Genomic DNA, 144,179 nt, shown 5'->3' with positions numbered 1-144,179 from the left:
CCACAGTAGAATGGAGTCACTGAGAGGAAGAACCATTCTATATCAGAGGCAGCAAGAGCTATGCTACATGACCAGGACATGCTCCGTTACTTATGGGCAGAGGCATGTAATACAACAATCTACATCCAAAATAGAGTTCCACACAAGGTGCTAGGGAAGATGACACTAGAGGAGGCTTTCACAGGGAATAAGCCAAATGTTAGTCACTTTAGGATATTCAGGAGTTTGACATATTGTCATATTCCTGGAGATAAACGTACAAAGTTAGATCAAACTGCAAAGAGGGGGTACTTTGTTGGGTACAGTGAGACCTCAAAGGCATATAGGATTTTCATTCTGAGGACTAAAAGAATAATTGTTAGACGTGATGTCAAGTTCATGGAGGACAAGACATTTAGGAGATCGAGAGATTTTCTAGTAGATGATCAGAGTGTACAGCCAACAAAAGCTTCAAGACCAAGTCAAGGGCAAAAAAGCTCAAGTACAGTTACCAGTATGAGTGTAGAATTAGTTAGTGAAGATTCATAGGGTATGGAGAAATAGGTGCAATAGGAAATGCATCTAGGAGACTTAGAGGTTTATATTTCATCCTCTACAGTTGGTAGCGGGAACCATGAGGTTTAAGATACACAAAGGGATACTCAAGAGTTTGTGGGAGCTCCTAGGAAGAGTACTAGACAATGAAGACAACTAGCCAAGTTCAATGACTATGTGGCATTAGTTAGTCAGTTGGTAGATAGTGAGCCTTCTAGCTATCAGGAAGCTATAGAACATTAGGTATGGTGAGATGCTATAGTTGAGGAATATTCTTCAATAATGCAGAATGATGTGTGGGAGGTAGTACCTAGACCAACAGATAGGGTTGTAGTTGGATCACATTGGATCTATAAGATAAAGCATGGTGCAGATGGTAGCATCAAGAAATACAAGGCGAGGTTTGTGGCAAAGGGGTTCTCTCAGAAGGAGGGAATAGACTATGAGGAGACATTTGCTCCAGTTGCTAGGTATACTTCTATCCGAGCTGTAATCTCACTTGCAGCACAGATGGGATGGCAAATCCATCAAATGGATGTCAAGACAGCATTCCTTAATGGTGATTTGAAGGAGGAGGTATACATAGAACAACCAGAAGGCTTTGTAGCACACAAAAAAGAGACCCACATGTGCAAATTGAAGAAAGCATTGTACGGACTCAAGTAGGCTCCTAGAGCATGGTATGAGTGCATTGATACGTACTTGTAGAAAATGGGCTTTGTGAAGAGTGAAGCAGATGCTAACCTCTACTAATTGGTGGTTGGGGATGAGATTCTCATTCTTGTTCTTTATGTGGATGACCTATTTCTTACAGGGTCACTAGGGCTCATAGTGAATTGCAAGAGGAACCTTGCAGAAGAGTTTGAGATGAAGGATTTAAGACTTATGCACTACTTTCTAGGAATGGAAGTGTGGCAAACAGATGAGGAGATTTTCCTTGGTCAAGGGAAATATTGCATTGAAATCTTGAAGAAATTCAGGATGGAGGATTGCAAAGCCATGTCTACACCCATGATCATGAATTGGAGGAAGGTAGATACAACTAAGGAGAAAGATGTAGATCTCACTTTATACAGATAGTTGATCAGTTTGCTTATGTATTTGGTCAACACTAGGCCAGATATAGCATTTGTAGTTAACTCTCTTAGTCAGTTCATGGTTGAACCAAAGAGAATGCATTGGATAGCGGCTAAGCATGTGCTATGTTACTTGTGTGGTACAGTCAAGTATGGGATCAGATATGTTCGAGGTGAAGGTATCAGGTTGATAGGCTATACTGATGCAAATTGGGCAGGAAGTACAATAGACAAAAGGAGCACTTCAAGGTGTTGTTTCAGCTTGGGATCAGGAGTTGTTTCTTGGTTCAGCAGGAAGCAAAAGCATGTGGCTCTAAGTTCAACAGAAGCAAAATACTGTTAGGAATAAGGTGTCTCAACCTTGTATAATTCCTATTCTTATTATTATTTGTTCTGTAAAATGTATTTATGCAAATAATATGTAAATGTGAGTGTACATGTCTAGTTGGCATGTTGATCACTTACATGTGTCGGCATCTTGAAGTGTGTGAAGGAGATCATAGCTGAAATGGTTATGACAGATTCCTATGACGCGTAAGAGCTATTTAAGGAATGAGCTATGATAGGTGTAAGAGAATCTTATGACATGAGGCCTATTTGGGCACCCAAGAATGAGTGGTTGGTGTGTGTAAGAGAATATGCCAAAAATAGGTTGGTATGACAGATTCCCTTACACTTCTCTTGTGATCACTATTTTTGGTAGATTCTATGACAAGCTGTCATTGTCTATTCAAGGGATGGATGCCCTTTTCTTGGTATTGGATGTACGTGTGGCATTGTGCATGTTTCTTAGTGGTTGAGCCATGAAAAATGCCCAACTCCATTATGGGCATTTTGTTGGGTCTTAAGATGTTCATAAAACGGGTATTGCATGTTGTAATGCAATAGTGTGATAGATGAAAGTTTGCAGGTACTAAGGTGTTGCTGGAGTCTTCTATTGTTGATGTTGAACTTGCATTACAAGTGTATTGTAATCTTGTGTTGAAGATAATACATTGTGCAGGTTCTAGAGGGGTGGGGTTGTTTTACCGAAAGGTTTTTCCCCACCGAAAAATCTTTTTGTTATGTGTTCTTTCTCTATCTAATTTCTATAAGCATGGTTGGCTGCAATAATGTTGTTTACATGATATTGAATCTGTAAGTGTAGAAGATTTTAAAAGGATTTGCACCATACTTTCCTTATGAGATTAGTGTAGGAAGCTGTTTTTGCACCTGAGTTTCCTTACAAGTGGTATCAGAGCTTGATCAACTTTTGATCCTAGTTGTTGGGTAGGTTTTTTGAGCTAATCTCAAGTTGAGTGGGAATCTTGTGTAGAGCATCTTGAATCTTATTTGTAGATTAAGATGGCGAGTTCATCATATAGAAGAATGGAGGTGGAGAAATTTAATGGCACTAATTTTGAGTTGTGGAAACTCAAGATGGAAGACATGTTGGAAGATCGTGACCTATGGGAAGCGACTACAAGTTCTACAAGACCAACAACTATAAATCAAGCAGATTGGGATATCAAAGATCGTAAAGCTAAGGGTCTCATAAGACTCTGTTTAACCGATGCAGTCCTTCTGAATGTTCTAGATGAGAAAACCGCATATAGTCTATAGGAGAGACTTGGGGCCGTGTATCAGGCCAAATCTCTGGTAAACAAGTTGTTCCTGAGGAAGAAGTTGTATTCTCTGCGAATGGAGGAAGGTGGATCCTTAATGGATCATTTAAATGCATTTAATCTGCTGGCTACACAGTTGACATCTGCCGGTGTCAAGTTAGAGGAGGAGGATCATTGCTACACACTTTTGTGTTCTTTACCGGATTCATGGGACCATCTTGTGATGGCTCTCGAAAGCTCATTAGTCACCTTCAAAATGGATGATGTGGTGTCTTCGTTGCTATCAGAGGAGATGCAGAGAAAGGCTTCCGTTTCGAAAAAAGAAGCCCTTGCTGTTCGTGGGAGATCCACGGAAAGAGGAAATAAAAATGACAATAAGTGTGACAATAAGGGTAGATCCAAATCCCGTGGGAAGTCAAAGACTTCCAATAAGTCCAAGGAAAAATGTTGGAACTGCGAAAAGACTGGGCACTTCCGTAAAGACTGTAAAGAGCCTAAGAAGAAGAAGAAAGCCTCTGATTCTGGTTCTGAAAAATCTCAAGAAGATGGCGATGCATTCATCATAGCTTTGGCAACCCATGCATTTGATGATGTGTGGTTGGTTGAATCGGGTGCATCTTTTCACATGACCTTTCATCAAAATTGGTTCTCAAGATATGAAGAGTTCGATGGTGGAAAGGTGTACTTGGGTGATGATTCTCACCTAAAGATAGTTGGACGCGGAAGGGTCACTATCAAATTTCTTGATGGACGAGTAAAGGGAATCAATGGAGTTATGCACATTCCAGGCTTGGCACGAAACCTATTATCTATAAGCATGCTGAATGATGTACGTGTGCAAGTTGTTTTTTCAGAAGAAGGATGTAAGATGATTAGAGGATCGATGGTGCTTGCTAAGGGTACTAGGAGAGGTACTTTGTTTCAGCTAGATGCATGTATTCCTCTATGTAATAGTTCTTCATCCTCACCATCTGAACGAGTAGTGAAGAATTATGTGGTTATTGGTTTTGATGGCAATGCAAACACTTTGGAGGGTAAGCTTCCTACAGAAAAGACAATGTTGTGGCATATGAGACTTGGCCACATTGGTGAGAAGGGTCTCAGAACCCTGAAAAAGAAAAATCTTGTTGAAGGGTTAAATGATTGCAATCTCAAGTTCAAATTCTATGAACACTGTGTATATGGTAAACAAAATCGTGTTTAGTTTTACCCTAGTTCTCACAAATCTTTTGATGTTTTGGATCTTATTCATTCTGATGTATTTGGTCTTGTGAAAGTTCCTTTGATCTCCAAGTCTATATTTTTTGTATCATTCATAGATGATTACAGTAGAAGGACATGGATTTATTTCCTTAAAAGTAAGACACAAATCTTTAGTCAATTCAAGGAATTTAAAGCCCTTGTAGAGAATTAGACTAGTAAGAAGATTAAGTGTGTGAGAACTGACAATGGTGGTGAGTTTTGCTCAGCAGAGTTTGAACAGTTCTATAAAGAACAAGGTATCGAGAGGCATAAGGAAACTCCTTATACTCCAAAGCAAAATGGGGTTGCAGAGAGAATGAATAGGACACTGATGGAGAAGGCTAGGAGTATGCTTAGTGGAGCTGGTTTAGAACAAAGGTTTTGGGCCGAAGCTGTGGCCACTGCTTGCTATCTAGTTAACAGATCTCCTACATCAGCTCTTGTTGGTAAGACACCCATGGAGGTGTGGTCTGGTAAGAAGCCTTCAATTAGACATCTTTGTGTTTTTGGTTGTGAAGCTTATGCATATGGTCCAAAGGAGAAAAGATCTAAGTTGGAAAACAAAGCTGTTAAATGTATTTTCATCGAGTACAGTGCTGGTGTGAAAGGATACAAGCTTTGGGATCTTGTGACTAGTAAGGTGTTGTATAGAAGAAATGTTATTTTTAGAGAGCTAACATCTTCTCCTATTGTGCTACAACCAGATGAAAAAGAAAAGAAAAAAGATGTTGTTCAGTTGCCTCCTACCCCTGAGAAGACTGAACGGAGAGACCATGTTGGGTCTAATGATGAGGAGAGCTCTAGCAGCTTTGATAGTTTAGAAGAAGAGGAAGAACAACCTCAACCTCAGCCCTTGAGGAGATCCATGAGAGAAAGAAAGCAACCAGAAAGGTTTGGTTATTCCATGTTAGATTCCAGTTGTGCTTTTGCTTTGATTACTAACACTGATGAGCCTAGATCTATAAAAGAGGCTCTGGGTATGGAAGATGCAGGTTCCTAGATTGAGGCTATGGATGATGAGATGGCTTCATTAGAGAAAAATAAAACATGGGACCTTGTACCTTTGCCTAAAGGGAGAAAACTTGTTGGCTGTAAATGGGTGTTCAAGAAGAAATTCTGTGCAGATGGCAGTGTTGAAAGGTACAAAGCTAGATTGGTTGCAAAGGGGTATTCACAGATAGAGGAAATAGATTATGGTGAAATATTCTTTCCTGTTGCAAAGTTGACATCCATTAGATTTCTGTTATCTCTTGCTGCATCAAATGATTTAGAGATAGAATAGATGGATGTGAAGATAGCTTTCCTTCATGGTGATTTGGAGGAAGAGATTTATATGTCACAGCCTGAGCACTACATTGTTAAAGGTAAAGAATCCTTTGTTTGTAGATTGAAGAAATCTCTATATGGTTTGAAGCAATCTCCTAGGATGTGGTACCTTAAGTTTGATTCCTTTGTGTTGTCAATTGGATTTGTAAGATCAAAATAAGATCATTGTGTTTATTTCAGAGTTGAAAATGATTGCCTTCTTATTGTTGCATTATATGTTGATGATATGTTGCTGTTTGGGAAGGGTAAGGGTATGATTTCTAATTTTAAATATCAGTTGTTAGCACAGTTTGAGATGAAAGATCTTGGGGCAGCTAGGTACATCTTGGGTATGGAAATCAGTAGAGATAGGTCTAACAGAAAACTTTGGTTGAGTCAGAGTAAGTATGTGAAGTCTGTGTTGGACAGGTTCAGCATGGCAGATTGTAGACCACTATGTGTTCCTATTTCTGTGGGAACAAAGTTATCTGTAGATGATTGTCCAAAATCTTCTAGTGAGGTGGAGGACATGAGTAGAGTACCTTATGCTAGTGCAGTTGGCAGTCTTATGTATGCTATCGTCTGTACTAGACCAGACATTGCCCAAGCAGTGGGAGTCCTAAGTCAGTTTATGGCTAATCTTGGATGGATACATTGGGATGCAGTTAAGAGAGTATTCAGATATTTGAGGGGTACATCAGATTACTCCATATGTTATCATGGTAACTCTTCTGGATCTTCGCATTTAGTTTGTATTCATGGGTTTGTGGATTCAGATTGGGCAGGTGATATTGATCACAGGAGATCCACTAGTGGTTATGTGTTCACTGTGTTTGGTGGTGCCATCAATTGGATGAGTAAGCGACAACCTATGGTTGCTTTGTCCACTATAGAAGCTGAGTACATGGATGCTACTCATGCTTGTAAGGAAGCCATTTGGCTTAAGAGATTGTGTTCTGATGTTGGTGTTGATGTAGAACAAATTACTATTTGGTGTGACAGTCAGAGTGCTATTTGCCTTGCGAAGAATCCAACTTTCCATGCCAGAACGAAGCACATTGATGTACAGTTTCACTTTGTGAGAGATATGGTGGAAGATGGAAAGGTAAATTTGGAGAAGGTAGATACTATAAAGAATGTTGCAGATGCATTAACGAAACCAGTGGGCACTGAGAAGTTTAAATGGTGTTCGGAGTCTATGGGCCTTTCGGCCTATAGCGGTTAGTTCCTATTATGTTCCTGATTGCTCTTACAAGGTGTTCGACAAGTGGGAGAATGTTAGGAATAAGGTGTCTCAACCTTGTATAATTCCTATTCTTATTATTATTTGTTCTATAAAATGTATTTTTGCAAATAATATGTAAATGTGAGTGTACATGTCTAGTTGGCATGTTGATCACTTACATGTGTCAACATCTTGAAGTGTGTGAAGGAGATCATAGCTGAAATGGTTATGACAGATTCCTATGACGCGTAAGAGCTATTTAAGGAATGAGCTATGATAGGTGTAAGAGCATCTCATGACATGAGGCCTATTTGGGCGCCCAAGAATGAGTGGTTGGTGTGTGTAAGAGAATATGCCAAAAATAGGTTGGTATGATGGATTCCCTTACACTTCTCTTGTGACCGCTATTTTTGGTGGATTCTATGACAAGCTGTCATTGTCTATTCAAGGGATGGACGCCCTTTTCTTGGTATTGGATGTACATGTGGCATTGTGCATGTTTCTTGGTTTTTGAGCCATGAAAACGCCCAACTCCATTATGGGCATTTTGTTGGGTCTTAAGATGTTCATAAAATAGGTATGGCATGTTGTAATGCAATAGTGTGATAGATGAAAGTTTGCAGGTATTGAGGTGCTGTTGGAGTCTTCTATTGTTGATGTTGAACTTGCATTGCAAGTGTATTGTAATCTTGTGTTGAAGATAATACATTGTGCAGGTTCTGGAGGGGTGGGGTTGTTTTACCGAAAGGTTTTTCCCCACCGAAAAATCTTTGTGTTATGTGTTCTTTCTCTATCTAATTTCTGTATGCATGGTTGGCTGCAATAATTTTGTTTACATGATATTGAATCTATAACCGTAGAAGATTTTAAAAGGATTTGCACCATACTTTCCTTATGAGATTAGTGTAGGAAGCTATTTCTGCACCTGAGTTTCCTTACAAATACATAGAATCTAGCATGGTGACATGTGAAGCTATATGGTTTCGCAAGTTGTTAGTAGCTTTGTTTCGTCAGAAGGTTGAGACTACTGTGATACATTGTGAAAATCAGAGTTGCATCAAGTTGTTTGAAAATCCAATGTTTCATGATAGGTCTAAACATCTAGATATCAGATATCACTTCATCAGAGATTGTGTACAAAGGGGAGTTGTTCAGCTATAGTACATACCTATAGAGGAGCAGGTAGCAGACATTCTGACTAAACCATTGGGGAAGGCAAAATTTATCTTCTTCAGAGATAAGTTAGGTGTCCTGCAAAACAACTTCCTCGCTAAGAGGGAGTGTTAGTTTTGTTAGCTTTGGACAGTTGTTTGTCCATTTGTTATTATTTAGCAAGTAATTGTTTTGCTAACTAATTGGTTAGATTAGAAACAAATATTTGTTAATTAATTGACCACTTTTAGAAACAACTAGAAATTGACTTGGTTAGGGTTGTTAAGTTGTTTTAATCTCAATCGTCAATTGTAAATCAATCTCGACCGTTGGTTTACCAACAAGAGTAGTATAAAAGGAGGTCAAGGGGGCATTTGGAGAATATGAAGTTTGGAGAAATGTTTGTAGTGTTAGAAAACAATCTTGTAGTGTTAGCAAGGGCACAGTGTTAGTGTAGGAATAGCAGTGGGGAATATCAGTGAGATAAATTACGAGGTTGTCAAAATTCTGCTAGTAAGAGGCAAGGAATTTTGTATCTCTTGATTTGTTGAAGTTTAATATAATTTCTCATCTATAGAACTGGTTTTCCCTTAGGGGTTTTTCTAGGGACAATTTGTCCGAAAATATTGTGTTCATTGTGTTGTGCATTTCTTTTCATATTTTATAAGTGAAGTTGCAGTTGTGTTATTTTTTGATATTAGCTAGGAATTTATTTTCAGCAGTTTAATAATTGTTTATGATAGGAGATTAATAATCATTTATAATCTGCAAATTTTTGAGAAAAACATCCAAAATAATCCCTCTAATATGGATCTTCTTGCCCAGGTTATAGCTACTAAGGATGCTCTTAGAAAGCACCAGCAGGTTAGGATTCAGGGAGCCAAGATCACATCTAGAGCCCACTGGCTTCAATATGGGGACAGAGGCTCTAAGTTTTTCTTTAACCTTCTTAAACATAAGCATATTAAAGAGCTTGTTGATAGGCTTTCAATTGATAATCATGATATTACTGATCCTGATGTTATTATTTAGGCTTTTGCCAACTATTATAAGGGCCTTTTTACCTCTGAAGACTCCTTTGAGGCTGAGTTTATAAGAGATAAATGCAAAGTTCTCATTCCTATAAAGTTGGACTCAGAAGATATTTTTGTCCTTGCTAAAGATATCTCTATTGAGGAGATTGAGGGAGCTATCAAGGCCCTCAAAAATGATGAAGCTCCGAGCCCTAATGGTTTCCTGGTTGAGTTCTATAAATCCAATATCAGTTGGATATGTAAGGATCTCAAGGACCTTTATTCTAAAGCTTTGACTAAGGGTTCCTTGGATCAAGATGTCAATAAAGGTATTATTAAGCTCCTCCCTAAAGATGGTGATAAGACCTTCATTAAGAATTGGAGGCTGATTACCCTTCTTAATGTTTCTTATAATATTTTGGCTAAAATCATGGCTCTTAGGTTGATCAATATTCTTCCTAAGTTTATTAATTCCACTCAAACTGATTTCATCAAGGGTAGGTACATTCTGGAGAATCTCATAACTAGTTGGGAAGTCATGGAGGTCTAAATGCTTGCATCAAAGCTCTGCCATGCTTCTTCTTGACTTTGAGAAGGCATATGACAGGGTTGAGTGGAGATTTCTTCTCATGATGTTAGATGCCTTTGGATTCCCTCCCTTCTTTTGTAAAATTGTGCAGATGCTTCTTAATGATGCCTCTGCTTAGGTTGAAGTCAATGGTGTTCTCTCTGCTCCTTTTTCTCTTGGTAGATCCATTAGACAGGGGTGTCCTCTAGCACCTTCTCTTTTTGTGATTCCCTCAGAGGCTCTCTTCAATATCCTCAGAGATAATTCCATCTCTCCTGAGGTTAGAGGTATTTACCTGCCTAATAATGAAGAGGTCATCAATTGTCAATTTGTGGATGATACCGCGCTTTTCTTTGAGCTATCAAAAAGAAACTTTAATGCTTTGCTGGATAAACTTAGTCTCTTCTATACTATATCTGGAGCTAAGATCTCCCAAGCTAAATCTATTTGCTTACGGTGGGAGGAGCAACCCCCGAATTGGCTTTCCCAATTCAACTTTCAATGGGGTGGTCATAATAAGATCACCAGATATCTTGGGATCCCCTTTTTGGTGGAGCTTTCCCTCAAAGACATGTGGTCTTGGGTTAAAGTGAAGATTGATAAGAAGCTTGGAAAATGGCATAATAGGGCCCTTTCTCTGGCAGGTAGAATTCAAGTTTGCCAAAAAATGTTGTCCTCTTACACCATTTATTACTCTTCCCCTTGGTTATTTAATAACTATCAGAATGCTGAAATTTAGAAGTCCATCTGAAACTTTCTTTGGTCTGATGGCAATAGAAATAATAAAATTCATTCTGTTAAGTGGGCTTGGTGCAGCACTGAAAAAACCCTTGGGGAGTTTGGGGTGAAATATTTAAGAACTCAGGGCATAGCCCTGTCTGCCAAGTGAATTTTTCAGTCCATGGAGGGTGATTCTCCTTGGAAAGTGTTGGTTAGAAACAACATTGGGAGGGATGTTCCTACGAAAGCTAAATCCTGGACTAACCTCCCCTTTTGTGATCTCTTGCTTGGCAACTTTCCTATTATGGTCCAAGGCTCCATGGTTTTTAGGTCTATCTGGAAGGCTTGGGATCATGTTAGGAAATTCATCACTCACAAAGAGTTTCACTCTAGCAATCAACTCCATGGTGAAAGGTCCATTTGGTGGAATCTTCACCTAAATGGTAAACCTTTGGCCCTTACCCAAGGGTGTTCTGCCAAACTTTGGGCTAAGAAAGGTATTAAGCAATTCATGGACCTTTATGAGCAAAATCATATTCTGCCTTGGAATGAGCTTAAGAATAAATATGGTATCCCAAACTCTAGTAGAAGAACTTATAACATGATTGTGCAAGCTGCTATTGGTCTTCCTGTTATTCGCAATTTTGATTCTCACAAGTATTTAAAGTGTAAATGGCCTGATGGTGTTGTCACTAACCTTCTTAAGGCTAAGAACATTTATAAAATTCTTGCTTGTAACACTGATATTATTGATCATGTTAATACTATTTGGTACTCCTCTTTTGATGCTGATGATTGGAAAAAGAATTTTGAAATTTTATGGAAGAATTCTATTGAACCTAAAATTAGATGCTTCAGATGGTTAGCCTTGTTGGACAGGCTGCCTATTAAGAGAGATTTTTCTAATTTTGATACTTGTAATTATTGTAGGGTTCCTGAAACTGGTAGACATATCCTTCTTGACTATATTTTTGCTAAATAATTATGGAATATGTTTGGCATTTTCTATCCTATTGATGTTAATATTCTTAATATTATTTATGGGCATATTGATGGTCTTCCTAAAGATACCAATTTATTTTGGAATATTTTGTTGTCTAACATTCTTTGGCAGATTTGGAAATGTAGGAACGAGGAAAGGTACCAAGGTAAGCAAATGGGTCTTTCTAAGTTTTTTTGAAAACTCACTTATTTTAAAATCTACTTGCAGGTGCAAGCTACCATGTTGATTTAGCAGAAGAAATTGTGAAGGTTCCTACACGATGGGTACCAATGGCATAGAACTTTGGATGACTTGCAAGTATTCGCACATGCTTGTAATAGGCTGACCAAGGAGATCAAAGAGAAAGGGCATGCCAGAAAAGAGGAATTATTCATGCTGATGCACATTCAAGAGCACAAAAGAATTGTTTGGATGGAGGGCCCCTTAGGGTGGACAGCGTGGGTGGATACACCCTATGATATTCTTGGCTAGATTGTTCCTCTACTCTTCTGTTATTCTTCTGACTCAATGTATAGTGGTTTCTGATACTCTGTGGTGAGGCTTGGCCTCCTTGTTTTCTCTCGTGGTGATCTTTTTGGTTCTCCTCCTTTTTCTATCTCTTATTTCTAATAGAATTTTTTTTTTTTTTCATAAAAAATAATATCACTTATTTAGTTAATTAAAATATACATGAAAATTAAGAAAAATAATATTCATAAATCTTTATAAAAAGAAATGCAATAGATTTGTAGTAATTGAAAAAAATAAATTTAAATTTTTAATAAAAATGAAATCTAAAAAATCTTGTTATGTATTTTCATTATTTAAAATAATAGTAAAATTATAATTTTTAATTAAATAAAAATATCAAAATTGAGATATACCACAATAAGATTCATAGTTATGTAGAATAATAATAAAATAAGTTTGTATAAAATAAAATAGTTTGTATTAATTGAAAAATATATTTTATTTTAATTTGTATAATAACCAAAAAAGTTAATCTATTTATTAATAATTAAAATAACAAATATAAATTATCTTTTTTATTAAACAAAAACTAAAATTAAAATAAACAATAATAAGATATCTAAATTTTGAGAATAATAAATAAAATAGATTTTTATTAAGAGAAATATATATTTTTAGTTTTAATTTTGGCAATAATGCAAAAAATATCTATTTTTTACTAATTAGAATAATCAATGTTAATTTTTTTATTTTATGAAATAAAAATATAAAAAATTAGAACAAAAAATAATAAGATACATAAATCTCTAAAATAATAAATAAATTGTCTATTTTTTAGTATTTTAATTTTTTCTTAAAAAAGTATGCATAGATCTTCTTGTGTGTAGAACATCTGCCTATACATATAGGATCAAAGTATTTCAAAGAACCACACATTTGAGAAGACTCGCACATTGAAAAATATTTGACATATTCATATGAATGAGGTTCAAGTTATATTTTCAATTATCAGTATTTTGGTAGTTGTCTATTTTGAATAGTGTTAAGTGTCAATTATTCATTTAATATATTGACTACTATCTTTCTTCTCTTTCTATACTAAAGGTTTGCATCTATTGTTTCAAAATAGAGGAGACATTATAGACATTTTCTTTGGTACCAGTTGGAGATTTTCTTGTTCTTACTGATTTTGTTGGGGAATTTCTTCTTCAAACACTAGGTTTTCCGTTTGGAGATTCATGTTACTTTCTCTACAAGTTACAACCTAGAAGCATTTTAGAGGCAACACGGTGCTCAACCAAACAGAGTAGAGATATTGAATTATTCTCTGGGTAGATGGTGATGAATCTTCCACCTTTGTAGTAAGCACATAAAGTGAATTATCCAAACTTAGACATCTAGCAAGATATTAAAATAAAAAATCCATCACTCTTCTATCCTACTAATTCTCCTAAACTCAAATCTCTAGGTTCAACTCCATGACTAGAGTGAATATGTAGCATCTAATCTTGATTCTCCGTTATGAATGCACTACAACACTAACACTATTTTTTGTGACACTACTTTTTGAAGAAAAACTTGGAAATTACTATTGTTAAGAACAGATGCACTAAACGGAGTGCAATTGCATCAAAAACCTCAAAAAATACAATCAAGAAAAACTCAAAAAAAGTATTTGTTGTTGTTAAGAAGAGATTGTATTAAACAAAGGACAAGTGTATCAAAAGAAACTGAACAATCCACAAGAAGAGAGAATGAGTTATAAGAGAGATACAAATTGATTTAAGATATTAAAAGCTGCGAAAAACATTTAAGCATAATTAATCGTTGAATCAAGTAATTCTTTATGTTCAAGACTCCTTGAAATAGAACATAAATAAGAAGCTGTAACACACAATAGTGTGTAATAGGAACCCTAAGTAATGCGATGGAATCTAATCATAGTATCGCATGAAATAAAGCCTAACTTAACAGGATCGACCAACATGTAAACTGATGTCGAAGAGCAGTGGAAAAAAGTAGAAGATGGAAAAGTCAACTACAAGAGGACCATGCATGGTGCAAACTGATGTTGAAGAACGGTGGAAGACAAAGCTAAAGCAGAAGATGGATAATTTAACTACAAGCGGACCATGCATTATGCGGTCGACTAAAACTTAACTTTAAGTCATGGTGAAATAGAATGTTCTCCTTCGAATGTACTCAACCAGATCTCCATCTCCAATAGTGTAGCCCGACAACACACTCCATTCCATGGACCTCAAATTAAAGGTCAACATATTCATGCTTCCTTTAATGGTAAACCAAATCTTGTTTGATGAAACTACAACCGTAAAATCTATTCCATGTGATGACTTGAATGTGTCTTCCAACAAATTTGGAGGAGTAGTAGAAATTGCTGAAAATTACAGTACAACACAACAAAGAAACCAAACAAGAGAAAAAGTCATAAAGAGGAGAAGCTATGGAGAAACCTAAAAATGGGCTCTACTGATCCACCATGATCAGATAAACATCTAATACTCAAATCCTTACATAATGCCTCTATTTATAGAGATCTAAGAACTTGCTAGACTACAAACCAAACATATTACACATGCTAAAATTTATTATAACATTACATATATTAAAACATGGGCACTGACTATATTTGTGGGCTAAAACAACTATTTATTGTGGATGGTTTCATTGTGGGCTAGATGGCTAAGTTGGGCTATTATGGAATGCTTGTTGTCTGTGGTCGACGACCGGTAGGTGGAGAAATTACTCCACCAACATAATTGAGAGACCAGGTGTGAGTTGAATCCAACTCCCATATCCCCACCAAAGTGTGCTCAATAAAAGGGAAATGACCCCATACTTTGGCATCCTTCAATAACCTCCCCACCAAAAGAAACTTCTCATTACACACCAGTAAGGAAGGCAGAGTGGAGTGGAAATTATTTCCATTAGCATGATAATCTATCTATGCAGGCATACCTCCTTCGATCTCCTTATACTTAAAACCCTCGACGAGTAATGTTATAACAACCCAGATGACGACCGAAGCTATTTGTAAAGTAGGTCATACCATTCTCTATGCTCAGAGTGCTATTCCACCAATGGGTAGCAATATCATGGAGAGAGAGCACATTTCTGGCAGGGATAGAAGCTTGGATTGTCTTCCACACTTTTTCCTTGACTCGTACACCGAAATTTTATAGTCAATATCTATAGCAATTATTTGAAAGTGGCCAGTGCGGACAATGAGTTTCACACATGTTCTTTGTAGCTGTGTCTTCATGAAGGTGGGCAGAGACAGAGAAAATTGAAAAGCACAATAAGAAAACTTTCTATTATTGCTTGCCTTATTGCCTTGCTGAAATGCATTACATTGAGCCTCTATTTATAGAGGTATGAGATTGCTCTAGAATACAAGCATTTTACATGTGATATAGAATTACATTAAATATGGTTGGCTTTTATTGTGGCTGGATGGTGCTGGACGATAGAGTAGTTGGCAGCTGGGCTGGATGGTGGGCACTCAGCTGTGGATAGTGGGTGGTTGGTCGGTAGCATAGAAATTATGCATGCCAATACTCCCCCTTAATTTCTACGATTAATTACATCAAAGTTAAAATATTCATTTGGTCTCTTAAATATTCAAATTGTTCTTGTGGTAATGCCTTTGTAAATATATCTACCAATTGATCTTCGGATCTACAATACTCCAAGTTGATTTCTCCATTATTGACCAATTCTTGAATAAAATGATATCTAGTATCAATGTGCTTTGTCCTCTTGTGAAAAACATGATTCTTTGACAATGTAATTGTGGACTTGTTATCACAATAGATTGTAGTAGATTGATCTTGCTGATGCATTAGATCTTTCAAGACTCTTCACATCCATACTGCTTGACATGCTGCTGATCTACCAGCTACATATTTTGCTTCAGCTAAAGAAATAGTCACGATAGGCTGCTTCTTTGATGCCCATGCCACAATACCTATTCCAAAATGAAATGCATATCCAGATGTGCTCTTTCTATCATCAATACTTCCTACAAAATCACTGTCAGTATACCCAACCAGCGGAAAAACATCTGAAGAAGAATACATTATGCCATAATTCAGAGTCCTTGCAATGTATCTCAATATTCTCTTTCTTGCTTGCCAATGTGAGTTCTTAGGTGAATCCATAAATCTAGAAATTACACTCATTGCATACATAATATCAGGCCTAGTTGTGAGATACATCAAACTACCAACCAACTTTCTGAATTTAGTAGAATCAAATTCATTCTTATTGTCTTCTCTACTTAATTTGGTGCCCATTGTCATAGGTGTAGAGACTAGAGTACAATTTACCATTCTAAACTATCTCATAACATCTTGTGCATTTTATTTTGACAAATAAAAATTCACTTGTCATTTTGTGTTACTTGAATACCAAGAAAATATTTCATCAAACCCAAATTTTTCATCTCAAATTCTTTCTTCATTGCTAATTTGAACATATCAATGGAAAGATTACCAATAAAGATCAAATCATCAACATACAAGCAAACAATCAAAATTTGACCTTCTTTATTGACTTTGGTGTATAGTGTTGACTCACTAGTGCTTCTATTAAATCTATTCTTAATCATATATGAATCAATTCTGCTATACCATGCCCTTGGTGCTTGTTTCAACCCATAGAGTGCCTTTTTCAACCTATAAACCTTATGTTCATGTCCTTTGATTTCATAACTTGGTGGTTGTTGCACATAAACTTCTTCTTCCAAATACCCATTTAAGAAAGTTGATTTTACATCCATTTGATAAACCATCCATTTATTTCGAGCTACGATAGCTAGTACCATTCTAACAGTATCGAGTCTAGCTATGAGTGCAAAAGTTTCATTATAATCAACTCCATATTCTTGTGCAAACCCTTTAGCTACTAATCTTGCCTTATATTTATCAACTTCTCCATTTTCCTTATACTTAGTTTTATATACCCATTTTACACCTATGCATTCTTTATTCTTAGGCAAATCAACTAGTTCTCATGTATCATTTTTACCAATAGATTCCATTTCTTCATGCATTGCATTAATCCATTGTTTTTCCTTAATTGCATCTTCAAAATATATAGGATCTTAAGAAAATAAAGCAAAATATGATTGTAAATCAATTCTATCACCTTGTTCATAAATCTCTTGCAAACTTTTAGTTTTATTATTCTTAATCCTTGATCTCAATGATGCAAATTTAGGATTAGAGTCATTACTTACTTGCGAACTTGAAGATTCTCCTTTCTCATCTTTATTTGTGTGTTATTTCCATGTGTACTTCTTGAAGATGTTCCACCTTGCTCATTTGTTTGATCTACTTGATTCTCTTGGTCTTTTCCTTCTTGGTCATCATATAGTATTGGAGTTGTGCCTATAACCGTCTTATCTATATTGCCATCCCAAGATTCTTCTTCTTTGAACACAACATCTCTACTTATAATGACTTTTCTAGTTATAGGATTAAACAACTTATATGCCTTAGATTGTTCATCATAACCAATAAAAATACATTTTTCACTCTTATCATCCAATTTACTCTTTGTTTCTTTAGGAACATGTGCATATGCAATACAACCAAATACTCTAAAATGGGAAACACAATGATGCTTACCACTCCATGCTTCTTGTGGAATCTTGTCTTTTACAATTTTTGTTGGACTCCTATTCAAGATATAAACAACACAAGCTACTGCTTCATCCCAATATTCATTTGGTAGATTCTTACCTTTCAACATACTTCTTGCCATCTCCATTATTGTTCGATTCTTTCTTTCGGCAACACCATTCTGCTGAGGTGTATAACTTGTAGTGAACTGCTTCTTTATACCATGATGTCTGCAATAATCTAAAAACTCATTTGACATGTATTCTCCCCCTCTATCTGATCTTAATACCTTAATGGATAGACCACTTTGTTTCTCAACAAATGCCTTGAACTCCTTAAACTTGCTAAATGTTTTAGATTTATATTTAAGAAAATAAACCCATGTCTTCCTACTAAAGTCATCAATGAATGTTAGAAAATAAATGCCCCCCCCTAATGATGGTACTTGCATAGGACCACATATATCAGTATGCATAATTTCTAAAGGTGTCCAAGTTTTATATGACATTTCTTTTGGAAAACTTTCCCTATTTTGCTTAGCTAAGATGCAACTTTCACATGAACTAATTGGTGCTTCAATGGAGGGTAAGCCTCTTACCATTTCTTTTCTTTGTAATAAACCCAATCCCTTGAAATTTAGATGACCATACCTCAAATGCCATAGCCATGATTGATCTTGAAATGTTGCCTTGAAACTCACTCCATCCTCATCCATCACTCCGCTTTTCATGTGAAGTGGAAACATTCTATTATCTATCATTTCAACCCTTGCAATGACCATGGTACTAGGAGAAATATCAAATACAGTGCAGATGTTATTTTCAAAAATAACTTTATAAATTTTTTGTGTAAGTTGCCCCACACTTATAAGATTATGCTTTAAACTGATAACAAAATACACATCAAGAATAGATTTTTTACCAAGATTTGTCATCACAACAATTGTACCTTTTCCACTTACTTCCACTATGTTATCATTGCCCAATTTTACTTTTGACTTTACTGAGGTACCCAAGCTTTCAAATATATCTTTACTTCTTGGCATATGATTGCTACAACCACTATCTAGAAACCAAATATCACTTGAGCTCTCTTGAGCTACGTGACATATAATGAACAATGTCCTTGGACTGCTTTCTGAAAAAATTGTATTTTGTTTTCCTACATCTGTTTGCTTCTTCCAACATTCATTTGTTAAATGACCAAACCTCTTGCAATAATAACATTAGACATTTGATTTATCATACCTTTCTGATGCTTGATTGTCATTGCGCCCCCTTGAGCTTAAACTTTGTTTTCTCCTTACTCCTTGATCAAAACTCCTTTCCTCTCTTTGATAATTATTTTGTCCTCTTCCTTGTCTTCTGAATCCTAGATTTCCTCTTCCTCTACCTCTGCCAAATGTCATTTGTGTTTTCAATGCATTCTCCAATGAAGTATTATCACACTTGTTCAACCTATATTCATAGTTTTGTAATGACCCAAACAACTCATCTATAGATAAATTTGACAAATCCTTAGATTCCTCAATTGCCACAACAATCTTATCAAATTTAATAGGCAAACTTCTTAAGATCTTTTCTACAATTTTTTGATTTGTTAGCTCATCACCATTCAACCCTATTAGATTAACCACATTCATAACTCGAATTGAAAATTGCTCTAGTGATTCAGTATCTTTCATTTGGAGATTTTCAAAATCTCTTCTTAATGACTACAATTTAGATACTTTTACCTTGCTTATACCTTGATATGTTGTTTCAAGGATCTCCCATGCTTGCTTGGCTGTTGTAGCTCCATTAATCCTTGCAAGAACAGTGTCATCCAAACCTTGTTGAATAATTTGAAAAGCCTTTATATATTTTTCCTTATTTTCCTTGAGTTCATCCTTTTGATCTACAGTTAATAATGATTCATCCAATGGCTCTACAAATCCATTCCCTACAATCTCTACTAAATCTTGAGAACAAAATATTATTTTCATTCTAAATGCCCAATGATCATAATTCTTGCCAGAAAATATTGGAATCATAAACTGATTTATGCTCGATGCCATACTTTAAAAAATAATAAAATCTTTTAAAATACTTGAATTCCTAAGTACGACAACAGAATCAATAAGATTACCTCAATTAAAAATTATGATCTCCAACTTCTTACAAAACTAATCACTTGAAATAAAATCCAGCTCATACACACTCATCCCTCAACTTCAAAAATAAAATGCAATACCTTACTGCTGGACTAATCTCATATGTCTGCCACAAAACATTGAGAATAATTTCATTAATAATTAACAACGCTTTAGACTCACAGCATATCTTTCTTGCAACAACTATCTCTTTTTAAACTCTACAATCTGCTTGTGCTCTAACTCCACAATCTGCCTGTGCTCTGATACCACTATGAAGGTGGGCAGAGACAGAGAAAATTGAAAAACACAATGAGAAAACTTTCTATTATTGCTTGCCTTATTGCCTTGCTGAAATGCATTACATTGAGCCTCTATTTATAGAGGTCTGAGATTGCTCTAGAATACAAACATTTTACACATGCTATAGAATTACATTAAATATGGCCGGTTTGTATTACGGCTGGACGATGCTGGATGGCAGAGTAGTTGGCAGCTGGGCTGGACAGTGGGCGGTCAGTTGTGGACGGTGGGTGGTTGGTCGACAGCGTAGAAATTACGCATGCCAACACTCCGGACAAGCCAATAGTGTTTTCTACTTCGTCAAAAGATTGAATATGACAAGTGTCCCAAATCCATCACATTCATGGAGAATGAGTAAAAGACCATCTGTTGCAGTACACAGGAAAGGCTCAATCGCATTCTCATTCTCATTCTCATTCCACGCAGGCAAATGCATTGGAAACCACTGGTTGAGAGAAACAGAGAAGAAGGCGATTCCATTGGAGCTCTGTTGGGTCACAAAATGCTCCCCATTTCTCATTTTGAAATAGGGGGCAGGTATTACTTTGAAATTGGGGGCAGAGATTACTCTGTTCCACTCTTTACAAACGCTCTTTGCCCTCATCAATGATGGCAGAGGAAGTCTTCTCAATATCTCCTCCACCGCGTCACCATCCAGATCAGGATTATTATTATTATCATCATCAGTCTCCTCCTCCACTGCACTAATCACATTTACTTGCGCTGCCTGCTCACCATACCTGATTTCCAAGGGCTCTCGTAATTGTGGCTGCTCAATATACAACTTTTTGAAGACTCTGTGTAATTGTGAAGCCGTAACATCTGAGAAGCAGTCAGAAATGAAGTGGAGCCATGCCCTATTGAAAATAACACCTTCACCGACAATGTTCATACGATTTACGATCCTTCCCACCACTGCATCGTCCGTCTCCATTGATAGATAATGAGCGCTTCTTAATATCGCCCAAAGGCATTGTATATTTATATGCAAACTTTGCTTGAAAAATCAAAGCCAAAAATAGATTCTATATAGGCACCCTGATTCCCCCCGGTCCATCCATCGTGCTATGCACGACTTAAACTCGACTTCAGTGGCTAACACCACTTCAGCGCCACTTCACTAGCTGCGTTGTCTGTTCCATTTTTATTACTTTTTATAGTAAAATCATTTCGTCTTTCACAAATTGATTTTACTATTATTCAAAACTTATTTCTAATATTATAGATGATAATATTATATATAGATAAAAGTAAAATGGACGGAGCCATTATATATATATCACCTTACAAATGTTTAATTATAATAATTATTTATTTTTTAAAATAAAATTTAATCTAGCAATTCCCTACTTTTGTGCTTTTGTGCTTGACACCACTTCAGTGCCACTTAACTAGCTATGTCGTCTATTTTTTTTTTTTTACTTTAGCAGGTTTCAAATAAAAATGTTTAGTCTTATGAGTTATTTAGATAAAAAAAAAAAAAAAAAAATCATGCCTTTTTAACAAATTGGTTTTACTATTATTCAAATTTATTTTTTAATATTACAGAGGATAATATTATATATGGATAAAAGTAAAATGGACAAGTCATTATATAGTATATATAAATATTATATATGATCTTTAATATTTTAATTTTATAATCAAAGTTGGCTTATATGGAGGTCACCCTATACGGGCAACTATTTAATTACAAAATTTTGTATTTATATTAACAAAATAAAATATTAATTAATAATTAAGACTATAATTAAGATAAAATTGCTAATATTATAATTGCAACAATATAAAAAATATTTTAGTTATATAGTTATTAAAATTTAAAAAAATAATTATTTTTGGATCGGTAAGAGGCTGAAGCCAAGATTAATTATTATATGACCTAAATAAGAGGCTCACAATTTACCGTTGTGTTGTAGGCTCTTGTCTAAATTTAAAACTATAATTTATTAATTAAATTTAAAGTGATTTTGAAATAAATAAAATTTTCAAAAATAATATAATGCAATCTTAAATTTAAATAGCTAGGAAACTAAAAATTATTTATTAAGAATGAGTTTGATATTCAAATTAATTAGTTCGATAGACTTTTAATGTAAGATTGCTCTTATAATTTTTAATCAAAAAATTTGTTTTAGGTGTGATGTTAAGAAAACAATATTCAACATTATATATTTCTAATTTTATTTTAAAAAGCTCTTCTTATTTATTCTTTATTTAGTAAAAAAATCATTATTCGAAGAGAATATTAAAAGTATAAGTAAAATGATATTATATAAAGTTTGTAGTTTTCTTGGTAAATAAGTGTAAAAAAAATTCTTGTTTAATTTAATTGTTCTTTTAGCAATAAAAGTAAAAATGTATACTTTTCATCTTTTTTTTAAAGTAACTAAAATAAATTTTTAATTAATTAAAAATAAAATAGGAAAAATATAATTGCAATAATAATATCTTCAAATTAAAAAATTAAATTATAATAATATATTCAAAACTTTGTATACTAAATTTAAGATTACTTCTTAAATGTTAAAAATTAAATAAATAGTTTCTCAATATTTTTATTTTTATAAAAAAAAATCATTGATTTAATTAATTAAAAAATCTTTTTATACTAAAGTTAAGATTTTATGATAATATAATACATAATATAATAAAAATAGAGCTCTGCATTTTCTCGGTCTCTATGTGATTTTTTGATCATCCGTGATTTTCCCTTTCCGGTGGCTACTTTCCCTTCTCGTGCTTGGCGTACGATGTCTGGCGTTGTTTGCGTGGCAGTGTGGTGGAGGAGATTCTCTCTTCTCCATGTGGTATTGTGCCCTCTAACCTTGATGCTCTGTTATTATTTTCATTTATTCCTATTTTCTCCTACGTGCTTCTCTCTTTACTCTCCGGCCTTCTTCGTGCGTGGCTCTTGAATCCATTAATGGATTCAGTACCACCCGATGGCCGCCTCCCCAAAGCTCCAGATATTAATTCATCTGCTACTCAATCACCTTTCATTCCCCTAAACTCTACTGGAATTCCTTCCGCCTTGACACAAAAAAATTGTTTGCCGAAACTGTTGCCCCGACCTCCGATGGTGTCTCCCTAGCTGCACGATTTGTTAGGGCTTCTGGGGATGAGAGACTAGGTGAACACGGTAAGTATCCTATCTCTACCTTGGAGGATGCCTTCATTCTTCCAAATTCTGAAATGTTCCAATAAATTTCCCTTGAAAAGATTAGGCTCTCGAACACTACCATTTTTCTTGCCTGTGTTGACATGGATAAGTGCCCTCCGCAGAAATTTTTAGACGATCGGTTTAACAGTGTCTAGAACATTAAAATGGGTTTAAATTTTTCATTTTGTCATCAAATACAATGTGGGCTTTTTATCATATTCTTTCAAAACCATGATGCTCAAGTAGAAGCCCTAAATCGACATTGCTAAACAATTGGTAAAACCATGTTTTGAGCCCTTCTCCGGTCCCAAGAAGCTATTGAGGATGAGATCCTCGCCTTATCGTGCCCTAGGTGGCTAATTTTGAAAAATGTTCCCCCCTTTCTGTGGAAATTTTTGCCTCAACTTCTTGAGGAATTTGGCAAGATTATTTGAATTGATCAAACAACTCAATTGGTCCCTAATCTCGATGCTAGGGTTTTTCTTTCTATTAAACTCGAGATTGATATCCCTGCGGATTTAAAAGTTAACATCAATAATCAAGTTTTCTCCTGCCCTATTGAGATCTTGGGTGGTCTCAATGCTTTTTTCCTTTGCAAAAGGGAAGGACATCAGTGAAAAAATTATCCCATCATCTCCAACAAGCATAAACCTTCCTCTAACCAGGATTCCTCAAACCCCTCTTTAGATATTGCTGATATTCCTGCTCGCAAAGATGTTAATCCCCAAACCTGCTCTACTCCTTTCTCCCCTCCTACTTCATCAATTCCCCTTCCTAAAAATCCCAATCAAAGTGTCCCTAATTCCCATACTACCGCTTTAGATTCTGTTATCCCTTCATCTACTTCGAAAGATGGAAACTCTTTGTCCTCTACTTGCCCTCAAATGGCCTCTAATGAAGGAGTTTCAAATAAAATTGGCTGCCTTGATGAGTTTCAACCTATCATAGATAGAAAACATTGATGTAAAAATGCCCAGCAATTGGCTTTAGAAAACATCCATTCTCGCAAGCCCAGAACAATCACACCTGAACTTTCCACCCCTAGCTCTATATTATTGCTTGAAAATGTCCCTCCCAACGACACTATTATTGTGGTTAACCATGATATTGTTTTACTAGATAATCATATTATTCTCCCTCCAAACCCAGGGGTTGACCTTCCTTCTAATCCCTCGGGCCCCACTAAAGTTAATTCCAATGAGCTTGCATGTAAGAATTCATTTTCAACCCTGAATGAACTTGATGACAGTTCTATCATCGAAGTTATTTATGCTAACCCCCTCTTTAACCAATCATCCTCCTTCTAATATGGATCTCTCCATGAGTCAGGAGTGTGAGGCATGTAGCGATGATAAGGATGAGACTGTTAAGTTACCCTCCTCCAAAAAGAAAGGAAAAACCCTTGGATCCAAAAATAAAAAGAAGACAGGAGGTCAATTTGATCCCCTTACTAGCACTAATAATATCTGTTCCTCATGAAGATCATGTCCCGAAAAATGAGAGCACTTGAGTCTCTTGATCGCAAGGCTATTGTTAAAAAGCTAGTTAGCATGCATAACTCCCTTGATTGTTTGATGCTGCAAGAAGTCAAAGCAGTTGGTTTTTCTCTTGATCTTGCTCTTAATCACATATGGAATAGTGTTGTCAAGCTTGTCTCTAATCATCCTAGAGGTAAGGGTGGAGTTTCCCTTCTTCTTTTCCCTAACTGGTCTAAGCTCATTCATGCTTCAGGAACTTCTCCATGTAACTGATCTAATTAGGATCTAGGACTATTATAGAGGAATGCTTAACAATATTACATAAAGTTAAATTTCAAAGCGTTAATTAGCAAATTAACACAACTTAAATTCTTGAATGAACAAAGCATAAAAAGGTAATGACTGAAAGAAAGAGAGTAGAGAGACATAAGACAAAACACGATTGATAACAGAGTTTGTCCGCGGGTTGTACTACATCTCCAGGTCCTGCTCCATTAGAGGGACCGATCCAATTTGCTCCAAAATCAATTACAAGTGTTCAAGATCTTCCCTTCAAGCACAATTGCAGCATTACTCTCCAATGTGCAGGAATAATCATCAAGTCTCCAAAATCATAATCTCCTTCTCATCACCTAGATGCTTTTCCAAAGCCTACTACCCCCATTTTATACATCAAATTTAGCCAAAAATGGGCTAAAACAATTAACCAACATAATCTCCAATTTTGATTACATATTTCGAATTTGCCCCTTTTACCATTATTTTGTTATGATCTTCCACCAAAATTAAGGGTTTGTTTTCAACAAATACCCTTATTTAAATAAGATTGGGTGGATTTGATATGCATAGATAACAACTCTTCCCTTAATAATTTATATATCGTAAATAGCCCATTGGTTGGCCTTAATTTTAGGAGGCCAATGGTTAGGAGTTCAACTCCCATTATCTCATTCCTTTAATTCGAATTAAGTAGCAATTTTAATTTTAATTTGAATGTTTTCCCTCTCTTTATGATTTTGTGATGTCATGCTAACATCATCAAAATCCATACTTTTACTTGAATTTGAAACCATCATAACTTTTATATCCGATCTCTGTTCTTGATGAAACGAATGCCATTGGAAAGCTTTTGACGAGCTCTTTCATTTGGAATCCATTGTCAAATACTTTTGAGATTATTACTTTTTCACCCTTTTACGACCTCTGGTCTCAGTTTGACCAAATTTTGACCAGTCATAATTTTTGCACTTGAACTCCAATTTTGCTTGTTCAAGTTATATTGGAGTCAAAATTGTGAACACTTTGTAATGATGTTGATTCTTGGAGCATTGGGGACATTTTACTTTTCAGTAATTTTTATCCCCTGGATCAGTAACAGGGTCGCCTGGGCTGTCATCAATGACAACAATTCTTTTTTTGGGTTTTGCACTATCTACACTTCCAATGACTATAAAGAAAGAATTCAACTTTGGGATTGGATGACCTCCTTGCCTAATATCCCTTGGATTATTGGGGGTGATTTTAATATGATCACCTCTGATCTTGACAAAGTTGGTGGTGCCCCTTTTGACTGGAAGGGTTCAGAGATGGCTCATTGGGATAGATTTTTGCATCATTTTAACCTGTTTGACCCTATTTCTGATTACACTAGTAATAATTCTAGATTGAGATTCACTTGGTGTGATTTCCAATAGGGTCCTAATTGAATCTACTCTCAACTGGATAGATTTTATGCTAATAGGGACTTCTTTTCTTTTCTATCCTCCTCTTCTTCGTCTGCTATTGCTATTCATCCCTTCTCCTTATCTGACCACTCACCCTTCTCTGCCTTCATTAACCTTCTTAATGCTATTCCTGTCTCTATCCCTCGTGATAAGAAATTCATTCTTAACACTTCTCTGCTCAAAATCAAGATGTCCTGATTGCTATCAAAATGGTTAGGATTTTCAACCTTAGTAGTAAGCATCTATCCCACATTACCCGTTGGAATACGAACATCTCCTCTTGGCAACAAAATTTTCAAACCTTCAACCTAAAATAGGCCAAAGATTTTAGAAGAGTGGAGAAATCTCTTTTTGAGCACCTTCTTTCTTTAGAAACTAGTCTTCAATCCAACCCCACCTCTTGCACCTTTGCTGAACAGGTCTCTCTTACTCAAAGAAAACTTTGAAAACATCAACAAATCAAGATTAGAGGAGTCTCTATCTGGTCCCAAAATCGGTGGCTTCAAGCAAGGGACAAAGGTTCCAAATTCTTTTTTAATCTGCTAAAGTAGAAACAAGTGAAGGAAAGAATTGACAGAATTGTTGTGGAAAATAATGAGCTTCTCTCCCCATAGGACATTTTAGATGCCTTCTAGGAAAACTACGCTAATCTCCTCTCTTTCGATGTTTCTCCTACCTCTGCTAATATTAGGGATCAGTTTTTGTCCCTTATCCCCACTAAGATCTCTAAGGAAGATTCCCTCTTGCTTTAGCACATGGTCTCCCCTTAGGAGATTGCTGATGCCATACGCACTCTCAAAGATGATAAGGCTCTGAGCCCTGATGGGCTCCCTGCTGAGTTTTATAAAACCAATATTGATTGGACCACTCAGGACTTATATAATTTATACACTGAAGCTTATGAAAATGGTTCCTTGGGACCCTCGATCAATACTGGCATTATAAAACTTATTCCCAAACCTAGTGACAAGGCCTTGATCAAGAACTGGTGACCTATTACCCTTCTTAATGTTTCTTATAAGATTCTTGCTAAGGTCCTTGCCACTAGACTTGAGAAGGTGCTTTCTAAATTTATCTGCCCCACCCAAACGGGATTCATTAAGGGTAGATACATTTTGGAGAACCTTATCACTAGTTGGGAAGCTATGGAATGGGCTAAATCGACTAATCAAGAAGTTGCTATGTTGCTTCTAGACTTTGAGAAGGCCTATGAAAGGGTTGAATGGGACATTGTTATCAAGATTTTAACTACCTTTGGTTTCCCTCCTATCTTTTGTAGCTATGTTAAATTATTTCTTGCCAATGCCTCTGCTCTTCTTGATATCAATGGAACTTACTCTAAACCCATTAAATTTTCATGATCTATCAGGAAAGGATTCCCTCTTGCTCCTACTTTTTTTGGTATTGCTTTTGATGCTCTATTTTACCTCCTTCGTGATAACTCCCTCTCTCCTAGAGTCCATGGGATTACCCTTCCTAATAGTTCTAAACTGTTGAATATGCAATTTGCTGATGATACCTCTCTATTCTTGGAGCTTTCACAGCATAACATCCAAAGTCTTAAACAAAAACTTGAACTATGTCTGGTGCTCGTATCTCTACTTCTAAATCTATTATGCTCGGCTCGAAAACTAACCCTCCTAACTAGCTGGGCCAGTTTGGTTTCACTTGGGGTGGGCCTAAAAAGATTGTTAGATATCTTGGTATCCCTTTCTCAGTTGCTGCCTCTCTCAAAGATACATGGGGATGGGTCAAGGACAAGATTCTTAGTAAGTTTAATAAGTGGAACCATAAGACTCTCTCTCTTGCTGGAAGGGTTCAATTCTATCAAAAAATCTTATCCTCTTATAGTATCTATTAATCCTCTACCTAGATGTTTAGTAACTATCAGAGTTTTGAAGTTCAAAAGGCTATCCAAAACTTTGTTTGGTCGGATGGTAGAGGTAAAAGAAAAGCCCACCTTGTGAAATGGAGATGGTGCCGTTTGGATAAAAAACTTGGTGGCCTCAGTCTTAAAGATCTTAGACTTCAGGGTATTGCTCTTGCCTCTAAATGGATCTTTCAGGCCTTTGAGGGTGACGAGCCTTGGAAGGTCCTTATTAGAAATAACATACAATGTGGTACCCCTAAATGTGCTAAATCCTGGAAGGGCCTTCCCTTTTGCGATCTAGTGGCTGGTCAATTTGTTGTTTCTATCCAAGGGACCTGGGTTTTTAGATCCATTTGGAGGGCTTGGGAGGTAGTCTGAAAGTGCATTGATAACACCAAATTTGACCACCATTATTCCATTCATGGGGAATGCTCTATTTGGTGGAACCTCACCTACCTTGATAAACCTCTTGCCCTTACCAAAGGTTGCTCTACGAGATCTTGGAACTCTAAAGGAATAAAATACATGATGGATCTCCTAGATCATGATACTCTTATAAGCTAGCATGAGTTACCCACTAAATTTGATCTTCCTACCTCTCAAATCAGAACCTACAATCTCATTAAGAATGCTTGTGCCTCATTGAATCTCCCCCATAATGCTGATGTGGATTCACATCATTATCTCCCCTTCAGATGGCAGGATGGTACCTTGCTGACCAAGATTAAGGCTAAATAAATTTACAAATTTCTTAATTCTGATAATGCCATGACTAATCATGTTAACAAAATCTGGTACTACAATTTTAGCAGCTCGGATTGGCAGAAAACCTTTGACAGTTTGTGGAAGTCTCCTATCCCTCCCAAGATTAAGTGTTTTAAATGGCGGCTCCTTCTTGATAAGCTCCCTATTAGAAATCTGAATACTGGCTTTGACATTTGTTCTATATGTAGAGTTTCAGAAACTATGAGACATATTTTTTCTGATTGTACCTTTGCTAAAGAAATTTGGCTTATGTTCGACTTTTCTATTACTAAGGATGTCTATATCTTTGATATTATTTATGGCTATATATATGGTTTAAAAAAAGATTCTAACCTTCTTTGGCATATTCTTTCATCCCTCATTTTGTGGAACATTTGGAAATGTAGGAATGAAGCCAAATTCCAAGGTATAGATAGAAGTCTTCCTGAGTTTTATAGAAAACTCACCCATTTCAAAATTGCTTCTCAAGTATGTTGCATCATGAACTTGGAACGTGACAAACTGCTGAGATTCCTTAAAAATGGGCATGCTGAGATGTTCATATATGAGATGTGACATGGATATGAGATGGCCAGTCTTCTGGATGATAAAACTGCCTTTGACAAAGCCATGGACAGCCTGGTGGAAGAAATTTCACGTACCTGCTCTTCTCCCTACCACAAGCTAGATATGCATGCTCAGTGTTAGGATAGGAAAAAGGTTGTCTGGATGGAAGGAGTGCAAGGTTGGACTACTTTATTGGAGGACCAAAATAATGTTCTCACTTGATTCTTGCTGTTGTTCCTCTTCTTTTTGCTCTCTCGTTCTCTTATTTAGAGATTATGATGTTTCAAATTGCTCTTTTGAGCTAACTCTTAGCCCTTGGGCTGCTGTTGTATTTTGTTCTCCTCTCGATGATTAATAATAATAATAATAAGTTAAGATTTTTTTAATATTAAAAGTTAAAATGTTTTCTCAATATTTTGATTTTCATAAAAATAATATCGCTTATTTAGTTAATTTAAAAACATACATGAAAATTAAGAAAAATAATGTTCATAAATCTTTATAATAAGAAATAGAATAGATTTGTAGTAATTGAAAAAATATAATTTAAATTTTTTAGAAGAATGAAATCTAAAAAATCTTGTTATCTATTTTTATTAATTAAAATAATAGTAAAATTATAATTTTTAATTAAATATAAATATCAAAATTGAGATATACCACAAAAAGATTCATAGTTATGTAGAATAATAAATAAAATAAGTTTGTATAAAAGTAAAATAGATTTGTATTAATTGAAAAATATTTTTTTTTAATTTTAAATTTTATAATAACAAAAAAAAAGGCAAATCTATTTATTAATAATTAAAATAATCATTATAAACTATATTTTTTTATTAAAAAATATAAAAAATTAACAATGATAAGATATCTAAATTTCTAGAATAAAATAAAATAGATTTTTATTAATATAAAACTATATTTTTAGTTTTAATTTTGGCAATATAATGCCAAAAAAAAATCTATTTTTACTAATTAAAATAATCAATGTTAATTTTTTATTTTATGAAATAAAAATATAAAAAATTTGAATAAAAAATAATAAGATACATAAATCTCTAAAATAATAAATAAATTGTCTATTTTTTAGTATTTTAATTTTTTTTAAAAAAATATGCATAGATCTTCTTGTGTGTAGAACTTCTGTCTATACATATAAGGTCAAGGTATTTCAAAGAACCAAAAATTTGAGAAGACTCGCACATTGAAAAATATTTGACATATTCATATGAATGAGGTTCCAGTTATATTTTCAATTGTCAGTATTTTGGTAGTTGTCTATTTTGAATAATGTTAAGTGTCAATTATTCATTTAATATATTGACTACTATCTTTCTTCTCTTTTCTATACCAAGTGTTTGCATCTATTGTTTCAAAATAGAGGAGACATAGACATAAAAAGATGTGTCTTTGTTATTCAATCTTTAGAGAAAATGTTTATTTTGTTGTTATGTTATTTCATGGTGTCCTCTATGTGTTAGAGAATATTTACATGTTTTTTATCCAATGCTCTTCAATTTATGTTTATTCATCTCTTATTTTCTGTATTCCTTTTGATATTGTACTATTTCCTTTTAAGTCATCAATACTTTTGCTAGTGTGAAAAAAATATTTGACATTCCTTAATTGGTACACTTAGACTAGGCAATCCCTATTTCCAGGGTATAATTTACATTTGTTAGTTTATCCACTATCTTTTACGTTTAGGTTATGGAAAACAATCAACTACCTCAGCCAATTATAGACATTTCAAGGGATAACTCTATTAAGAATGTCTCAACACTTACTACAATGTCAACATTTGTGAATTGGAGGGGAATGACCAAAACAATATTATGACTTCGTCAAACAAGCTTTTAGCATCTTGTGTAGATATATGTGACAATATCATTCAAATAAGTGAGAATGCAATTGATGTACAACATGTTCAATTTACCACTATGAACACAACTAAAATCAACAATCACCAAAGTCAATACAATTGATTTCATTGATGAAAGCAACTACCTCCTAAATGAGATTCATACTCTATGTAAAGCTTCCATGACTTGATATCTCAATGTATTCAACTATATTTAAAGTCTTTTTAGGTTATAATATAAGTTGTACTTTGGGCTATGTCGTATCAAACAATGATTTTCTCTATAATAGGGTTCCAAGGTCCCTTCAAATCTTGTTGTTTACTTAATTATTTTTTAAAAGATTATTATTACAATGTGATTGATGATATATATACTATTTCAAATATGAAATGCTGATTTCGGATTTGTACGTTTTCTACACCAAACTATGATTGCTCTTTTCTCTAACCAGTCAATGTATGAAATAGGCTTACAATATGATATAGTTAATTCATTATTATGGACTATACCAACCATCAAAATTCTATTTATGATGTATGTGTATTATGAATGCTATTTTAATACTCAATCAATGTACTAAATATGCTTAGAATACAATATAGTATGTTTATATTTTATACTCTTTTCACGCATCTTAAATGAATACTACTAATACAACTTTCAAACATATAGGATAATTATAGAGAGAATAATAACAACAATTCATAAAAAATGTTTCTTTCTTTTCCAAATGCTAAACATGGATGTAGAAGATGCCAAGACACAACCCTCCAAAGCACAAAAAATACAAGCATAATCTCGTATGAGAGTCACTTGTATTATGATCTACATAAAGAGGAAATAAGTGCATGTCGCACCATATAATGAACAAAATGCTCAAAATAAACATCTAGGCCTGCAATACCTATCCATGCATAAACATCAACAAATATCATAGATCAAGAAACTAGTAGTCCTAAAGAAACAAGTGCACAAATGCAAATAGCTGAAAACTGAACACAATTCACAATGTTCGTGACAATCAACTTGTCAAACAACTTCTTAAAGACAACAAATGTTTTTAGAAAAATAATTTATGCATTGTTAATGTTAGAAATGTTCAACATATGTAATGAATGCTACCCTAGTATGCATGCTTGTTTAAAAAATAATACTACTCCTTGTAGGAGATGCATTTCTATAAATGGAATACATCGATTCTTCACAACTAACAATATGAACTCATTTGAATAATCATTAGTGTTACAAAACCTCACTCAAGTAGAAGAGATGCTAATTTCTCGTGTCAATCTAATATAGTAAGTTACCCATACTTACTGAGGTTGATACAAATATAGTAGTCACACAAATAGTTTCCCCTAAATTGTCAAGGCAATAGCCAAAACTCTTATACAAAGAGTTGAAGATCTTGATGTAGTAATAGTTCAAAGGATAAATACAAATGGAAAAAATTATGATTGTTACATTTGTAGAAGTTGTGTTGAAAATGTACTAGCATACTAACTAATAAATGACCCCTACTATAAGGATGTCAAACTCAATCTTGATGCTCTATTAGCATTACTTAACTCTAATACAAACATTGCTAAAATGCTTCATACATTCAAAGTGATACTGAGGAAACTATGACAATAAATTGTGATGTTAATGAGAAGTAAGGTGGAGAGCATGTTGAAATAGAGTACTCAGTGTAGACTACCAAACAAAGGACACAATCTACAAATTATTCAAGAATCTTTACAAATAAAAAATGAGATTGATCTTGTTATTGATTGGCCACAAATAAGCTCCACCCATTAATGAATACACTACCTAGGGCCTATTTGACATGCCATTTCCCACTCTCTTTCCAAATGGAAAAGGACTACCACTTCAAGCTAGACCTAGGGAAGTACAACCTCATGAATATGCATTGCACTTTATGCACTTCCATTACAATAGATTAAGTCAACATCCACATTTTTGATACTTTATTCTTAATCTTATGATGCATCACCATAACCAAGATCTAGCAAAAATCTTCATCAAATAAAAGTAAGACGATAATATACCAACAACTATTAAAGACCTACATACACACTTCAAAACTTTACTAGGCACTCCATTAGTAGAGGAACTAATGCACTTTAGGAGTACATTACGAAGAACAAGATTGTATTGGAATAAATGTCTCTGATTTGACATTTATGATTAGCGAAATTGGTTGCCCAACATTGTTCTTCACCTTAAACATAGCAACCATAGAATGACCTGACTTGCATAGGGTTTTTCAAACAAACATTACACCAACAATGTTTGATAACAAATAACAAACCAATAACATAATTAAAAACCCACATACCACAACTCTTTACCTATATCAATGTTTTACAATATTGCATGAAGATGTGATTGAGAAACACTTACATGGAAAAAATTATTGGTGCCACTATGAATGACAACATCAAGGATTTGCACATATGCACAGATTCATTTGACTACCTAATGCACCCATAGTAATGAGACTTGCCACGAGTTAGGTGAGTCGTCTAAGTCGACGAATCAAGTTGCCTCAGTTGGGTCAAAATGTCCTGTGGCCCTGGCTCAGCGGATCAACCAAGCTAACTAGCCTAACTCAGCTGACTTGATAGGGTGACTCGGTTGACTTATCTAACTCAATTGATTTTTTATTTTTTTCTGCCTTTGTAGTTATGTAATTGATGTATGTTATGTATACGATCAAGTTACCTTCTATTTTATAATGTTATTGTATCTTTAATATTTATTCAATAATGGGTGCATGGAATTAATTTAAATCCAAAAAAATCTCTAAATTTCAAGGGTTTTATCACTTTGTTGAGTCAAATTGAGTCACAGGGAAGTCCAAGCTGGGTCACAAGTCGAGTTACCCTTGCCGAGTTTGAGCTGAGTCTAAGTTGTGTTACACTTTCCAAGTCTGAGCCGAGTTTGAGTCACATTACTTTGAATGAACCTAACATGAATACACTTGATTGGGTAAATAGAGTCAAATATCAAAGAAAAGGATCTTTTTGACAAGCATTTGAACCCCCATTCAAAAATATCAAGAGAAAACATGATACACATATCTCTTGTTGGATACAATTGATTAATTGTGTATTTCCTTTGATGTTACACAAATGCCATATCATTATCAATTAGTGCAAGCCAAGCTCACTCAGGCAGTAAAGACAGTTTTCTATGTCTATTGAGCATTCCTGTGCTTTCCTAGTTTAGAAGGCAGTGTCTACCAAGTTAACTTGGGCATCAAAGGAAAGTTTGCAGAAGATGAATGTTAACTGAGCTCACTTGGTTAATGAATGAAATGTTGGATGGAACCAATGTTAACTAAGCTCACTCGATTTTCAAAGAATCTTTGTGAATATGTAGTGTTAATTGAGTACACTTGGTTAACATAAGAAAATCATTTCTGAGTTAGTGTCTACCAAGCAGGGTCAGCTAATAAAGGATTTTCATATTTTGGCATATTGAGTTTAATTGATTTATCTATTGGTTCTAGCCAATTGAGGTGATGAATATTAGTTATTCTAAGTTATATATGAGCTGACTTGACAATATGAATGATATAAATATAAGGTCAAGTTGAGAATTTGAAAGTGTGTAAGTGCGTGAATGCATGGAGGATTTTGAAGATCTAATGATACAATAAGGAACCAAATCAGAAGGATAAGAAAAATATCCTTGTGAATCTAAAAAGATATATTTGATCAAAAATGATCAAGTACAAGTCAAAATAGAGATCTATAATCAAAAATGCAGTTGTATTAGAAATTAGATCATTTCATTGTTACCCTCTAACCATTGTAGCAGTGATCTAAATCTCTTAACAGAGTTGGCTTAAAAATTATTTGTAAAACCTCTAACAAGGTGGTAGTTCTATTGAATTGTCTAAATAGCTCTAACAAGGCCACTCCTAACAAGGTGATTAAATCCTTTAATAGGGTCACACCTAAAAATGTGTTTTGTAACCATTAACAGGGTTGGCTCCTAATAGGGCTAGCTCAGAAGAGTGAAAACAATAACTAATTGTAGTGGTGTGTGCAGAATCATGGTGTGCCAAAAAGTGGTGATGTAAAAAAAATAGAGTTTCAAAACATCGAAAAGCATTTCAAAATCCACTCTAATTTTTTTCCACCCATCCTAATACCAAAGCTAAAAAGTAGGCCCAAGCCTTATCATGTATTTGATTTCATAGCGGATATCCGATATATTATCAAATACCCGATACCTGTACTATGATTTTAATTTTTTTTTAGCAAACCCAAGAGTTGTTTGTTCACATTGTGCTTTTGGTTTTGAGCTTGGATATCTGATCCATGAATGGATAGACAAAATAGGTTAGTGATTTAAAAAAAAATGTTTTCAATCAATTTTATTATAAATTTGTTAGTTTTAATTGAATTTGTTAAAATTTAGTGTAATGACCCTTTCCAATAGGCCACTAAACAAAACACTAAATTTAATACACTGCTAAAGTATATTGCTGAAATAAGGAAATAATAGTGCCAAAGTATTCATTCAATGAAAACCAAATGTTTTTACAAATGATATGGAAATTTTCAGCATCAAAACATTATGACATGGCACATTATAGACAAACCCTAACTGGTTGTATACAATTGAGAACTTGTTACAACTACAAACTGAAATGAAGAACCTGGATTGATCAGATGCTGGAGACTGACTGTTGAAGATGATATGGTGAAAGTGCAACTCCACTTGAAACTCCACACCAACAATTAAGCACAAGTGAAAGGATTGAAATATCCTTCCCACAGCTACAATAATTTAGGTGATTTTTCACACCCTCAAAATTGCGTACCAATTGAGAGTTTTCTTTCTCAATGGCCAATTGTGACTACTTGTAGAAACCCTAGGCTCCACAACGCACATTAGTAAAAATCAATAATAAATCTTGATGATAGGAAATGAACCCTCAATGCCTATTTATTCTTTTTTCCTCGATAGGTCGACCTCTTTTTTAATTATTTCTTTGCTCCTTCCAGCAACCTCTAGAACATTATTTTATTTAATGACTTTATAAGATATATCACTTAATTAAATATAAAGTTACCTTGTAATATTTTTTTTTTATCGATAACTTTATAAATAATTAACTCCAAAATGGGGACATTATAGGTCTGCCCCCCCTAAAATTTCTTGGCCTCAAGAAATCTTAATGCTAGATGTTGCAAAATCACTTCTCCCTCCCAAGTAGCATCTTCAACAGGTAAATCTTTCCACTTAACTAGATACTCTTTGATTACTCTCCTACGAACCTGCTTCTCTCTACTATCCAGAATGGATTCTGGCTAAGATCAATTTTCCCTCATCATCCAAGGGAGGTAATACTGCAAAGGCATCACATTCTGACCCAATGCTTTTTTGAGGCGTGATACATGAAACACATTGTGCACTCTACTATCTGCAGGAAGCTCCAACTCATAAGCCACCTCACCAACTCGCCTGGTGATCTTGAAGGGTCCATAATAGCACGGCTTGAGTTTCTCTACACCACTCTTCTTGAGAGTGGACTACTTATATGGTTGCAACATGAGGTAAACCATATCATTTACCTCAAAGCTATACTCAGTCCTCTTCTTGTTTGCATACTGCTTTTGCTGGTTCTGAGCTCTAGCAATGTTGTCTCTAAGAGTAGCAACTATATCCTTGCTTTCATGTAATAGTTCACCTGCACAGGGTACTCGACTATCTCCCAACAACAAATCTAAGAAACTAGGTGCCTCATAGCTATAAAGTGCCATGAAGGGTGTCATTTGTATAGTCATATGGTATGTAGTATTATAACAATACTCGCAAAGATATATCCATCATACCCAAGCTCACTGTTGATCTGCCACATAATTCCTCAAATACCCTTCCACCCATTTGTTTACAATCTCTATTTGACCATCAGTCTATGGGTGATAACTAGTGCTAGGTGTAAGCTCTGTACCACACAACCAAAATACCTCTTGCCAAAAGTGACTCATGAAGTGGTTGTCCCCATCACTCACAATGCTCTGAGGAAAACCATGTAATCTAAAAACCTCCCTAAAGAAGACCTCTGCCACCTGAGCTGTTGAGCATGTAGTAGCGATAGGGAAGAAGTGAGCATATTGTGTCAACCTATCCATGACCACATATATACAATCATGCCCTTGGGCCTTAGGCAAGCCCATAATAAAATCCATAGAGATGCACTCCTACTTCTTGTCAAGAATAGGAAGTGGTTGTAGGAGCCCTACTGGATAAGTGTGCTCTTGTTTGTTCTGCTGGCAAACATGACACTCATGTACATACTACAAAACATCAACCTTAAGTCCCTTCCAAGTGAATCGTTCTCATACTAACATGTAAGTCTTGAAATACCTAGGATGGCCTATTGTAGGTGAATTATGGAATGCTCTCAAAATCAACTGCTTCACTTTCGATCTTGGGACTAAGTAAATCCTATTCTTGCAAATGATCAAATCATCTATGAGAGTGTATCTGGTGTCAATTGTTGTTCCCTCCACTATAGCAGAGGCCCATGTGTCTTTGGCATATTCTACTACAATCAAGTGTCACCAATCTTTTGATATTTGAATCATGCACTAGTACATTTGGGCTCATCTTTTGACCTTTATTGGTCAAAAATTTGACCCATTTTTCAACCAATCTTCGACCAAATTTGACCAATGAATTGGTCGATAATTTTTTGGTCAAAAATTCTACAAACCTACTAGATGGTCAAAATTTTGACCAATACGTTGGTTGAAAAATTTCCATGTTGTTGAGCCATTTTCTGCCATTCATTGGTCAAACTTTTGACCAATGCTTGGTAGAAATCTACGGGGCATTGGTCAAAATTTTGACCAATGCATGGTAGAAAACTAGATGGCACTGGTTGAAAACTTTTTGGTCAAAAATTTGACCATCCAGTAGGTTGGTTGAAACTTCAACGAATATGGTGGTCAAAAAATGTTGGCGTTGTCAGCGCATTTTCTGCCATTCATTGGTCGAACTTTTGACCAATTCTTGGTAGAAATTTGTAGGGTCCATATCATGGACAGGGATATCATGGACCCACTTCCTGTGTACTAGGTATGAAGATTTCTGATCGTGAGATCGAGTCGAGATCAAAGGGTGGCATTGACTCACTATGAAGAAGTGCATGGAAGTTAAGTATAGTGAGTTAGCGAGTGTGGCCCACTACTGTTGAAGTAAAATTGTTGCCCACAAGATCAAGTCTGGATCAACGACGCTTGTTGACTCGCTCTAAAGAGATGTGCAAAAATTAGGTATAGCGAGTTAACAAGCAATGGACCCACCATCGTGTTCTTAAAGGTTGTTTCAATTGTCTACCACACAAATAAAGTAAGATCAGTGATCATCACTAGCTCATTGTGGAAAGGTGCTCGAGAATTATGTATAATGAGTTAGCGAGTTGATGACATGTGTGCATAGTCATGCATGGGCCCGGTTTGAAGCGCAAGCCTTGAAGGAAAGGTAGAGGTGGAGGTGTTTTATTGGTTTGACTACCAATGTGTTAAGAAGAAAGCTGAGTCAGCTTAGTTGTCATTCCTAGATCATAGGATTTTTCAAGGATCAACGACACAAGTTTAAAAAAGAAAGTGCGACACCACTCTATTTTTCTGTTCGGTGCATTTATGATAAGTGAAAGCTTCGCGTGTGGGAGAAATAGAGTATAACACAGATATTTTCAGTAATTCCAGTCCCACGCGAACAGAGATTGCAAATTTTTTGAGCACAAGAGCCTAATTGATTGTGTCATGTTAAGCCTGGTAAAGATGTGAAACTATTCTTCTGTCGTTTGAGAGAAATTTTAGAAGTTCAGAGAAGAACAAGTTCAACAAGTCAAGTAAGTACTCATATTATAACCTCTATGGCATTCCAATTCTCTCAATACTGTCAAAATGCCTCCTAAGAAACCATTCTCTGGGAAAATTAATTATATGGATAGGAATGTCCACGATGATTTATTAGAATTACTCCCAGAATCTACTATATAGCTTGCACAAGTTAAAAAGTTAATTTCCTTAAACCCTAGGCTTAAAATTGGTGATGGCCTAAATGACAAGGGGAACTGGGTTAGGGATGCAGCAACTACTCAAACTGGCCTTATCTTGTTTAAAAAGTGGTTTTCAGAAAGAAAGTTGTTTGCCCCGCATGCTAATGTCTGGAATTTTGATTTGGGAAAGTTAGTAGTCCCAAGTGTTTTCATGGATTATGATTTTCTTGAAGCCATTGCTAAGAATTATGACCAAGCCATTAGGGTTGTAAGAAGAAATGATGGTGTGCCTCTGGTCTAGATTACTCCTGAAGAAATTAGAGAGGTTTTTCACCTGGAACCATTATCACACTACCACGTGCAAATCAATCTACTAGAATTAGAGAATGAATATAAAGCAAAGAAGGATGTAATTAGGGGAGGTGCACTAAGGGCACATATTGGTACAATAGGAACTTTTCTAGTAATTACTGCAACCTCTAGAGAGCCTTTAATTTTAAGAAGAGTCTTTTCACTTCCCGGGCTGTAGAGATATACATGACCTTATGCCGAGTTTTTGGTGAAGATGAGCAAGAATTTATGCCCATTGGTTTCATGTACATGATGGTTTAGATTGCTTCCTTCAATGTAGATGTTATTTTTGATTTTGCTTCCTTTTTGGCTGAAGAAATTCACATTGGTTTAGTTGGGATTGCGAAGGGCAAGGTGGAAAAAACTTTTGGTCACTACTCTCTATTAATGCATATGTTTTTTTTCAAAGGAGTGACATATTTTGGTAATGAGATGGAACTAAATAGAGAGGAGAATGGGGAAATATTGCCAGTCCAGTTATGGAGTGCAGATATGACCTGGGATGCAAGTAATGCTAGTTTTGTCAGATTTGATAGATATTTTGCTGCTAAATTGAGATGCTTCATATTGAGTGACAATCCCAGAATCCCTAGGGTACTAATGAGTCTCATCAGGCCTATGGATAACTCCCATGACTTGAAAGTTTCACATAATTGGGGAGATATCATCCCCTACCCTATTTCTACTATTTTTAGAATCTATGGTTTCAAGGGGAACCCTCATGTTTTGCCTTAACAAGTTCCTTTGAAGGTGGGAATGGCTGAAGTTTTATGGCAATTAGGGGGAGTGGAAGAAATGCTTTTGTTGAAAAAGTAATTAGGGTCAATTTTCCCTACCTGGACAATGGCCCATCAATTTGTGATTACAAAAGGGGGATGTATCTTTTTGCATAAAATTTTGGAGCAGTATATGATGGCTGTCTCTCATCCCCATTTTTGTGATTCTGGGGGATTTTTCAATTAGATGTTGAGGCATAGAATCAAGTTGGGACCGGTCAAGCATGATTCTTATTATCCAGAGGATATTATAAGGAATAAATTCTCATTGTAGGAGTAGGAAACTAAAAAGGAAAAATGGAGAGTTTATTTCCGAGTCTTAGAATTCATTCATTGTTTTGATAATAAATATGATCCTTTGGATAATGTTATTACAGAGGCTGACAAAATAAGTAAGCTCATGAATACCTTCCCTGAAATAATGGAGGTCATGAATGAAAATAAACAATTTTTTATTGATTCATATCCTGATAAGGCCAGAGAGGTCATGAGGAGGTTAGCTTTCACTCCAAATGTGAGAATTGATAAAATAATTGTACAAAAGAGGCCCAAATATACTATAATTCATAATAAAAGGGTTCCTATAGACAAGGGCAAACAAATAATTGGATCTACCAGTATAGCCCAAGAGGAGAGACCTAAAGAGCCTAGTCCCAAGAGGCAAAAGGTAATGACAAAAGAAAGGCCTCAAGATGAGGAATATTCACCCACCTAGTCCCCTTCGAGGATTGGAGAAGAGCAACTCACTAGTGAACAGGTTGAACAAATGGGATCACAGGGAGATATTTTTATTACTCAAGCAGAATTAGATGAGGGTAACCCTCCAGAACTTCCTCTCCCAAGTTTGGATATAACAATAGCTGATTATAGAGGCAAGGAGTTGGACCTTGTATTAGAGCAAGCAAGTCATCAATTTTTGACTGATGACAGTTTTGTGAAATCAAGGGCTTTTCAGCAGTTTGCATGGAGGAAAAACATGAACGTTTTCGAGGAGAAATGTAAAAAGATGAAAACAGAGAATCCAAAAATGGCTGGATAATTTCTTAGGAGCAGCGAATAATTGTGCAAAACCACCCACATGAACACCCCCCTACTATTCTCCCCTTATAGCCTATAGATGAAACTTCCATGCAAAACCAAATTAAAGAAGAAATGATGAAGGAATTGCAGAATATAAGCCCTGAGGAGGGGAGGAAAATGATAAAGGCATCTAACATTTTATTATTGCCCAATTGGGATATTGCAAATGCATTAATTTTCAATTCTGTTTCAAGTAGATTGGAGTTGCAAGACCCAAATAGAAGAGACTTCCTACGCACTTCATTCATTGAAGATCAAGTTGCATTGGTCAGTTGGTCATTGAGAAAGGGATATAGAGCCACACCATCACAATTAGATGAGTCTGGGTTGATGGGAAATATACTTGTAAGAAGGGTTGCTGACACTTCACATGTACAACCAACATATTGGAATGTGGATTCTTCTAAGTTTGTGTTGGCCACTGCTAAGAAGGAGGAACAGGTTATGTCTGAGTTACAGAATAAATATGAAACACTTCTTGAGGCCTATAATAGGGAGGTAAAAAGGAGAATTGAACTTGAAAACAAGGCAATGGGGAAATCCACAAGGCCAAGAATAACATACCCCCGTCCTCCAGTGGAACCTTTTAAATCCACCCCCCTTGTAGAGATACCAGACACACCTCAAAGGCCTGAATATTATACAGCTGAGGAATTTGAAGAAGAGAAGAGAAAACTATGGGCCTTACATGTAGAGTTAAATACGCAGTATGAGGATAATATTAGAAAGGCTCTATTGTATTTAGTTGACAAAATTGAGTGGCCCTTATTCTTTGATCAGTTGGTAAAAGTAATAGATATATGGGAGGAATTGAAAACTCATGATGATACCCTCAAGCCTATTGTTAATAAATGGGGAAGAAGGGAAAAGGAAATTGCCCTTCTATATTATTCAATTATAAAGTCTTCCCATGACCATGTTGAAAAATTGTATGATATTGCTAATGACCTGTCAGATTTTGATAACAGGAGAGTTGCTCTATAACTAAAAATTGTTTCTTATTTGAATAAGTACAAGAATAAAAAATTTGATCTATTTCCTTGTGCCTTGGATAGAAAGAAGAAATTGAAAAATAAGGAAGAGTGGAGTAAAGAATTGGATGACCTTTTCTGCACAAGGATAAATAAAGTTATTAATGAAAAGGGGCATGCTTGGTGGGCCACCACGACAGAGGAATTGGTTAAAGTCCAATTATTTTTTGATTCTTTGAAGCAAGAATTTGTTGGTTTTGAAAAGGAGGTTGGTTATACTTTAAAAAAGAAAAATGATATCCTACAGTTCAGTTGGCCGGATGATATACAATTTGACACTTGGATGGCATATCTTCTGTTGGACAAGTAGTTAGAGGAGGACAGTTCAGATGATGATGAGAAACTAGAAGGCGAGGTGCAGGTTATTGACACCTCTGCACCAAAACTGAAAAAAGAAGAAGGGGAAAAGGTAATAATGCCTGCTCAGGGTGAAAGCAATGAGAACCCGCAGGAGAAAACCTATTTCGAGGTATCACAAGATCATCCTTCTTTGGCCAGCTTGGTAGCCACGTATTCTGAGGAGCCGAAATAATGAGAGACAAATCAAAAGTTGATGATTCACAACAAAAACTGGAACGGGCCTACCTAAAGAAATATTTGATACGCCTGGCATTCTGTTGTGATTTTTTTTGTCTTTTTTATGATGCTTTGTTCCTTGGACACTTGTCAGATCATAATTTCCCTTTGCTTGTTGCAACTCATGCTATATAAATGAGTTTTGAAGGCATTGTGATGGTCCGAGACTTGTGCAATTTTTTGTTTCTTTCAAGAAGAGTACATATTCAGTTGGTCCAATAGTATGCAGAGGTTTTGAGTTTTCTTCCATTGTACTTTCTGATAAGCAAATTGAAATGACAGAAATGGCAATCTATTCTGGGCATTCAATTGGTTTTCTATTGGTTATTGTATTAGTCATATGAAAAGGATAATACAAAGGGGTATTTACACTATATCTGTGGATCATCAATTTTTGTATCTAGTTTATGGGTTTGTTTACTTTGAAGTCATTTAAATAAGGTTTATTTGGCTAAATGTAGTCTGGATGGGTTGTATGCTGGTTTTATTGTTGCTTTTAATTCAAGCAATTATATAAATGCTTTAGTAAATCAGTAGGGTTTATGAGTTCATAAAAGGGATATTGCATAAGAATGGAGATGGGTGATTGCAGTTGATTAATTCTTATATAAGTTATTTGAATTAGATCTCCTGCCAATAGTCAATTTCTTGCCCAATGGATAAGGCATTGGTCCTATAAATCAGAAGTAAACAAGGATGAATTCTGCTGCTGCATATCAAATCATCTTACAAAATCAAAATTATTTTCAATCCTATTCAAGAATTATAAATGCTGGTCTCAACTCATTTATATCTAATTCTCGAGTCTTAAGTAGCTAGTATTTCCAAGAATATTTGTAAATTTTAGGAGAATTATGACCAGATTTGTTGATAAGGGATGTGTATAAGTTTGAGAGCATTGAAGAATTGAAGTGAGCTATGTATGTATGTGAGGGTAATAGAGGAGAATCAGAATGAAACTAAGATAATTTCATTTTTGAATTCTACTACACTGTGCCCTTGTACAAATCCTTTCTTGTTCCTCTTTGTGCCCACCACTTAGCCCACATTATTGAGTGTCCTATACAAGAAAGTCTTATAGCAAGCAATTTACCAAGATTCTTGGAGTTGTTCCACTACAAGATATGATGAAATCATGAACTAATTTCCTATTATTTAAGAAAATGAGAAACACTATAAGACACTTTGTAGTGCTGCAATAATAGCCAAATCACCAAAGTAGGCATGCTTTTTGGATCATATTCTCTCTCAGACACAAATGTAACATGCATTTTGGTTGTAGGTGATTTCTAGGAGCTTGGGGTTCACTATCAATTCCAACACCTTCGACTAAAATTTTTGAACAAGTCAAAAGTTGTTCCACTATAATGATTACTAATAAACTTTATCATTGTTCAAGTCAAAAGTTTATCATTAGCAAAAATGGTAGATAATTTTGTTCATGGTCTCAAGGAAAACAAAGACTGCTTGACAATAGCAAGAAACAACACAAATGACTTAGAAATAGTCTATCACAATGAAAGACATATTTTGCCCATCATAACACTAGCAGTGCTCTACTGTCTCATTTTTGGTAACAGAGACACCCCCCAAACATGAAGGATTCACCCCCCAAACATCTTCAAACATGAAATGATCCACTGTCTATTAGATTGATGTCTAATCTAGGCTAAACCTCCATTCAGCAATTACCATCCAACACTGCACTTGCACCAAGTTTTCCTACTCTCCTGCATTTGATTAATATAGTACAAATAAATTATCACAACCTCATTGTCTCCCACCAATAATAGTGACTATAGGTGGTAGGAGAGAATCTATATTGGAAACTTTAGAATAAGTATAGTTGATTGTGCCTAACCAGTCACTGGTTTGAATGCACCAGTCTATTATTCCTTACTCAACCCACAATGAAAATTAAAAGAATGTGTGGAAAAGATAACAAAAATAATAAAATGTTCTCACTTTAAATATTAGTCAAAATGCATTTGATACATCATAGGAACTCACTATTCCATGGGACAGAGACTGAATTGCAGAGAACGGGATTATTTTATTGATTAAATTTTTTTCACAATGCCTTGTCTCACCACCCCAACTCTACTTCTCCCCCAAAAACTCAAAAAATCCCTTATAAATAACCAAACAATAGTAAACAACCACTGCTATCTAACTATCTGATTGTTACCAGTTAGTTATAAACTAAAATTTGTTGTCTAGTTGACACAAAGTGTCAACTTCGACAACTTACAATCATATATGCCTTATATATATTTCACTAACCTTTTCAAAGGTTTTATAACTTCACTAACCCTTCCAAAGACACCTAAAACCCTTACGAGATGTACTAGGCCTAAAGACACCTAAAACCCTTACAATCTTTTCTTTGCATTTTTTCTACATTTGATACTTTTCTTATAGCTAGACATGTCTGTCCTTAGACTTCATGGAAAAAACCCTACAAACAACACAAAAAAAATAAGGACATGAACCATCCAAACATCTCTAATAGCTTGTGGATATCCCAAAGATGCATAAGTGCATGACTTGTGAAAACCAAAAAGATAAGACTAACTTGTATAACAAGCGAATAACCAAAATGATTTTATATCTGTGTTATGTTTGACAATGACAATGATATTTGGATTCAAGTATGAGGAAATTTGTATCAATCAATTCATTAAATATCATTTGAATACAAAGAAGATTTTAAGAGATTCAAGAGCATAATTATAAGCCAAATTTGTGGAAGACCTAAATCAGACCTAAGTGAACAGACATGTGAAGGCTTATTTTGAATATGATGAGCAGATCTAAGGTAGAATTTTTATGAAGGTATAGTCCAAGTTTAGAGCATTTATTGAAAAACAATATTTCAAATCTTGGTGGATTATTCATAAGTACAAGGCAGATTTTTTGAAGACCTCGAAGGAGATCTAAGGCAAATCTACCTACATTATAAACACTTTGAATTTCAAAGGTGATCAGTTCCTTCTACATTGCAGGATTTGAGGTTGGTGTCTCTTGCTAATTGAGTCTACACATTTGTTTGAAGTTATATACATACATACATAAATGTGTATGTGTGTACATACACACACAATTCACCTATAAGGATTTCCATGCTAAATAGTATACGCATCTTGTCTTCTTTTGTTAGACATCAACTATGTGAATGCTTTCTACATTGCTTTCAGTTGACTAAATATATATAATAAAATATGCAAGTTTCTATGCCAAACTAACTCCAACGTGGACAAATATCTAATAATTGGGATTTAAACTAAGCAAGAACTATATGTTCAAGGAACCAAAAGATGACTGCAATGAGACTATTACAAGAAAAAAAACTTCAGTCTCATTAAAGAGAATTTGGATGTGTGTTTGAAGACTTAACAAATTTGAGCTTCACTTGGTTTCAGGAATACTATAATATTTTCTACTTAACAAGGCCAACCACGTGAAGGTGGAAGCTCATCTAGCCTCACCCCCCTCCCCCTAACATCAATCTAAAGTACCCATTATCATCTAATTACATACTTCATTCATTCATTCATCCATTTATGAACTATAACATTCAATCAATACAATCACATAACATTCATTAATATGATATAAAAATCATTAATACACAATACTAATCAAAAATTCATTAACACATAACAATATTCATTAACATAAAATAAAAATCTGTATTAATATGCATCATTCATACATAATTACTTAAAACAAAGTTCTTTCATTATCCAACAAGGTTTATCAAAGAAGATTTTTAAAACATCATTTCTTTTTTTTGTTTCTCTGAGCTCTCTTAAGAAAAGCGCTCATAGGGACATCCATATCTACTTCATTCTCCTCCTCTTCTGGCACGTGTAATGTCAAATTATGATGGTTCCTTCTCTTTGTAGGAGTAGGAGGTTGTTGCACTAAAGGGGGCTCTGTTGCAAGAATAAGTGAATGCGATAAATTGGCATACTCTTTTTCTTTTTCTAACTGTTACAAGTTTGTAATTAAGTACGAGTACAACATAAAATGCATTTTTCTTACTTGACAATGCCACATCATGTACATTAACATTTTGATCTGCCACCGCGTCAACATGTTGAACACTTGGAACATGGTCCAGTCCTTCAACATGATGTTCAACATGCTTTGAAATATTCAAAAAAAGGATACATGTCAAATTCCAATTGAAGATGTTAAATTGTATTCATAATTGCATAATTAATTTCCAATAGCAAATTAATACCTCCACCACTATAATGCACATCATGGCCTTCGTCAGGAGCAGGTTCTGTGGTAGGATATGAAGGTTGCAGTAAAATGTTATGCACATTGTTATGTAGTCAATTTACGTTTAAAACTAATACCAAAAAAGAATATTCTCAACTATTTAATTTCATTTACTTTTCATCTGACCAATTTACTTGTGAGATATCATTTGGTGTACTGGATTCTTGGGCAAGGCTTACAGATTCTTCATGTAGGCGTGCAACCACAACTTTATAGCCTTCCTTCAAGGCAATTTTTCTATCTTCATTTGTGACCTCCACATTGAAATCTGTGCCCTATGGTTTTTGCTTGATAACGTCAGTTTTCCATGAATGGTTTCATTAAACAAAACTGTTTGCAACATTATATTAAAAAAAAAAACAAAATTCATTGCTCTACTTACAAGTCGAGACTACAGATTCATATAGCCACCAGAGCCAAGTTTGTGTTGGCCAACCTTTTCTATTCTTGCTTTTGTAGCCATGGATGTGTCCTGCAATCTATGAACAATTTCAAACATCTTAGATTATATATTTACAAATATCAATAATTAGTGCATGATTACAATGTACTTAATACTATAATGACATACCTCTTTTTGCTCTATGCTGCTTCATTATCTCTATCTTCACATAGCCTTTTCTCCTTTGCATTTTCTATTATTTCATTCCACTCCATTGGTGGAATCATAGGAGGATGGTCGTACTTTGGGTTATCCTTAAGACCCCTTCTATATTGATGCCTCACAGTCTTTATATGTTTTGCTGCTCTTTTCAAAAGTAGGCCAATGTCAAAAATGTTTTTCCCAAATTTCTCCTCAATGGATGCAATCAGCTGATTTTTTAATTCCCCAGCTTGTAAATTCCACCTTTTTAAAAACAAATAGATTGTTAGATCAGTACCTTTAATATATTACAATAAATAGAAGAAAATAAAAATTATGTAGCAATGATATGAAACTATGTACCTTTTATGTATGGTGGGTCCAAACAGTCTCAATGTCATATGAAAAAGATGTTCAAAGAAAGCATTATTACCTACAAAAACATAAAGGATTTATCAGTCCAAAATGAGTAATGTAAAAGTAAACTAAATTTACACTTTAAAAAATATCAATTTTAAAGCACCTGAAAGCTTTCATTCTCTTAATGAAAACATAGTTTTCTTATTCAACAACAATGTCCCTTCATACGAACCAGTACCAATCACACGAACTGCTCCAAGAAATGGATCAACTTCAGTAGTACTGCTCTCTGTTGGTCTACCTCCCTGCCTATGTCCATGTCTCTCTATGTGTGGCTATATATATATATATATATATAGATATATAGATATATATATGTATGTATGTATGTATGTATGTATGTATGTGTGGTGTGTGTATGCATGTGTTTGTGTGTATGCAAGCTTCTATAGACATCATTTAAGCACTAATGTGCTACTTCATTGTTGATCAACTTGTAGAAAGACATTACAAAATATAGCACATTACAAAATATAGCAAAACAAGGTTTTACCAGTTCTACTAGGCATAGACGATGATGTTTGCATGGTCCTTGTTACCAACAATGCAACAGACAATAGTGGACCACCAACCGAAGGAGGAGTCCACACTTCATCATGATCTAAAGAATAGAATATTGTTAGAAAAGACATTTGCAATGGATAAAGATCAAATGGGATACTAGCGAGAAATGTCAACAAAAAAAAAAGGTAAGTGTTATAATGTTGATCAAAACAAACAAAGTGTTACTTACACGAAGGTACTGTGAAACAACCTTGACCATGTTCAGCATGTGATGTCACCACTGGCACATATGTCTATACAAGAACACATAAAATTAGAGATCATGATCCATAAGATACTATAAAATATTAATATCTATTGAACTTCTATTACTACTTTAGTCGAATTACTGCTTACTTTCAAAGATTGGATTCTACGGTCCAATTCTATTCTTAGTGCCTCTTTTTCCTCACTTCTGTCACCCTTGATGATAATTTGAACAAGCTCATCAGTGTATCTTTTTTTAATTTTTTGGGTGAGGAATACAGAGTTAGTACTAAGGTCAATGTCATGTCGATATGACGCCCGTATTTCAGATTGCATTTGATCACCGATCATTGTAGCTTTTTCCTATCAGTTGTGACATCAAATATTCATATACTTTCATCAAAATAAATCCAAAGCCATAAATAAAAGAACATAATAATAGGACATTTTTTTCTATATTAACATTAAAATTTAAAATAATTAATGTTTACCTCTACTGAAGGTGTCTGACATGGTGCATCCATATCGCCCTGTGAAAAAAATTAGTAAGTCTTAGAAATCAGCAGCGAAATTAAAGTAATAGACTTACCAAAAAAAATATTAATAATAAAGTACAATGTATATGTAAATCATTTTTCTTAAGTTAAAAATTTAGTGTAACTAATGTTTATATCTAAAAAAATATTTGGCATGTTCTACTTAATGTTTATATGTGCACATATGGTTTGGAAAGAAATATTTGGTCATACAAGACCCCATCATAGTTGGCATTGATCATACTTGAAGATTTCATTGATCATCATGATCATCATCCATGTCATCATCATCATCATTATCATCATCATCACCATCATTGTACTTGTCACTTTGATCATCGTCGTCACCACCACCATCTTCATCACCATCATCATCCTCTTGATCACTATCATCATCATGACCATCATCGCCATGATCATGATCGTCATCAGCATCATCATCATCATTATCCCCATTATCGTTACCATGACCAAAATCATCACCATCTTCTTCTTCTTCATCACTAGGTAACTGTTGTTCCTGATAATCATTTACTTCCTCTTGTGCTTCTTCAATATCTTCTTCTTCTATCACATTATACTTTACCAGCCTTTCTCTTGGGTCATGTCTAACAACAAATGACCAACCTGGTTTGTTCGGAACACCAAAGTAAAACACTTGCTTGCATTGACTTGGAAGAACATAGGGCTCATCTCCAACTGGCTCAAATGACCTTGTATTAATCATAGTAAATCTACTGTCATGTTCAATAACAGTCCTATTGGGATCATTTTGATTTAGTCGTAACCTAAACCATTTGATGACAAATAGAACTATTTTGAATGAATTAAAGTCACACTCAAGTATATCATCCAAAATTCCATAGTATCGATTTTCAGATTGTTGAAGATGTATGTTAGTTCTAGATGAAATATTGGTGACTGCAAAGACAACACTTATCCCAGAATCACACATTTTCTTTGTTTCATCTAACTTTTTTGTGCAGAATTTATAGCCATGGTAGGACATAGCTTTGCACTATTTGACCTGCAATTATTCAAACATGTCAAGAATCTTCTCATTGATCTGTGAGTTGATATTAAACTTATGTCTCATGATTAGTAATCTTATGCATATCTTTATATCTCTTCAGCGTAACATTGGGATCTCCATTACGATGAGCTTCTTTAACCAACAATGCAACACCATCCCATGTTAATGAGCGACCATTTTCTTGAGACTGTTCAATCCACACTATCATCCAATCAAGATTGTTTGCAATATACAAGTGTAGTGCATCCCACTCATGACCAACTATAAAGAGGACAATTACACGAGTTAGAAACAACTTATATATATTGATGATGGATAAGAATTGTTAAATTACAAAAAAAAATTTATAATTACCTCTCACCCTCCTCAATCTACCTTTCCCCATCAGGTACTCCCCTTTGAATTTTTCATTACAATTGGGATCCCAAATGCGATCTAGATGGATACTTACTGCAAACTTTGGAAGATATTCACTGATATACACCATGGTCTAGTATATCATATATCCCTCTATCATAGAAGCCTCAAGACGTGCTCTCTATCAAACCAAGCCCTTCATAAATTTCAAATGCCTCTCAACCATCCACATTGATCTAGCTTGTACAAGTCCACACAATTCAATCTCCTCAACTTGATGTATGAGGTAGTGTTCTTGAGCATTGAAAAATGTTGGAGGTAAACACTTTTGCATTTCACACATAAGCTGTGGAATTTTTCTCTTCCAATATTTTATATCTTTTTTTTTATCAATTTCTTTAGATGATAACCACCTAAATGAGATTCAACATGCAAAAAAACATAGAGGAGATTTCAAATAAAATTATACAATAGATTTTAGATAAAAAGCTACAAATCTAAGAAAAAACACTCTTCTAACCTCATGTATTTTCCAAGATCATATATAACTTGTTTAATACTGTTGTCAAACTATTGTGGAAGGGATAGAGGTAGGAAAAACTGCAATCATTAAAAAATGATCATTTCAATATATTATTAAATAATGCAACTGGTACTACATTCAATCTTACAAATATACTGTAAATAGAAAACATGAATTATCTTGAGGAAGGTATGCCAATCATGTGTCTTCAACCCTGGCCCAAAATCACCTTTCTTTGATAGAAGAGTGCTTATATTTGCAACAAATCCTATTGAATTTTTTTTTTTTTTTTATGACTTCTTTTAATGCATCACTTTTTTGCTCCGTTAATAACCAAGGAAGGGCACTTGTATTTATGTGATCTCCATTCCTATTTGATTCAATGAAAAATTTTAGTGCATGATTAGATTCATGAATGTTAGTACAAATTTTAGCAATTTTTTCTCTATCATGCCTTCCATCCAACATTTTCCATAGTGTCTCTGTTACATTCTTTCCAATATGCATAGCATCAAACAAATGCACAATTGGGAGATCCTTGTAGTATGGTAACCTACTAAATTGAGTAGGATAACTTTCATTCCTCTAGAAAGTTGGTCATTACCGTCACGAGCATCAGTTACAACATTGGTAAATATAAGACAATATCAAAATACAAATTGTAAATTTTGGATGACAAATTGGACATTACCTCGACGATTTAGTTGATCGTATTCCAACTTCCATAAATGAGGTGTCATTCTTCGTGGCCTTGATGATGTCTCTTGTTTCCCATTGAAAAGATGTTTTTTGAAAATTCCACACCTATGATTATTGTAGAGAAAGTGTCTAAACTCATCAAACACCTACTTTCCTAAACTTCTCGAATGACAACATTTCATCTTCAGACCACAAACTGGACATGCAAATTTTCCCTTTGTCTGAAGACCTAAAAGATCATGTATAATTGGATCATGTACAATTATCATGCACAGTGTAAGCATTTGATAGTAATGTGTAAGCACTATAACAGACCAAATATATGTGATCTTAACAATATAACATACCGCAAAAATGAGTTAGCCCAGGGGCATCATGTATTGTCCATACAAGCATTGCATGGAATTAAAATTGTCGATGTCCTATCAGTCTAGAGATGTACAGCATAGTGATGCCATTCCATAACTTCAAAAACTCGTCAATTAGGGGCTCAATATACACGTTCATATCTTTAACTTGGTATTTACTTAGCAATTGAATGAACATAAACATTACGTAATTATTATAACCATTTTCATGCACTATTTATAAATTAATTTAGATAACTATATAAAAAAAAAACCTGGCACAATCATTGACAACATTATGTGCTCCCTCTTTATGGACATCCAAGGAGGAATGTTATTGTTAATAAAAAAAATAGGCCATACTGAGTAAACAGATCTCATATCTCCATATGGATTGACACCATCCGCCACCAATGAAAGTTTCAGATTATGAGGTTCTTCTTTAAAGTGTGACCATGTTTCTTCTATCTCTTTAAATGCAGAACCATCGGCAGGCATTCGCATAATGTCATCCTGACTTCTATTGCGTGCATGGTAATCCATAAATTGTGCCAAGCTAGTGCACTTGAATAACCATTCCAAATGTGGAATAATGGGAATGTACCACAAAGAACCTTGTGAGACACTTTTTTTGTTATTTGATCTGACCGATATCTACTAACATGAAAATTAGGACATTTTATTGCAAATTCATGTTGTTTATGATATAAAATGTGATCATTGGGACATGCATGTATTGTCTGATACTTCATTCCAATCTGATCCATAATGTTAGATAATTCTCGGTACGAACGAGGCAAAATGTTTGATGGTGGTAACAAAAACTCACTAATCAACCTAAAACAACAAATATGCATTGTTAATATAATGAATAGTAATTGTATGCTAACCTTGAAGATGACAAAAATGACATACCTTAGCATACGTGACATTGCTACATTGGATATGCTATTCATAACCTTTAAGTTCACCAACAACACTATAGCCGATAGTAGAGTTGTTTGGGAGCCTGGGTATAAGGGCTCGTGTGCCTTCTCAAGTAAAGGTATATCAAGACCATCTTCATCATTATTATCAGATTCGCTAGTACCATCATTGTGAGCCTCTTCATCACTTGCTCCAATACCATCTTCTTCAATCATGTCCTCTGGCACATTATCATCTTCTTCCATGGGAGCATTATCCTCAGCTTGGATATTCACACCTCCATGTTCCTCCAGTAGGAAATCCACATTCAGCAATGGAAAATAATTGTGGCCCCCTTCAACATGACCATATTTCCTACAATGACTCTGGGCTGTTGTGATTATAATTCTTCAATTCTTTAAACCCTTACACTTTTTGCAAGGACAATAACATTTATCAAGTTTTTTTCAGAATTGAGCCCACAATGCAGCCATTGTCTCATTATTTTCTTCTAGATTCATATTGTCAGGCATGGTCTTTCTTCACAAGAAAATATACCTACAAATAAATTGGACTTGTTGTGATTAATGTTTATATCTGCACATAGGGTTTTTGTTAATTAATGTTTTCAAATGTAACTAAAATGATTACAAACATATCAAAAAGGACCTTCACAGGGTCTTATTACATCAACTGTTCTAACATGGTCATGTTGGTTATCTTGAGACCTTAATATCTTCTCATGCCTTCAACCTTGACCTTGATGCTCCTGCATCATTCTCCCAAGGATCAATGAAAATTGGATCATCATGGAATTGAGTAGGCAGACCTTCTAGGAAGTTGAAATACTTCAACCTTGTAAGTGTCACATCAATGCAATGGGTACTAAACAAACAATTTAAGTTGATGAGAAATGGTTGTTATGAATTCAAATTGTAAGCGTCACCTCAATGCATTGGGTATTAAAAAAATAATTCAAGTTGATGAGTATGGGTTTTTTTTCTAAGAACATACCTATTGTTTATAGTTAGTAAGTTTCTATATCCTCTAACAAATTTGAACCAATGAGCCAAAGTCACACAGTTGAAGATGATCATTGTCCCCTCAAAGCACCATCGTTTGATAAATTGTTGCATTGAAATATGATCTAGAAAGGGACTTTCCACATATTATGTTGGCACTATTTGGCAATCATCGATCATGTGGTTATTGCAAAGAGGCTAAGGACCAAACATGGAATCATGGAGATAGTGCACGGATGTACAAGAATTTTTTTTTGCTCTTTAGCTACTAATCTTGCTTTGTGCTTGTCAATTAAAACATTATTTTAAAACTTGATCCTAATAATTTTTATAATCAATGGCTTTCTTTCCAATGTCTATCTCTTGACTCAACACATTTTTTCATTTTTCTTTCCTTCTTGCTTCATCATAAATACTTGGTTCACAAGCACTTATGGTGTTCTTCTTGCTAAGATTATGAAGTGGACAATGACTTTCAATCTAGATAATCAAATGTTTGGCTCAACTTTTTTGGGTAAGTGTGATGATATGTAGTGCACTATAAATTTTATCTTCAATGAAAGGATTAGCACCTCTAATTTTCAAATGGTGATCAACCAAAACTAGCTGACAATCTAACCTAAAAAATACATTTTATGCCAAATTCCAATCACAGTTAAAGACATTTAGCTATTGGAAAATGGCAAGATTATGTCTTATTTTAGATATGCAATAAAATGGGCAAGAAATGTGGAAGAACATTAAGTTTTTATCCACCAAAACATGAGTAAAATTGTATAAAATGAATGTATTTTTAAAAATAATGTCAATTCCCTTCAAAAGAAATATTTTGCATGCAACTTACTTGCTGAAGATATTTCAAGTTCAGCAACTCTTTAATCACAGGATCCACAATAGTTGGGAGCTTTGACCTATCTGTTAGTTGTGGCTTGGCCTGCAACAACAAAAAATTCTTAGTATATGCATCTCAACATTTAAAAAATACATCAAGAAATTTAGGTCAGTTATAGTCTATAAATTAACTGGCATTTGTTTCTTCTTTAACATATTCAACAATCAAGTACAATTAATAGCAATACAAGAGCAAAACTTGGAATTCTACTAATGTCATCAATGTTAATCTTGGGTACTAGTACAAAGCCAGTAAGAAATCTGCAGTTGTACCAACCAAGATATTTACAATACTTGATCACAAAAGGTTCATTTAGCACAAAAAAACTTCAAAAATATTGTATATATACACTCTTTGACGCTGTCAAAGGGAACAATTATTTTAATGATGTTTTACGTAAGAATTGCTAGAGGAAATGATAAGCATGAAATATATTCAAGTTTTGACACTAAGGAATTGAAACATCCACACTCAGGAATTGCCTGGAGTATTTCAATTCACTCTAATTATGCCTTATAGCTTCTTTAAAAAATAATGATTTAGATATTCAGTGGTATCTTAAGTACTATATACTAGTGCTTGCACCAAGCATAGGTGATAGAGTATAGTCGATAGTGGCATGCAGTTGATCATTTTAGAAATGTGGTAGCTAGTAGCATTGTTTTATAGAAAAGCCCTACACTATTATTTGGTAGGAAGATAATTAGAACCAAAGTAAACATGGTGTGCACAACTAGCATTATTTGATTGTTTTCTATTTTGAGGTGTAGAATATTTGGTGGATCTTAATTTTTGTGGAAACTATTTTGAGCAAGGATATGCTAAAAATGAGTTCTTCTTCTACAACCATAAAAACATTATCAGATTCATCGTCCAAACTATTGAGTTTCAACCAAATATTAATATGTAGTTTTCGAACAGTTGGCCTAAATGGTTGTTGTTATAATTGAGAATAACACCGAGCTTGATTTGATGAGTTTTTTTATTGACTCGTAAATTTTCTAATAATTCAATAGATTAACCCATTGATAAAAAAACATGGAAACTCATTAGCTATTATTGTGGAGTTAGATCTCAACATTGGCTCTAGTATTTCTTTAGTTGGCAATCATGCATTGGTTACATTTGGATTATCACCAGCTATTGCAGATGATGGAAGTGATACTATGTATGAAGCTTCTAATATAGGAACTCCATGAGAAGCTAGAGATCATTTAATGGAGATTTGGTGATGAAAAATGGGATCTCTAAAGATGAATAGAGCTCGTTGAAGTTAAGAGGACTCGTCAAAGTGTCCTATGTGTTTTTTGACAAGTAGGATTGGTTATAAAGTGTAACATCCTCATTTTAGCTCGCCATGGTTTATGTTTGGATTGACCTATTATTGGCCCTCGTAGGTTAAGGCTGATGGCTAGAGGGCCCCATCTGGTAAAACAAGAGGATCTTTCCCTTCTATAGTACAGAAGTGTTTACGATTGCTCCTCATTTGTTTCAATTAGGTACACTTACAATTTATAGTAAGTTATGTATCCAAAATTTCTACATTTGGCAAGGCACCTGGACCAATCTCAACGTAGTGATGACCCTTGGCACTACTGATTTTATCAAATATTTAGGGAATTACTAGTTATAGTAGGTTAGGAGTTAATAGAGAGACCCATTAATATTTTTAGTAAGGTAGTTGGTTGTGCGATGGAAGCAATGGTTGACCAATTGGTTTAGATGAGATGGAGAGATGATGAGTAATCAATGAGATATTAAAATTATAGTAATAGTAATAAAGCTATTTATAATGGTTATATTGTAAATTTGTTACTTATCTTCATAAAGTATTATTGAGGAGCAATTATATTTAATGGAAAAGTATGCCTTTAATAATGACATAACTTAATTCAAACACAAAAAACAGTTATATAAGTCATTAAAGTGACATATTGGTGAAGCCTCACGAGTCAAACTTTATTGAGGAATTATAAAAGCCCTAGAAATGAAATTGATTGATTTTTTGTTTATGAGTTTTGAATTTTATATTGGATGTTCCGAGGAAGAGTGCAATGTGACCTAGGGTTTTATATTGGATGTTCCAGGGAAGAGTGCAATGTTGAGTTACAAAACATTATATGACTACTCTAAGTCTTTATTGCATTCAAAGCATGAAATTTAGTACTGGTCCTAAGTTTTCATAGCAATCAAACCATGGATTTTGTATTAATTGATTCTAAGACTTTATATTATTCAAACCATGGATTCTAATGTTAATTCTAGGTTTTTATGGCATTCAAAACATGAACTATAGAAGAATTTATATGGTATGAAGGGATGCTGCCCCACACTTCTCGTCACCACCCTTGTAGTCAAATGTTGTTCTTGGACTCTTGGGATATTATTATTGGGTAAAGCTTAAATAGTCTTGAATTTGTTTGTTTGCTTTTGCTATTTGGGGTTCTTTGGAAAGGGAGGAGATCCAAGCAACGACAAGCCCAAACTTTAGATTTTTGTTCCTTCTACGGTTTTTGGTGGAGCATTAATAAGTTTTGTTCATTCTATGAGAAGAAATACACATAAGAAAATAAATTCATTCAAAAAACCTATGACAACTTATCATGACAGACAAAATGGAGATGATACCTTCTATTTGGCAAATAAGTAAATATCTCCAAGGAAATACCAAATTCAAACTCATGCTTAGGTTGCATGTGTCAACATTCCCCATCGACCTTAGTCGCAAGGCTAACTAACTTATCAAGAGTGTGTATCCCATAAATGAAATTGGTATAAATGTTACAACCACCAAATTTGGAGGGCATTGAAATTCAGTCATCACTATCCTATGTAGTACACTTAATTTCATATGTTGGAATCATTTTGTGACTTGTACACATGATAGTCCAATAGTTTTTAATGTCATCTTCATCACAATTTTTCTATGATAGTCTAATAGTTGCAGGTGGCATCTTTGTCACAATTTTTCCATGATAGTTTTGTTGGTCTGAATTTTTGCATAATCGAATTCCTTTGTCCAAGGTATAGAAGAATTCAAATTGGGATCCACCTATGGTGAATAGGGTTTCTAGCCAAGTCATATTTTGTAGGTCTTTGAAGTAATTTTTTGTTGAAACCCTAGGTCTTGTTTTCTTTTAATTTTTTTGGGCGCGAAACTAAAAATATGCGAAGATTCCCATCCTTTTCAAACTTTTCGTGCCCTGAGTCACATCTTTTCTTTTGTGTTTCTGACCACTCGATCCCTAAAAGATCTACGGCAATCGCTATCTCGCTATGAAAAGATACAAGTATTTTACCCTTAGCAACATAGCAACCACCGCTAAGTTGAAAAGCGGTACTGTCAAGTGGAAATATGGTGATCAAAGATTGTATTATTTTAGAGATATTTCATCACGTTTACAACAAACATGTCAGAAGCTGAAAAGGAATTACAACATTGAGGTACAAAAGGCATCAACAAAAATCTTAGCTTTTCCAATTAGTCACTTTGTCGCTATCGGAGAAATTGGGCACTTCGCCATTAGCGACATGACACCTTCACCAAAAATAATGGCTGACAGTCACTTTTAAATTTTTTGATGATCGTAAGTTTTTTCAAGCTGTGTGGTGCACGTGATGTTTTATTATGTGTCAGATGCATTAACAAGGGTAGTTATGACTTCATTCGCCTTTATCTTTCTGACCCTAAATTTTGATGAGTCACCAGAAATTGCTATGTCGCTATCGAAGAATTGGTGTCTCTCACCATTAGCGACATAGCACCCAGATAAAAAGTAGTACTGCAACAACTTTTCATAATAAGTGGGTCCCAGAAAGTACTCCATCAGTTATCAATTATAAAGCTTTGGAACACGCTGGCATCTAATGGGCTACATGTATACGCCAGGAAAAGAAAAGACATCGAGATTCGCTATGTGACTATCAGGAACTTATTCTTCTCGTCATTAGTGACATAGCACCCAGCCAAGAAATAAAAAAACATGGGCCCCAAGCAGCAGGTAATATAGCCAAGATTTCATCATGTCATCAATGATTAGACCCACACCCTATTCACAAAATATATGAAAGACTGATCGTTAGATCTATCTCAGATCTATGATCGTCCCTATCTCGCTATGGCGAGTTGCATGAAGGTTACAAATAGCGACATGGCGACAAGGGGCCCACCATATTTCTTTTGAGCAATGCATCAAATTTCATCCGCATGATCAAATCAGGATCAATGACGGGTGCTATCTCGCTATGTCAAGGTGCTCACTCTTTATGTATAGCGAGATAGTGCCTAAGTGACACTTGTCCTCAAAGTTTTGTGGGTCTAGTTCAAAGGTGCCAACAATGAAGGAAAGGTACACATGGAAAATTTTCATTGGGTTGACTGCTAGCTTGTCAAGAGGAACATGAGTCGTCTTTGCTTGCATCCCTGGATTGTAGGATTTTTTGTAAATCCACAGTGTAAATTTGAATATAGAAGGTGATGCCACCCTGTGCATTTATGAGAGATGAAAGCTTTGCATGTGAAGAAAAATAGAGTATAATACAGGAGATTTTCTTAATTCTACCGTACTCGAACAAAGATTCAGAGCATTTCTAAGCAAAAACAGTTGTTGAGAAGATTGTGCTGGATTCAGTAAGATTGTGAAGCAATTTGTTCGCAGAAAGATTGCAGTAACACTGAGAAGAACTAGAGCGAAATTCAAAGTAAGTACTTGCATTATAATCCTCCTGTTGTTTCAATTCCTTCAAGAGTTAATTAAAATGGCTCCAAAACAAAAAGCATTTTATGGTCAAGAGAACTATTTGGATAGGAATGTCCATGATGATTTGCTTGAATTTCTCCCTTCTTCCACTGTTGAAACTGTAGAAGTTAAGAGGCTAACTTCATTAAACCCTAGGCTGAAAATAGTAGATGGGCTATATGACAAAGGAAACTAAGTTAGGGATGCAACAACTTCACAGACTGGTCTTGTTTTATTCAGAAAATGGTTTTTAGAGAGGAACCTTTTTGCCCCACATCCCAACATCTGGAATTTTGGTCTAGGGAAAACGGTGGTTCCCAGTGTTTTCATGGATTATGATCTTTTGGAAGCTATAGCTAAGAATTACAACCAAGCCCTTAGGGTAGTGAGGAGAACTGATGGTGAAATCTTGATTACAATTAGCGCAGAGGAGATTATGGAAGTTTTTTGTTTAGGGCTCGTCATTGATTATCATGTGCCCATTGATTTGAAAGGGTTAGAAAATGAGTATATGTCTAAGAGAGATGCAGTTAGGCAAGGAGCACTAAGCGCACACATAGGTAGAATTGGAACACTACCAGCAATAACAGCATCCTCTAGGGACCCTTTCAAAAGGGCATACTTCAATTCTAGGGCTATAAAAATATAGAGGTCCTTGTGTAAAGTTTTTGGGAGAGATGAAGAAGAGTTCATGCCTGTGGATTTTATATATATGATTACTCAGATTTTCTCTTTTGGTGTGGATATAATTTTTGATTTTGCTTCTTACTTAGCTGAGGAGATTCACATTGGACTGATTGGAATTGCTAAGGGTAAAGTGGAAAAAACTTTTGGCCATTATTCTCTGTTAATGCACATGTTCTTATTCAAGGGAGTAACATATTTTAGTAAAGAAATGGAATTAGATAGAGAAGAGAGTGGGGAAGCATTGCCAGTTCAATTGTGGAGTGCAGATATGACTTGGGATGCAGAGAATGCCAGTTTTATCAGGTTTGATAGGTATTTCACTTCAAAGCTGAGATGCCTCCTATTAAGGGACAATCCCAGAATCCCTAAGCATTAATGAATCTCATTAGGCCTATGGACAACCCAAGTGGTTTGAAAGTTTCACATAATTGGGGAGATGTCATTCCATATTCTATTTCTACTGTATTTAGAATGTATGATTTTAAAGGAAGCCCTCACGTACTACCCTACCAAGTGCCTTTGAAGGTAGGAGTTGCTGAGATATTGTGATAGTTGGGAGTGGAGGAAGCCCTTCTATTGAAAAGACAAAAGGGCTCAATTTTTCCTACTTGCATAGTGGCTCATCATTTTGTAATCACAAAAGGAGGTTGGCTTTCTCTACACAAGATTTTGAATCCTTATAAGATGGCCACTTCCCATCCTCATTTTTGTGATTCTGAAGGATTTTATCATTTGGCTCTGAGGCAAAGAATCAAGCTTGGTAAAATTGAGCATGAATTTTATTTTCCTGAAGACTTAATAATGAATGAGTACTCCTTGCAAGAGCAAGAGACTAGGAAAGAAAAGTGGAAAGTCTTTTCTAAAATTTTAGATTTTATTCATTGTTTTGATCTAGATTATAGTCCTTTGGACGATGCAATTACAAATGTAGATAAGATAAGAAAACTTATGAATAATTTTCTTGAAATAATAGAGGCAATGAATGAAAGGAAGCAATTCTTTATTAGGTTCTACCCGGATAAGGCTAGGGAAGTAATGGGAAGATTGGGTTTTACTCCCACTATAAGGGTAGGTTAATTAACTATCCAAAAAAGGCCAAGATATACTATTGTTCAAAATAAAAAGAATATAGTGGACAAAGGCAAACAAATAATGGAGTCCACTAGTAAGGTTTTGGAAGAGAGGCCTATTGAGCCCTCCCCTAAGAGGAGGAAAATAATAAGAGAGGAGGATTCTCATGTTGAGGAGTATTCACCTTCACAAACCCCTTTGAGAACCGGGGAGGAGCAACTCACTATTGAGAAAATTGAACAAATTGGATCACAAGGGGGAGTTTTTGTCACTCAAGCAGAGATTGATGAAGGGAACCTCCAGGAACCTCCTGTGCCAAGCCTCGAGCTGATTGTAGCTGATTTTAAGGGAAGGGAATTGGACCCTATTTTGGAACAAGCCAGCCAGCAATTTTTGTCAGATGACAATTTTGTAAGGTCTAGGGCTTTCCATCAATTTGTTTGGAGGGCAAACATCCACAATTTTGAAGAAAGATGTAAGAACATCAAAACAGAGCATCCAAAAATGGATGAAGCCTCCATCTAAAACCAAATAAAGGAGCAAATGATGCAAGAATTCCAGAACATTACCCCTAAAGAGGGAAGGCAAATGGTAAAAAATTCTAACTGTATATGCTATATTAGTATGTTAGAAACACTAAATTAAGAAATCAAAAGCATTTAAAAACTAAAACACCATAACATAAATGAGAGACTAAAGAGGAAACCCCAATTGGAAATATGAGCCAAATGAATGGACTCTCCCAATAGGATTTAGCTCTTTGCTTGGTAGATGAGTCTAAAGATTGGGATGTATGCTCAAGATGCTCAAACTTTGCTTTAATGGAGATTTTTGGGATTTTTGGTGTGGATGTATGAGATTGGTATAAAACTTGGTCTTAAAATGGCATTATAACTTTAGCTCAAAAGTTGTGATGAAATGGCTTGGGAGGGGATTCAATTTATAGGCTAGGGCTTGAGGGATGGAGGGTTAAGATGGAAGGAAAGGAAAAAGCTTAAGGAGGGCTAGGATGCACTCAAAGGGGAGCACATGGATTGTGCTTGTTTAGCACCAATCAGGGAGTGACACATGTCATAGGGTGAGTGGATGGAGAAAAGGGGAAGGATGAGTCAACAAAGGAGGCTCAAGGGATAATATTTTCATAAAGACCCTTCATAATGGCTTGTAGGAGCAATGAATGGGCTTGTAAGAGTCTTTATGGCTTTTGTAAGAGCATTCATGGCTTGGTGGTTGGGATATTTTGGAGGGAGTTGAGATTGTTGACTTTTCTTGGCTTAGGAAAGTCTTAAGCTTACTTAAGGAATGTGACAAGGTTAGGGGGGATTAGAGGTGATTTAGGATTAGACTAAGCTTGTTAGAGATTTGCAAGTGGATGGCATTCATGAGGGTGGGTGAGTTAGTGGCTAAGCTTGGTTAGTATGGGTGGATGGGGTGGATTAGGCTAAAAGGGGGTTTAGGATAGTTTAGGGGTTATTAAATTTGAGGGCTTTATTTATCAAATAGATTTATTTAATAAATGAGGATTTTGGAATTAGATAGAAGAATAGGATTAATTGATAAATAATAGGTTATTTGATTTATCAATTAGGACTATAGATGATTAATTAAATTAATCAGCTAGGGGATGGCAAAGGATTAATTAAATAGGAATTTAATTAATGATGCCTTTAGAGATAACTAAATAGGATTACCAAAGAAGTGTAATCAAATTTAGGTGTCTACATTTTGCCCCTCTTTGACATAGTGTTGAGACAACATTATTTCAAAAAAGTTTGAACAAAGATGACACGAGGAAGATGTTTTAGCAACAAGGTTGCCCCAGTCTCAGATAAGAAGAGGAGAGACTAGACGTAGAGATGCCCCCTCAAGAAGGTGATAGGGAGAGAAAATGAGGCTCGACGACTTCTTGAAAAATTCAAGAATCTGGGATGGGAGGACGAAGAGTGGATTAAGAGAAGAGGCAAAATTAGCTCAAACTCTCACTACAGGAGAATGATAAAGGGGAAAATCAGAGGCACGAGAGTAACTAAGCTTAAGACTTTCAGGATTGGGGGGAGGATGAAGGAGTGGAGCGCTATAAAAGGAATCCAAGATAGGGAAATGGATGAGGGGATTATAAAAGCTGATGCAACAGGATTTTAAAGAGTCAGATTGGTGGAAGATGGGTTTCAGAGATCCCTAAGATGAGGATTGTGGATCTTGAAAGATGAGGCTTGGTGGATTGATTTGGATTGGTGGATCCCTAAAGCTAAAGGTGATGAGTGATTCAAAGAGATACTGATGCATAAGCTGGGGGAGGAGTGACAGATGCTGGAGATGGATGGGGGATAATGGAGATGAAGGGAATCCATTGAAGCCTTTTGAGCAGGGGGATACTTCAAAGAGAAGTACCACCATGTAGTTGAGCACTGGATTTGCTATAGGACTATTTGTTAAAGGTTACCAAGAACATCAAGGCCTTTTCACCAACTGTCCAGAGGACTGACGAACTGACTTAAAACAAACACACAAGGATTTCCCCAGTATCACACATGAATCCCAGAGGAAGCAGCGTGTAAATGACACTAGGTAACCCACAAGCAAAAAATAAAACAAGAAAAAGACATGATCAAGACCTTACACTTAGATTGCCACATTCGCAGTATACCATGATATGGAAGATCGTGGCAACTTTGAGGAGGGAACAAAAAGATTGTTTGGAAAAGATACTTCAAGACCCAAAAGGGAAGAGTCCAAATCAAAAGAAAGCAAAAATCCAAAAGAGAACGGTTTACCAATGAGATGGGTAGGATGAGGTACTAACAAACCAAGATTAGACATGAGGAAAGATATATCCTACAAGGATCTATTGGAGAGAACCTAAGTGGATGGATCTGGATGAGTGATGCATTTGGCAAGCTGAACTAAGAAGGATAACACTTTGGTGACAATAGATCTAGCTAAAGGATGCATTGGAATAGCTAACCAAGATGTGCGATGTGTGCAAGATGCTAATCAAAGATGAACTAACACGAACACTGGATAGATACAATGGTACTAAGCTAAAGAGGATGTACAAGCGAATAGACCAAGATATGTTACAAATGTACAAGGTTGTTCATGCTTGGGTTTTGTGAGATGGAAATGTTTGTGAAGGGTGGGATGTCTGCAATAGGTGATAGGTGGATAGGTAGATGGTTTGTGAAAAGCTTAAGTGAAAATGGGATTCTTTGTGTGCATGTGTTAGGATACAAGCTAGGATACAAGATTATTTACAAGTTGGAATATGGTACAAGCTTTGGACAAGATTCGGATATACAAGGTATGATATAAGGGATGATACAAGATTTACAAGTTGAGGTACAAGATTTACAAGCTGTACAGGAGGTATTTACAAGCTCCATTAGATTTTGGATATTTGTTTGGAACACCAAGGGAACAAGCAGGTGTTTTATGGGATGGTGGGTGAATGGATGAGGGATAGGATAGTGATAGATAATGGATTAGTCTTAGTACACAAGGTGCCTAAATTACCAAGTTTTCACCAGGGTACCTATTCAAGGTGCTTGAATTGCCAAGTTTTCACCATTGGATGCTTATTTCTCTTTACTATTTTTTTTGTATTTTTCAAAAGCTGGGTATACCAAGGATCTTCAAGTATAGAACTTCTTGAGATGAATGATGTTAGTAGGATCATTCAAGAGTTTTCCTTCTGGTGTAGATAGCTGATAGGCTCCAAAGCCAAAGGAGGCAGTGACAACATAAGGACCAAGCCATGTAGGTTCAAACTTACCTTTCTTTTCTCGATCTGCTTGGACTTTCATGTTTTTTTTGAGGACCATGTCACCTGGTTGAAAGTGTCATGGAAGCACCTTCTTGTTGAAATTCCTTTTGAGACAAGTTTGATAGACTGTGAGATGATCATAAGCTTATTGTCACTTCTCGTCTAAGAGATCTAGCTGGGTGAGCCGAGCTACTCTGTATTCTTCATCTGATATTTGCCCTCACAAAGATATGCGCAAGGAGGGAAGTTCAACCTCTATAGGTAGTACCGCTTCGGCACCATAGACTAGGGAGTATGGAGTTGTGCCTATGGATGTACGAAAGGAAGTTTGATAAGCCCATAGGGATGGATTTATTTGAAGGTGCCAATCACGGCCGAAATCATTAACAACTTTCTTTAGGATTTTGAGGAGGGTTTTGTTAGTTGCCTCTGCCTGGCCGTTACCTTGTGGAAAATATGGGCTAGAAAAGTGGTGATGGATGTGGAGGGAAGTGCATAATTCTTCCATGTTGAGATTTTCAAAGTTACCTCCGTGGTCGGTGAAGATGGTGGATGGGATGCTGAAGCAGCAAACAATGTGGTACAAGATGAACTTGGAGACCTAAACTCCTATAGCTGAGACTCGGGGGATTGCTTCCACCCATTTAGTGAAATAGTTTGTAGCTGTTATTATCCATTTATGTCCATCAGACGAGAGAGGGGTGATAGTTCCAACTAGATCAAGGCCCCAACAAGCAAAAGGCCAAGGTGGTGCAATAGGCTGTAGATCTTGTGCTGGAGTGTGCACAAGATTTGCATGCTGCTGACATGGGAGACACTTTCTGACAAGGTCACAGGAGTCTTCTTCAATGGTAGGCCAATAGTAGCCTGCTCTAAGGATTTTTTGCGCTAGGACAATACCACTCGTGTGGGCACCGCAAAGTCTAGAGTGTACTTATTTTAACACCATCGCGGCCTCATTTTGGTCTAAACATCGAGAGAGAGTATCGTGATAACCCCGACGATATAGGGTATTGGCTATAATAACATAGCGAGATGATTTTTAGATGAGGTTTTGGTGTTGGGTACGTGTGAGGTGAGGAGATATGATACCATCATTAAGGTAAGCGTGAATCTCATGGTACCAAGGGGATTGGGGACCAACCAAGATACAAACACAGTTTGAATCCTCATTTGCATAGGTAGGTGTGAGGAGTTGCTCGACTAAAAAATCATACTGTGTAGCTGCTTGGGGAATTTCCAAGAGCGAGCCGATAGTAGCGATAGCATCTGCTGCTTTGTTCTATATTTGAGGCACTTGTGTAAACTGAAGCTTTGTAAAATGCTGGGTTAGCTGATCAACTAGCTATTTGTAGGGTAATAGCTTTTCATCTTTGGTTTGATATTCATTTAGGGCTTGCTTGATGATGAGCTGAGAATCACCAAAGATTTGTAACTCAGCAATGTTCCATTCTATAGCTATCTTTAATCCTACTATGAGGGCCTCATATTCAGCTATATTGTTGGTGCTAGGGAATTGTAGCTTGAAGGCTTTTGGAATGTAATCTCCTTGAGGTATGACCAAAAATATTCCTACACCTGATCCATGAGATGTGTATGAGCCATCAAAATAAAGTTTCCATTTGGGCTATTCTTCAATTAGACAGATATGCTCATTTGGAAATTTTGTGATCAAAGGATATGCATCTATTAGAGGTGCATCAGCTAGGTGATCTTCTATAGCTTTCCCTTTGATTTCCTTTTTGTCCACATACTGGATGTCAAATTCACTAAGGAGCATAACCCATTTGGCCAAACTGCCTGTAAGTGCTATTCTGGAGAGCATATACTTGAGAGGGTCGATCTTGGAGACTAGTTCAATGGTATGACTTAGCATGTAGTGGCAAAGCTTTTGAGTTGAGAAAACAACTGCCAAAAAAGCTTTTTCTATAGGAGTGTAATTGAGTTCATAACCAACTAGGGTTCTACTGATGTAGTAGATGGCTCTTTCTCTACCGTAGTCATCAAGCTATGCTAGAAGTGCCCCTAGAGCAGTAGGCATTGCTGATATGTACAAGATCAAGGGATGACCAGGAACTGGTGGAACCAAGATAGGGGGATTGGCAAGATACTGCTTGAGCTGATCGAAGCTGCACTGATAAAGGATCCCACTTGAAGTTCTCATCCTTCTTTAGTAAATGTGAAAATGGTGTACACTTATCTGCAAGCTGGGAGATGAAGTGCCAAATAGATTGAAGCTTTCCCTAAAGAGAGCAAATCTATCATAATGTCTAGGGAGGAGGCATGTCTAAGATAGCCTTGACCTTCTTGGGGTCAATCTCTATACCTCGTTTAGAAACTATAAAGCCGAGAAGCTTGCCATATATGACCCCAAAGACACACTTCTTGGGATTCAGCATGAGATGATATTTGGCTAACCTATCAAAGACTTTCTCCAGGTCAGCAAGATGATCCATGAAGGTGTGAAATTTAACCAATATATCATCCACATAATCCTCCAAAATGCTATGGATGAGATCATTAAAAATGGCTATCATAGCTCTTTGATAGGTAGCCCCAACATTCTTTAGGCCAAAAGGCATCATGTTGTAGCAAAAGGTTCCCCAAGGGGTAGTGAATGTTGTCTTATGCTGATCCTCTTCTACAATCTTGATTTGATTATACCCAAAAAATCCATCCATGAGGGACAAAATTTCATGTCCAGCTGTAAGATCTACAATCATATCTATGTTGGGCAAGGGAAAATCATCTTTTGGACAAGCTTTGTTAAGATCTTTGAAATTAGTGCAGATTCTGATGTCACCAGAGGGTTTAGTGATGGGGACCATGTTAGAGATCCACTCTAAGTAGTCGATAGGTCGGATAACCTTAGCAGCTAACATTCTTTCTAATTCAGCTTTGACCAGTAATGCCACCTTAGGGTGCATTTTTCTAAGCTTTTTTCTGATGGGCTTGATCTTTGGATTGACTGCAAGATGATGAACTACAAGCTTTGGATCAAGTCCTGGCATGTCCTAATATGACCATGCAAATCGGCCAATGTTCTCCCTTAGGACCTCAAAGAGGAGGTCAGCTTGGTCTTGTGATAGGGATGCAACAATGTGAACAAGTCTAGGGATCTCTAAAGAACCGATGTTGACTTCTCGAGTATCCTCAATTAGAATAGAAGACACCTCTGGTCGATTATCTTGAGGAGGAAATGCTAAATCTTCATGTTCTGCTTGTGGCTCTAGATTTTCTTGCTGAGGGGTTCTCTTCGCTGCCTTAGGTAGTCCTAGATTCACCTTAGTTCTAGTTTTGGGTGTATCAGAACTAGGTTGGGGATTTTCTCCAAAATACCCCTTGGGATCTAGCTTATAGATATAGGTAGAATCTGGCTTTGTTTGCTTGTGAGGAGTTTCAGCTCCCATGAATCTTAGAAGTGCTTCCTCTAATGTGAACTCATCAATGTGTATGACGCTTGGTTGGTCCCAATCTATGAGTTGTGGATGGGCGAGTGGTAGGTTAATGAGGTGGATGGATAGTTCTTGAGAACAGAGTCTCCTAGGGAGATTTGGTCTGGAATATCATCGTAGGCTCTCTTTTCAACTTCCTTAGGAATGTCTTCAATTTTGACAAGGTCGCGGTGAATGTTCGAAAAAGCATGAACGTCCATATTGGTGCCCCCAGTTGTGGGTATGCCAAAGCCAAGACCTAACTTTAATTCCCACTTGTGTACATCGATAGGGCACTACATGCCTCTTTCTTCTGTTCCTAGACCACCACCTTGATAGTTCCATTTGTCAGTAATGAACTTATGTTCTTGGGGATACTTCTAGCTGAAGTGATCAAGGCATGCTTGATTTCTTTGAGGTGCATCCTTATGTAACCAATTGTTGATATCCGGAGTGAGCTCCTCCTGAAGAGGGATTTTTGAGGATAAAAAGGTTGTTGGGCCAAACTATTTGTATTGAGGAGGTGGAATCTCCTTAGCTTTGTGATATGTCGATCGTCCATGGGCATGTGGATCAAGTGGGAGTGCCCTGACAGCAAATGCATCTGACAGACTATACTGTCCACAGCCTTTGTTATTGATCTTCACAGTCGACAAGGTGGAGGCGAGGATGGTTTCTGGGTCATTACAAGTGTGGGATGAGCTGGTGATGGATGTGCCAATATCAATTCCAAGGCAATGGTTTGCATATGAGGCTTCAACCGCATTACAGTAAGCAAAGGGTTCTGGATCGGCATCGATGGTTACCTTAGTGCCTTGATGCAAAAATTTGATGCACTGATGGTAAGTGGATGGAACAGCTTTCATGGCATGGATCCATGGGCAACCAAGGAGGATGTTAAATGGTAGGTTTAGATGAATAACATGGCAAAGTGTTTCTTGGATGACTGGCCCAACCTTGATTGGCAGCAAAATAGTTCCTTCTGTGGTTCTTTCCAAGTTGTCATAAGCTTTGATGGTGATAACCTCACTAATGATATCTGCCTCAGTATACCTAGCTTGTTTTATGAATTTTAGGGTGCAAATATTCAAGGCTGATCCATTATCTATCATTACTCTTTTCATGGAAAAATTAAGCAGAAGGGTGTGATCTGGCTTGACCACGGGTATGTCGGTGGGTTTGAATGATAGGGCACATGAGGATGAAAGGTGTCCAACAAGATTATGAAAATCAATAGCATTGATATCTGAAGGGACACAGGATTCTATGAGAGCATTGTCAAGGATGCTTTTGTACATTGGACTGGTGTGAAGAAGGTCTAAAATGGAGATTTGGGCTGGCATGTTCCCAAGGTGTTCCAAGATATTGTATTGGCTTTTTGATGGAGCTGATGGTGCTGGTGGAACTGGTGGGCCTGCGATGTTAAATTGCGCTCTTCGAATGGTGACTACACACTCATTGTTTGGTCCTTGGATATTGATAACATTGACAGAAGGCTCTTTCTCCGATATACAACCTATGAGGCTACCATAGTCTATATAGGATGAAGTGTGGTCATTGTTCTTCCCATGTTGTTGGTTTAGTTGGCGGTTGTTGGTGTTGTTGTTGTTGTTTTGGATAGGTGCTTTTCTAGGATTTTGGTTGTTGTGAGGAGGAAAAGCATTTTGATAGATTTGTAAGCCTGCATTGGGAGAGCTTTGGGCACCAACTGTGATTTCTTTCTGATCAATGAGGTCCTGCACATAATCTTTCAGTTTCATGCATCTGAGGGTAGTGTGACCTTTTATCCTATGAAATTTGCAGTACTTATTGTCTTTGTACCATGCAGCTTTGGATTGGCTTGGGTCAATTTGCTGGGTAGGAGGAAATTTGATGAGGTTTTCCTTGACTAATTTCTCAAAAATGACATCCAATGGCTCACCAAGGGGTGTATAATTTCTAGGTGCAGGTTGGAATCTAGGCTTTTGTCTTGCAGCTACATTGATGACATTAGCTTGATTGCTAGACGCTTGAAAGTTTGGTCTTGGATTGTGGTTTTGATAGCTATGGTTATTCTGCTATTGGTAGTTGATAGCTTGCTGATTGTTTGGTTGATATGGTGGGTTGGACTGGTTTTGAGAAGGACCAACAATATTCACATTTCTGGTGTCAGTGATGCCATCTGTTGCAACATGCTTGTTTTTGTTCCAATACCTAGACTTGTCATTGGAATGTGATTGATTTTGGTTGGCTTCCTTGTAAATCTTGACCACACCATCTTTAATGAGTCCTTGCTCAAGGATCATTCCTTTCTCTTTGATATCTTTGTAGGTCTGCAAATAGTTCATGGTCATGTGGTGAGCCAAGCTAGGATGGGCATTATCAATAAAAATTTTCACCAAATGGCACTCTGGCAAGGTGCAAGATATGCGGGTGGTAAGGGTTTGCCATCTTTGTAGATATTTAGGAAGGTTTTCTCCACCTTTTTGCTTAGTGAGGACAAGATCAACTACTGATAGCTCTGTTTCAACAAGATGGGCATATTGGGCTACAAATGCCTCAGACAATTCAGAAAATTTTTTAATTGTGCCATAGGGGATTCTACAAAACCATTCAAGAGCTGGTCTAGCCAAGCTTTTGGGAAAGAGGTGCAAGAGGAAGATGTCATCGTATGCCACTTCTTGGCAGTGCATGTAAAATTCTTTGATATGTGTGATAGGGTCTCCTTTTCCTCTAAATTTGTCAAATTTGGGTGTCTCAAAATGCTTGGGAAATGGTGTCATGGTAATGGCTCTGTCAAATGGGTAAGGACACACATTCTCAAACTTGAAGGTTTTTGGATCATTTCCCTCCTGGATGTTCTTCAAAGCTATCTTCATGGCTTCCCATTCTGAATTAATGGGTGATGGCTAGGGTGCTCCCAATGTAGGAGTGCCCTGAGGTAGGTATGTGCTAGATGGGGCAATGGAATATGGATGGCTTTGAGGTATGGGTTGGTAGAGATTGTACATGGCTTGGGCAACTGAATGGTGGATGATGGGTTGCTGAGGTGGAGGGGGCACATATTGCTGCATGTGTTGTGAGGCTTGCTGTTGATATTGGATTTGAGGTTGGGATTAAGGAACATAAGCTGGCTATGGGATAAATGGATTGCTTTGTGGAGGTAAGGTATAAGATGGTTGTGAAGCTTGGGGAAAGGATCGGGGAGCTTGTGGAACCTAACTTTGGATTTGAGGAGTTTGACCAATATATGTGGGTTGTGCCCCCATTTGGGAAGGTATCTGCATGGCAAAGGAGGCCAAGTAATTGGTGGTTGGTGGTGGTGGATTTCCTCCTAGAAGTGGCATAGAAAAATAGTTGGTAATAGGAGGTAATGGATTAGTCAGTGGTGGAGGTGGTGGGAATTGAAAGCTTGGAAATAGAATTGATGGGGTTTGATAGCTTGGTGGCTAGATTTGAAAGCTTGGTAGAGCGGTGGCAGGAGCTTGGGTCACTTGAGAGCTAGGCAGAACATTTGTAGTAGCTTGTGGGGTTTGATAGCTTTGTGGAGTGAGGGTAGTAGCTTGTGGATTTGTGGCTAATGGCACTGAGCTCTAAGGACCTAGTGGAAATGATGGAATTGTGTTCTGAGCTGAGGTAAACAAGCTGGGGGTGATGAAGGGTTGATTACTTGGCCCCATGGGTGGCATCTCGGTTGTGTATTGCTGAGGTTGACCAAAGATACTAGCATTGATTTGGGAGATGGGTGGATTTGGAAGGCTGGGTTGGAGAGCAACATCAACAATAGTGAAGGGAGTGAATGGTGAGGTGTTTTGGGAAAGGGGGGTCTGGGATGGAGTGGTATGGACCACTGCTGGATTGGTGGTGGCTGGATTGGCTTGTGGAAGGGAGATTTCAACTTGAGTGGAGGCTGGTATGTTTGGGTCTGTTGGATCATATGGGGTGGGTTGAGGCTCTTCTTTTGGCACATATTGAGGATAATTCGAATCATAAGAGCCTATGGGTGGTGGGAGTTGCTCAAAAAAGGGGTAAGATGGATCTGATAAGGGGGGAGGTCTTCCAATGTCGAAGGCTCCAATGTCGTCCCTTTGAAAGTTAGCCATGATTGTTTCCTTATTTTTGTCTATAATGGCATTCACCAATACTGCATTTCCTAGTTGGTTCATGAAAGCTTCAATGTCAGTAGGTGATGGTATAGTGTTCTCTAGGCTAAAGGATGGTTGAGTGCTCAAGTGGAGTGATGCTGTTGGATCCAAATGATAGGGCTCCATTTCCTTCTTCTTCTTGCCTAAGCGAGTGACGGGTGGCATGAAAATGCAAAATGTTTCCTAGGGATGAGATGCAACAATGCTGATGGAGGCAAAAGAGGAAGGTTTTTCTATGCAAATAATTTCCTAGGTTGAGGCAAAGCTGTATGAAGAAACCTAAGGAGGATTGGGTTGAGGATTCTAACTTCAAAGATATGTTGCCAAAGCACAAAAGGTCTGCTTTCCTATGTGTAAGCTTGGTGGTGATTGTGTCAACTTAAGGATAGACTGATGATCCTTTAGGAAGAACACGAGATTGACCACTTGTGAATCCCAACATTTAGCTCAAGGTGATGAGGGATAACAAGTGACAAAGCTAGATTACCCTAGACAAAGCTTTGTCAAAGGGATAACCTTGGTGAGGCTGGTGGATTTGGAAGATGTTAGGAATGGCAAACTTTTGGCAAAGTGACAACAATTTTGAAGGCTTGGATGCGAAGTTTTTGGATTGCTAGCTAGATGGTTTGGTTCTAAATGAGATGGATGAGCTAAAATGCTTAAGGGGAAGACTAAAGATGGTTGGCTTTCTTACAAAGATGACTCTAAAGTGAAGCTCATGCAAGAAGATGTGGAGAAACAAGGGGGTCTAATCATAGAAGTCATGCCTGTAGACACCTAAAAACCTTTAGAAAATAAAGTATTTTTATTTTCTGAAAAATTCCTGATGACATCATCATTTATTAATTAATTAATTAATTAATTTATTTATTTATTTTTATGCCATTAAATCCCTTTATCTTAATTAAAAATATTTAATTAAGGAATCCCTCCCAAAAATGTTTAAATCTTATTTAAACATTATTTCCTTATTTATTAATTATTTAATTAATAAATTGACCAAAAAACTCAAAATAAATAAAAAATTTATTTTTTGCCCAAAACTTGGCCAATTTCCTTAAAACCACTAACCTCTTCCAAAATCTTCTAATCCTTCTTTAATTTTGATTAAAGGCTAATCCCATCATTTTCTACCCCTAATCCCAACTCAAAATATTTAATTAAGATTAAATATTAATCCTCATGTTTATTAAAAAAGTTTTAATAAATATCTCCTCAACCCAAACCCTTGAAATAAATAAAAATTTATTTATTTCCTAAAAATCTAATTTATCCTCATCCTAAGAAGTTCTAGACTCTTCTAGAAAGTCTTCATCCTCATCCTAGAAAATTCTAGACTATTCTAGAAAGTCTTTATCCTCATCCAAAGTCTAGACTCTTCTAGAAGATTTCTTTAAACCTAATCCTAATCCCCTCCTAACCTTGTCACATTCTCTAAACATGGGTTAAAACTTACTAACCCAAGCCAAAGTTAACAAATATCTCCTCCTTCACGCACCCTCATTAAATGCCATCCACTTGCCTATCCCTAAGCTAATCCTAAACCATCCTAATCCATCCTCTAATCATTTGCACAATCCTAAGCAAGCTTAAAACCCTCCTAATCAAGCCCAAGTCGAAATTGCTCTCATCTCCCTCAAAATATCTCAACCATAAAACTTTATGAAGCCCACTAGGCCATAAATGACTCTTCCAAGCCCTTTTATTGCTCTTACAAGCCATTATGAGGGTCTTTATGAAGATTTTATCCCTTGAGCCTCCTTTGTTGACTCATCCTTCCCCTTTTCTCTATCCTCTCACCTTGTGACATGTGTCACTCATTGATTGGCTGTAAGGAAGCACAATCCATGTGCTCTCCTCTCATGAAATCTGAGCCTTCCATAAGCTTTTTCCCATCCTTGCATCTTAGCCCTTGATCCCTCAAGCCCTTTGCCTATTTAAGGAATCCTCTCCCAAGCCATTTTAACACAATCCATGAAGTAAAGTCATAATGCCATTTTGAGAAGCCATTTTACATCAAAACCATACACTCACACCCAAATTCCAACTCCATTTGAAGACCTTTTTGAAGCATAAAGCTTGAGCATACATCCTATCTATTTAGACAAAGCTACTCAACAAGAGAGCTTCTCATTGAGAGAGCCCATTAATGGCTCATATTCTCAATTGAGAGCTCATCTTAGTCTATCTTGAAGTTTATGAATTTTGTTTAGTTTGTAGAAGCTTTATTTAAATTTGATTTTTATTAGCATACTAACATTGCTCATATACAATGCCTAGTTGGTAAGGCATAAGCATTGTTAACTCCTGGATGTTGGTTAAGTTGGATGGTGCGATCTAACTAGGCGTCTTAAAGGGCTTCATCAGTAGCTTTTTCCTCTTCTTTGTGGAGTTTGGCAATTCAAGGGCTTGGTGTTAGTTCCTTTCTCTTGGCTGAAAGTTCTTGGTATGCCTGATATGGTTTGAGTTTGACTTTGTGAAATTTTTGTTTGGGTTTGGGTTGCTCTGACATGAATTCTTGAATATGCTTGGCTTTGAGAGATCTCAGTTGTTTTTCTTCAACTTGTTCAACTTCGAGAATAGGCAGTGACTACGCTAAGTATGCCCTAAGCTAGGATTGACCGATTTTGGCAAACATTCATTCAACAAATAAAAAATCAAGCAATAGATAGAAACAACCAGATAGAAGTTTTTGATTCTCAGAATGTGATACTTGTGCCGAGGACTATGTATGTTCTACAAATATTTCGATCAGTCACTTCAAACACATTAACATCCTAGATGGTTGTCTACAAGGTTGACAGTTGGTTTAGCTAGGGAGTCCTCGATATACCCAAGGTACATGAGGCCCAAATCCATAGATGAAACCAAAAAGATGTCACACAACTGAGAGGAGCGGTAACCCACTTCTCCTCTTTCACTTCTCAAGGGTATAAAGTTCCTTGAGGCTTAGCTCGAGTGACAAAATCTTGATTCCAAGAGAGGTGTCTTTGGATTCACCTCCCAATCTTTATACTCCGTTGGAACGCTGGAGTTGAGGTCGTCCAAAGGGGTGATGAAATCCCCAAGCAGGCCTCCTAAAAAGAGAAACAAGGTTTTGGATCCTAATCTTATGCACCCAAGATGGCCTCGAAAGATGACAAGGGGAGAGAAGACTTGGATGACCTTGGGCTAAAAAACACACTTGTTCCTTTTCCAACTGACTCTTATGTCTGCTGATCTAGATTTTGCAAGCACTCATGTTTAAGATGCAAATGTTCAATTCCAACTTTGAAATGTGCCAACAAAGAAAAATTGATCAAAGAATGCAAACAAGAAGAAGAGTTTAGGGTCAACAAGAAAGTAAACTCGCGCGCCCGAAGGCCCTCCACGTCAAGTATCGATTAATTTTCTTTAAGGCATTCAAGATTGAGTGTTTGTTCATTTTAAACCCAAAACAAAGATGTGTGAAACTCGATTGTCAAGCGCATGCCTGGAGGCCCTCCACGTCAATAGTTGTTCAATTTTAAAATCCAAATTTTGAAATGTGATTGATTTAGTCTAGAGTTTTGGTCATTTAGGAATTTTGATAAAGTTAAAGCAAATGTTCAAAGACCAAGTGAGTGAGTTAGATTGTGGAACATTTAACACCTTTTTCAAGTAGACCCATCCCCATAAATGACGCTAAGATTGTAACCAATGGTTAAATTGATGGGTGATTAGAAAAGAGGTGGGTCCAAAGAACTACTCAAATTGATTTTTGCAAATTTGTGTTTAACTTAATGAAGTTTCTTAAATGTCCAAAAATTGAACTTTGCCTAAATTGCACGTGAAAAAGAGATTTGTTTGTTCTTTTTAATGCACCAAAAATTGAAGTGTGAGATATTGCAATGGTTAATTGATCTTTTGCATTCAAGATTGAGTTGTTTGTTTTAAACATGCATTCCAAGGAAAATTGATTTTAATCCATTGCATTCAAGAGTGTGTTTTGAACAACATACATTCAAAGAAAAATGTGTTTAACCATTCAAGTTCATTTAACAAAAAACCTAAAAAATATGATTAAATCTATTGCTCCAACTTGTAATAAGACAAAAAAGGCAAATTGATTAGTCACCCAAAATCTTCCAAAATGAAAGCTTAACTATGGAAAAAAATTTTTAACTTTTTTTGTTTTTTTTCCTAGGCGTGAAAATGCTTAGAATGGTCTAAATCCTACGGAACCACTAAAAGTGCAGGAACTGATATGCTAAAACAGAAATATAACATAAACAGGCAGAGATGACATTTCATCAGGCGGAGATGCCAAAATTTGAAGACACTAATCTGCGGAGACGCCAATCTGCGGAGACGTCAAAACTCGCAGACATCGAAACTCGGAGACGACAGTCTGATGAAGAAGGCAGTTGGCAGCGTCGAAGATGACAGTTGACGGATTGCGGCAGCGAAGAAGACAGTTTGACTACTGTCGATAGCGGAGATGATAGTTTGACTACTAGCAGCAGCGGAGACGACAGTTTGATTGCTGGCGGCAGTGGAGATGACAGAGTGTGTTTTGAATAAGAAAATTGGCCAGGTGGAGATGATGGTTAGAGGCAGAGACGATAATAAAAGCCAGGCAGAGACACTGAAACTCGAAGATGATAGTTCAGGATTCGGAGACGATAGTCATCCAATCAGAGACAACACTGCGCAGAACTGGGTTTAAAACACGTGAATTTTCTTTAGAAAAATTTTGGAATTTCATTTTTGAAGTTTTATTTTTTCTCCCCAATGCTTCCTTTAACCTGCAAGAACAAGATTAAACCCTACAACTCACTCAAACAACAAGAAACATTAGATTATTAGCAAAAAATAATATATAGATAGAAATAGGTGATTAAATGACCCATAGTGGGGTCCCACTAGGTGTGCCAAAATGTATATGCTATATTAGTATGTTAGAAACACTAAATTAAGAAATCAAAAGTATTTACAAACTAAAACACCATAACATAAATGAGAGACTAAAGAGGAAACCTCAATTGAAAATATGACCCAAATGAATGGACTCTCCCAATAGGATTTAGCTCTTTACTTGGTAGGTGAGTCTAAAGATTGGGATGTATGCTCAAGATGCTCAAACTATGCTTCAATGGAGATTTTTGGGATTTTTGGTGTGGATGTATGAGATTGGTATAAAACTTGGTCTTAAAATGACATTGTAACTTTAGCTCAAAAGTTGTGATGAAATGACTTAGGAGGGGATTCAATTTATAGGCCAAGGGCTTGAGGGATGGAGGGTTAATATGGAAGGAAAGGAAAAAGCTTAAGTAGGGCTAGGATGCACTCAAAGGGGAGCACATGGATTGTGCTTTTTTAGCACCAATCAAGGAGTGACACATGTCACAGGGTGAGTGGATGGAGGAAAGGGGAAGGATGAATCAACAAAGGAGGCTCAAGGGATAATATCTTCATAAAGACCCTTCATAATGGCTTGTAAGAGTAATGAATGGGCTTGTAAGAGTCTTTATGGCTTTTGTAAGAGCATTCATGGCTTGGTGGTTGGGATATTTTGGAGGGAGTTGAGATTGTTGACTTTTCTTGGCTTAGGAAAGTCTTAAGCTTACTTAAGGAATGTGACAAGGTTAGGGGGGATTAGAGGTGATTTAGGATTAGACTAAGGCTTGTTAGAGATTTGCAAGTGGATGGCATTCATGAGGGTGGGTGAGTTAGTGGCTAAGCTTGGTTAGTATGGGTGGATGGGGTGGATTAGGCTAAAATGGGGTTTAGGATAGTTTAGGGGTTATTAGATTTGAGGGCTTTATTTATCAAATAGATTTATTTAATAAATGAGGATTTTGGAATTAGATAGAAGAATAGGATTAATTGATAAATAATAGGTTATTTGATTTATCAATTAGGACTATAGATGATTAATTAAATTAATCAGCTAGGGGATGGTAAATGACTAATTAAATAGGAATTTAATTAATGATTCCTTTAGAGATAACTAAATAGGATTACCAAAGCAGTGTAATCAAATTTAGGTGTCTACGCTAACATACTGTTGTTGCCTAATTGGGATATTGCAGATGCATTGATTTTCAACTCTGTTTCTAATAGACTGGAGTTACAAGACCCAAATAAAAAGGAATTTGCAAGGACTTCTTTTAGTGATGATCAAGCTACTCTTATTTTGTGGTCATTAACAAGAGGATCCAGGATTGTATCAGCACAGACTGATGGTTCAGGACTAATAGGGAATATTATTGTGAGGAGAGTTGTTGATACCTCACACGTACAGGCAGCCCACATGAATGTGGATTATTCTCAGTTTGCCTTGGCTACTACTAAAAAGGAGGAAAAGAAAATGTTTGAATTACAAAGTAAATATGAGGTAGTTGTGGATGCCTACAATAAAGAGGTAAAAAAGAGAGTTGAGCTTGAGAACAAGCTACTGGGAAAATCCACTAGGCCTAAAATAACACACCCTCACCCCCCTGTTGAACCTTTCAAATCTACCCCCCTCATTGAAATACCAGACACACCCCAAGGGCCACAATATTACAATGTTGAGGATTTTGAAGAAGAAAAGAGTAAATTGTGGGCCTTACATGTAGAGATGGAATCTAAATATGAAGATAAACTAAGAACAACTCTTACATATCTCAGAGACAAGGTTGAATGGCCACTAATCCATGATCAATTGGCCAGGGTGATTAACATCTAAGAGGAGTTAAAAGTAGATGATGAGGCTCTAAAGCCTATTATGAACAAATGGATGAGAAGGGAGAAAGCAATAACCTTATTGTGTCTATCTGTTATAAATAATTCTCGTGATCAGATTGATAAAACCTTTGACATTGTTTCTGATCTTGTTGATTTTGATAGCAAAAGGATACATTTACAGAAGATAATAATAGGCTACTTAGACAAATATAAGAGCCAAAAATTTAATTTATTTCCTCATGCCCTAGATAAGAAAAATAGTTTGAAAAGCAAAGAGGAATGGGCGAAGGAACTTGATGATTTATTTTTTTTAAGAGTGAATCAAGTCATAAATGAAATAGGGCATGCACGGTGGGCCACCACAATAGAAGAAATGGTGAAAGCCAAAATATTCTTTGATTCTTTAAAACAAGAATTTGTTGATACTGATAATGAGGCTGATTATATAATAAAGAAACAGAAGGATATTTTACAATTCAATTGGCTAGATGACACATTATTTGATAGGTGGATGGCAAAAATGCCTTCTAGTGAACAGTTTGATGTAGATGAAACTAAAAGTGATGAGGTGCAAGGTGAGGAAGTCCAAATCATTGATACCATCACTACTCAAACCCAATAAGAAGAAGAAGACAAGAAAAACCTATCACTTTCAATTGCAGAACCGGGACCACAAGATGCCAATACAATTAAAGAAAAGGAAAAGGTAGAAGTTGTCCTTACCATGCAGAATGAAGGTGGTGGAAGCCTGCAGGTGGAGGTTAATGTGCCCTCATCAGAACAAGCTTCATCGTTGGCTAATTTAGCAGTTACATATGAAGATGAATCAGATCAATAGCCAACTCAGCAATATCAGAACACGTAACAGAAGCTAACCCACTGAAAGGAATGATTTGATTTCGATATCTTCTGTTACCCATATTTTTGTCATTTTGTGATAGGTGTATGTAGATATTCCTTGTAAAAGACACCTGTCAGTTTCTCTTAGCTTGAAGCTTGTTGCATTTCACACTATATAAGTGAAATTCTAGGGCAAGAGAAAAGGTCTGAATTCTATTTGCTAAGTGATACACTTAGTCTGTTTTTGGTCCACCATTTTTGAGCAAAAATTTGTGATGTATTTTCTCTGTCAGATCTTGAGAATACATGAATATAGAATTATCTGTGTTTCTTTCTAAAGGTCATTCTGAGTCTATTGTAAATTGTATATAATTTTCAAGAAAAATGAATACAAATTATGAACTATCCCCATATCAGTTCTTTCTGAACTTTTTCTCCTTTTGATTACTTGGTTATCTTGGTGTTGTATAAGTAAAGACTTGTGCAATTGAATGTAGTTCAATTAGGTTGTATATATGTTTATCATGGCTGTTAATTCAATGGATTAAGTAAAAGCTTTGATGAATTTGATAAGGTTGCTGTAGTAGTGGAAAGGATTTTGAATGATGATTTCTGATAAGAATTGCTGATAAAATTTGTTGTAAGGCAACAAATTAGATCTAGAGATTTGTAGTAGACTCTGAACCCCAATGGATTAGGCACTGATCAAATTTAATCTAGCTTAAAGAGAAATGTGTCACACATGATTGTCAAAATGTAGAATTATAATCAACTTTACTTTTATTTCCTATAGATCTTCAAAGTTGGCCTCTACTTGTTTGCATGGAATGTTTTAGCTTTAGTTAGCCATTATTGCTGAGAACATCTGTAGACCTATAGAAGATTTTTGGCCATATCTTTTATATGGGATGTGTTTATTAAAGTATCAAGAATTGTACATGTATTGGAGAATTTGAGATGAGAATCAGAATGAAACTAAGATAATTCTCATACAATTTTTCCAGTCTTGTATCATCCCTAGGTATACCCACCCTAATTTTGTAGAGCCAAAAGAGTAGAAAACCACCCTTGGTTTTGTAGAAGTTTGGCCCAAATGGTGTGCACATACAATTGATAATAAGAATTGGCTAGTCTTTAGACTATGTGAGTATTGTCATATTGGTATTAAGCATTTTGTTGCTTAGTAGTTTTAAAACACCAACAAGTTTGTTATTCATCCAAATGGAAACCCTTGTAGGAAGACCTAATTACAATGCAATAATTAAATTTAATGTTGAAATATAGAAGAGAGATTCTTTTGGTTGAACTAGAAGATAAATCATCTTCTAACAAAATGGCAGAGACTTTTGGTGAAGGATCTAAAGTACATCAATTCAATTATAGTCTAGTAAATTTAGGTGCCATCTTCATCATAAGTTTTTGAAGATAGTCCAGTATTTGTAGGTGTCATCTTCATCAAAAAATTTCCATGATAGTCTATTAGTTTGAGGAGTCATCTCCATCACAAGTCTTCCATGGCATACTTGTAGTTAGAGGTGCATTGAAGACCTTTTATCACTACATGAGCTAGTAGTAGATGGTGATTATTCATTATCATCATCATCATCTAACATAGAATCACATGAATATCATGTTTTATAGCCTACATGGCCTAGGTATTGAGGGTACAACTCCAAGCACTAAACACACCAGATTTCAAATTATTATCTTTATGTGTTGATGTTTAAGTTGAATGTTCTAGAATTGAAGAGAGAAACACACTCAATTTTATTTTCTTTTTGTTCTTTTTTTGAATATGAAACTGTTGTCTAAATGATACAATATAATTATGTATTATTAAAACAAAAATACAAGAAAAATATGATACCAACACAACTATATTTATAAAACAAAAAAATTGTCATTATTATTTCCTCTAAGCTTTTACAACTACAGCTTTTGCATATACATTTCCTTTCTTTTGTTTCATTACTATAACAAAAAGTATAGTAGTTGTTACAATAGACCAACATTCCAAATGATAAATCTGCATCTACACACTTTCAATAAAATGAAACAACAAGTATATTACATTCTTTTTGCAACTAGACTCTTTTTAACACTTATCATCAAAACATCATTAGAAAAAACACTTGAGCGGAGACTCTCCCATTTATATTACACAACAATGGCTGAACTTTGGCATAAAAAATAATAATGATAGTAATAGTATTCACTTCCATCTTCAATATTATCATAAAAACCTACAACAAAAATACACATGTACCTATGGAAATATGCTCGAAGAGAAATCCCTCTCCTCGACTACCAGAGATGTAGGGGTGATTGGAGGTCGTGAATGGAATAGCTTTTGAAGTCGAGCACATCAGGAAGAATGAAAGAAAGACAATATCGAGAGTTTCGAACTACTATTCTGGCCCCCCTATATTGATGCAAATGCAGGGCCCCCTTTCATATTATTCCTAGGGCTAGCAGGCATCATTAATCAAGTGGGTGGAGAAAACTTGAAACAAAACTAGGCTCAGAGAAAACCATGCGAAAATGCAGAGATAACCATGTGAAAATGCTCCAAAAATGTCAAATGAAATCAGGTTCGAAAAATGTAATTGGGCAAATGTTTTTTGAACTTTACGGATGTATAAGCCCTGTCTTGGTCATAATTTTGACCAACACGGGTCTTATATGTAAAAAACCAAAATTTTTGCCTTTACATTTCGACCACCCTAAATTTATTTAGTTGATGGTCAAATTTTTTGGTCAAAAAATGATGTTAAATGTAGTAGTGATAGAAGTGAGGTGTGGCCTACGGGATAAAGCATCTGCAACAATATTTTGTGTCCCCTTAACATATGTGATATCAAAATCATATGCCTACAACTTACTCACCCACTTCTGCTGACGATCATTCAGGTCCTACTATCCCAAAAAGTGCCTCAAACTATTATGATCAGTTTTAATACAAAATTTGCTGCCCACAAGATATTGTCTAAATTTGGCCAAGGCATGTAGGATGGCCAACATCTCCTTATCATATATGTTGAATGATCTCTTAGGCCCTCTGAGTTTCCTACTCTCATAAGCTATAGGATACTTGTCCTGTATGAGTACAACACCAACTCCTTCTCCAGAAGCATCACATTGAAGCTCAAATGGCTTCGTGAAATTAGGCAATGCTAATATTGGGCATGTAGTCATTATTTCTTTGAACCACATAATACACTCCTGTGCCTCTTGAGTCCACACAAATGCCCCTTTCTTCATCAAATCTATCATGGGCGCTGCATGTCATGAGTAGCCACTGACAAACCTGCGATAGAATCCACATAGACCAAGGAACCCTCTTAACTATGTAAGGTTATCTGGTAGTGGCCAATCAACAATAGCATGAATCTTTTTAGGATCCATTCGCACTCCTTTTGCACTAATGATGTGTCCAAGATACAACAATTTTGTCATCTCCAAATCACATTTGGACTCCTTGGCATACAAGGACTCCCTTTATAAAATTCTCAATACTATCCCCAAGTGCTCTAAATGTTCCTATCATGTCCTACTATAGATCAAAATATCATCAAAGAACACTAGCACAAATTTCCTCAAATGATGGTCGAAGACCTTGTTCATAGTGGACTAAAAAGTGGCAGGTGCATTAGTCAAACCAAAAGGCATGACTACAAACTCAAAGTGCCCACAATGACACCTGAAAGCAATTTTCTCAATATCCTACTCTCAAACTCTAATCTGGTGATAGCCTGATCTCAAATCAATTTTTGTGAAATAACTAGCCCCATGCAATTCATCTATCAACTCATCGATGCGTGGGATGGGATACCTATTCTTTATAGTTCTCTTATTCAACACCCTGTAATCAATACACATTTATAGAGTACCATCCTTCCTTTCTACCAAAACAACAAAAGATGCAAAAGGTGACTTACTTGGTCAGATGTGTCCCATTGCTAGCAACTCCTTGATGGTCCTCTTGATCTCATCTTTAAGTCATTTTGGGTGCCAGTATAGTGTGATCATGATAGGCTTAGTGCCTTCCTCCAACTCGATAATGTGCTCAATACCTCTATCTGGTGGCCTACCTGGTAGAATCTCATTGAATACCTTCTCATACTTGATTCTCAATTTCTGAATATCTAGATGATATACAGTCTTATGTTGCTCCTCTTGGGTAGGCATCAAGGTGCATATTTCCGCCCACTCTATATTATTATGCCTAGCTAATCTCTCCAACCGCCTAAATGAGATAGTCCTAACATCACCATTACGGATAGCCTTCATCACATGAGTCCTGCCATCCACCCTGAATCGTATCTCTGTATCCTCCAATCTTAGGGTAACCTGCCTCAAAGAATGTAGCCACTGCATTCGAAGTACTATGTCCATGTCACCAATGTTGACCACATGATAGTCCGCCTTAAACTCATAGTTGTTTAGGTGCAAAGGTAGATCTCGCACCATCCTGTCACAACGAAGAGTATATCCATCAGCTGCCTTGACTCTCAATCCCTCAAACTCCTCAGTAATGATTCCATGCCTCTCCACAAATCATGCATCAATGAAATTATGTGTGGCACCTATATCCAATAGAGTAATAACCTTCTGTCCTGCCAAGACTCCTCAAAATCTAAAAGATCCCTCTCTTTGAATACTAGATAGACGTGCCTCTTGTAAATGTAGCTTTGGAGCCTTTTGTTCTCAGCACTATCTACATCTTGTTCACCCTCTAGCTCCTCAAGATCCTCATCATGGTGCTCTGAGATGTTTGAATTTGAACCTTTGTAATAAGCCCACATCACCCGATTAGCCTTCCCCTTAGGCCTCATAGGACAATCATGACCAAACTCATAGGGAACTTTGCAAAAGAAGCATAGCTTCTTCCTACGTAGGTCATTAAGTGTTTCCTTATCCAAGGGTACAAGGGTCAGTGCAAGAAGTTGGGTTTCACTTTTGGCAAAAAAGTGGAAGTGTTTTTCCTATTTTTAAATTTTTTTGTCAATTGATGTCAAAATATGAGGTATTTAGAGATTGAATATTAAAAAACTCCAGAAATAAAAATTTTAGTGCTCAAAATCTAGTTTTTGAATATATAATTTATTTGTGCACCCATATGATAGATTATTTTTTTGGTATGGATCTTTAAAAACCACTTTTTCAAAATGTCTGTTTCAAGACCATACCATGCTCATGTACGAACACCATAATTTGACACAAATAAATGAATTTTTGCAAATCCTTTTAAAGGGAGTTACCTAATACACCTAAGATTGATGACAATATTTTTTCTTAATTTTTTATTGAATAATTTTTTTATTATTAATTGGCTATAAACGTAAATTTTTAAACCTCTCATGTACGGACCACATAATTTGATCAAAATCTCACTTTTTTCAATTTTTTTTTTAACATCAAAAGAATTGTATGTAGATTGATGACATTAAATTAATTTAAGAAAAATTATAAAATAAAAAAGTTATTAAAGTTTTAGTGAATGTCACTTTTTAACGTTTAAGAGAGTTTTGATTAATAAATAATGGAAAAATAGAAAATAAACTAATAACACTATAAAATTTACATTTTTGAAAGCAGAATAGTAAGACCTATAATGGGTTTTTGTCTCATAAAAAAATTCAATAGGAATGACTATAAAAACATTATGACAATACCAAAAATTGTTGATTAAATGCCTTAGAAAAAAAAGGATCACAAAGGCATGGCTTGGTGGGACCAAGCCTATGCCATGCCTTTCCCCAAGGCAAAACCCCATGCAAAAGTCAGGAGCCATACCAAATTCCCGCTCATGTCTCATGAATTGGGCACCCGATTTGTAATTCAAAAATTGAGTGCCCAATTGCTTTGAACTATTGTACCTGACTTTTTGAAAATCGAGTACCTGATTCTTTTAAAAATTGGGTACCCAATTTATAAATGGGTGTCCAATTTTTAAAGAATCGGGTGTCAAATTTTTAAGAAATCAGGTACCCATTTCTAATGTACCCGTTGGGTCCCAAAAGTTGCCCCACCGACCCAATTTCAATGATTGAAATGATTGAACAACACTTTCAACCTGAAACACTGAATTTCATCATGCTTATTCTATTTTCTTGTCCTCTTATACAATTTGCAAGCTATTGATTCAAATTCAAAATTGGTGCAAATATGGGATCAAAACAATGAAGAAAGAAGAAAGCAAGAGTTCTGACAGATGAGGAGATTGCAGCAAATAAAGAGAATGAAGCACAACGTCAACGAGAGAGAAGACAAAGAGTTAGAGACTTGAACAATGTTTCAAAGGAGAAAGACATTGAGGATACCACGATGGATGAAGAGGTCAAAGAAGAGAACCGAATACAAGAAAATTTAGGTGCACATTCTAATCATGCGTTCAATATAGGTGTGTCTCCAAACCCTCAAATTTTCTCTCGTGATGAAATTGGTGATTTTTTAGAAGCAGGTTACAATTTAAACGATTTAGATTTTCTTCATGAGAAGCAATTGTCAAATGATCATGCACAAAAAACTCCAATTGAAATGCCTGCCTTGAAAGAAATACCAAGAAAATTTGAAAATGATATTCAAATCCCAAATAATAGTGAAAATAGTAAAGTGTCTGAAAATAAAAATTGCATGAATGTAGACATAGAAACACCAACTACTGAACAAACATGTCAGGATGATAGTAAACTGTCTGAACATAATTTTCATATTCCTAATGATGTGTTAGATAATCTTGAGGGATTGGTTTCATGGAGACAAATTAGGACACATGCTAATAGATTGTATAGGCATTTTTTTTATAATAAGAAATTTGGGTTTCAATGCTAGCTAATGTTGCAACTAATTAAAATGTCTAAAATGTGAAAAGTAATGAGAAGGTTGGGAATGTATGCAAAACCCAAGAATAAAAATGAGTCTTTAAAACAAGTTTTATCCATTGTTGCTAGTGCTTTTGATGTTATCGGAAAGAGAAGTCGGTCTAAAGATAAGAATGCAGCACGACAAGTAATAACAATAGCTTTAGTTAACAAATCAATATTTTTAGCTGTGTTTTCTGGGTAGATTGTGTTACAATTTTTGCATCAACGTTTCGGATCACACTCTGTGATCCATCATGAGGATGAGAGAGCTGAAGGAAAAAAGTGTTACACTTTTTTCCTTCAGCTCTCTCATCCTGATGATGGATCACAGAGTGTGATCCGAAACGTTGATGCAAAAATTGTAACACAATCTACCCAGAAAACACAGCTAAGAATTCTAATGGATTGTGGAAAACTAATATCTAAAATCAATATTTGACAAAATATTGATTACCAACATAAGTGGATATCTTAATGTGAATCGTAAGACTTTAGAAAGAGCTGTAAAGAGAAGGGTTAACTTTGAATGTGATCCAACAAATATTTTATGGACTTCTAGTGGTAGACTCCTGAGATGTGATATGAAACTTACTAGTGAAATCAAAAGTTTGATTGAAATTTTTTGGCATGATAATACAAGAGTATCACCTAATTCAAGAGGTGTTCTTAAATTGAGAATTGGGTCAAAAATACGTGATCCACATCCTAAACACCTTTTGGACATGACTCAAATTGAATTGTTTAAAAAATTTGTAGATGGTAAGGTATTAAATATTACCATTAGTCAAAGATCTTTTGAAAAGTGTAAACCATGGTATGTAAGGATTAACAAGGAAAGAGTCACATGTTGTTGTAAAACTCATATTCAATTTCGTTACCATTATGATGTATTTCAATCTATACATGGTACCATGCATAGTAAAGAAATGTTGCAAGAATGTGGTATAAAAATACCACCTCAAACTATAAAAGATTTCATATCAGGTTTGTTTTGTAAGCCACCTAATGATCAATACTTTCTTTTCAATGAATGTCTTTCTAGTACATGTGATATGTGCGGGAATCTTTCTTTGTTAGATGAATGTTTGCATGAAAATGCTTTGACTACTTTTGGACAACAATTAGTTGAGGTAAAAAGATTCAAAACTATTGAATATCAATTGAAGGATGGGAAGATTGGAAGAAGGTGTGATCTAGTTACAGATAAAGTTAGTTTTCATGCATTTATGGATGAGTTTAAGAGTGTGATCATACCAAAATATGTTAAACACTCTCAATATTCTAGATGGCTTGATGGACAATTTTGCATATGTAAGAATACATTTCCAATTGGGACTATATTTTCAGTTGTTGACTTTGCAGAGAACTACATGCTTGCACTGCAAGAAGAGGTACAACCACAATATTACAATTCAGTGTAAGTACAATTTATGTTCATATAGTTTATAGACATGCACCTGATAGTACAGAGGAGGATCAAAAAATATTGAGAGAGTACCATTTTTATTTAAGTGATAATAAAATCCATTCATCTGAGTTTGTCCAATATTGTTTCAAGGTCTTTTATGATAATTTAAAAGAGAGACAAATTCAAATGACACAACATTGGATATGGTCAGATAATTGTACAGGACAATTCAAGAATGCTAGAATGTTCTATTGGTTGAGTAGTACACATAAGAAAACTAACATCCAACATGTGTGGAGTTTTTTTGAGGATGGACATGGTAAAGGAGAACATGATGGTGCTGGTGAATGTGTGAAGAGAGCCCTTAGTAGAGAGCAATTAAAATTTGAGGAAAAACCTAAATTCAAAAATGCACATGAGATTGTCGAATGGTGTAACAAATATTTATACACATGATCAAGTCAAAACTCTACAATCAAACATTTCTTCTACCTAGTTGAAGAAAATAATATCCCTTCAAGATATGATTGTGATACAATTAGTGGTTCAACTAAATGGCATTCATTTAGGAGTTCAAATTCTAACACTTGGACTATATGGATTAGGGAGCTTGCTTGTTTTTGTCAATTTTGTCTTGCAGGTGAATGGGAAGAATGTGAGAATATAGAATGGGTTGAAGATTGGCAACAAAGATCATTAGCACCTACTGACACACATTTTGAAGATGATATAGTAAATGAAGGTCAGAATGTTACTTTTACATCAGAAGACTATGATCGTATTTCAAACCTCATAGAACCTGGTATGCACAATTTAATTAGATTTTTTTGTGATCTCATGCTTCAATTTATATAATTTTCATATGTACACTCATGTGATTAAAGTGTTTCTATATTTTATCTTATCTTGTAGGACATGTTTATGTTGTTATTGCACCTAGTGATAATGATGAACAGACTGAGTATTGGCTAGCTAGATGTGTGAAACCTAAGAAAAAATTGACATGTCATCAAGTAGACGATGATGGTTTTGAGTATCCAATCGGATATGTTGTTGTAGCTGGCACCCAGCTACATAGATACCTAACAAGAAGAAATGGTTTGCCAGCATTTGAAGACTACCAAATCGAAAAGAAGATTTTACACTATTATCATTTGGTTGTGGCAACAAATATCAAATTAGAAAGATACAAAGGGTGACATGCCAATAAGGTATTATGGACAATTTCAATGGGCGAGCACGACACAATCATAGATGCATTGCAAAAGAGAGAGGATGCAGATGGTACAGTGGGATGACTACATTTAAATCAAACACATCTAAGTTTTTTAATTATTGTATTATTTTTATATATATGTACTTATATAATTTAATTACATGTATGTTTGTGTTGTCAGTATTAGAGAACTTATATACCTCTTATTTAGGTCTCAATTACAATTTATGCAAATTTAAATGTTAAAGTGGATCGAACATGAACATCTTGTGCAATTTCACATTGTAAGTACATACAAATTATACATATATATTTACATAGTTCAGATACCTTGAATATTAATTTATGTGTTTATTAACGTGTGTGTTTTTGTTTTACATTTTTATTTTACAGGACCTCATTTGAAGAGATGTGTTCAACCAATTTTATGTTTCAAATGAGTTCACTGAACTATAAATATATCATTGATATTGTCTTACATATATTGTGAAATATGTTGTACAAACTAATTCAAAAATGAGAGTTTACTTCTATTTGAAAGTTAAAGGAATGTGCACTTGATAAATTATAAATTAATTGTCAATTTAAGTAATGACCTCCTATTTTGTTCCATTACTTTTACATTCAAGCATGTTTAAATTAATGTTTGTTTGAAGTTTCAAATTACTATTGATTGTAATATTAAAAACAAGTCACTTGCACATGATAATTTAAAGATCATTACTCATTGTATTGATTATATGTTAGATCATTACTCATTGTATTCATTGTATTGATCATATCTTACATTACCAAACAACACATTAATATAACTTATGATGTACATTGTTAGGTACATTATCCATACATGTGTGTCTTAAAGGGACATGGGAGTCCTAATCGGTCATGTTATGTATGTTATAGGCTATGATAGGTATTCATATGTTTACTACCACATAATAGGTCTTATTAGGTGATAATGAGTCTTACATTACCAAACAACATATTAAGATCACTTATGATGTACATTGTTAGGTACGTTATCCATACATGTGTGTCTTAAGGGGACATGGGAGTCCTAATAGGTCATGTTATGTTTGTTATAGGCTATGATATGTATTCATATGTTTACTACCACATAATAGGTCTTATTAGGTGATAATGAGTCTTACATTACCAAACAACACATTAAGATCACTTATGATGTACATTGTTAGGTACGTTATCCATACATGTGTGTCTTAAGGGGACATGGGAGTCCTAATAGGTCATGTTATGTCTGTTATAGGCTATGATAGGTATTCATATGTTTACTACCACATAATAGGTCTTATTAGGTGATAATGAGTCTTACATTACCAAACAACACATTAAGATCACTTATGATACATTGTTAGGTACGTTATCAATACATTTTTTAATCTAGCAGGTCAATTTTATTTGTATGAATCTCAATGCATAAATTTGATGTGATATTTATCCAATAATACTCTATAGATAGTTATAATTATTGTTCATCTTGCATATATACTTACAAAATGTGTCATATGTTCATGAATAAAATATGTTAGAATAAAGAAAATGGTTTGAATATACTTAAAACATGGTGAAACATAGTAATATATGTACTACATACACAAGCATGATAAGAAGTTGTAAAAAAATAGTACATGGTCTAACATACATCATAACATGATCTATGAAGTGAAAAAATACATGGTCTAACATACAATTTTGACTATCCTAACACAAAGTGTATACATCATAAATAATATATACATCATAAAAACACAATCTATAGGTGCCAACAAGACCTAATCTATCTGATCGAATGTCCTCTTTGCTCCATGCGAAGAGGACTCAGATGGATCATCATGTGTAATATGAGTCATCTCGTCATGTCAGACACCCTGTGAGGTAGATGTATCACCCTGTGTAACATGAGGCACGTCTCATCATGTACATGCTTAATTGAAATGGGTCTCGAAATCTAGCTTACAAATAAATTGAATATTCACTACATAATAAAATAAATTATACCACATGAGATGGGTGTCCCTCAGTAATGGGAGGAGGCGCACTGTCAAAACTACCAAATGCAGCAGTGGTGAGGTCCTGTAATTTACAATACATAAATTTTTTAAATTTGATTTTAGAGCATAATGAACTATACATTATGTACATAAATCACAATACTGACCTCAAATGACGATGTAGGTACCTCCATCTGGCTAAGTCATGTGCTCTTAGCAACACTCATGGTGACGTAGTCCTAAAATTATGGATACATAAACGTTTAGTCAAAATTAAATATACATGAATAATTACAAAGTACATAATTTGTACATTGCATTTTTTATACACTATAAATTTAACATGTATATATAATATATATATCATACCTGAGTGGTAGCCAATGTCATAGATGTGTCTACAGGTATGTTAGCATGATAATCATAAGATGGAGTCGAAAATAGACTATATCGAGGCCTATATGGATGAGTATGATATCCATGCTCCTGTTCATAAAATCAAAACACATAAAATATATATACATGTGAGTAAAAATTGTTCAGATTATAAGTTAATAATAATGTACATACATAAAAATAATACAAATTTTTGTCTTTAGTCAAAAGTTCATACTGCATGTATTTGAGGCTGTGCCTCAGTGGTAACTGGAGTAGGACTTGTACTAACATCAATATATGTAGATGCAGACAATCTCTACAAAATCAAATAAAAAGAACATATGAGCACATGTTATTAAATTCAAATTTGAATGTACATTTTTATAGTGTAATTCAAAGTGCATATCGTATAAGGGATGCCAACATCTGTAGGTCTCGAAAAAATACTATACTGCCTCCTAGGAGGAACAGTATCATCCATCCTCTGTTATTTGAAAAGTACAAATTAATATAGTTAATACAATTACATATGTATGTAGAAAGTAAATAATTATGTGCACTTTATATTTATATTGAAATTAAAATTTTACCTGCTGCTCTTGACTCTCTCCAGGCTCTCCCTGCTGCATGAGGTCAACAAATGATGACACATCTATCTCATCACTACCATCACCACAGGCAGCGTATACATCATCATCAAAATTTGTACCCTCAGGATAATGGCCATCGTGTACTACACCAGGATCTCTCTAGGGGCCTGTGCATATGCCTCCACAGCTAGTACAAACATGTCCAAGTGGAGGAGCATGTACCGCCTGCATCCATTCCTGTACTAAATTTCCTAAAAGGGCACTCAAATGGGTAAAAGAAGATGAAATTTCATGATGATGGTGAAGAGTAGGCACAACAAGTGTAGGAAGAGGTACAAGGGGCTTAGCTCACCTACGATTTCTTGTTCTGTCACTCAACTTTGCCCCAGGCCTATCCTGAGGCATCCCTCTATGAACCCCCTGAAATGCTTTCATATCAAAATAGTTGGGTTTCAAACCCAACTCAAACTCAGCCCATAAATTCCTAAGGAAGTACATGGGCACCTCATGGTTAGTGTGTGGTGGATGTTCAAATACCATCCACCACCACTCCCAAAAATGTGCTGTTATGCGCGGATGTGTACACCACCTAATGGAAATGCGAGGTTTCTTATCACTAATCGGTTCACCCATCTTAGAGTTTACAAAATAATGTTGAAAATTTCCTTTACCTATATGCAGGTTATAAACCTCTTTGTATGATAAGCCATCAGAGTAGAAGGCATGCATGCTTTCCCTCCATGATCTAAATGAATCGATGTCTGAATCAAAATGATGGATGGAGTCAACCATGCCTTGCATGCTATCTACAAGATGTAGTAGGTGAGCGGGGTGCCTCTCATGTCGGATAGCCTCTATATCACTCATGAGGTCATTGAGGTTACGCCTCATGGTCTCACGAAGCTCATCTACAGAGGTGTGGGTGGAGGTGGAGGTGGAGGTGGAGGTGGAGGTGGAGATGGAGATGGAGATGGAGGGGGCAGAGGTGGGGGTATGGGAGGGGGAGGGGGTGGTGGTGGGTCCATCAAATATAATCTGCATATATATTTAAACAACATAAAACATAAAACATGACAAAAATACATAACAACATAATACATGACAAAATTACTATTTAATAAAGTTTAAATCTAAAATTTATCAACTAGATCTATATAAATGCGCATATCTTTATTAAAATCATATCAATTAATAAATAAAGTTAAACACTTTAGTCAAATTAAACATTAAATACTAAATTTTTAAGTCTAATCATAAAATAATAGTCCAAAAAAATATATCTAGGTTAGTTCAAGGTTTCTTTTCTTAAAATAGGAGCCACCAAGCTAATTTTGCTTTCATGTACACTTATTTTGTGACAATGGGGGATTTTATGAACTCATTATGGATTATACATGTTCATGTCTCAGGATGAAACAAAGTTAAGATTATGACAAGGTTATGGTTTACAATTTTGTTACATGTTAACAGTTTTCATGATGGCTAAGCTTAAGATTATTATAATGATTGCAATCCTTTAATGTTAGGGAACTTACCTAGGATTATGGGTTTAGTTAAAATTATATTTACCTGTTTTGGATATTTATTATGGTCCTATTGTTTATAGGATATATAATAGATGGCGTTAAGATGAGAGTTAAGGTTACAATTATCTAATGAAAGCTTAGAGATAGAATTATGATTTGATTAAAAACTATTTATGATTGTAGTTTGAATCTTAACTATTATTCGCTTTTTAATGCAAATTATAAGTGTAGATCATGTTAGGTAATGAACTAATACATATGAACCCTATCCCTAAGAATATAATAATCCTAATTCTAATCATAATCCATAATTCATTAGACTTATGAAGCTTTGGCTATCCATTTTATTGCCAGAGTAATCCCTTGGCTATCCACAAAATGTTCCTAATAGATTTATATAGAAGACCAAATTGATTTAAATAAAATGAGCAGGAAGAAGAGAAACTTACACCCAATATTCAAGGAGAGAATCTTTTAACATACTTGAATTCTACCAACCAAAGTGAGATAATTAGAGTTCCAATTGTTGAGTTTTCCAAAGATTTTCTTGTTGATATAAAGACACATTTCATTTATATGTTAGGGTTTACTACAAATGGAATCCCTAGGTACCTAACCACTTAATTATGAAATCTCCATCAAATACCATATTTACTACACAAGGTAGGGGACTCAATATTTAGCCCCAATAAGATAGATGTAGAGACATAAATCTTACTACTTGATACAAAGAAAAGAGGTCCAATTTGATCATTAAATGACTCGTGTTGCACTCTTCTAGCTTAAAAAGAATACAAATATATTATCAACAAACTATGTACGTTAGATACTTATAAATTATTTGGAGAGTAGATCCTCTAACTTTTAGAGACAACTGGTTATCTGTAAGGAGATAATGTAATGAGTCTATGTTCAACAATAAAAAATAAAGAGGATGCAAGAGGACACCCTTTCATAATTGATCTAGAGACTCCTAAAAATTATGATCTAACCCCATTAATTTATTTACTAAAACCCTGACACCAATCATAAGAGAGGACACCATTTGACATTTAATATTGGATGGAGGGCTTGCAACATCATCATAGTGAAACTCCATTCCACCCTTTTGTAGATATTTTTTCATAATCAATTACTTGAGCATACCTACACTCTATCCTAGAAATGTTTCTCAATCCAAAGTCTTCCAATAGGTTATCAAGTTCTCCAATATGCATAAATATCCTTAACAAAACACTTTTGTGTAGGGTTAATGATCTTGGGTAGGATATCTTCTAGTCTAGAGGCTAAGACCTTGGCAATAATTTTTTTGTATGATATGTATTTAGGAGTGTCCCATCTCTAATTTTTAATGAGATTATTATCTCCCCTTGGGGATCAATTGATTACTTGACCTAGGGATTTTATGAGCCCTCCATTGATTACTTGACGTAGGGATTTCTCATTACTAATTTTTTGGATGGAGGAGTTGATTTATGGTAGAAATGGGTTTATCACTTGGAATAATGCATCTTCATTCTAGGAATGATGGTTCTCATTTTATCCCTATCTTCTAAATCATTTTGAACTATCATCATCTTCTAACCAAAAATTTGATAGTAAAATTAGGAAAAAAATCTTGTACTATATATATATCACTAGGGGGTGTGTATTTCTTTTTATAGAATAAGGCAATATTTTGTTATGTGGCCTTCCATTCTACAAAGGTAATAAACATTTAGGCTACCCATATAGGAAAATAAGAAACAAATAGGGGAATCTCCAGTCTCCAAAAAAAACTTTTAGGCACTTCCAACCCAAGATAAATAGAAATTAGTCCACCCTAACATAATTATCTAGTTAGGGATTGGGGTGTTAGAGTGCTTAAATACCCTCCTAATTGGATATTACATGATGAATACTCACTTAGGATATAAAGGTTTAGGCATCCAATGGAAACACAAGTTATTCACTTCTTTAGATATATTCTTAGGCATCCAAGGGTCTAGTTTGGGCTCCTACTCGCACTGATGTGGACGCCTCCACCTCTTGATGGTTAGGGAGGGTTACTTAATTAGATGCTTGATTCGTTCGAGCCTCTTCTAATTTTTTTATGATGTATCATTTTGAGACCTTGATATCAATGTTTAATTAGTTTTAGGATTAGGGTTCAATTTGGTTTGTACTATTTGATTAGGTTTACATGCTTAGGTTTCAATTAGGACAAGAGTTAATAAATTGAATTAAGTTTTAAAGTGCTAAATTTGGTTTTAGATATAGAATTATAGTTAGAGCTTTTAGATTAAAAACCAACATTAATTCAAAAAAGTTAGGTTTGAATTTTGTTTTAAAGTGTTCAATATATTATTGAGTTCTAGTTTAGGGTGATTTGGTTGAGTCTTAAGGTCAATGTTTAACTTGGTTCAATCTTCTAGGGTAATGGTTCAATTTGGTTAATCGTTGGGGAAAGGATTTTTAAGGTTAAATTCAAGGTTTCTACTCTTAAGTTGGGATATATAATTAGGTTTATGATCATGGTTTAATTCAATTTGGTTTATAAGTATAATATTAATTATTTAAGGGCCAGGGTTACCTTTCAATCTTAGGGTTTGACATTTATAAAATTAGTACTCAAGGTAAGATAGGAAAGTTATTTAATTATTTATATATTACTTGGTGTAGGTTTTAGCAAATTAAGATTAAGGTTAAGATGATAGTAAGGGTTATGATTAGAGTTAAATTCAATACAAATTGACATTATAGTTAATCCTAAATGACGTCCAGCCAAGGGATCCAAAAAACTAATCAAAAGTTTTACTAAGCAAGCAATAACATACATACAATAATTTACATTTATAAAAAACATAAGAGATTGCATTCCTTAATGAGCACATTTACATTTCATTTTTAAATAATTATAAGCTACTAAAAGTAAAATAAATAACACATCCACATGAAAGAATATTAACTACTTCAGTTCAATCCATTTAAATAATTTATATACATTTGTTCCGAATGCCACTTGGCAAATTAATTCAGAATGCCCAATCATCCACTATACATGTCACAAGGTATGAAAGGCTGAAAGAATATACATTTATAAAATAGTTTACATCATCCATTTTCGATCCATGAAACAAAGTACAATACAATTTAAGTAAAATCATTTTAAATACTCTAAGTTTTTTGTTTGGATCCCTTGGCGGGCTGTTATGTGATTAAGTACTTTATATATGTTTAGGGTTTTATTTATATGGTTAGGTCGAGATTATAGTTTAAACAATGAATTTAGGTCGAGGTTATAGTTAAAAAAAAGTCGAGATTATATGGTTTTAGGTCAAAGTTATATTTATTTGTAAAATTACATGTTTAAACAATGAATTTACATCTAATCTAATCATTCAACATTGTAATAAATACATAAATTAAATACATTTCAAAACATCTAAAATAATAATTTTTTAAATAAACATTTACGAAACTATATTTTAATTAACAAATACAAAAATTTAAATATCTAAGTTCATTAACAATGTAAATTTACAATTTTACGTACATATTAAAAGTGAAAAAATAATAAATTAACATACATATTAAATTGAAAATTGAAAAAAAAAAGTAAAATAGTATAAAACATATTAAAATACCTGGTGTATCGAAAACTAGCAGCAAGGGGGTAGTCGATAGGGCTGAAAATTGGGCTCCCGTATGCATCTCTAATCAAGCTCCCGTTTTTGAGGTCATGAAAATGACCTCAAAAATGCCAAAAAAGAAGTTATATAAACTTTTAAAAATTGGGTACCCGATTTGTAAAAAGGCAGGCACTCGATATTTGAGCGGCTCGGGTGCTTGAAGCTTAATTTTAGAAATGGGTACCCGATTTTTAAAAAATTGGGTACCCATTTCTAAGAAGTATAATTCTGCGGATCTAACTTCCACGGAATTGCAACCCAACTTCTTGCAGTCACCCACAGTTGACTTTCCTTTTGAGTCACTAACCTTCTCTTTACCCTTTTTGAATTCCCCTTTGTTATCTCTAAATGATGAAGAACCCTTCAAACCTAACCGGTTTGCTGGAGTAGCAAGTTCCATACTGTGGGCTTTCTTCATGGCTTCCTATAATGTAGGAGGATCAAAAGCCTTTACCCACCCCTTGAGTGGTTCAATTAATCCCTTTGTGAATAAAATGACTAGCCTCCATTCTGAAATGTCAGGCACCATCACTGCAAGATTCTCAAAGTCATTGATAAATTGTTCTAAGCTTCTTGACAGTCTCAATTGGGCTAACTCCTAGAAATAAGCTTTAGGATTTTTTTTATCAAATCTTTCTATCAATCTATCCACAAACTCCTGATAAGTGGTAACTTTATTGTGTTGAAATGTGATCATGCCATGTGTCCACCAATCATGTGCTGCCCCATCTAATTGTAAAGTGGCATACTTGAGTGCTTCAACTTCTATCATAGTCTTCAGAGATAGGAAAGTATCGACCTTATGAATCTAAGCACGAGAAGTCATTTTTCCATTGCCATCAAATGTGGGTAATACCAACTTGTTGGTGACCTATTGCAACTCACTTTGTTCATCTAACTACTTCTGCCTGGCAGCTCTATAGTTTAGGTACCTGTCAAATGTCCATCCATCCAGTACATATTCTGGCAATGAATCCCACTCATTCCTAGCTTGTCAAAGTTCATCTACAATATCTGTTACCATAGCATTAGGTGTGCATGCTGGAGTTTCTTCTCTGAATGTAGGACGTGTGGGTCTGTCAGCTTTTCCAGACCGTGTCCTATGTTGAGATCCTGCTATGCTTCTGTCATCCTAGTCAGTATCATGATTATTTCTTTTGTTTTCCCTAATCAAATGTTGCATCATAACCATCATTGCCTATGTACTTGCTTCTATTTATTGTAGAAGCCTCTCCTAATGTTGTAAAGTCTCATCATCTCAAACACTTCTGGATGGGCTTCAAGAATATCTCTCAGCCATATTCTTAGCTATGCTGGTTCCTTGTGTAAATTGGCTGGATAAACCCTATCAAGCTGGTAGGAAACTTGCTCTGATACCACTGTAATGACCCTTTCCAATAGGCCACTAAACAAAACCCTAAATTTAATACACTGCTAAAGTATATTGCTGAAATAAAGAAATGATAGTGCCAAAGTATTCATTCAATGAAAACCAAATGTTTTTACAAATGATATGGAAATTTTCAGCACCAAAACATTATGACATGGCACATTACAGACAAACCCTAACTGGCTATATACAATTGAGAATTTGTTACAACTACAAACTAAAATGAAGAACCTGGATTGATTAGATACTGGAGACTGACTACTGAAGATGATATGGTGAAAGTGCAACTCCACTTGAAACTCCAAACCAGCAATTAAGCACAATCGAAAGGACTAAAATATCCTTCCATAGCTGCAATAATTTAGGTGATCTTTCACACCCTTAAAATTGCGTACCAATTGAGAGTTTTTGTTCTCAATGGCCAATTGTGACTACTTGCAGAAACCCTAGGCTCCACAATGCACATTAGTAAAAATCAATAATAAATCTCGATGATAGGCAATGAACCCTCAATGCCTATTTATTCTTTTTTCCTTCATAGGTCAGCCTCTTTTTTAATTATTTCTCTACTCCTTCCAGCAACCTCTAGAACATTATTTTATTTAATGACTTTATAAGATATATCACTTAATTAAATATAAAGTTACCTTGTAATATTTTTTTTTATCAATAACTTTATAAATAATTAACTCCTCCAAAATGGGGACATTACATATAGGTTTTTTTAATAGAAATTGTTGAAATTTAGGTTTTCTTAATAGAAATTGTGTTTTACAAATTAATAGGCATGGCTGATTGAAATGATGATACTGAGGCAAGAAATATTGTTCCTCGTAACCCCCCACCAAAGGCTCTAGTACCCCATCAAAATTGTCCACCAAATGATCCCATGCCCCCTCAAAATCCTTCTCAAATCAAAGATTTGATATTTGAAAATCTCACCAAATTGAGGGTTTTGCGAACAACATATAATATTGTACCTGCATTAGCTCCTATGTTATCCATGTTCAACACCATAGTGGATAACATTGAAACATTTATCGAGGAACAAAATGTCGCTCTTTGTTGGCATGATGAAATGCATCAAATGTTTGATGATGGGTTGGACTATGATGAGATTGCAGCCCTCAATATAAGTAAAGATGATTTGGTTGCCCTTTTTGTGAACCCAAAAATTGGTTTACCAGTTGACTACAAAAAGCCCAACCTATCGATTAAATGGTGCACAAATGACGCCATATGTGTGAACTTTTGGGATCATTGGTGGATGGTTTTTGACATCCCTCCACATAGCAATTTAGAGGTACCATTTTATTTCCTTAGAAAATTGTATGCGAAACTTGTGTTGGGCCTCAAGGTGAACTATTAGAGCATGAAGCCCAACATGGGTGTAGGAGGAGCCCCTTAAGATAGACCCTCTTTCCAGCAAAAGAAAGCTGACACTTTTGTCCCCCTACTAATGTCTCCCCCCCTCCTTGAGTGCAACATCCTAATATCAATGCAGAGGCTAGCTCTCAAACTATTAGAGCCATCCATAGATTGAGTATCCTATTGATATCCTAGGCTAGGTCAGTGATGTCTCCCTGTGTTGATGATGCTGGCATGAGTTTGTCATGGATGAGCTCATCACATGTTTGTGTGCCCTATACTTGAATAACGTGCAAGAATATTTTTCTAGGTCCCATAGGTGATCATTCTGAGTATCAGTTTATATTTGATGAGGATACACTAGACACACGTACAGAGGCTACAGACCTTGATGTGAGAGAGGAGGGGCATGTAGAGGCATGGAGTCCTTCTGTGTCAGTATGTGTATACATTTTTGTTATGATATATGTGATTTAAATTTAATCTTTATAATAGAGTAATTTTAATTTTTAATCAATACTGACTTATACATGTATGTGATCTTCATTCATGTTTAGTTGATGACCGAGGAGGAGCTGAGATAGGTTGATGATGCCATGCTCTAGGCTATTTCATTTGGCCCTGAGACATCTATGGTACATTATGTTGTGTTCTCATTATTTTTTCTATTTGATATTGTAGCATATATGGTTTCTAATCTTTCTTTTATCTTGCAGGTATTACCTATCCCTGGGGGACATCTATGGTACATTAGGTCTTGAAAATAATCAATGATACTTTGTTCACAAGGTTCTTCAAAATAATTCATCTCTGAAAGCATGATATTTGTAAGTAATTTCTATTGTAAAATATAATTCATTCTATTTTAAAGGTTATGAAAAATATATTTAGTGAGATTCTTAGGATTTTATGATTTGGTTTATTATGGCTTGTGCATTCATCCTTCAGATGTTCAAGCTTATCTGTGAGTGTTGATGTTCTTTCATTACAGACCTTTTTCTAAATTAAGATACATAAATCAATTTTGAATGAAAAGTGAGTGGAATTCTTGTTCTTCTATCCCACTAATGCTCCTAAACATGCTACGTAATAAATATCATACAATCCATGTAACCATTGCACCTTGTTGGTGCAAGACTTAGTTTAAATGTTTTTTTTAAGGGAATATTTTACTGATGCATAAGAATTCTTGATTTTAAAAAATTAACTTGAATCTTTGGGTCCAACTCCACGACTAGAGTGAATATGTAGCATCTAATCTTGATTCTCAATTGTAAATGCACTACAACACTAACACTATTTTTTGTTACACTACTACTTTTGAAGAATAACTTGGAAATTACTATTGTTAAGAATAGATGCACTAAAGAGAGTGCATCAAAAAGCTTAGAAAACACAATCAAGAAGAACTCAAAAATTAACTGCTATTAAGAAGAGACTGTATTAAACAAAGGATGAGTGTATCAAAAGAAACTAAACAATCCACAAGAAGAGAGAATGAGTTATAAGAGAGATACAAATTGATTTAAGATATTAAAAGCTGCGAAAAAAATTCAAGCATTGATTGTTGAATCGAGACTCCTTGAAATAGAATAAAAATAAGAAGTTGTAACACACAGCAGTGTGTAATAAGAACCCTAAGTAATGTGATGGAAGAACCACAGTATCGCATGAAATAAAGCCCGACTTAATAGGATTCCCGACTTAATAGGATTGACTGACATGTAAACTGATGTTGAAGAGTGGTGGAAAAAAGTAGAAGATGGAAAAGTTAACTACAAGTGGACCATGCCTGATGCAAATTGATGTTGAAGAACGGTGGAAGATAGAAGATGGATAATTTAACTACTAGCAGACCATGCATTGTAGTGGACTAAAATTTAACTCTGAGTCATGGTTAAATAAAATGTTCTCCTTCAAATGTACTCAACCAGATCTCCGTCTCCAATAGTGTAGCCCGGCAACACACTCCATTCCATGGACCTCAAATTAAAGGTCAACACATTCATGCTTCCTTTAATGGTAAACCAAATCTTGTCTGATGAAGCTACAATCGTAAAATCTGTTCCATGCGATGACTTGACTGTGTCTTCCAACAAATGTGGAGGAGTAGTAGAAATGAAAGCCCAGGTGTCAGTTGAATTCAACTCCCATATCCCCACAAATGTGTGCTCGATAAAAGGGAAACGACCCCATACTTTGGCATCCTTCAATAACCTCCCCACCAAAAGCAACTTCCCATTACATGCCAGTAAGGAAGGCAGAGTGGAGTAGAAATTATTTCCATTATCATGATAATCTATCTGTGCAGGCATACCTCCTGTGATCTCCTTATACTTAAACCCTCAACGAGAAATATTATAACAACCTAGACGATGACCGATGCTATTTGTAAAGTAGACCATGCCATTCTCTACAATCAGAGTGCTATTCCACCAATGAGTAGTACTATCACAAGGAGAAAGCACATTTTTGGAAGGGATAGAAGCTTGGATTCTCCTCCACACTTTTTTTCTTGGCTCGTACACCTGAATTTTATAGTCAATATCTATAACAATTATTTGGAAGTGGCCAGCGCGGACAATGAGTTCCATAGGTGTTCTCTGCAGCCGGGTCTTCAGACAAGCCAATAATGTTTGCTGCTTCGTCAAAAGATTGAATATGACAAGTGTCCCAAATCCATCACATTCATGGAGAATGAGTAAAAGATCATCTGCTACAGCACACAGGAAAAGCTCAATCGCATTCTCATTCTCATTCTCATTCCACGCAGGCAAACACATTGGAAACCACTGGTTGAGAGAAATAGAGAAGAAGGTGATTCCATTGGAGCTCTGTTGGGTCACAAAATGCTCCCCATTTCTCATTTTGAAATTGGGGGCAGGTATTACTTTGAAATTGGGGGCAGAGATTACTCTGTTCCACTCTTTACAAACGTTCTTTGCCCTCATCAATGATGGCAGAGGAAGTCTTCTCAATATCTCCTCCACCACGTCAGCATCCAGATCAGGATTATTATTACTATTATCATCAGTCTCCTCCTCCACTGCAGTAATCACATTTACTGGCGTTGCCTGCTCACCGTACCTGATTTCCAAGGGCTCTTGTAATTGTGGCTGCTCAATATACAACTTTTTGAAGACTCATTGTGATTGTGAAGCCGTAATATCTGAGAAGCAGTCGAAAATGTTCATACAATCACACTGAGTCTTCAAAAAGTTGTATATTCATACACAACTGCATCGTCCATCTCTATTGATAGATAATGAGCGCTTCTTAATGGTTCCCAAAGGCATTTTATATTTATATGCAAACTTTGCTTGAAAAATCAAGCCAAAAATAGATTCTATATAGGCACCGTGATTCCTCCCAGTCCATCCATCATGCTATCCACGACTTAAACTCGACTTCAGTGCCTAACACCACTTCAGTGCCACTTAACTAGCTGTGTCGTCTGTTTTATTTTTTTTCACTTTAACAGGTTTCAAATAAAAATGTTTAGTCTTATGAGTTATTCAAATTTTTTAATTTTTTTAAATAAAACAAATCATGCCTTTTTAATAAATTGGTTTTACTATTATTCAAAATGCTTGCGCAAGTTTTTTCCAAAGGTCTTTCACAAGGTAATCCTGACATTATCCTTCCTTTACAAGAATTTGATGTTGCTTGTGACTGGTTAGAGCAACATACCTTGATAGGTTGTTTTGTTGGTAGGACTCCTCCTGAAGCTATGCTCCGAGACTGGGTTAACAAATGCTGGACTCCTCATGGAGTTTGCCTTGATACTATGCAAAACTTTACCAAATATTTTTTTATATTTTGCTTCACTAACTTGTTGCAAGTAGATGCGGTCTTTAACAACGGGCCTTGGTCTGTGCATTCCTCTCTGCTTATTTTTCAAAAATGGTCCCAAGACTTCACAGTCTCGAATGATAAAAAGCTTAGGGTTCCTATGTGGGTTGAGTTTCCAGGTCTTCCCTTGCTATGCTGGTCTTTCATTGAGTCCATTGCCAAAACCCTTGGCAAAGTTGTCACCAAGGAGCCTGAGAAATTTTTTAATGCCCACCCACAACGACATGTTTGCGTCAAAGTTGACCTTTCCAAGGATCTCAAGGATTCTATGGAAATCTAGATTGGAGCTCAAACCTTCTCCCAGAAGGTGCTTTACTTGAATCTACCTAACACTTGTTATAGGTGCCAGTCCACATAACACAAGATCAAGGATTTCCCTCTAGCTATATCTAGGGTCAAGCCCACACCTAAAGAAGCTCCTGCCAAATAGGCCAAAGGAGAAAAGAAAGAATGGGCTATTTTTGGGCGCAAGGGCAAGGGTCCCTTGAATCCGTTGTCCCCAAGAACTCTTATGCAGTGGTCGTCGTGGTTCCTCCTATTCCCACAGGAGCATCCACACTAGCTAGCATGGGGACACAAGCAACTTCCACAACACCTATTATGTGGGTTTCACAGGTTCCAAACCTTGCTAGTATGCAGGGGATTAAGGTGACCGCCAGGGTTTTTGCCTTAGTTGGGGTTCATGCTCCTTTTGTAGTTTCTTCCATTGTGCCATTAGTGACGAGGCATTCTCGCAGTCCTCTTGGATGTGCGAAGAAACCAAAAGTGAAATGGCAAGCTATTAGGTCAGAGGATTTCCCGTTTGACTTCCACCCAGCTTCTACCTTCTTGCAAAATAGCTACTCCTCTCTTGAGGACGAGGAGGATATGAAAGAGTTCTCATGAACTTCCTCTCCTGGAATGTTTGAGGTCTTTCAGACCTCCCCAGAAAATTCTATGTCCGGGACAACCGTCATAGACTTGGTAATTTAGATTTTCTCTACCTGCAAGAAGTTAAGATTTTTGGTTTCATGCTTTCTACTACATGCCGCGTCATTTGGCAGGATGGCATTATGTTTTCCTCTCAGCATGAACTTGGCCGAGGTGGTGTAGTTACTCTCCTATCACCTCACTTTCATTTTGCTATTATTTCACACAGTTATGACCCCACGCATAGAATTATCTGGCTTTTGCTTTCCATTCACAATCATTCTTTTGGAGTCATTAGTGTTTATGCTTCCAGTGATGCTTTGGAAAGGTCCCAGATGTGGGTTTGGCTAGCTGACAACTTGCCTTATGCTACTTGGGTCATGTGTGGGGACTTCAATATGGTTGAAGTAGCATTTGACAAAGATTATATTCTACCCCTTCGATGGACAACTAGGGAAAGAGAAGCCTGGTACTACATGCAAAATAAATTGGGCCTTTTTTATCCCAATACAAACTGCCGCTAGGGTAGTGGGGTCTGGCACACTTGGTCCAACTTTCGAGCTAGCTTTGACCATATTTTAAAATGTCTCGATCATGCTATAATCTCTGCGTAATCTTTTTTCTCTTTTTTTGAAGATCAAGATCTGCTTGTCATTCCCTTGAAAGATGTGATGTTATCTCACCACTATCCCATCTATTTTGTCATTTCTTGGCAAATAGTTGTCCCCAAGGTGGCCAAGTCTCAGTTCTTCTTCAACATGTCTGTACTATTGCATGCTTCCACCATCTTGCACATCCAACGCGTTTGGAATTTGGAGGCACATCCGCCATCCCAGTGGGGATGGATTCAATGATGGAATGATGCCATTACAAGAACTACACAATTTCTGCTCATCTATGGGCACCAGCTGGCAATTTTTCAGGAAACACTCTTATGAAGCCAACACCCTTGCCCTCAAAAAAGCCTTTGAGGCTCTCACCTTCAACCCCTTTGATGTGAATTTGCAAATTCATCTTGCCAAGCTTCGCCATGACAAGCAAATTGCTGACAACTATGCAACCCGTGGAGCTCAAATCAAGGCCCGTCTCCACTAGTTGGAGGTTGGCAATAAAGCCTCGAAGGAGTTCTTTCAAGCACTCCAAGCCTATCATACCAATGTTGGGATTAAAAAGATCAAGCAAGGAATGGTTGTTTTGTCCAGTCTCCCTGACATCCTGCAAGCATTCGTTCATCATTATGAGAACATTTTTGCTTCGTAGGGAAATTTGGTTGCCCAAGAGGAGGCTCTCAGAAAGTGTATCTTTGTTACTCCAAACCGCCTTGCGGTTGAGCAACATGCTTTTTGTGAGCAAGTTATTTTCCTTAGAGACCTTAAAGAGGCAGTTTACTCCATGGTGGATGACAAGTCTCTTGGGTGTGACGAATTTCCCTTTGAATTTTACAACCTCTGGGAACAAATAGGTCCTAACCTGCACAAAGTCTATCTTGAAGCATATCATACTAAAAGCTTACAAGTGATAATAAATAAAGGGAATATCAAATTCATTCATAAAGGTGGTGATCCTAAGGACATATGCAATTGGAGGTCCATTACCCTTATGAATGTGTCTTATAAGATCATTACCAAGGCGCTCTCTCTCAAAATGAGGCACATGTTGTCTTTAATTGTGCGGCCTGAGCAAACTGGCTTCATCAAGTCCAGATATATTCTTGACAATAGCGTTGTTGTCTGGGAAGGTATGGAATGGGCTTGCAAGTCCAAACAATAGGCTATCTTTTTAAAGATTGATTTTTCTAAAGCTTATGATTGCATTGAATGGCCCTTCATCTTGGCTATGCTTCAGGCACTAGGTTTTGGCCCTAATTTTCTTCAGTCCATGGAGATGCTCTTTGGTGATGCTAATGCTTGAATTATCATCAATAATTAGCAATCTGAGGCTTTTGGACTTTTTCATTCAATCAAGCAAGGTTTCCATCTAGCTCCAGTGCTTTATGTCCTTGCTGCTGAAGGTTTTGGCTATTTGTTAGCTCATTCTGTGTCTTCAGGGCTGGTTCGTGGCATTTCCTTGCCTAATTCTTCCTCCAAGTTAGTTAATGGTCATTTTGCTGATGATTCCTTTCTTACGCTCCTTGAGGATGAAGAAAATATCAAAAGTGCTTTAAATTGTCTGGACACCTTTTGTCAAGCCTCTGGCTCTGCCATCCAATGGCATAAAATGCTCTGCTACTGTCAGTCTTTTTTGCCAGCTCCACCTTGGCTCAGCCAGTTCTAGTGGAAATGGGTTACTCATGGGGAAATCTTCCATTTTCTTGGCATTCCCTTTGCCTTCCAGACCTCTCCTATGGAGATTTGGAATGCTATGCTTGCCAAGATTAGCAAAAAGCTTGACTATTGGATCACCAAGCCACTTTCTCTTGTTGGTAAATTCTAGATTTGTTCTAAGATTCTGGCTACCACACATGTCTACTATTCTTCTTGTTGGGCACCATCCAAAGCTTCCTATCTCAAGCTAGAATGTTTGCTCAGAGATTTTCTTTGGGCTTTTGGTTCTGACCATCATGGTTTTCACAGAGTTGCTTGGGAGTTTTGTTGTCTCCCACAGGAATCTAGTGGTCTTGGCTTGCTTTCCGCTCAGAAACAAGGCCTTGCTCTCTGTGCAAAATGGGTTATCCGAGCTATTTCTAGGGATGAAGCCTAGAAGATTCTGGTAAGGCACTGCATTTCTTTTGGCTTCCCTGTTAACAAGCTTGCGTGGAAGGGGATTGGTTTTCAAACCCTTCTCATCATGCATGAACTAGTGGCCATTCAGGGCTCATTTATTAGTAAGAGTATTTGGAAAGCCTAGGAAGCTCTTAAGTCATGGCTTTGTTGGGCTGGAGATGAGTTTCGCAATGGGCTCTCCTTGAATCAATAGAACATTTGGTGGTCTCCCCTATTTGCAATTCAAGGTACTCCTCTCGCCAAGCTTCAAGGTGCCAGTGCTCTACATTTTTTCAAATGTGGCATTCAAACTTCTAAGGATCTCTTTTCAAGAGTCACCATGAGTTTTAGGTCATGGGAAGATATGCAAGTTTAGTACTGCCTTGTCAGTACAGATCAACAGACTTTTGACCTTCTGTTGTCTTCCATTCCTATGCACCTAGTTCATAAGGTGGGGATTCAGTCTGGTTGGCCTTGGTGGCATGATTGGAAGTGGTATCCTGCCACTCCATTTGCCAATTATAAGCCCAATATGAGGTATCGATGGCTCTCGCCCCATCTTCTGATGGTTGACACACTTAACCAACGATGGCATTTGCAATCTTGGCTTTCTCATTGGAGAAAATGTTTTGACACCATTTGGAGTGCTATTAGAGAACCCAAGATTGCCCACTTTGCTTGGTGCCTTGCCTTCCAAGGTCTTCCCTTGGGGCTCCGGCTCAAGCACATTGGGGTTCCTGATCCCATATGCCCCTTCTATGGTCAACCTGAGTCCTTTTTTCATATTTTTTGGTATTGTAAGCATGCTCAAAATTATTGGAACTAGATTCAAGATTTTTTCAAGCCTTTTAGGCCCAAACCATTTTCATGGCACAAGATCCTATTGGGTGATTCCCCTAGAATTCCTCAAAAATTCACTCAGATTTGGCATACCTTTAGGATGAAATTTTTTTTTTTCTCTATCGAAAGATAGGAATGTTGCTATGTTCACTCACAGTTTTTTGGATGTTAACATTGCTATGTACACTAAAGCATGCATTTGTAGCAATGTGATTATGCAGATCTAGGTGCAAGCTAATAAAGTTGCCCTAGAAGTTGCTCACTTACAGGAATTATTAAATCGCTGGGGCAATGCTCCTTGTACCATTGCCAGAGTTCCTCTGGATGCCTCGGTTGATACCTCTACGCCTTGTGGCTACCGTTCTCACCGCCAGTCCTTAGGCCACCACTTGCACACACTATGCTCCCAAGCTTCCCGCCACCGCTCTCCTAGTGGTGGTGATGGAAAATGGAGGCACCGCTCTACTTCCCCACCCCGTAGTGGTTCTGGCTGGTCCCTGGCTCCTCCTCTTGGGCCTCAGCAAGTGCATTCTAGAAAATTTCCTCACTTGGCTTTGGCAATTTCTCCTTCATGGCCAGAGGTTAAGGATGCGAAGGCTGCCCCTGATCTTGCTGCTGCTGATGACAGCTGGACTGTTCCCAATCCACCCCACAATCCCACTGATGTGTGGGGATTTTGTAATAAAGATGATCCTCCTCCTTTGGCTAGCATTGCCTTGGCAGCCTGAGGTGGTTTATTCTATTTTTTTATATGAATAGTTGTTGTTTCCGGCTAATTTCGTGTTTTTAAGTCCGGCTTCGACCGTGTGAACTCTTTTGCGAGGTGATCTTGTATCCCCTTACCCCTTTTTTGTGAATTGTATTCTTAGTATATTTTATTAATAGAAAAGGACTATTCATCAAAAAAATAAATAAATAATTTTTTAATAATACAGACGATAATATTATATAGATAAAAGTAAAATGGACAAGTCATTATATAATATATATAAATATTATATATGATCTTTAATATTTTAATTTTATAATCAAAGTTGGCTTATATGGAGGTCACCCTATATGGGCAACTATTTAATTACAAAATTCTGACAAAAGTTTGCATTTATATTAACAAAATAAAATATTAATTAATAATTAAGACTATAATTGAAATAAGATTCAATTGCTAATATTATAATTGCAATAATATAAAAAAATATTTTAGTTATATAGTTATTAAAATTTAAAACTATAATTTATTTATTTTTGGATCGGTAAGAGGCCAAAGCCAAGATTAATTATTATGTAACCTCTTGCCTAAATTTAAAACTATAATTTATTCATTAAATTTAATGTGATTTTGAAATAAATAAAATTTTCAAAAATAATATAATGCAATCTTAAATTTAAATAGTTAGGAAACTAAAAATTAATTATTAAGAATGAGTTTGATATTCAAATTAATTAGTCGATAGACTTTTAATGTAGGATTGCTCTTATAATTTTTGATGGGAAAATTTGTTTCAGGTGTGATGTTAAGGAAATAATGTTCAATATTATATATTTCTAATTTTTTTTGAAAAAGCTCTTCTTATCTATTTTTTATTTAGTAAAATAATCATTATTCGAAGAGAATATTGAAAGTATAAGTAAAATGATATTATATAAAGTTTGTATGTTTTCTTAGTGAATAAGTGTAAAAAAAATTCTTTTTAAATTTAATTATAATTTTAGAAATAAAAGTAAAAATGTATTTTTATATCTATTTTTTTAAGTAATTAAAATAATTAAAATAAATTTTCTTTTTTATTAATTAAAAAATAAAATAGAAAAAATATATATGCAATAATAATATCTTCACATTAAAAAATTAAATTATAATAATATATTCAAAATTTTATATACTAAATTTAAGATTATTTCTTATATTAAAATTACATAAATAGTTTCTCAATATTTTTATTTTAATATAAAAAATATCATCGATTTAATTAATTAAAAAAAAATTATATACTAAAGTTAAGATTTTTTTATATAATAAAAGTTAAAATGTTTTCTTAATATTTTTTTTTCATAAAAAATAATATCGCTTATTTAGTTAATTAAAACACATACATGAAAATTAAGAAAAATAATATTCATAAATCTTTATAATAAGAAAAACAATAGATTTGTAGTAATTGAAAAAAATATAATTTAAATTCTTTAGGAGAATGAAATCTAAAAAATCTTGTTATCTATCTTTATTAATTAAAATAATAGTAAAATTATAATTTTTAATTAAATATAAATATCAAAATTTAGATATACCACGAAAAGATTCATGGTTATGTAGAATAATAAATAAAATAAGTTTGTATAAAGTAAAATAGATTTGTATTAATTAAAAAATATATATTTTATTTTAATTTTTATAATAACAAAAAAAGTGAATCTATTTATTAATAATCAAAATAATCAATATAAATTATATTTTTATTTAAAAAAGTAACAATTAAAATAAACAATAATAAGATATCTAAATTTCTAGAATAAAATAAAATAGATTTTTATTAATAGAAAAATATATTTTTAGTTTTAATTTTGGCAATATAACGCAAGAAAAAATCTATTTTTTACTAATTAAAATAATCAATGTTAATTTTTTATTTTATGAAATAAAAATATAAAAAATTAGAATAAAAAACAATAAGATACATAAATCTCTAAAATAATAAATAAATTGTCTATTTTTTAGTATTTTAAAATTTTCTAAAAAAATATGCATAGATCTTCTTCAGTGTAGAACTTTTACCTATACATATAGGGTCAAAGTATTTCAAAGAACCACAAGTTTGAGAAGACTCGCACATTGAAAAATGTTTGACATATTCATATGAATGAGGTTCAAGTTATATTTTCAATTGTCAGTAATTTGGTAGTTGTCTACTTTGAATAATGTTAAGTGTCAATTATTCATTTAATATATTGACTACTATCTTTCTTCTCTTTTCTATACCAAGGGTTTGCATCTATTGTTTCAAAATAGACGAGACATAGACATAAAGAGATGTGTCTTTGTTATTCAATCTTTAGAGAAAATGTTTATTTTGTTGTTATGTTATTTCATGGTGTCCTCTATGTGTTAGAGAATATTTACATGTTTTTTATCCAATGCTCTTCAATTTATGTTTGTTCATCTCTAATTTTCTATATTCCTTTTGATATTGTACTATTTCCTTTTAAGTCATCAATGTTTTTGTTGGTGTGAAAAAAGTATTTGACATTCCTTAATTGGTACACTTAGACTAGGAAATCCCTATTTCTAGGGTGTAATTTACATTTGTTACTTTATCCACTATTGTTTACTTTTAGGTTATGGAAAACAATCAACTACCTCAGGCAATTATAGACATTTCAAGGGATAAATCTAATAAGAATATCTCAACATTGACTACAATGTCAACATCTATGAATTGGAGGGGAATGGCCAAAACAATATTATGACTTTGTCAAACAAGCTTTTAGCAACTTTCGCTGAGATATGTGACAATATCATTCAAATAAGTGAGAATGCAAATGATGTACAACATGTTCAATTTACCACTATGATCACAACTAAAATCAACAATCACCAAAGTCAATACAATTGATTTCATTGATGAAAGCAACTACCTCCTAAATGAGATTCATACTCTGTGCAAAGCTTCCATGACTTGATATCTCAATCTTTTCAACTATATTTAAAGTCTTTTTAGGTTATAATATAAGTTTTACTTTGGGCCATGTCATATCAAACAATCATTTTATTTGTAATAGGGTTCCAAGGTCCCTTCAAATCTTGTTGCTTACTTAATTTATTATTTAACATTATTATTACAATGTGATTGATGATATATATACTATTTCAAATATGAAATGCCAATTTAGGATTTGTACATTTTATGCACCAAACTATGATTGCTCTTTTCTCTAATCAGTCAATGTATGAAATAGGCTTACAATATGATATAATTAATTCATTATTATGGTAATATAAAGAATAAAAATTACTATACCAACCATCAAAATTCCATTTATGATGTATGTGTATTGTGAATGCTATTTTAATACTCAATCAATGTACTAAATATGCCTAGAATACAGTACAGTATGTTTATATTTTACACTCTTTTCATGCATCTTAAATGAATACTAATGATACAACTTTCAAACATATAGGATGATTAGAGAGAGAATAATAAGAAAAATTCATTAAAAAAAGTTTCTTTCTTTTGTAGATGCTAAACATGGATGAAGAAGATGCCAAGACATAACCCTCCAAAGCACAAAAAATACAAGCATAATCTCATACAGGAAGTCACTTGTATTATGATCTACATAAAGAGGAAATAAGTACATGTCGCACCTTAAAATGAACAAAATGCTCAAAAGAAACATCTAGGCTTGTAATACCTATCCATGCTCAAACATCAACAAATATCATTGATCAACAAACTAGTAGTCCTAAAGAAACAGGTGCATGAATGCAAATACCTTGAAATCGAACACAATTCACAACATGACAATCAACTTGTCAAACAACTTCTTAAAGATAAAAAATGTTTTTAGAAAAATAATTTATGCACTGTTAATGTTAGAAACATGCAACATATGTAATGAATGCTACCCTGGTATGCATGCTTGTTCAACAAATAATACTACTACTTGTAGGAGATGCATTTCTGAAAATGGAATACATGGATTCTTCACAACTAACAATATGAACTCATTTGAATGATCATTAGTGTTACAAAACCTCACTCAAGTAGAAGAGATGCTAATTTCTTGTGTCAATCCAATATAGTAAGTTACCCATACTTACTGAGGTTGATATAAATATAGTGGTCACACAAATAGTTTCCCCTAAGTTATCAAGGCAATAGCCAAAACTCTTCCACAAAGAGTTGAAGATCTCGATGTAGTAATAGTTCAAAGGATAAATACAAATGGAAAACATTAAGATTTTTATATTTGTAGAAGTTGTGTTGAAAATGCACTAGCATACAAAATAAGAAATGACCCCTACTATAAGGATGTCAAACTCAATCTTGATTCTCTATTAGCATCACTTAACTATAATACAAACATTGCAAAAATGCTTCATACATTAAAAGTGATACTAAGGGAACTATGACAACATATTGTGGCGTTGATGATAAGTAAGGTGAAGAGGATGTTGAAATAGAGTACTCAATATAGACTACTAAACAAAGGACACAATCTACAAATTATTCAAGAATCTTTACAGATAAAAAATGAGACTGACCTTGTTACTGATTGGCCACAAATAAGCTCCACCCATTAATGAATACACTACTTAGGGCCTATTTGACATGCCATTTCCCACTCTCTTTCCAAATGGAAAAGGACTACCACTTCAAGCTAGACCTAAGGAAGTACAACCTCATGAATATGCAATGCACTTTATGCACTTCCATTACAATAAATTTAGTCAACATCCACATTTTTGATACTTTATTCTTAATCTTATAATGTATCACCATAACCAAGATCTAGCAAAAATCTTCATCAAATAAAAGTTAGACAACAATATACCAAAAACTATTAGAGACTTGTAAGCACACTTAAAAAATTTACTAGGCACTTGATTAGTAGAGGAACTAATGCACTTTGGGAGTACATTACGAGGAACAAGATTGTATTGGAATAAATGTCTCTGATTTGACATTTATGATTAGCCAAATTGGTTGCCCAACATTGTTCTTCACCTTAAACGTAGCAACCACAAAATGACCTGACCTATATAGGGTTTTTCAAACAAACATTACACCAACAATGTTCAATAACAAACAACAAAACAATAACATAATTAAAAACCCACATACCACAACTCTTTACCTATATCAATTTTTTACAATATTCCATGAAGAAATGATTGAGAAACACTTACATGCAAAAAATTATTGGTGCCACAATGAATGAAAACATCAAGGATTTGCACATATACACAAATTCATTTGGCTACCTAGTGCACCCATAGTAACGAGACTCACCGTGAGTCAGGCGAGTCATTCCAGTTGGCGAGTCAAGTTGCCTTAGCTAGGTCAAAATGACTCGTGACCGTGGCTCGACAGGTCAACTGAATTGACTCACCTGACTTGGTTGACTTGACAGGGTCCTTGGCTGACTCACCTAGGTTACTCAACTGACTCATTTGACTTGATTGATTTTTATTCTTTTTCCTTTGTAGTTACATAATTGATGTATGTTATGTATGTGATCAAATTACCTTCTATTTTATGATGTTATTATATCTTTAATCTTTATTCAATAATGGCTGGATGGAATTAATTTAAATCCAAAAAAACTCTAAATTTCAAGGGTTTTATCACTTTGCTAAGTCACTGCTAAGTCATAGGCGAGTCCAAGCTGGGTCAAAATTCAAGTTATCCTTGTCGAGTCTGAATTGAGTTCAAATCTTGTTACTTTGAATGCACCTAACATGAATACACTTGATTGGGTAAATAAAGTCAAATATCAAAGAAAAGGATCTATTTGATAAGAATTTGAATCCCCATTCAAAAATATCAATAGAAAACATGATACACACATCTCTTGTTGGATACAATTGATTAATTGTGTATTGTCTTTGATGTTACACAAATTTCATATGATTATCAATTAGTGCATATCAAGCTCACCCAAGCAGTGAAGATAGTTTTCTATGTCTACTGAGTTTTCCTATGCTTGCCTAGTTTAGAAGGTAGTGTCTACCAAGTTAACTTGGGCATCAAAGGAAAGTCTGCAAAAGATGAGTGTTAACTGAGCTCACTTGGTTAATGAAGGAAATTTTAGATGGAACCATTGTTAACCAAGCTCACTTGATTATTAGAGGATCTTTGTGAATATGTAGTGTTAACTGAGTTCACTTGGTTTGACACAGGAAAATCATTTCTAAGTTAGTGTCTACCAAGCAAGGTCAACCAATGAAGGATTTTCATATTTTGGCATATTGAGTTTAATTGATTTATCTATTGGTTCTAGTCGACTGAGGTGATGAATATTAGTTATTCTAAGTTGTATATGAGCTGACTTGATAATATGAATGATATAAGTATAAGGTCAAGTTGAGAATTTGAAAGTGTGTAAGAGTGTGAATGCATGGAGGATTTTGAAGATCTAATGATACAATAAGAAAGCGAATTAGAAGGATAAGAAAAATATCCTTGTGAAGCTAAAAAGATATATTCAATTAGGAAGGATCAGTACAAGTTAGAATAGAGATCTATAATCAATGATTTAGTTGCATTAGAAATCAGGTCATCTCATTGTTACTCTTGAACCATTGTAGCAGTGATCTAAATCTCTTAACAGAGTTGGCTTAACAACTATTTGTAAAACCTCTAACAAGGTGGCAGTTCTATTAAATTGTCTAAATACCTCTAACAAGGCCACTCCTAATAGGGTGATTAAATCCTTTAACAGGGTCACACCTAACAATGTGTTTTGTAACCTTTAACAGGGTTGGCTCCTAATAAGGCTCACTTTAGAAGAGTGAAAACAATAACTAGTTGCTTGGTATGTACAGGATCATGGTGTGCCAAAAAGTGGCAACATGAAAAGAATAGAGTTTGAAAACATCTAAAAGCATTTCAAAATCCACTCTGACTTTTTTCCACCCATCTTGATACCAAAGCTAAAAAGCAGGCCCAAGCCTTATTGGGTATCTGATTTCATATCGAATATTTGATATATTATCGGATATCCGATATGAAAGCAGATACTTGATACCTATACTATGATTTTAAAAAAATAGCAAACCTGAGAGTTGTTTGTTCACATTGCATTTTTTGTTTTGAGCTTGGATATTTGATCCGTGAATGGATACATGATATAGGTTAGTGATTTTTTTTTTTTTTTTTTTAATGTTTCTCAATCAATTTTATTATAAATTTGTTAGTTTTAATTGAATTTGTTAAAATTTATGATTTTTTATAGGAATTATTGAAATTTAGGTTTTTTTTAATAGATATTATGTTTTTCGAATTAATAGGTATGGCTGACCGAAACAATGATACTGAGGCAAGAAATACTATTCCTCATAACCCCCCACCAAATGCTCCAGTGCCCCCTCAAAATTGTCCACCAAATGATCCCTTGCCCCCTAAAAACCCTCCTCGAATCAAGGATTTGATAATTGAAAATCTCACTAAATTGAGGGCTTTGGGAACAACATAATATTGTACCAGCATTGGCTCCTATGTTATTCATGTTAAACAACATAGTGGATAACATTGAAACACTTACCGAGGAAAAAAATGCCGCTCTTCATTGGCGTGAAAAATGCTTGAGATGTTTGATGATGGGTTGGACTATGGTGAGGTTGCGGCCCTCAATATAAGTAAAGATGATTTGGTTTCCCTTTTTGCGAACGCAAAAACTAGTTTACCAGTCAACTGCAAAAGGCCCAAACTATCAATTAAATGGTGCACAAATGATGCCATACATGCGAACTTTTGGGATTGTTGGTGGATGGTCCTCCACATAGCAATTTAGAGGTGCCATTTTATTTCCTTAGAAAATTGTGTGTAGAATTTGTATTGGACCTCAAGGTGAACTATTTGAGTATGAAGCCCAACATGGGTGTAGGAGGAGGAGCTCCTCAAGATAGACCCTCTTTCGAGCGGAAGAAAGCTACCACTTTTGTCCCCCTTACTAATGTATCCCCCCTCCTCAAGTGCAACATCTTGATATCATTGTAGAGGCTAGCTCTTAGACTATTAGAGCCATCCATAGATTGAGTAGCCTGTTGATATCCTAGGTTAGGTCAGTGTTGCCTCCCTGTGTTGAGTATGCTAGCACGAGTTCATCATCGGCAAGATCATCACATGTTTGTGTGCCCCATACTTGCATAACATGCAAGAATATTTGTGTGGGTCCCATAGGTGATCATGTTGAGTATCAGTTTGTATTTGACAAGGATACACTAGACACATGTGCAGAAGCTACAGACCTTGATGCCAGAGAGAAGGGGCATGCAAAGGCATGGACTCCTTTTGTGTCAGTATGTGCATACATTTTTTTTCTACGACATATGCAATTTAAAGTTAATCTTTTATAATAGAGTAATTTTAATTTTTAAGCCATACTGACTTATACATGTATGTGATCTTCATTCAAGTTTGGTTGATGACTGAGGAAGAGCTGAGATAGGTTGATGATGCCATGCTCTCAACTATTTCATTTTTCCTTCAAACATCTACAGTACATTATGTTGTGTTCTCATTATTTTTTCTATTTGATATTATAGCATATATGGTTTCTAATCTTTCTTTTATCTTGTAGTTACCACCTGTCCCTGGGGGACAAAGTGCAGGGGATGAGACATGACCCATTGAAAAAGGAAAGGAGATTAGGTGCTTTCTATTTGATTAAATATTGATGCATTCTTGTAAAAAAAAATTTGTAATAAAATTTAATTAGATTCTTTATTGTATAAGGCGTGGCTATTGGCAACGAGCCCATGCAGATTTCGCATCATAGACACTCGGGCATTTCCATTTGCACTGAGATCCCCATTGTATGTATAAGTATCATTTATTTTTTATTTTCCTTATTTTCATAAATAAATTCAAAATTTATGTCTGTGATATTAACAACTAGTATTTTGTATCTCATAGGAAACTCCTAGTGCACACAAGGTTGGACAAGAGAGTTTTGTATATTTGATGATGCAGCCATTGTATCCTAAGGAGGAGCCTACACTAGTAAGTTGTAGTTTGAATTCTTGATTATATGTTATTCATTTAGCATGCTATGAATTATAATGTTATAGTTTAAGTTTTAGATTTTTTTGACAAATATATTTGAACATACACAAGCCATATTCAGTGAGGTACAAGCATTATCGAGGGCATATGATAGGAGGTTGATGAGAGAGGTATTTATGATGAAAGTTTAATAGTATAAATCTTCATTAAAAAAAAGATCATTATGCATTTGAGTAATTCAATGTTAGATACAAAGAATCATATAAATTTAGTAGTCTAACTTTGGATATCCCTTTTTTGTTTATGTAGGAAGCATCTGATCCACCTAGTGCAGTAAAGAGGCTACATTTTGATCATCCACCAGTAGCCTAGGATAGTATATTTTTCATAGGATGCATCATGAGACATTTTTAGATGGCATATGCCACATTTTTTACAAAAACATTGATATTATACACATTCTAATGGCATGATCAGCCACATTTTGTACATGGATCAATGTATTTTGATATATATTTGTGTAATTTGTCTATGGATACTTGAACTTTGATATATATTTGTGTAATTTGTCTATGGATACATTTATTTTGAGATATATTTTTGTCATTTATGTGCACAATGATATACATATTAATTTAGTATCTAGTATTGTTCAATTTATAGTGGATCATGTGTATTGTTCATGTTTGTGGAATATCATTAGTTTTGATCATGTTTGTTATATTTGATTCAAATGTAATAATTTGTGAATAACATTTTAACAACCTTGATTATCAAATTTGGATGCAATGTTTAGTTTGAAATGCTATCATGAGTTATATATTTTTTCTATAAAAAATTATATAGTTAATATATGAGATTTCACTTTCTATCATCTGATTCAGAGTAAGCAAAATAGGGAAACCTTATTTATAGAGAGAAACCATAGAAACTAGTGACAAATGGAAAACCATTGTTTTCATTGTGATTTTAGTTTTAGATTGAATTTATTCCTTATCTTGGCCAAATGATGTAGAGTGCTTTGGTACACCTTTAATAAACAATAATTTAAGTAAGGGGATTCACAAAAGGATGGTAGTCTATCAAGGAATTGGGATGAACTCAAAGGCTTCAACAAAGACCCATAGCACTTTAGACAATAACATCAACACACTTTTTAACCTCCTACACAAGGTTCACATAAGCCCAAATCTGATTTTAAACTCCACCTTCAACCTTGAAACTAACTCTTGGCTTCAAATCTAATCTCAACACACTTAACAAAACTTAGGAACCAAATCATCCAAAACATACTTTCTTGTTGTCCCTTGTATAGACCCAAACACAATCATTCATAACTTTTGAACCATACTTCATTTCATCAACCCAACCATCAAGTAATTAGATCACTTGACCCTCCAAAACATATCCAAAAACCAAGCCAATCCAATGGTGGAAAATTGAGATATGGCCCCCACAAAAGCACTAAAAATTCTATGAAAAAACAATCTTCCTTTGACAATCTCATTAAAAACATGTTACTAACAAAGTGTAACAATGGAAAATGATAATTCTAGAAAGAAACTTTTTTTATTACTTCTTATCAATCATACACCATACATCTTGTTTGTATTTGAACAATATACTTTAAAGATACTCTCTAAGAGTTATAAACTGACCAACTTTCTCCACTAACTGACTTCTACTCCCTTTGAATCGATTGATGACAACTTATTGTCAAGTTTTAATTGTAATTTAAATTTTCATTACATTGTTTGCCCATTATTGATCTAATCAACATCTAAAGGCCCTAATAAGACATTTTCCACCTTATATAGTACTATAAACCCTAATCCCTTACATTATGATTAGCCTTCTTGGCCATATTTTGCATATAATGCAACTTTTATGTAAACTTGCTTCATTAATGCATTCTATCATTGCACACCTTTATATAGGTGTTTCCAACCTTGTATGGTCGTGTTCAAACCCCTAACTAACTCTTTGCACTCATTTTCACTCTGTGAGAAAAAGTTGCAAAAGTTGCAAAATTGCAATTTTGAAACTTTTGCAATTTTAAGTAATTTTTGCTATAACTTTAAATTCTCAATTAGACGAGCTCACCAAACTTGGTAAGGAGTTATCGATAGCCCTCATGAGCTTTAAGTTATGACCCTTAGAAGATTGACCTTGATACACACTTAGAGCACCTTGGAGACTCTTTGGTGCGGGGTGGCCGAGGATGATGGAGGCTCTCTGTAGCCAAAACAAGGGTGTCACTAGGGTTCACCTGCCCATCTGGAGCTAATGGTGCTGAGGATTCAATGCCAAGATCAGTGGTTTGAAAGGTATGCTATGGTGCACCTATGAACTGAGGTACACTACAAGTTTTAGCATTGAGCGAGATTGCTATGTTGAATCCAAATGGAATGTGATCTCTCAAAAATGAGATAGGTTATTTTAGGCCTCAGTATGACTATCCCATGGAATTTGACATTTAATTTATAGCCCTCATGAGCTTTGAGTTATGACCCTCAAAATATCAACCTTGACATGCTCTTAGAGCACCTTGGAGACTCCTCGATATGGGGTGGCTGCAGATGGTGGATGCTCTCCATGGCTAGAACAAGGGCACTAACAACTTGATGCCCAGATCTATAGTTTCAAAGTTACGCTGTTGTGCACCTATGAACTGAGGCACACTGCAAGTTTTAGCATCGAGCAAGATCATTGTGCTAAATCCAAATAGAATGTGATCTCTCAAAAATGAGATAGGTTATTTTAGGCCTTAGCATGAGCATCCTATAGCATTTGACATTTCAATGATAGCCATCACAAGCTCCAAGTTACAAACCTTGGAAGATCAACCTCGATACGCACTTAGAGCACCTTGGAGACTCTTCAGTATAGGGTGGTCGTGGATGATGGAGGCTCTCTGTGGTTAGAACAAGGATGTCACCAGGGTTCACCCACCCATTCAGAGCTAATGGCGTTGATGATTTGATGCCAAGATTAGTAGTTTCAATGTTACGTTGTGGTGCACCTATGAACTGAGGCACACTGCAAGTTTTGGCATTGAGTGAGATCCCTATGTCTAATCCAAATAGAATGCGATCTCTCAAATATGAGATAGGTTATTTTAGGCCTCAACATGACCCTCATGTAGCATTTGACATTTCATCAATAGCCTTGATGAGTTTTGAGTTACGACCCTTAGAAGATTGACCTCGACATGCACTTAGAGCACTGTGGAAACTCTTTGGTATGAGGTGACTGTAGAAAATGGAGGCTCTCCACAATCTAGAACAAGGGTGTCACTAGGGTTCACCCGCCTATCCAGAGCTAATGGAACTAATGATTTGATGCTAAGATCAGCAGTTTCAAAGTTACAGTCTGGTGCACCTAAGGCATACTACAAGTTTTGTCATTGAGTGAGTTTGCTATGCCAAATCCAAATGGAATGTGATCTATCAAAAATGAGATAGATTATTTTAGGCCTCAACATGACCATCCTACAACATTTGAAATTTCATTGATAGCCCTCATGAGCTCTGATTTATTACCCTCAGAAGATCGACCTCAATACACACTTAGAGCACCTTGGAGACTCTTCGAAATAGGGTGGCTGTAGATGATGGAGGCTCCTCATAGCCAAAAAAATGGTGTCACTAGGGTTCACCTACCCATCCAGAGCTAATGGAACTGATGATTCGATACCAAGATCAATAGTTTCAAACTTACACTATGGTGCACCTATAAACTGAGGCACACTACAAGTTTTGGCATCAAGCAAGATCATCGTCCCTAATCCAAACAGAATGTGATCTCTCAAAAAATGAGATAGGTTATTTTAGGCCTTGGAATGACTATTCTATAGCATTTGATGTTTCATTGATAGCCCCCACAAGCTTTGAGTTACAAACCCTTGGAAGATCCACCTTGACACACACACTTAGAGTACCTTGGAGACTCCTTGGTACAAGGTGCTTGCGTATAATAGAGGTTCTTTGTGGCTAGAACAAAGGTGTCACTAGGATTCACACACCCATCTAGAGCTAATGGCACTGATGATTCAATGCCAAGATTAGTGGTTTCAAAGTTATTATGTGGTGCACCTATGAACTAAGGCACACTATAAGTTTTGGCATCGAGCGAGATTGCTATGCTGAATCAAATAGAATATGATCTCTCAAAAATGAGATAGGTTATTTTAGGCCTCAACATGATCATCCTGTATCATTCAACATTCTATCAATAGCCCCCATGAGCTTTAAGTTACAACCCTTAGAAGATTGACCTCGACATGCACTTAGAGCACCTTGGAGACTCCTCAATATGGGGTGATCATGAACAATGGAGGCTCTTTGCAACTAGAACAAGGGTGTCACTAGAGATAGTATTAAAAGAAAAAACATTATTTTTTACCTCTCTCAAGTTTTTGGGATTGGGCATAGTGCAAGTTTGGTGTCCATGTGTCCACCCACTCACTCGAATCACAGTGATCCCAATCACACTAAAAACAACTAGGACAAAGGAAAGCTAGCAATCATGTCCAAATGATCCATGTACTAAAACTAGAGCTCCAGAATGAATGCATTTTTTATGAGTCTCTCACTGTAGCACAATCTGATCTATCACTTATGGACCCTTCCTCAATCAACCAAAAGAACCTACGTAATACTGAATCAAGACTCCCCCCTTATAATAATGCTAAACTACACCAATCAACAATGCTATGAGCATCAAGAAGACCTACTCCTTAACTAGAGATCTCTTCACACATGCCCCTGCTCCATCATGTTCCCCTTTCCCATGGCCAGACTCAAAAAAACTCCAAATATAAGGCACCCCCTCTCTACGTGCATCCTACACAACCAATAAAACATGTGAGCATTCTTGAATTGACTAGTATAGTTATCTTAAGAAATCAAAATAATTCTAGAAATAATATTGCACAAACTTGTGAGAGTGAGATCTATCATCACTCATATAAAAATGATACTCTCTAATAATCTTTTGATTATCTTTCGCACTATTAGGGGCATGTCTATATGTTATGTGGACAAAAATAACAATTTGAATGGAGTTTTAATACTAAGATTATGTCTCATTTTGATGCTACAATGTGTAGTTCTCAAAAAAGTCAACAAATGATATAATAATGCCAATGGGAAAAGTCTTCTTACACATTCTAAATTTTTTATCCAACCACTGAGACCTGTGACTATGTCTTGCATGCTTGTAGAAAAGATTTGTCTTGAAATCTGAAATAAAACTAGCCACACTAATTTATTTTGCAACCAATTAACATCTAGAGCCCTTACCCCCACTCTTCAATGTGTATTTCACCATTTCACATACCTTTTTTTTACTATTGTCTTCCCATTATCTTTTTTGCACCCCTCATAGAAATGTGTCAAACTTGGATAAACCACCACATTATAAACATTTCTCATTTAAGCAAGCATTTCTATAAAGCAAACAACCATCAACTCTATGACATAAAAATTGATCTAGCAAGTCTATTGATGATTTTGGAAGACCACTAGCACCACAATTCTCCAACATTTCTTTACTATGAAAAGTAGAACGGATGGAGTGTAATGGTTCATGGTGCATAGAAAACTTGACATGATATTTGCAACAACATGTATTTCAAATTTTAAGTGGAACACAATAAAATGGTTTCAAAGATTCAAAAGCCCTTTGTAATAAATGGAGACTTGGATGACTCTATAAATTTTTTGAACAACATAGTTTGACTTACCTCCAAATAATGTTTAGGATGTGGTATGCGGTCTCTGATGCTAATTCTCAACTTTAACATTTCTTTTAGCATTGGGTGATGCTCTTGAGCTAGAGTGCCAAAATTGTGTAATTTCTTTATTCACATCATCAAATAGCTTCTTATCAAAATGTGGAAGTCTGCCACCAAAAGCACATGTTTCATTTTGACGAGGATCATCAATTCTCTCTCATCTACCAAGTGCTCTTCTCAAAGTAGTACGATTTAGGTTTAAGTCAATACAAGTTTGTCTCATATATCTACCCTTTCTCAAATGATGACTTACCAAAGAGGTTGTAATAACCCTTTGAGAAGCTCTCTTATCCTTCTCCCTACTATTTTTCCACTACTATTGAGAGCACTAAAAATATTCTTCACATAATGGCATTTCTTTCCAATTTTTTATTGACACAAATCTTCAATTTGGAAAGCATAGGTATCATCTTTTGCATCTTTAATAAGTGCATAAAAAGCTGACATTGCTCCACCACTGTCTTGTTGCTGAAAAACATCTTATATTGTCTTGAAGCCCATAACCGAATGGTTCTTTCTGATTTTTTCCCTTCCAAATTGGTAATACTCATTTCATCAATTTCAATTATCCATTTTGGTGTTCTAGAACCTTCATGTCGATTATAATTAGGAGATATGTAAGGTTCCTATGCATTGTCATGTTCAACATGGTCAGTCATGTAATTTACATTATGACCTAGTAGCATTTCATTCTCTAAATTTTTAATCCTGACATTATTGTTCTCAATTGGTACACTTTCATTCCCCAACTGCACATATTCATTATCTGACTCTATGATTTCACTTTCGACCAATACATCGTCAACTTGACTCACATTTAACAGACCTTGTCTTTTCCTTTGGTGATTTACCTTGTCATTTTCCTTATATGTTGCAGTGTCTTCATTCGATACCTTCCTTTTGTGTTTAGCATTTCGACAACTACTGCTCCCCATTCAGATGACAATATCAGGCACCTAATGGTATATTATCGAACCTTTTTCAATTATCTGGGTCCCAAAAAATTAGTTTTCCCAAAACTAGTGAAAATGACCCACAAAAAATGTTATTATTAGGTCTATAGTGATAGGGAATATGTTGGGAAAATCATGCCAGTTTAATTGGGTATGCAATCTCATATCAGAAACTTGATACTAAATCGAATATCTGATATTTATTCTCAAATTTTGGAGGGAATCATGGGAAATGTAACAAATTTCATTAGCTTACATATATATATATATATATATATATATATATATATGTATATGTATGTATGTATGTATGTATGTATGTATGTATGTATGTATGTATATATAATTATTATATTATATTATTATAAAATATAATAATATATGTTATTATTATTATAAGGTCTATAAATATTATATATATATATGATTATTATATTATATTATTATGATTTTTACTATTATTATTAAATATAATAACGTAATATATGCTATTATATGTTGTTATTATTATTATTGTTATATATATATATATATATATATATATATATATATATATATATATATATATATATATATATATATATATATATATATTATACTATTATGTCCCTAGGACCCCTAGGGATGCATTTGTTTGGTTTCAGTGCATCGAGAGGGATCATAGGTTAACCTATGACCCCTAGGGATGCATTTGGTTGGTTCTAATGTGTTGAGAGGGGTCATAGGTTAACCTATGACCCCTCTCAACATATTTCATGACAACATATGTGCATTTGATTGGTTCCAATCCATCGAGAGGGGTCATAGGTTAACTTATGAGCTGTAGGACCCCTAGGGATGCAATTTATTGGTTCTAATGTGTTGAGAGGGTTCATAGGTTAACCTATTATCCCTCTCAATGTATTTCATGACAACATATGTCACTAGGGGCCCTAGGACCCCTAGGGATGCATTTGGTTGGTTCTAATGCATTGAGAGGGGTCATAGGTTAACCTATGACACCTATTGATGCATTTCATGAAAACATATGTCCCTAGGGGCCCTAGGACCCCCAAGGATGCATTTGGTTGGTTCTAATATATCAAGAGGGGTCATAGGTTAACCTATGACCCCTCTAGATGCATTTCATGACAAAGTATGTCCCTAAGGGCCCGAACCCATTGGTTTATTCGAATGCATCGAGAGGGGTCATAGTTTACCCTATGACCCTCCTTGATGCATTTCATGACAACATATGTCCCTAGGAGCCCTAGGACCCCTAGGGATGCATTTAGTTGGTTCTAATGCATCAATAGGGGTCATAGGTTAACCTCTGACCCCTCTCGATGCATTTCATGAAAACATATGTCCCTAGGGGCCCTAGGGCCCCTAGGGACCCATTTGGTTGGTTCAAATGCATTGAGAACCTATGAACCCTCTCGATGCATTTCATGACAACGTATGTCCCTAGGGGCCCTAGGACCCCTAAGGATGCAATTGGTTGGTTCTAATGTCTCAACTCAATGTATTTGATGACAATATATGTCCCTGAGAGTCCTAGAACCCCCAAGGACACATTTGGATGGTTCTAATGCATTGAGAGGGACCTATGATCCCTCTCGACACATTTCATGACAATGTATGTCCCTAGGGGCCCTAGGACTCCCAAGGATGCAATTGGTTGGTTTTAATGTGTTGAGAGGGGTCATAGGTTAACCTATGACCCTTATTGATGCATTTTATGACAATGTATATCCCTAAGGGCCCTAGGGATGCATTTGGTTGGTTCTAATGAATTGAGAGGGGTCATAGGTTAACCTATCACCCCTCTCAATGCATTTCATGACAACATATGTCCCTCAGGGCCCTAAGACCCTTAGGGATGCATTTGGTTGGTTCTAATGCATCAAGAGGGGTCATAGGTTAATGCATTTAGTTGATTCTAATGCATCAAGAGGCATCATAGGTTAACCTATGACCCCTCTTGACGCATTTCATGACAACGTATGTCCCTGGGGGCCCTAGAGCCCTTAGGGATGCATTAGCTTGGTTTCAATACATCCTCGAGATGCATTTCATAACAACATATGTCCCTAGGGGCCCTAGGACTGCCAGGGATGCAATTGGTTAGTTGCAATGCATTAAGAGGGGTCATAAGTTAACCTATGACCCCTCTTAATGCATTTCATGGCAACATATGTCCCTAGGGGCCCTAGGACCCCTAGGGATGCATTTGGTTGGTTCTAATGCATCGAGAGGGGTCATAGGTTAACTTATGACTCCTCTTGATGCATTTCATAACAACATATATCCCTAGGACCCCGAGGGACACATTTGGTTGGTTCAAGTGCATTGAGAGGGATCATAGGTTAACTTATGACCACTCTCGAAGCATTTCATGACAACGTATGTCCCTAGGGGCCCTAGGACTCTTAAGGACCCTTTTTTTAGTTCGAATGTATCTATGACCCCTCTCGATGTATTTCATGACAACGTATGTCTCGAGGGGCCCTAAGGCCCCTAGGAATGCATTTGGTTGGTTCTAATACATCAAGAGGGGTCATAGGTTAAGTTATGACCCCTATCGGCACATTTCATGATAACATATGTCCCTAGGGGCCCTAGGACACCTAGGGACACATTTGGTTGGTTCAAATGCATCGAGAGGGGTTATAGGTTATCCTATGACACCCCTATCGACACATTTCATGAAAATGTATGTTCCTACATTTGGTTGGTTCTAATGCATCAAGAGGAGTCATAGGTTAACCTATGACCCCTCGATGCATCTCATGACAACCTATGTTCCTAGGGGCCCTAGGACCCGTAGGGATGCGATTGGTTGGTTCTAATGCATTGAAAGTGGTCATAGGTTAACCTATGACCCCTCTTGATGCATTTCATGACAACATATGTCCCCAGGGGCCCTAAGACCCCCAAGGATGCATTTTGCTGGTTCTAATGCATTGAGAAGGGTCATAGGTTAACTTATGACCCCTCTCGATGTATTTCATGACAATGTATGTCCCTAGGGGCACTAGGACCCTGAGGGACACATTTGGTTGGTTTGAATGTATCGAGAGAGGTCATGGTTAACCTATGATCCCTCTCGATGAATTTCATGATAACTTATGTACTTTTGGTTGGTCTGAATGCATCAACCTATGACCCCTTTCGATGCATTTTATGATAACATATGTCCCTAGGGGCCCTTGGGCTCCTAGGTATGCATTTGGTTGGTTCTAATGCATTGAGAGGGGTTGTAGGTTAACCTATGACCCTTATTGATGCATTAACAGATGTCCCTAGGGGCCCTAAAACCTCTAGAGACTCATTTTTTTGGTTCTAATGTGTCGAGAGGGGTCATAGGTTAACATATTTCATGACAACATATGCCCTTAGGGGTCTTAAGACCCCTAGGTATGCATTTGGTTGGTTCTAATGCATCGTGAGGGGTCATAAGTTAACCTATGACTCCTCTCAATGCATTTCATGAAAATGTATGTCCCTAGGGGCCCTAGGGCCCCTAGTGACCCATTTGGTTGGTTCAAATGCATCAAGAGGGGTCATTTCATGACAACATATGTCCCTAGGGGCCATAGGGACCCATTGAGAATGCATTGAAAGGGATCACTAGGGGCCCTAGGGACATATGTTTTCATGAAATGTGTCGAGAGGGCTCATAGGTTAACCAATGACCCCTCTCGATGCATTTCAAGACAATATTATATTTAATAATAATTATAATATTACTAGATTATATAATAATAATAATCATATATATTACTAGATTATATATTTAATAATTATAATATTTATCATATATATTACTATATTATATTTAGTTATAATAATAATCATAATCATCATACATATTACTATATATAATATTAATAATAATCATAATAATCCTCTAAAATTTTCAATGTGGATGGTTTCCCTCCCAAATGAAAAATTTGGAGTAATCAGATACCCAATTTCATATTAGGCATCCGATCTATAGTCGGATACCCAATTTGAAGTCAGATATCCGATTAGGCTTGGTATTTACCAAACCTATGGTTAACCCAAAAAATGTGTTTGAGAAGGGTTTCACTAATACTTAGACTTTGATTAACCATTTGGCAATGTTATTTTCATAGAAATTGAATGAAATGAAAAGATTTTTTTAATAGAAATTTCAAGATTGCATCGATATAATACCTATCAAATTTTGAGTTCGATAAGTATTTATTAGTTAATTTTCAATGAAGATGATTGTAAAGTGTTGATTGACATACTGATTGAAAATATCTCTAACTTTCAAATAGTATAACATTTTTAAAATTCAATAGTTGTGTCACATGCTATGCTTCACCTAGTATAAGGGAAAAAAATAATTTGATAAAATTTTCAATTAGTTAAGGTGGTCAAACACAGGAGTTTTTTGTTCTAAAAAATTTTTAGTAAAAAAATCATATTTAATTATTCATTTGGAATAAAAATACCCAAAAATATGTTTCACATCTGGGCATGACTCTACTTTTTATATCTATAATTATATTTAAAAACATTATCATTTGATTTTGATTAAGGTGGTTAGACATACACCTAGTTTTTATTTCGCCCTACAAATTTTGTAGTACTGCATTAAAATCCAAAATTTTGACCAATCAAATATTTTTTTCTCTATATAAGGCCTAGTAGTTTAGAAACTACATTCAATTTCCTACAAATTATTTTCTTACAAATTTTTGATATAAAGTCCAAAACCACTTTAACATTATGTGTCAAGTTGACACAACCCTAATTTGCTAGTTTTTAACTGCTATTTAAGGCCATCGTTGTTGGAAATGATTGAATAAGAATGATGGAACTGGAAAAGAATGTTTTCAATCATTGTTTTGTCATTGATGTCAAACTTGCTACTTGTAGGAATGACAATTATTTTAGTGATCCAAATACTATCAATTGGTTGATTGACAAGGAGGCGGCAATCAATAAGATGTAACTAGAGTACCTAGAGAAAGGTTAAAGTTATGATGTTGTAATGAAGTACAAGGATCAGCTAAGCTATTGATAAAATAGTTTATTAATGACATATTCTAAGACACATATAATAGACACATTAAAACATATCAAAGATGTAAGAGTTTAGCTATGTTATTTGTGATAGCCTAACTAAGTTCATAAGAGAATGTCGAGCAAGCTAGTAGTGCCAAACAGATTCTTAGTTGAAGCTGAGAAAGTTCACTTTTAGATTGTGTCGAGTAAATATCAAGTGCCGAGTAGAAAACAAGTGCCGAGTAAAGATATAGATGTCGAGCAGGATACAAGTGTCGAGTAAACATCAAGTACTGAGCAAGAAACAAATGCCGAGTAAAGATATAGATGTCGAGCAGGATACAAGTGTTGAGTAACACAGAACAAGTCGAGTATCAATAAACCAATAATGTCGAGTTGCTGCATTATTTTGAAATCAAAGATTCACCAGATCTGAGCTGACAAGGTTGTTACCTAGAAGTTTGTAAACCAGATAGAAGATAAGAGTGATGAGCTGGTGGCACAGAACACCATGTAAAAAGGTTTTTAGCGAATACAACTGGATGCTAGACAAGGTTTCTAGATGAAGAAGAAATATGGGGTAGATACATTGTATCCTACCTAATCTATTGAAACCTTAAAATTGGAGAGGGAGAATTGAGCGGGAAAGATATTTTAGATTTCTATTTAAGAAGTCATAAGGTCATGAAGCAGTAGTGTGGTGGTGAGAAAGTATGAAAGCATGAGCTGCCGAAGAAAAGTGCTAAGGAGAAAGAGAGCAAAGAATACTCTGTTTCGCTAGATGACCACAGATATGATTGCATTGGTATGATGAGTAAAGAAAACTCAAGGAAACAAAGATTGAGAGGAAGACAAGCTAACAGAACTGAAGTGAGTAAAATCCAAGCAAAGGATTGAATTGAAGTGTGATCTATAATCTGCAAGTTATGTTGTAAGTTGTATCAAATCAAAGCCATTGTTGTTACTTTCTAGCAATTGTAACAGTTAAGATAAATCCTATGGACTTAGGTTGGTTTAATAGCCATATTGTAAATCCTTTAACAGGGTGACATTCCAAGTGAATGTTCCAAAGTCCTTTAACCAGGCCCATTCCTAACAGTTTGGTGAAATCCTCTAATAAGGTCACATTTAACAATGTGTTGCAGCCTTTAACAGGGTAGACCATCAGAAGTGGTTAAAATCAATTGCGCAGTTATTTTGTGGGTATCATCCCCACCCTAGTTTTAGCTTCTTATTCTTGGAGGGTTTCTGGTTATCAAATTCTTAGTGTTATGGTGTGATGCATGTTTACTTTTCTTAGTTGTTTCAATATTTAAATTGCATGCATAATAAGTTCAGTTATGCACCATTAAGGATTTGTAGAGAAAAGAGAAATTTATTATGGCATTTGGACTTTGAATAACTGATTCACCCCCCTCCCCCCCCCCTCCTCTTAGTTATTCTAAAGAATTATAACAATAGTTTGGTTGACCATGATCCTGCACATACCCTACAATTGGTGGTTTTCCCAAATTGAGTTTTCATGTTAAATCCTGGTGTTAAATGTGTTCATGCTATTTTTTTTTATGTGTGATCATCCAAGTCAAGATAATGGTAATCATAGATAACATCTAATATTTGCATGTTAAGTACTTACTAAGCATATTTGGTATTTACTGAGTTACAACATTTTACGTGTGTTTGCCAAGCATTGATAGTATTTAATTTTTAAAGTGTATTTTGTACTAACATCTAAAGCTATCTAGGATTTCTTTTTTTTGTAATTGATTCACCCCTCCCCTCTCAGTTACTCCTCTTATATTTCTAACAATTGATATTAGATCTTTTGCTACTTTCAAAGAAGGTTTCAAGGACCTAAGCTAAAGATCGGGATGTCTTATAGAAGAGAGATTCCCAAATTGAGTAGAGACAATTTTTTAGCATGGCAAGGACTTATGAGGTTACATTTGGCTACCATTAGTGATTCAGGCTGTAAATATCTTGATGCTAAAGAAAAAACTTCCACTAGAACATTATTAGTTGAATATATTGTTAAAAAGAAGAATCATAACATCATGATGATTGATATTGCATCTACTCTCAGTTATGTTGAATTCGATGAAGTAAAAGATTGTAAAACTACTCATAAAATGTGGACCAAACTAAAAAACATATGTGGAGGAGATAAAAATGTAAGAAGAGCTAAGGCTGAAAGTCTTAGAGGTCATTTTGATTAGATGAAAATGAGAGAAGATGAGAACATTGCAAAATATGCGGAAAGCATCAAAGCAAGTGTGAACACAATCAAAGCATCTAGAGGAGACATTGAAGAAAAAATAGTTGTAAGCAAGGTACTTAGAACTCTTCTTCCTATTTATGCAATTAGAGTGTTTGCTATTCAAGAGATGAGGTGTGATCTAAATAATAAAATATCTTTGGATGTTCTAGTTAGAAGATTGACAGCTTTTGAGTTGAATAACTTTTATAATTATGTTCCTAGCTCAAAAGGTATTGAATCTACATTTGAAGCTAAACTCTCACTCAAGAAAAAGAGTAAAAAATCAAAGCCCAGTTAATTAGGAAGTGAAAAAGAAGAAATAGAAGAAATCTCAGATAGTGATCTTGAAGTTTTTGAAGCCCTACTTGCAAGGAAGTATTCCAAAGGAAAAGGAAAGTATAAAGCTAAGGTTCCTTTGATCTACTTTTCTTGTGAAGAAGTTGGTTTCATTGCTGCAATGTGTCCAAATAGAGAAAAAAAGATGAAAAGAAAAGAAATAAGCACAAAAGCAAGAAGGATTCAAGGAACTAAAAAAACTACAAGGACAAAGGTAAGAAATCTTGTTGTATGGCTAAAGATTCTAATAACAGTGAAGATGAAAAGGTATAAATTGTAGTAAAAGATGAATCTGATGATGAAGGAGATAAAATGGCACTTCTCTCATGTTAGAAAAAATAATACATGGATTATTGATAGTGGTTGTTCACATCATATGACTCGAGACAAAAAAAAATTGAGCATATGGAATATTATGATAGAGGTAGTGTGAGATTTGGAAACAATGAACCTTGTAACATAAAAGGAAAAGGATGTATTTCTTTGACAAAAGAACTTGTATGTGACAATATTTATTGGGTTGAAGGATTAAAGCATAATCTACTAAGTGTGGCATAGTTGAAATACATTGAATTCAAGGTAGAATTCATGGATGGACAGGCCAAACTACTGGATAGAAAAGAAAATCTGGTTGGATCTGGCAAGCAAACAAAAGGTAATCTATTTTATCTTGATCTTAGTGAAAGTTCATGTTTTATTTCTCAAGTAGAAGAAATATGGTTATGGCACAAAAGACTATGTCATGTAAACTTGATAATTTGGTTAATATAAGAAAACATAAAAGAGTAAGAGGTATTCCTAGTTTGAAGAAGCATAATATGGGTCTATGTAAAAATTGCCAAATTAGTAAGATGGGAAAGACTAGTTTTAAAATAAAAAACTATCAGTTAGGAGAAGTCTTAGAACTTGTGCATACAAAATTATGTGGATCTATTGGAATAGAGTGTCACAGTGGAGAAAATTTTTTCATTCTTTTTGTTGATGAGTATTCTAGAATGATGACTATAATGTATCTAAATGAAAAAATTGAAGCTTTTCAAAAATTCAAGTGGTATCTGGTAAGAGTAAAAAAAAAACTAGAAAGAGATTAAAATGTTTAAATCAGAAAAAGGTGGTGGATTCATCTCCAATGAATTCATTAGTTTTTGCATTAAAAGAGGGATCAAAAGACAAGTATTAGCCCCTGGTACTCCTTAGCAGAATGGTATAGCTAAAAGAAGAAATAGATCCATCATGGATTATGCAAGAACATTGATGATTGAAAAGAATGTTGCAAAAAAATACTAGAAGGAAGCTATCAACACTGTAGTTCATACCTTGAACAGAGTACAATCGAAGAAATATTCAAATAAAACTCTCTATCAACTATGGTATAGCTACAAACCTAATGTAAGTTACTTGAAAGTATTTGGTAGCAAATGTTATATCTTAAAAGAATCTAGAAAAGGTAAATTTGATGTCAAGGGTGATGAAGGCATATTTTTAGGATACTCTTGCAAAAGTAAAGCATACAAATGTTTGAATTTGTCTACTCATAAAATCATAAAAAGTGCACATGTAAGAATTGATGAGTTTGTAGAAAAGAATGGAGAAGAAAATAGCAAAGAGCTAGAGGATTACAAAAGATTTGTTTACTGTGAACCTAATACTCTACCAAATCTATCTGAGAGAAAGGAAGCTTCACCCCTCGAGTCCAGAAAATCTCCAATAGTTATCAAGTTACAAATAGTACAACTTGAGTCACAGTCTTAAGGAATTGAGTCACAATCAAAAGCTACCAAGCTAGTTAAAACTAAGTCTAATGGACCCAAGTTGCAAATAGTGAAACCAAACCTTGATACTGAAGTTCATGATGAAAATAGTGGAACTCATTCCAAATCCAAAGTAATTTTGTTAGCAAGATATGTCAGAAAATATCATGCACTTGATCAGATCATTGGAGACAAATATGATGGAATAATGACAAGAAGAAAATTAAAAGGTACACGTTTACATGTTGAATTTGAACCTAGAAATGTTAAAGATGCTCTGGATAATGAAATTTGAGTTGAAGCAATGAATGAAGCAATAAAAAAAATAGAGAAGAAAAAAACCTGGACCCTCATTCTTAGACCCAAGGATGAAAATGTAATTGGCACAAAATGGGTCTTTAGATAAAAGTTGGGTGAAAATGGAAAAGTTTCTAGAAACAAAGCAAGATTGGTGTGCAAAGGCTATTCTCAAGAAGGTATTGATTATGGTAAAAAAATTTCTCCTATTGCAAGATTAGAAGGTGGTAGAACTCTACTAGCATATGTAGCACACAAAGGATTCAAAGTGTATCAAATGGATGTTAAATCTACATTCTTGAATGAAATTCTTGATGAGGAAATTTATATTGAACAACTAGAAGGTTTTGTAGATCCTAACAAAAAGGACATGGTCTACAAATTACACAAATCATTATATGGTCTGAATCAAGCTCCTAGAGCTTGGTATGAAAGACTTTGTAATTACTTGATATAGATTGGCTTTCAAAGAACAAATGATAACAGTAGTTTTTATATCAAAGAAGGACAAGACAAAAAGATTGTGTTGGCAGAAATATTTGTTGATGATACCTTATTCATAGGAAATGATGACTTATGTAAGGCATTTTCAAAATAAATGAGTAAAGAATTTGAGATGTCTATGTTTGGAGAGATAAACTCTTTGTTGGATTGCAGATTCAATAGAACAAAAATAGTGTATACATTACTCAATCCAAATATAACAAGGAGATATTGAAGAAATTTGAAATGGAAGATTCAAGACTAGTTGTAACCCCTATGTGTATTGGACATAAGCTTTCCAAAAATGTAGATTCAAAAGTGGTAGATTAGACCATATATAGATCTATGATTACAAAATTGCAATATGTAGTGCATACAAAGCCTGACATTGCATTAGCAGTTGGTATGGTGGAAAGATTCTCAACAAATCCTAGAGAAAATCACACGATGGTAATCAAGAGAATCATGAGATATCTGAAAGGTACCAAAAATTATGGCTTATGGTACAAACTTGGAGGCAATTTACACTTAAAGGTGTTCATTGACACTGATTGAACAAGAAGTATTGATGATAGAAAAAGCACAAGTAGTGGAGCATTCTTTCTTGGTAAAAGACTAGTGTATTGGACAAGCAAGAAACAAAATTGCATCTCTCAATCCATAGTAGAGTCAGATTATGCAACAACAATGGTTAATTGTTCTAACATTATTTGGTTCAAACAACTGTTGGAAGGAATGAAGATAGAGATCAAAGATCCAGTAGTCATATACCATGATAACACCAATGCAATCAATATATCAAAGAATCAAGTTATGCATACAAAAACAAAGAACATTGCTATAAAATATCACTTCTTAAGAGAATTGGTGTAAGATAAAGAAGTCAGATTGGAATATGTAAACACAAAAGAACAGATTGCAAACATATTCACCAAGCCATTACCTAAGGATGCATTTGTATATCTAAGAGGTAAGCTATGGGTCATTCTCCTATCTGAAGCTCACTAAATGAAGTTTGGTGATGCATCAACCAAAACCTATTGAAGATCAATCATTTGGTGCAGTATTGACAAGGGTATATTGCAAATGAATTAGTATTTAAGGTACATTGATACTAATAGAATTGTTGTCTTTGGCATGTTTTGTCAAAGAGAGAGAAGTTTATTATCATATCTTATAAGAAATTTTAATTAGAAGGAGAAGTTTTTATAAGAGAGGGAAAAATTGAAGGCAGAAAGAGTTCATATTGACATAGAAAGTTCTCATAGATGTGAATCAGAATTAAACTAAGGATATGTTTCTTATTTTATTCTTGTTCCAAAAATTCCATTGTGATATGACATGTTGTGTTGCCATCAATGCCAAAGAGGGAGATTGTTAGATACAATTGATTAATTGTGTATTGTCTTTGATGTTATACAAATGTCATATCATTATCAGTCAATACATGCTGAGATCACTCGAGCAGTGAAGATAGTTTTCTATCTACTGATTGTTCTTGTGCTTGCCTAGTTTAGAAGGTAGTGTCTACCGAGTTAACTCAAGTGTCAAAGGAAAGTTTGTAGAAGATGAGTGTTAATTAAGCTTACTCGGTTAATGAAGAAAATGTTGGATGGAACTAGTGTTAACTGAGCTCACTCAGTTATCAAAGGATCTTTGCATATATGTAGTGTTAACCAAGTTCACTTGGTTAACACAAGAAAAACACTTTTGAGTTAGTGTCTACCAAGCAGGGTCGGCTCATGAAGGATTTTCTTATTTTGTCATATTGAGTTTAATTGGTTTATCTATTGGTTCTAGCCGACTAAGGTGATGAATATTAGTTATTCTAAGTTGTATATGTGTCAACTTGACAATATGAATGATATAAGTATAAGGTCAAGTTGAGAATTTGAAAGTGTGTAAGAGTGTGAATGTATGGAGGATTTTGAAGATCTAATGATGCAATAAGGAAGCAAATAGAAGGATAAGTAGAATATCCTTATGAACCTAAAATGATATATTCAATTAGAAAGGATCAAGTACAAATCAAAATAGAGATCTATAATCAAAAATTTAGTTGCATCAAAAATTAGGTCATCTCATTATTACTCTCTAAATATTATAGCAGTGATCTAAATCTCTTAACAAAGTTGGCTTAACAACTACTTTTAAAACCTCTAATAAGGTGTCAATTCTATTGAATTGTCTAAAGACCTCTAACAAGGCCACTCATAACAGGGTGATTAAATCTTTTAATAGTGTCACACCTAACAATGTGTTTTGTAACTTTTAACAAGGTTGGATCCTAATAGGGCTCACTTCAGAAGAGTGAAAATGGTAACCAGTTGCAATTGGTGGTTTTCCCAAATTGGGTTTCCATGTTAAATCCCAGTGTCAAATGTGTTCATGTTATTTTCTTTATGTGTGTGCATTAAGTTAAGATAATGGTAATCATAGATAACATCTAAGATTTTCATGTTAAGTACTTATTGAGCATATTCAATATTTACTAAGTTACTTTATGTGTGTTTGCTAAGCATCAAAAGTATTTAGTTTTTAGAGTTTATTTTGTACTGACATCTAAAGGGATCTAGGATTTATTTTTGTGGTAACTAATTCACCCCTCCCTTCTTAGTTACTCTTATATTTCTAACAATCTCTTGCACATGACCCATGCCTACTGAACACATTTGGAATCTTCACAACAAATCCCAAGGACTATTATAAGGAGTTAGTAAATTGTGTCCAAAGATACACAAAACATGGTTGGATACAATTATCTAATTGTGTGTTGTCTTTTATGTTACACAAATTTCATACAAGTCATCTGTTAGCTCTTACCGAGCTTAGTTGGTTTGCAAGAAGGTTTAAAGTGTCTACCAAGCATTCTTAGACTTTTTCTTGTGTAGATAGTTATTATCGAGCTTTCAAGGTTTGCAAAGGAAATTCAATGTCTACTGAGATTACTCAGTCATCAAAGGAAAATGTGGTAGAAAATAGTTCTTACGGTGCTCTCATGGTCAGCGAAGGAAATTTACTTCTTACCGAGTTCACTTGGTAGCCAAAAGATTTCATAAAATTTGCAATGTTAACCGAGTTGAGATGGTTAATGTAGGAAATTTTTTCTGAAGTAGTGTTTACTGAGCAAGGTTAGCAAGTAAAGGAATTTGTTAATTTATGATTTAATGCTTAAACATTTTAATTATTATTTCCAGCTGACTATGGTAATGATTATAGGTGATTGTAACTTGTAATTGAGCTGACTTGATAATCTGAATGGTATATATGAGAGGTCAAGTTGTGAATTTTAAGTGTGATGAATTTGATGTGATATGAATATGGAGGTGGATTGATTATTGCAAGAGTGAATTCTAAAGGATGATCATAGACCATTAAGGAGTAGCAAAGCTATATTTGATCAAGGAGGATCTAATAGTGCAAAATAGAGATCTGTAATCAACAAATTCAGTTGCACCATATTCAGGTCATTTCATTGTTACTTTCTAACCATTGTAATAGTAATTCCTAATCTCTTAAAAAAGTTGGTCTAATAGCCATTTTGTAAATCCTCTAACAAGGTGGACAGTCCCATTGAATTTTTTTAAAGACCTCTAGCAAGGCCACTCCTACCAGGGTGAATAAATCCTCTAACAGGGTCACACCTAATAGTGTGTTTTGTAACCTTTAATAGGGTTGGCTCCAAATAGGGCTTACTTCAGAAGAGTGAAAATTGGTAGCTAGTTACTTGGTGGTTTTTCCCATATTGGGTTTCCACATTAAATCTGGTGTCTCTTATGTTCATGTTATTTACTTTTGCATGCATGTTAATAATTATGAATGCTTAAAGATCAGTAACAAGTTAATCTACTGAGTTACAACATTTCTATGAATGTTTACCCAGTGACAATAATAAATATTTTTTTTGACATCTAAGGGATTTGTGGATTTTTTTTTGTGGTAATTGATTCAAAGCCACGCCCCCTGCCCCCCCCCCCCCCCCCCCCCCCTTAGTTACTCCATCTACATTTCCAACAATTGGTGTCAGAGCTTTTTGTGCTTGCAGGAAAATATTTCAAGGATCTAAGCTAAAGATCAGGATGCCTTACAAGAGGGAAATTCCAAGACTTAACAAGGAAAACTTCTCAGCATGGTAGGGACTAATGAGACTTCATATGGTTTCTATTAGAGATACAGGATTGAAATATCTAGATGAAGCATATGTAGAACCTATTGACACATTATCTGTCAATGATATTGCTAAAAAGAAGACTCACAACAACATGATGATAGATATTGCATTTGCCCTAAGTTATGAAGAATTTGATGATATCAAGGATTGAAAAGCTACTTTTGAAATGTGGAACAAGCTAAAGGAAATCTATGGAGGAGATGATAATGTGAGAAGAGCCAAAGTAGAAAGTTTCAGAGGTCAATTTGATCAAATAAGGATGAGCGAAGATGAAAACAGTGCAAAATATGTTGAAAGAGTCAAAGAAAGTGTTAGTGCAATCAAAGCTTCTAGAGGATATATCAAAGAGGAAACAATTATAAGTAAAGTTCTTAGAAGACTACTTCCCATTTATGTAATCAAAGTTTCTACAATTCAAGAAAGAAGATGTGAAGCAAATCATAAGATAAATTCAAAGGTCATAGTTGGAAGATTGACTACATTCAAACTAGATAACTATGATAATTATGTTCTAGCTACAAAGAACATTGAATTAGCATTTGAAGTCAAGCTTTCATTCAAGGAGAAAGGCAAGAAGATAAAGGATTCTCAGTCAGATAGTGAAGAAGAATCAAAACAAAGTTTAGACAATGATCTTGAGGTGGTTGAAGCTCTGCTAGCAAGGAAATATTCAAGAGGTAAAAGGAAATACAAAGGTAAGGTTACTCTAATGTATTTTTCTTGTGAAGAAATTGGACATATTGCTGCTAGGTGCCCAAATAAGAAAAACAAGGATGAGAAGAAAGGTCACAAGTGCAATAGCAAAAAAGAATTCAAATTATTTAAGGAAAAAGGTAAGAAAACATGTTTCATGACTAAAGATTCTAATGATTCTGATGATGAAGAAGAAGATGAAATTGTTTACATTGTTATAAAAGATGAGTCTGATAATGATGAGGAAATGGAACTTATCTCTCATGTGAGCAAAAATGATACATGGATTATAAATAGTGGTTGTTCTCATCACATGACTAGTGATAAAACTAAGTTTGAATACTTTGAAGACTATGATGGTGGCAGTGTGAGGTTTGGTAATAATGAACCTTGTTGCATAAAAGGAAAAGGAAGAATCTCACTAACCAAAGAACTTGTATGTGATAATGCATATTGGGTAGAAGGACTTAAACACAATCTGTTGAGTGTGGCACTACTACTCAATAATGGATTCAAAGTGGAATTCATGCATGAAATACCAAGACTATTGGATGGAAAAAGAAAGTTGATTGGATCAGAGACTCAAACAAAAGGTAACTTGTTTTATCTTGAACTTGGTGAATGTTCATGCTTTATTACTCAAGTTGAAGAAAGTTGGTTATGGCATAGGAGGTTGTGTCATGTGAACTTTCATAACTTGGTGAAAATAAGTAAATTTAGGAAAGTAAGAGGCATTCCTAACATAAAGAAACCTGAGGTTGGTCTATGCAAGAATTGTCAAATTAGCAAGATGGGAAAGACTAGTTATAAAAGTAAGAACTATCAGTCTGAAGAAGTTTTAGAAATTTTGCATACTAATTTGTGTGGAGATATTGGAATTGAAAGCTATAGTAGTGAAAAATTCTTTATTCCTTTTGTTGATGATTACTTAAGAATGATGACTATCATGTACCTAAGAGAGAAATCAAAAGCATTTGAGAAGTTCAAATGGTATTTGGCCAGAGTAGAGAAGGAAACAAGCAAAAGACTAAAATTTTTGAGGTCATAAAGAGATGGTGAATTCATTTCACATGAGTTCAATAACTTTTATATTGAAAGAGGAATCAAAAGGAAGGTTTTAGCACCTGGAACTCCTGAGCAAAATGGATTAGCTAAAAGAAGGAATAGATCTATCATGGACTATGCAAGAACCTTAATAATTGAAAAGAGCATTGCTATCAAATACTAGAAGGAAGCTTTCAGTACTATAGTTCATACCTTGAACCAAGTACAACTGAAGAAGGACTCATTTAAAACCTCCTATGAGTTATGGTATGGCTACAAACCCAATGTAAGTTACCTAAAAGTATTTAGAAGCAAATGTTACATTTTGAAAGAATCTAAAAAAGGTAAGTTTGATGTGACGGGTAATGAAGGAATATTTTTGGGATATTCTTGCAAGAGTAAAGCATATAGATGTTTGAATTTGTCTACTCACAAAGTTATAGAAAGTGCACATATGAAAGTTGATGAGTTTGTAGAAAGAACTGAAGAAGAAATCAAGAAAGAACCTGAAGATTACAGAAGATTTATTTCTATTAACACATTACCAGATACATATGTCAACAAAAGGGCAGTACTTACTGAGTCCAGCATAAATACCACATTGTAGGAAGTTCAAACCAAGCTACAGGAACCCAAGTCACATTCTAATGCTACTAAGCCAATGTCTACTGAGTTTGAAGGACCCAAGAAACAAACAAAATAGTCAAAACCTAAAGCTGAAGTGCAAGAGGATGAAAATGCAAAACATTCAAAAGGAAAGGAACCTATATTAGCTAAGTATGTTAGGAGAAATCATGCACTAGATCAAATCATTGGAGATAAATTTGAAGGAACTATGACAAGAAGTAAATGGAAAGGTACTTGTTTACTTGTTGATTTTGAACCTAGAAGTGTCAAAGATGAATCATAAAATGAAAGTTGGATTGAGGCTATGAATGAAAAGATAGGGCAGATAGAGAAAAACAAAACATGGACTCTTGTACCTAGGCCTAAAGACAAAAATGTGATTGGAACTAAGTGGGTATTTAGAAACAAGCTAAATGAAGATGATAAGGTGTCAAGAAACAAAGCTAGACTGGTATGCAAAGGATACTCTCAAGAAGGAATAGACTATGGAGAAACTTTTGCTCCTATTGCAAGATTGGAAGGTGTCAAGACCTTACTTGCATATGCTACATACAAAGGATTCAAAGTTTATTAGATGGATGCCAAGTAGACATTTCTCAATGGTATACTGGATAAAGAGGTTTACATTGAACAACTTTAAGGTTTTGTTGAAGGACATGGTCTTCAAATTACATAAAGAATTTTATGGTATAAAGCAAGCCCCTAGAGCATGGTATGAGAGATTTCATAACTATCTTATTCAGATTGGTTTTCAAAGAACTAATGATAACAATAGCTTGTATATCAAGGGAAGACCAAATAATAAGATTGTTTTGGCAGAAATATTTGTGGATGATACTTTGTTTACAGGAAATGATGATCAATGTAAAGGATTCTTAGAGCAAATGAACAAGGAATTTAAAATGTCAATGCTTGGTGAGATCAAATTCTTTGTTGGTCTTCAAATTTAGTAGAATAAGAATGGTATCTACATCACTCAATCAAAATACATCGAGGAGATACTGAAAAGGTTTGGTATGGAATACTGCAAACCATTTGGAACTCCTATGTGTACTAGATTGAAACTTACCAAGGATGATGAATCAAAGGAAGTGGATCAGACATTGTATAGATCTATGATTGGAAAGTTGCAGTATGTAGTGCATACAAGACCTGATATTGCCCTTGCAGTTGGTATTGTAGAAAGATTTTCAGCAAAACCAAGAGAAAACCACATTATGGCAATCAAAAGGATCGTATTTGAAAGGCACTGACGATTATGGATTATGGTATAAACTTGGAGGAAATCTAGATTTAAAAGTGTTTACTAATGTAGATTGGATAAGAAACATTGATGACAGAAAAAGTACAAGTGG

This window comes from Cupressus sempervirens, chromosome 10, assembly GCF_028749045.1.
Source record: "Cupressus sempervirens isolate cs-2001-9-10 chromosome 10, ASM2874904v1, whole genome shotgun sequence".
Lineage (NCBI taxonomy): Eukaryota > Viridiplantae > Streptophyta > Pinopsida > Cupressales > Cupressaceae > Cupressus > Cupressus sempervirens.
This window is presented reverse-complemented; position numbering follows the sequence as displayed.